General features: G+C 38.0%; 2 protein-coding genes across 2 annotated transcripts; one reads left to right on the top strand and one right to left on the bottom strand.

Annotated features, from left to right (window-relative positions):
* The first annotated feature begins 28,153 nt into the window (after positions 1–28,153).
* Positions 28,154–60,854, top strand: LOC149776752 (uncharacterized). The gene is made up of 6 exons (XM_089941427.1): positions 28,154–28,363; positions 29,034–29,286; positions 29,432–29,701; positions 32,222–32,369; positions 47,084–47,139; positions 52,358–60,854. The coding sequence occupies exons 1-6, from the start codon at positions 28,154–28,156 to the stop codon at positions 53,062–53,064; spliced, it is 1,644 nt and encodes a 547-aa protein (XP_089797553.1). The 3' UTR covers positions 53,065–60,854.
* A 46,531-nt stretch (positions 60,855–107,385) lies between these two features.
* Positions 107,386–133,498, bottom strand: LOC149776753 (uncharacterized). The gene is made up of 6 exons (XM_089941428.1): positions 133,367–133,498; positions 126,660–126,730; positions 118,260–118,329; positions 116,538–116,891; positions 115,642–115,725; positions 107,386–113,457 (listed from the first exon to the last, which is right to left on the bottom strand). Exons 1-6 carry the CDS (start codon positions 133,466–133,468, stop codon positions 113,275–113,277), a joined length of 864 nt encoding a protein of 287 aa, XP_089797554.1. The 5' UTR covers positions 133,469–133,498; the 3' UTR covers positions 107,386–113,274.
* Between the last annotated feature and the right edge of the window lie 10,681 nt (positions 133,499–144,179).

Below are 144,179 nucleotides of genomic sequence, written 5' to 3' on the forward strand. Positions count from 1 at the left end.
TTTCAGTTGTTCACTCGATTATATGATGAGCCAATTCTATCATTTAAAACAGATCGTCTATTTATATAAATATATTTGAGTTTGAAATTCGGTGAAAGATGTATTTAAAAAAGAAGCGTATTTTCCTAAGGTAATGTATTATCACAGTTGTTTATGCAGTTGATTAAATTGTTTTCATGTACGGGGGCTCGTTTCATTTTGTTCTATATATCTGCTCAGATCTCTATTTATTCCACCTATAAGTTTCACACTTTATATTACTAATTACTCGATCCGGGCAATAACACCGTGGGCGATCGTCTCCTAGATAACGAGAACCGAATAAAGCGGGCATCTTGTAAGAAGGTACAATCCGCCAATCAAAACCACCCATACACCGCAACACTGGACTTGACCTTGTCCAAAACTGAGTTCATTCTGCTTGACCTGCTTGACCTTTTTATATTTCATTTTATGTAAACAACTAATACATAGCTAAATTATTCTATGTGTATGGGCTAGATATCAGGATCATTATTAATAGAAGTAAATATGTTGATTAGGGTCAAAGTTTTGGAGTTTCCTAAGTAAATTATACATACTCCCGGTTATTGCTTTGTAAACGTTCGGATCATTCTAGAAGGTTATTTTCCATTAGGTAATGGGTTCTCTGGAAATACAAAAGTGCTCTGATAAAATCCTTGGATAAAGACATTCACTGAAATTTATACTGAATTAAAACCTGGAATTATATTACTGTGATTCAACAAAAGACACATCAACATTCTATAAGCCCTAACATACACGTCATGGCCTTTAGTTTATGGATTTCTTCGAGACTTGTACACAGTTTTATTCAGGACTTTACATTATTAGGGCTTGTGTCTGTAATTCTTGGATTATTTGGGGATTTAATTCCCAATACCGTAAGTTCTTTGTTTTCTTTTTGACTTTGTATTCTAGATAAATAAATTATTTGTTAAATTTTATAAAGCTTCTTGTCTTTCCTATTTTCTGTTACTTTTTTTAAGAGCATATACTCGTAAAAAAACCAATTGTGGTTCTAAAGGCGTTGCATTTTTCTTGCTTTCTTTGTTTATTTCTGTCTTCCCTTCTTTCTTTTTGTTTTTTCGAAGAAGGGGTCGACATCATGTTTTTGATCCAAGCTCTCATTTCTTAGCATCGGGATGTAGTGGAGAGTGTCAACAAGGAAGTGGGTGCCTTCGGAATAGGTATGGGAATAGACGGAGTTTGAAACACTTCTCGTATGGCATCTTCTTCCATATGTGTGGCTGGGTCTATCTCGGTCATTTTAGGTTGGTTGCTTTTAGTGATCGCCTTGAAATGTTTTAGAGTCTATTTCGTCTAACGCTTTCTCGTGGAAGAGTTGAAGACGTTGCAAGACCTGGCCATAACGATGCGATTTTCCTTCTCTGGCAAGATTCATCAACGCTTGTAATTCTTCCTGTAGCTGCGAAATCTAGATGAGATTAAGATTCAGAGGTTAAAAAAGGCTTCCGTTGTACGTACAACCATAGAGTTCCATCCATAGTTTGGTGGGTACTAAATTCATATTTTGCCCTTCCACGAGATTCCAAGGTACCTGTATCAGACCTGTCCAGAAAATGGGACCTTTTTATCTTCTTTTTCTTTATAAAGTAATGCTTTGTAGCCACTTTGAGCAAGGATTGTTACAGCATGGGTAGAAATCCTCAGCGTTGAACATAATGTTTTTCTTTTGACTAATGGGTATATTCTTATTAACCATTTGGCGAAGTTTCGATGTTTTCTTAAGTATTCTTTCTGTAGCTTGTACGTTCATTTCAAGACATCCAAACAATATTCATACACGGACTAGATGACTTCTTTATGTGGTGTTTGAATGAGTTAATTTTGCATTGGTGGAGTGGACTTCGTCAGTATCGACAACACATCTGAACGTTTGGTTAAACGAGGAGGCAGTCCGTTTCCATTTCCTCGTATAGGTAAATAGCTGTGTAAACTTCTCGGGGGTGATATCTTTTTCTTTCAGGAGTAAACGACACTGAAGTGAATCTCCTCGCCCTCGTCTTTTTTATACTGGAATTTGTCTCCACTGATTGCCGGTACGCCGTATTCACTTCGCGATGGGCATCAATCGACGTTAAGGTGATTTAAACGGACTAAATTCTGACAGTAGTAGTATATGGGGTCACCTTAGCGTCAATGGACTTTAACGTTAAAATAGGGGTTTGCACTTTGGCGTCAATGGGACTTTAACATGGGACTTTAACATGGGAATGTCACTTTGCACTTTGGCGTCAGTGGGAATTTAACATGGAAATGTCACCTGGATGTCAATAGGAATTGAACTTTGGGTGACGTCATGAGGTTTATAGGGTCAAAACATTTTATAGGGATTTTAATGTATTTGTAAGGACAAAGGGTAGATAGGGACAAACATACAAATACACATTTAAACACACAGAAAAGACGACAGAAATGTTCTAAAACAAACCTCACAGAGAGAATAGAGGCTCAAAAAAGAAAAGTCTATTGTATGGGTTCAAAACATTTATTCAAGTATATACATGGGCTCTCTGGCCTGTGCTTTGGTCTAAGCACTATCCATTTAATACATAAGCATTTCTACATCAAACAAACCTATGTACTAGTTATTTAGTTCTTGGCTCTAGTAAACCTGTTTACATTTAATGTTCATTTATAAGAAAAAGCTAACACAAAACAAGTAACATGCAATCAAATAGGACAAAGTTCATGTTTCTCTCTCTCTATTCGTCTCACACGTTGTTAAAAATCTGGTCAGCTAGCACTTGTGTCCCAGCGTAGATATTTCCCATCACTTAATCCGTTTCATTCGTAAATCGGCTGTTATATCCATCGTGCTAGGTACACTTATCAGTAAGCAGATCAGGTGCAGTCATCGTCTTCTTCCCATGGAGGTACAATGTATACCATATGAATGGTTACTTTTCCTTCGTTGATGTCAAGTTTTCCTCTCATCGACTGCACGTCTTCAATAGCCCTCAAAAGTTTGGAAGAAGTTATTTCTGCAGGTGTGCTAAATCCGAGACATACAGGTGAGTTCAAACTGTCGTGATACATATCTTTGACTTGGCAATGACATTTGAGTTCCTCTAACAGTGAGTCAAGTAGGTCCGTAATGAAACCTGCTACTTCCTCGGCTGAAATGTCAGACGCGAAGTCTCTAAATTTCACCGTGTAGGTGTAAGTTGTCGTTCTAAATTTTCTTGAGGTCGCTGTCTGAGTCATTTGGATGCTAAATTACTCCTGTAGGTCTACTGAATCCTTTCCCTTCTTGGATGCACTTTGCTGTGACGGTATGGTAGTGAAAGAGGTCAGTGATGTTTGTTCCTTCTCTTTTTTCATCTGCGTAGAGTGATTCATCTTTCTCGTTGCTTGTCCTCGCAATGAAGTGTCGTTCTTGGAAGTCGTCCCTTTTTATACTGGGTGATATCAGTATGTCCATAAGGTAAAGTTTTGTGGTCTGGAAGTTTCACTGCTTGCACGTAGTTTGTCATGGCGTTAGTAAATAAATAACTAAGATGTGTTACTGCATTGGTGATGTGATAGTGAGGCAAAGAATCACACCCGAGTTTCTCGTTGGACTTGAGTCTTACGCTCTATACTTGCTGTTTGAAGGGATTCATTTTTTCTCGATTGGTCTTAGTAGTGACAATGAACTGTTGGTCTTGGACGTTGTCCTTTTTTATATGCTGACCAATACTGATGTGACCGTACGGCAAAGTAAAGTGGTTGGGAAGTCGCACTCGCTTCTGGTACACGATTTGATAGACTTTTTCCAAGGGTCGACTGACGATGTGGTGAGTGGGTAAACGTACAATCTTGTTCGGCTGGTAGGTGGTCACTTTAAAGTTTGCATCCGCTCCAGACTGCAAGGCTTCTTTCAATACGCCAAAGTTGACCACACGACTGGTACGATAATTCAGAGTCAAACCTTTCACTTTACACTCTGTGTGCACTTCTCCTTGTGGGTCCCGGTATTCGTAGCCGTAATTTTTAGGACCGCCACTCGCGAAACTTAGAATCTTGTCGTCAGGATGTTCGTCTGTCCAGGCTCCTAAACGGTCTTCTTCGATGTTAGTGTGTTGCTGACCCGGTCGATCGATGTAGATGCAACTGTCCGCGTCAAAGTACAGGACGCGATCCATTAACAGTTCTAAAGCTTCGTACAATTCTAAGCGAGCATGAGCTGTCACGTAAGCCGCAATGATGACATTTCCAAATGCGTCGGCTTGTACAAAGTCCAGATCTTCTTCGTAATTGACCAAGATCAAATCCTCGCGAACGAGGTCCACGTGTTTGATGAATTTGGTTTTGTCGTGAATCATCTGGAAGTAGCGGGAAGGTTCGGTCAAATATTCCGTCTTGGGTAAACACGGTCGTTGTGCCATTTTTCCCCACAAGCAATTTAACATCACTTTGGCAAACGATCGCCTGCCTTCGTTTTTCTCGATGTGGTCTAAAGTGATGCCTTCTTGTTCCCGGTATTTCTCTTTGAATGTCTTTTGGTCTGCGGGAGTGTGACACCAGGAAGGATAGCCGCTGGCTTCTTGCTTCAGTTTCAAAAAGGCATCCACGTAGTCTGCGAAAATGCCTTTCTGAGTGGGGTCACCCTTGTGGTATTGTTCTGTCTTGGGAAAGTGGCAAATTTCGTACACTTCTAACAGTTGGTATCCCATGTCCATAGCTTTGAACAATTCTACGCTGACCCAGGTTCCCGTCAAGGCCCGTTCTTCCTGGGTGTGCTGACAAGGCTGATCTTGGTTGCACGTTTCGGCACAAGTACGGCACAATGAAAACATCAGTTTGCCTTGACAATGGTGAGTTAAGACGGGATGGTATAGGTTCGTGGGAGGCAAAACTTTGCACTTGATCAAGCCTTCGTATTGTCGAATGTTGACCAGGTCGATGTGTTCCGTCAGCAATCGCGGGTGCCCTGTAGGAAAGTGACAATATTTGCACACGTAAGGATACAGCGAACACACATCCAAGTATTTGATTTCTTCTCCTTTCTCTTCGTCGGCTTGGTACAGCAAACAGGTGGCATTGGTCCTTCCTCCGTACAAACTATCCCTCGGGTTCAGGGGGTCCATCAGCTTGTAACTTTCCACGACACGTTTAAACTCGGGATCGATTTTCAAACGGTGATCGTATTCGTGTTCCCACATTTCCACCACTTGGTATCCTTGCTGTTCTAACTTCAAGCGTCGCTGACAAGTGTCCTGGTACAGGTCTTCCATGGTCCGTTGTAAAAACTGATTTTTAGTGTCACGATCAGGGTAGCAGACGGGACATCCATGAAATAAGCAACCGTTAAACTCATACACGATCTTGGGGTTTTTTAAGTCCCAGCCATCGACCGAATACGTTCCGAGTATTGACGTTTGACATAGTTGGTCGTTTGAGGACTGATGACAGCCACGGTCTTTTGAGGCATGAATCGTTGGCGGTACACTAAGGAACACGCTTTGGCAATGGTGCAAGCTTCTTTCAAAGGATCGACCCCTCCGTGTTCCATGAACAGTTCTCGAAATTTTCCACAGCAACGTCGTAAAATGTCCACGTCGGAACGACAATACTTTAACATTTCTTCCTGAAAGTCGAAGGGGTCAGAGGCATGAGCCTGGTACCAAGCGTAGAAATCTTCTCGTTGTTCGGTACGCATCTTGTCGGGGTCGTAATAGTGAGCCTCAGGTAAATGGGGTAGAACGGCATGTTGATTGGCTTCCGTATTGAAAAAGTGAGGAAAATAACCTTTAGCCATTTCTGTCATTCCAAACGTTTTAGGCATTCGACTCAAAGGCATGGCCAAGTAACTCATCGAATCTTTAAACTGCACTTGTCCCACTTGCATGAAAATGATTTTGGTTCCGTTCAAAGTGACTTTAGGACGTTCGGTGCCATGTTCCGTATAGTACCTCAAAAGAAACTGTCCATCGTATCCGGAGAAATTGTGAGCCATCACTGTGGCATGGCGATGACAATCTCCGTAACGTTCGATGTCCTCTTTTCTCCATGTCTTGTCGATGGGGTCTAAGACCCATTTGGCAAAATCGTCTAGTGTCTTTGGTCCTCGAAAGATTTTTTCACGCCCTCCAGGAAGTTTGCTGCAGTGAGGGCAATAACTGAAGATAGGTTCTTGAATACACTTCTCACACGCTCGATGAGCCACGCAGAAATTAGGAATGTGAATGCTAGTCTCTTGCATGCATTCGAAATAGAAAAAGATGAAATTGCCTTTCTTCTTCTTCTTGTGACCGTCATCTTCCTCTTGTTGGGGTTGGTATTTTTGCATGTAACATTGATGTTCCAAGTCCAAGATGTGGTGACAAATGTGACATTTTTTTTTCCTGAACATACGCGTGCCTTGGCACTATTGGTACGTATGCCTTGTCCACACGCGGGGCACAATCTCAGCAGTTGACAAGCGCATTTCTTCTGTGAACCTTGTGTTTTAAAATGTTGTTGGTAACAGGTAGGACTGACAAACGTGCGCTGACAAGCTGGACAATGCACTGGTTCTTGTCCTTCGCTCAGACAGTGTTGAGAGGCCAAACATCCTGTGCATTTCGATCCACAATGTTTGTGTTGTTCTCGATTTTTATGGCCATAGTCACATTTCTCACAATAATAAACATATCCCAGGAATCCAGTGATACTGGTAATGGTATCGAAATGTTCATCGTGATGATAAAGGTGAATGTATTTTCCATCCTTAAAATCTTGGCCTCGAAACAACAGAGGCCCACGCACTTCTTGAGGGTGCACTTTCAAGGTGTAGCGTGGAGCTAGGACATCTTGCAAATTTTGCATTTCAGGAATGCCACAGGGTGTGTCTTTGGACAGGCCAGCTTGTTGCAACAGGAGTTCTGCTTCGTTTCGTTGTTTGGCTCGGTCCGATTGTTGAATAGTTTTCCTGGCTCTTTTCCATTCTGCCGTGTCGTTCTTGTTGGCATAGGTTCGTCCCACCACGATGGCTCGGGCTAAGGACATCTGGTCTTGAGGGTTGTTAATTTGGACGAGACTCTTTTTGGTACTGCGAAGGTCGTTCACCAATAAGACCTTTTTGCGTCCTGTCCCTTGAGGAAGAGAGACGTGAGCCATTTTCAGTGTGGTTTTACCATCGGTGATGTCAAAGTTGTCATTGGATTGTTCACCTGTTGTATCTTGTCCATGAGTTTAGAAGGGGTCAGTTCTGCGGGTCTGTTAAACTCGATCCAAACAGGGGATTTCAAGCTGTCGTGTTGTATGGATAGTGTCAAGCGATCGTCTTCTTTGGGTTGACATTGTCGCTTGAGTGTGGTGAGCAAAGAATCCCACATCTCGGTGATGAACCCTTCTGCTTTCTCCAACGGTACGTCGGACTTGAAATCTTTAAACTTCACTGTGTAGGTGTAAGCCGTGGTTCTAAATTTTCTACAGGAGCGCTTTTCCGTCTCTCGAATGTGATAGTACTTTTCAGGGTTGACTGGTGAACTTTGGTTTGGAATAGACTCTCTCTGTCTGGTCGCAGACGTGGAAGGTGTTGGTTCAGGTTCGCTCATGTCTTCTATTTGAGCGAACACTTCTTTTCGTGTGTGAGGCGATACGTCACTTCGCTGCCTCTTACGTTCTTCTTCTCTCTCACTGAAATCGTGCGATCGTTTCATCTCGATTGCTGATTCAGAAATGATATAACCAAGTTCATTCTTTCCATATATACCCTCTCTACCCCTCGTTGTGACAATGAATTGGTATATTTCACAATGTAAGTGAAACCCAAGCATATAGGGACCCAACGACAGCGTTACGTCTTAAACACCTCATGCATCTTGACGACCCTTCGATTCAGACCCTACCACAAAAGAAAATAGTTGCAAGAAAAATAAAACAGACAGTTGGTGTCTTCAAGAGAGCTAGAGACGGCACTGTGTCGCTGGGACACGTACGTACTCCAGAAAACTACGCTACTCGACAACGTGAGTGTGCTTGTCAAAATGTTTGAATAAGATTAAAAATGTTTGTCAGTTTCAAAACGCGAACCAGTACTGTGGCCGTTTAATATTTGATGTGGCAAGAAGAAATGGTACAAAACGCAACAAAGGGTTTGTACGTTTACACTCCAATCTGTCTGTACTGCAATGGTAACAGCGCTCTTGCGTTGGCATTATTTTGCCACACTACCTTTTAAAAAAACAATGCATCACTCATCATAAACGATTTCATTGGCTATACTTATTTTCTTACCGCTTTCGCTTCAATTGACTTCAGTACCTTTTCGCACAGTGACAAGATCGGACGTGTTTTTTTATTCTGCGTCTGGTCGCTACACTACTTGCCCTGAATTTACAACCAAACAATGTGTTACACATTGTAAGTGACTTCACTGGCTAACCGATATTTTACAATTCTGTCTCTATTGATGTGAGTGTGTTTGTCAAAATGTTTGAGTAAGATTAAAAATGTTTGTTAGTTTCAAAACGTGAACCAGTACTGTGGCCGTTTAATATTTGATGTGGCAAGAAGAAATGGTACAAAACGCAACAAAGGGTTTGTACGTGTACACTCGAATCTGTCTGTACTGCAATGGTAACAGCGCTCTGGAGTTGGCATTATTTTGCCACACTACCTTTTAAAAAAAAAAAAACAATGCATCACTCATTATAAACGATTTCATTGGCTATACTTTTTTTCTTACCGCTTTCGCTTCGAATTGACTTCAGTACCTTTTCGCACAGCGACAAGATCAGACATGTTTTTTTTTATTCTTCAACAAGCCCTGAATTTACAACCAAACAATGTGTTACACATTGTAAGTGATTTTATTGGCTAACCGATATTTTACAATTCTGTCTCTATTGATGTGAGTGTGCTTGTCAAAATGTTTGAGTAAGATTAAAAATGTTTGTTAGTTTCAAAACGTGAACCAGTACTGTGGCCGTTTAATATTTGATGTGGCAAGAAGAAATGGTACAAAACGCAACAAAGGGTTTGTATGTTTACACTCCAATCTGTCTGTACTGCAATGGTAACAGCGCACTTGCGTTGGTATTATTTTGCCACACTACCTTAAAGAAACAAAACAATGCATCACTCATCATAAACGATTTCATTGGCTATACTTATTTTCTTACCGCTTTCGCTTAGAATTGACTTCAGTGCCTTTTTGCACAGCGACAAGATTGGACGTGTTTTTTTTTTATTCTGCGGCTGGTCGCTACACTACTGTCAACAAGCCCTGAATTTACAACCAAACAATGTGTTACACATTGTAAGTGACTTCATTGGCTAACCGATATTTTACAATTCTGTCTCTATTGATGTGAGTGTGCTTGTCAAAATGTTTGAGTAAGAGTAAAAATGTTTGTCAGTTTCAAAACGCGAACCAGTACTGTGGCCGTTTAATATTTGACGTGGCAAGAAGAAATAGTACAATACGCAACAAATGGTTTGTACGTTTACACTCCAATCTGTCTGCACTGCAATGGTAACAGCGCTCTTGCGTTGGAAAAGATTATGGGACAGTCAAGCAGTGTATGGGTAGTCAAAGTCAGGCTCATATTATTCTAGAATGGATGCTGATACCTGCTACAGTCATCCTTGATATATGAAAAGGAATATATACCTTTGCTGCATCACATTTAGCAGCAGAGGGACTGAGCCCACCAAGTTTTCGGACAAAAAGTACCCCCTAATCGAAACTATTTTTGATAGAAGATTTTATTTCACAAAATAAACCCTCTATTCAGAAAACTATGATAAATAACTCTTCTCTGATGACTAGATGAGTTATTTCATGAAAAATAACTCAACATAAAAAATATTTCTTGACCGGGGTGACGTCGACGAAACACTTGGTGGCTCAGTCCCTCTGCTGCTAAGCGATGTAAAATATTTTAGGATTTCTGTTGTGAATTAAAAATTTAAGTTAACAATAATGGCCAACATCGGAGAAGCACATTCTGCTAGACTAGCTCGAGAGCGACTAGAAGCAATAAAAAAAATTTCTTCCTGTACGAGATAGTGTAAGACAAAAATTACAAGCACGTCAGCTGGCACAAGTTGAATTTGCAACAGGTGCAGAAGAATTATTTAAACCCGTTACAACAGCTACTGAGAAGGCTGCGGCGGTCACCAAAGAAGCTTTATTGGGAGATGAAAAGGGTATTCTTCCAGTGTTAAAACAAACCGCTGAGCAAACTGAAAAGATTGCTAGAAGAACCAAACAAACAAAAAAGATTTTACGAGATCTTCCAACTGATATAGCTGCAACTCAACCTCCACCCGTCGGCGAAGAAATACTTGAAGGTATTGGGCAAATTCGTACTGAACTCGCGTCCAAACCAATAAAGGAAAATACTGGACTGATTGCAAAATTTAGGGAGGGTTTTGCTGAAGATATTAGAAATACTACAAGAGAAGAATTGCCCAGAAAAATATTAATTGGTATGTTTAATAAATCTAGTATATTAAAACCCGGTTTTGAAAACGTGAATGATGATAATTTTATTAAATGGATATATCGCATACATAAAAACAAAAAACAAGCCAGAGACGATGATTTAGAATACAGAGGTCTCCTTGAAGAAGTAAAAAGAGTTTATAACGAACATGTAAAACAACTAGAATCCTCCCAGCAGAAACCTTCTACACCTTTACAACAACAACGGCGGAAGATAATAGATACTGACCTAGTCCCGTTAGGTGAGTATGAGGTTGCATCTGAACAAAGTCCACGTCGTCAAAAATCCGAGCCAACTAGGTCGCCGATAATTGGTTTAACAACATCTCCTGGAAGTTTACCGCAAGATGTTTTAGCCCCAAGAATTGTAAGACAACAACCAAAAACCGGATCTGGTCTAGCTGTTTGCCCTGATAATATCATCAATGATGTATCACGGCTAGAAGTTCTCATCGGAGGAAAACGAGCTGGAAATAACTCACCAGAAATAATTAATGAAGCAGCTGATATCTGTCAGCGATTATTTCGCGGCGGTATCATGGATACTCACATCTATCGAGAACTTATTGATGAACTCGTCGACAGCGATTAGAGAAATAACAATTAAATAAAATGATAGTACACAATTCTCATCGTAGACCAGTCATGGTCAGGGTTGTAAATTCACGAGTGCCAGTATACAGAATGACTTATGGAGACGGATTCGGCGATGTTGTTCAAGGTTTATTTACGAGAATGGCACCTAAAGCAATACCGATCGCAAAACAATTATCGATGAAAGCCATTGATGTTATTAAAGATAAAGCTATTGGCGCTGCTGGTAGCGCTACCGGTAAAGCATTCACGGCAGTCAAGGATAGACTAGCACGATTGATACGTAGAAAACCTCCGCCGGTAAAATTACCAGCCACCGCAGACATGCCAGCAAATGTCAGTAAAGTAATAAATGAAGCCGCAAATCAAAAACTAGCCGCGCTAGTCAACGAAATTCCTGAACAAATAAACACAAGTTTGGTCGCGGGAAGTGGTCTTCGTTTTAGACGATAACTTTTGCAATAAAATGTTCAAACAGGAATCCGACCCAGCATTCGACTTAGACGAACCGGTTCTCAAAAATGAATCAGTGCGTGATTATCAGTATTACTCTTATGACGCACGAGAACCAAATAAACGAGGACGAATTGAACTTCAGGTTCAGGATACAAGTAGATATTTCCTGCCTGCTGAAGCATTTATTGAAATAGAAGGTGAAATTAAAAAAACCGATAACACAGACTACGCGGCTGCATTTAAAGTCGGTTTTGTCAATAACGGAATTATGGCCTTGTTTGATAGTGCTACCTACATGATTGATGGAAAAAATATTGAATCGATTCAGAAGGATGTCGATGTTGCTACAACAATAATTGGTCTGGCAAGATATTCTGATGATTATACAAGATCAGCCGGTCCATCAATGATGTTTGCCAAGGAGACTTCTAATCATCCCGACAGTGATCAGTACAATATTAGACGACCAAGAAACTTTGCCGCCAACGCTGACGCTGATGTGAATCCGGTGGTTCATGGTGCTAATGCAAATTTTAATTTGGGTTTCGCCGCGTGTAAATTAATGTTGAGCGGAGATAGTAAAAAATTTTCTTGTGCGATTCCGCTGTCGCATATCTTTGGATTTTGCCGAGATGTCAGAAAGGTAATTTTCGGAGCAAAACATACAGTCGTGCTTGTTAGAAAAGGCGACGACAATGATGCGCTATGGCGAGAAGCTGGTGCTGGTGCTGGTGATGCTGGTAAGGTATTAATAACAAAACTATCACTGTGGATGCCGGTAATGACTCCTGCAATTGCCGAAGAACAGCGACTGCTTTCTTTTATGGATCAAGGTGGTAAAACGCTGCTATCGTGGCTTACAACAACCACAGATAGTATTCAAAGTACCATCAATGGTTCATTTACCTGGCATATAGCATCACAGCAGGGAGTTGCAGCGCCGCGACATATTTTCATTGCTCTTCAGAGTGTTGCACGATTAAAGGATCAAACACATTCGCATATGATATTTGATCAACTTGGTATCACTGACGTTTCTCTGAGAATAAACGGACATCAGGAACCATCCGAGAACATAATGCTAAATTTTGGTAATAATCATGTTGCACGTGCATATCAACGATTGACGAAATATCTAGCGCGCGACCTAAACATCGACAGTGGTTTGCAAATATCACAATTGGATTTTACATCTCATTATCCAATCTATTACTTCTCGCTGGAACATCTTGATCTAACCAGACAGTCTGTCGTTGATATTCACTTTAGGGCTACCGTAAATAGAAACGTAGCAGCTATAGCTAATTACAGAACCGTCGCGGTCATACTTTCCGATAAAGCAATGCTACTTGAAGGTGTTGGCGGCCGAATGAGAGTCATCGATGCACCAGTGGAAAACTTGTAACATTGTTTTAACAATGCAATTAGATCAATATCGTATTAAATAAAACGTCATACAATCATGTTAATGTCACTCTGACTCCGGGTCAGGTGAAGAAATTACAATCGAAGAACGCGAGCACATGTGGGACATCAATAACACTAAAACACGATCAGCTAGCGGGTGGTTCAAACAAACTGTCATTAACTAAAACCCAACTAAAACATTTCAATAAAGCGAAGCAAGCAACGACTGGAGTTCGACTTGATCTCTCTCCAGCCGCGGTCAAAGATATGGTTAAAACCGGTGGAATATTTCCTCTTCTCGCCGCGATACCAGCACTGATAGCTGCTGCTGCTCCCGCAGTCGCAAAAGCAGCCGCGTTAGGGGCTGTTGGAACCGCTGCTGGAATGGCACCAAAGAAAGCCACAGGGCGAGGATACAAAAAAGAGAAGCGATCCAGTCTAAGACTACCGGGAACTCCGGCGTCATGGTACCCAAAAAAAGTTCTAAGTGTTTTCACTCCGATGTCAAATTTTGATTTGCTTGATGCTGTTAAACAATTACGTATAAAGAATTTCAGAGGTGTATTTATGCGAGATGAATTACCAGCACGACTGAATAGCACAGAAACCGGTATTATTAATCTCGACAACAAGGAAGGTCCTGGAACTCACTGGGTTGCTTACGCGATCGATCCACGTGGAATTATCTATTTTGATTCGTATGGGCTAGCACCGCCAGTTGAGTTTCTCAGGTACGTCCAAAGATTTTCCAACATTCCAGTTTTGGCAGTCAACGTTACCAACACAAACACTGATTGATCCTCCCATTTGTGGTCAGGAGGTTTTAAACGTTCTTTCCGCGATAACAAAACACCCAAAAACTCCTCCGCACAAAGTCGTGCATGAATACACCACAGATGTGATTTTAAACAACCACGTAACTAATAATGGTTGATATTTACGGAAGATCAAGCAGAACCAAGGAAGAAAAAAAAGATATCGATTTATCAAAGTATGCGACCAAAGATGAAATTGATGATCTTTTAAATCTGACCGGGATAGACCTAGATGAGGTTGTTATTTTTCAGGACAGGCACGGCAAGCTAAGAACCAGTAACATTAAGTGGAATGACATAATTCACAGGGTTATTGGAGCTGTCACGGACAACATCGTTGTATTCACTGACAGCGGCAGAATCAGAGATTCGTCGATATCAATTGCGATGCTGCGAGATGATGCACGAAAAGTCGCAGGGGGGCGTGTAGCGAAGACCGGTGATACAATGACAGGTGAACTCAACATGAACAAAAATAAAATAACCGTGCTAAGAGATCCAACATCCCCCGAAGATGCCGCAAACAAACAATATGTAGACACCATTGACGGTAAACTAGCCACGTTGCGGGCTGAGTATGATGTTCACGTGGGCGCGTTTACAAGATTTAGAAGAAACTTTCAAAAAACTGATGAATCCATTGATAAGTTCTTTGGGGTTCCTGCAGTCATCGACATAAAACTTTCTGAAATCAAGACCGACATTGACACGATCAAACAAACACAGCAGGATATCGTATCGGGAATTCCTGAGATTGTTAACAAAACCAGTCTGATTAAAGTCCCCACTGGAGTTGCCCCTGGGCATATCACCAACATCGTATATACGGTATCATCTGGATTCGCAACATGGTCCCGACAAAATAATACTATCAAATATACAGCAACAGCCACTGGCGTGTATAGACTGTCTGTGTTTTCCGTCGCTAAATTTGAAATATTTACAACATATCCCTGGAGACATTCCACTGACAAATATTCCGGGGTTGTGACTATCATATTAAACCGCGGAACCGAAGAAATATTCATACTTGAAGCCGCAGACAAGAAATTAACCGCAACATCTTACTGGTGGTGTTTGGAATTCGTCGCAGAAACGCCTCAATTGGTTACCGCGTAAATTAATAAAATGGCATCAACGACAACACTAATGACAGAGTCATTAGGCGCTCAGCAATACAGATATGATCAAGTGCGCGAATGGCAGTTAACGTTAAAGAACGCCATTGACAGATATGCAATAAAAATAAAAAAATACAAACGGCGTGTAACCGTGCTAAACACAATAGTGTATTCGGTATCCGCGGTAGTTGCATCTACTGGGGTGCTATTATCCGCGCTGACACCAGTGACAACTGCAATCGCGATTACAATCACAATTTCAGCCTCAACGACGATTGCAGGAGTTGCTAATATAATTGCAAAAAAAAATATCCTCGTGCGCGATAACAAAATTACACGAATATGAAAAGTTAAACAACGCGGCCAACAGTGCCTACTCGAAATTGTCCTCGTTGATATCATCCAGCCTTGACGATACAACAATATCAGATTCTGAATTTACGCTGATGTCTAGCATATACAACGATTACGAGCGCGCAAAGAATCTTAATTTGAAAACGATGAAGATAAATAATGACGGAGATACTTCAAGAGATAGCCGCGAATACAGCTCCGGTAAAAACATCAATGATAACAATATCTTCGACGCAGCCAGGGTTTAATATTAATTTTCCAACTGCATTTCCAGTAAAAGAAATCGCGCTGGCACAATTATGAGTATATCACAGTTGGCCCAACATCAGGTCGACATCATTTCACGGACAATCGCCGAATAACTCATTTGTTTTTTCGTATCAGAATAGCGCTGACGGCACACCAGATTGGAACGTCATTGCGTTACCCACTGGGAGTCATCAGATAGAAGAAATCAACAAAGAAATACAGCGTCAAATGAAGCGTATCACCGGAAAGGAATCAAAAATCAATATAACTGCACACGAGCCAACGCTGTCAACGGTCATCGAAATCTCGACGCCGGGTTACCACGTAGACATTTATAACAGTTCAATCAGAACAGTATTAGGATGGCCTGAAAATCCACCACCGGCACCACCGATACCACCCCCTGCACCCGAAAAATCCGATTATATCACTGACGCGAAGTCATATCACGGAATTACACCGGGTTATAGGCTGCGTCTGGATAATATAAAAGGTGCAACGGTGGATACGTGGATCCCGCCTCTTAGCGACGGCGGCGATATTGTGTGGAGTTTTACTCATACATCATATCCAACGGGGGTGAGGGGATTAGGATTTCGTGTTTATCTGAGCGAAATTACTGAATTTTTTAAAACTATTAATGTGGCGCACCGCGCGCAACTAGCGCATCTACGGCAACGCTTCCAAGAACATCTTTCCGGTGTAACAGGTTCACGTGGAGAAATTATTAAGCAAATCGAAATATTAAATCAGATTGCCGCAGATATGGAATATATTAACCAGCGAATGATTCAGGTAGTAACTAACAGTAGCTCCATCATTAAACAACAATTTTTGGATAAGTACTCGCTGAGCGAAGCTGAACTACCGAATTATAAATTTCCAGGATACGTTTACCCGGTCATCCTACGAAAATACGTCACTGATATCGTCGATGAGCACTTCGATGACATACTTGCACAACACAAACGAATATTGCCACCGCCAACTATCCTCAGACACGATAATTCCACCAGCGGTGATGGCCGACATATTTCTCCGGGCATCGTAAATATCACTGATGTCGTCGCGGTCAATCTTGTATGTGACGCAATTGATGGCAGTTACAACATAGACACAACAGTATCAAATCAAGCCCAGCAAGGGTTTATACTATACTCATTTACTCCTAGAGAACCACCTGGGTTTTTGATTGTGCAAGAGCCAATCAATCCAGTATTTCTGCGGTGTTTGAGTCCGACGCTGACAAGGATGAATTTTAGAGTCACTGACCAACAGGGTAGACTTTTGGACCTACGTGGCGAGACGGTTAGTATTAATCTGCTGGTGAAGTCGTAGATTTTTTGAGGAACTTTCAATTAATAATATCATATCATAATAATGTCCAAAAAATCTTCGAATTACCAGAAGTATGATGATGAAAATCTCTCTGACAGTTCTGACGCTAGCGTAGAAACACAATATCTTTCCGACGACAGTGATTTTATTGTCAGTGATGAAGATCTCTCTGACAGTGATTTTATTGACAGTGACAACGACGACGATGATAGCACTGTGGGAAACGCTAGAGACATCACCATCAGCGACAGCACTGTCGTAATAAATTATATTAAATAATAAAAAAAAATATAGTATGTATCAGCACGTGAAATGTTCCATCGTTGACAGAATTCATCCGAAAAATATTTACCGGAAACCATTTACCGGGTTATGTTAAAATAATCATGGATAAGTACGGCAATGATGATTTTTTACTGACAGAATTTCAGCTGAAGCAATTCCGCGAAAACAATATCACGATGATTAATTGTGACGCACACCAAATCCTTAATTATGTTCACTCGTGCATTTCACGGGATCATCTCGATAAAATACTGCAGTAGAAATATCAAAGATATTTCCATCCTTTAGGATTTTTAAAAATGTCTTTGAAAATATTTTACTTTATACACATTTTTTTTACCACTGACAATTTCGCTGATTTTCATAGGGTATTTGCTAGTAAAAACCAGAGAAATTGTCCATTTCGCTGATTTTGATAGGGTAATTGCTAGTAAAAACCAGAGAAACAGTCCATTTTCCTCGATTTGATAGAGGTTTTGCTATGAAAACCAACGAAATCGGACAGTTGCATAATTTACACAGTAAAAAAAAATATTACTTTTTTTTTTACTTCCTTGACTTCGTCAAGGATTTCACTTCCAAGTAATGCAATCAAGGTGAGGTATTTACTTCCTCGTCAGTGACGAAGCTATCATTGACTTCAAAATTCTCTGGATTTTCATCCTTGACGCTGTCATCCTTGACGAAGTCAAGGGACATATAATGCTTTAATTTTCGGACCCGATTATTAATTATCTTCTTTGTTTCATACTCAGCTGCCAGTGCCAGCCTGATCTTTTCGATTGCACGAGACAGTGGAATAAATTCATTTATTTGTGTCTCCGCTACGCTGGCCAGTGATTTATACAAATTATTTTGGATCATCTTTATGAATCGATATTGAGCAGGAAGAATATAACGCCCTGTGCATTTAGCTTCGTATAATGATTCAAAATCTGACAGAATAGTTTCAACATTTAGTAATATTTTAAATCCTTGTTTTTCTAATTTTTTAATAGCATCAATCATATTATTGATATTTTCTCGATTCATATTTATATATATTTTTATATCTTTAAAATAAAAAAACATCACATCTCCTGAGCTTCTAGCGGAAACACTACCCCCATATGAGCTCCTAAACTATCAAATAACAGTCTAGAAGCCCAGAGGGTGTGTTTGCGAACGACGAGACATTCCCCATTTGCTTACCATTTGATATGCTAGCAAGGCTCATATGGGGACAACACATAACACATAACTTATCCTAGTACTTAATTCATTCTAACTTATCCTAGGGACGGCACAAACATATTTACAATATTTACAGCAGTAGAAGCTATTTACAGCAGTAGAAGCTATTTACAGCAGTTACAATTGTATATATAACTTATCCTAGGACGGTACAAACATATAACTTAATTCTAACTTATCTTAAGACGGTACAAACTTATCTTAAGACGGCACAAACATATAACTTATCCTAGGACGGTACAAACATATAGACAACACAGACAGATGCGGGGTTATATTCTACATCCAACAAGTTGCACACCCACCCCTGAAATCAACCCTGTTTTGGGGTAAAAGGTCACCCCGGAACGGGGCGATAACGGAGAAAGTTGTGCAACTTCGTTGGGTTTCGAAACCCCAATATGGTATCGGGACGATATTGTATATAAACTGACTGATACTTGAAAGTTCAGAAATAGCTCAGCGTGATTTGTTTAAAACGTATTTTCTTAAATATTATCGTGTGGAAACTACAGATGAACCATAAACCCGAACAAGTGTAATAAAATAGCGATATTGTCTGTGAAAAAAAAAGATAAATACAAGTTTGCCTGATAAAATCCAGAAGATAAAATCATTCTTGCGCTGTCACCTGATAGCGTCAAGGGAAGTTATTTACTTCCTTGTGCAGAAAATCGTCTGCTCGCACCTGTAAAGTGTTATAGCGCGCTGTTGACAAAGTCAAGGTGACAACGGGGAAATAATTGCATCATTGACTTTCACACAGTCACTGCAGAGTTATCCACATAGGAAAATATAATGCAGCTATCAAACTTACTTGAAAAAGTTGATTTGATAATATTCTCTGCAACACGATGAACCGAATGGGGGTGAATACCAAAATACTTCGCAGCTGAGTTCATTGAGCGAAATATATTTTCTTTATTAGCATTTTTGTTGAGAGATCTTACAGCTCTGGGAATTTTTGCAAATTTACCAGTGCCACCTCGTGCAGAATTCTCGCTCTGAGTAATGGCTTGCAAATTCTGAAGAGAGTTATTAAGTTTATTATTATCTTTGTGATCAATTACAAGACCTTTATTGATCTACCCCCAGAAACACTCGAACACGAATCTGTGATTATAGTAGCATTTACCGCCAGCACTAAACATTAAATAACCAGCATTAGTAACATTACCAACTGGTTTTTTCAACCTGCAGTGTCTCGCTATCCCCTCACGTGATGCTTCATAATTCTTGATGGTTGGATGTGAGACAAATTCTTGATTCATATATACTTCATGTATTTGTCTAATTTATAATTTGTCTGAAAACCTAGTTATATAATCACTTTCGGATTTTAGCGCGTCTCCGTTATTTTTTATTGTAATATCGCTTGAGTTCACGGTATCGTTTCCCCACGCACCCCGCATATAATTGTGTTTTACCTCTGACACCAATGCCACATCGCAGGCAGGGAATAGGTCCTGTGCTTCCTCGTTTGATGCTCTGTATGTGTTCACCGCAGAATTCCTTCCTGCAGGACTTACCACAGACTGTTACAGATCCAACCTTTAACCACTTGCAGTTGTTCATTGTATATACAATATTTTTTATTTATATATTTGTCTTAAATATAACATGGAGGAGTTTTCGAAATTATCCGCCGCTGGGAGATTCGATCTTGACAGGCTAAACCCCGATCCACGACGACGGCATCTAACTGATCTGTTTAATATTATCAACGAGGGTAAAAGGGAATTCCGCGACGACGGCGCCTTTCATGTATGGTCGACATTTAAAATTATCCGCGACGTCAATATCATTGACGAACTCTTCTTCGGTGATGAGGTCATCATCGATGCTACAATGACTGATGCCCGAGCAAAAACAATTATTGATTATATTGATTTTCATCAACGTAAAAAGAAATATTTTTTTCAGAGTAAAATTTATCGTGAAGGTAGATTCCGATGAGTGGATTATCCGTGACAAACTTGACCCTGTTCTTGCTAACGGAAAGACCGCTCTGTTAAGTAGCGACTCCAAACCAGGAATGCTGACCGGGATTGATAAACCATATTACGCTCGATCGTATCCTGTAACCGCAGTCATTTATGGAATATACCCGGTAAAAAAAACAAAAATTGATAAACTCACCCCGATGAAAACTTCGACGGTGTTGAATTGTGTAGCCGAGCGAGTAATGGAACATTTTAAAAACGCAAAACGAGGAAACGGTTTAACCGACCTGCGACGTGAAAAAATAACATCATGGGGTGAATCGGTTAAGAATACCGGGGCAACAATAAATGATGTTGCTGCGCTATCAAGTAAATTAAAATGTTCAATAACAGTAAAAACACTAACCGGAGAAATATTATACAGTTCGAAGCATTATAAAAAGTCAGGAACACCGATTGAAATTATTGATCATAATTCGCACGCGTGGACTGATGCGGTTACAATATTCCCACGAGATCGTGTTGTCAAGTTTTATCGCGGAAACATATACGAGGTTATTTACGCGCTGAGTAAAACCGATCCTGTGTCGGTGTGGTTATTTAGGAGCTCTGAAGATGGCGACTATGATCAATTTGTGAGACCGAACGGAGAATTATACCGGACGGAATCGTTGCACCAGGAAATGAAAAAACTCGCAAAAACGTATATGAGAAATGCTAGCGAAGAGCAATTATTGGTTAATTGTTTTACAGTTCCAAGTGTTGCCGCTCACGCCGCAAGAGAAAGAAATTCGTGGAGACCAACCCGAAGTCAGTTTCTTTCAGATATACAATTAAGTTGTGTCGAGTATGGTCATGGCGGGTTGTGTTATACCCGATATGACTACCGGGATATGATTTCCGTGGATATGATTGCCTGCTACCCAGGAAGCTTTCTCGGGAACGGCGAGTGCCGCGAATACTTTAAGCGATTCGGACATCCCACGAACTCGATGACACGAGTCGCCGTAAACAGCAGTTTACCCGATTTTGATTTGACAGGATTTGCTCGTGTGACTTCGTTTGAATTCGCCACGGGACTTCATCCGATTTGTTATGTTTGGTTTGGCAGACACTTCGTTGAAAAGCGCTGGGTACCAATAGTGTTATTGCGATATATGCTTGACAGCGGCATGCTGGTATCGCTGACCGTCAGTGAAGCAATTATATGTTATCGACCGCAGACCTCAGTTTGGTTGCCAACGCCAGATCGTGTAACTCTCGATGAAGTTATCGAAGAACGGACACAAGCACGTCCAGAAACTCCTATTGATGCTATCCGCGAGGGAGCTCCTGAAATTCTCAAGATTAAACTCAAAAACAGTGAAAGCACAGCGAAAGATCTCGGACGAAGAATAATCGGTAAATTTACTCAGGGTGCAGCATTTGATCATAAAATGCATCACTCGCGGTTGATTATCGATGAAGCTGAATTGGATTTTATAATCGCCGACGCGGTTGCCAGAGACATATTTTGTAACAGGGAGGATGTGTTCTTGTCCGACGGGAAAAGGTTGGGCACAATTGTAAGTTATATCGACGGAGAATCGCCTCAATACACACATTTGAGATCTTCAATGCTGGTTTATGTTTCTATAAATTTATTATCGATGGTAAATCGATTTCCTGACCCATACCATACTGGTATGGCAGTCAGAGTTGCCACGGATTCATTTTATATCAATAAAAATATTCAGAATCACTGGCTCGTTTTACAAGCACTGATGAATCATGGAGTTCGTGGAGAATAAAAGCGGAGATGTTGCACGAGTATTGTGAATCCGCCGATGTTGCAATAGAGGATGATTATTGTAAATCAACAATGCCGGAAATATCTTCCGCACCATCTGTGTATGATCCAATCACCAGACATAAAACTGTTTATTTGAACGGGCCGGGCGGGTCTGGTAAAACAACTCGAGCGATTGAATTATTTCGAAATTCAGATATGATTGTGCTAACACCTACACACAGACTTGCCAGGGAGATGAAACAGCGAGGAGTCAATTCTTGTACTTATCACAGCTTTTTCAAATACAGCGGCGGTGTGTGGACTCCTGAGCGAATGGGCACAAAATATATCAATGATATAATAATTTGGGATGAGATATGTACGGTGCCACTGGAAACGTTAAAAACATTTCTTGATTGGCTGCTAACGAAAAATACCGCAGTGATTATGTGCGGCGATCACGGTCAACCACCTCCGTTTGTCGGCGCATCTCCTCATGATTGGCTGAGGAATTTTGTTGATTATTACCAGGAAGTGTCTGATGATTACCGAGCACTTGATGCAACATTGAGAGAATTTAAAACACTAATCAGGCTACAACCGAATAAAATTCAATGTGAAATTATGCGCGAGATGATTCCTGAAACTTCGATGAGCGACTTTATACGCGTGTGGAAACCAGACGATTTGATAGTGGCAAGTAGAAAGATAGTCAGAGACACACTTCAACAGCAGCTATTTCGGTTGCAACAAAAAAAGTTTCCAATGTTGCCAACGCCGTTATGTTATAGACCAGCTGATACGCGGTTACAAAATATAGATGTTGATATTCCAGGAAAGACAGAGAAACAGAATTTAGTATTGAATGATATTGTGCTAGTTGACATCGATGCTGCCGAGGATGCACTAACGATGAATAAATCTCCGTGGACGCTAGGATACGCTATGACCATTCATTGTTCTCAAGGACTGACTATCTCTGATAAAACAGTCTGGATCATTGATGATCGAATCGAATGGTCGAACTTAGTTTACTTGGCTGTGTCCAGAGTCAGAAGAATATCTCAACTGCGAAGAATTGTCTTGGATGAATCAAACGCTGATAAAAACAATGAAAACAACAGCGATGGTGATGTAATAAGAAAAAAATTAGCCGGTTACAAACAGAGTGACAAAAAAAATAACAGCAGAATAATCACTGTGCGAGCTGTAATTGTATAATGCTATGGCAGTATTCGAATAAAAATTCAAGACAATTTACCGTAGATAGAAAAGATAACAGTCGCGGTCATACACGTGATAATGTCATGTTGACCTGTCTTGAGTGTAATCGACGTCGGGGTGCCAGCGCTAGTTAAGTCACTTCAGTGATTTTGGCGGCAATTGTGTGTCCTCGGGAATTACCTGAAGTTGCTCACGGGTGAATCCGCGTTGAGGAGCAGTTGAATCTAATCTATAGATTGCTGGTCTGCCAGTGGATCTTGTCACGGTGGATATCTTGTGTGTGGTAACACTCCAGATGGGATCAGTTGCTCTTCGTTTACCGCGTTCAAGTTCGCCTGGTTCGTATAAATATCTTACAGTAACATTACCCAGTATCGGCTGTGCTGAAGAATCACGTCGTACGGGTATATTTTTTTTCGTGATCGCGATGGCAGGTTTCATGTTGGTGGTTCGAGTTATTTCATTATTTAGCGCAGTTATCACGCTTGGTAATCTTGCAACCCATTCGCGCGATCTCGCATCTTGAATGAATTCCTTCGCGTATTGATATCCAAATAATCTTTCGGCGAGTGTTCGATTGAATCGCTCAACAATTGCCTGATCACGATGAATTTCAGTGTGTCCTCGTCGTATGGCGACGTTATGTTGTTTCATCAACGATGATACTGCACCTTGAAATTCTTTGCCAGGATCAACTTGTAATAAATTTGGCCATCGTAGACCGCCTCGCCGATAAATTCTTTCAAACGCAGAAGCAACCTCAGATGCTGTTTTAGTCGTTAACGGTTCAGCATCTTTGTATCTACTGGCAACATCAACTATGGTTAACGCGTACTTGTATGTGCGTCTTCGGATAGTATCATGTGGCAGAAATAATATATCAGCTTGATGAACGTCATTTGGCACACTAACATCGAAATGCGCGAAGTGAATTTGTTTAGGGCGCGGTAGATAAATTTGCCATATTGCCTGTCGGGATAACCAATTTTTGGCAGTAACTGCTGTAACTTTTGGTGCTTTAGCGAGTTTACTAATTGCCGCGTTACCTCTCCAGTATCCGCTTGGGGAATAATAAATCGACTCCATTGGAAATGCTTGCATTTCTATTAATTACCCAGCGCCTAAAACAAGTTTAGATTTCATTGCGGATTTTACTAACCAGGATGCTAACCTCTCCTTGAAAGATTTATCAGGGATGGCATTTAACGCGTGAATTAATTTCACGTCCGCGAGATGGTGCTGTTGCAAATCCTTGCTTCGGTAAGCTACATCATGAGCATGACACGCCTTATCAATAGCGTTTATCGGATACTCACCGGGTTTTGGTTGATCCTGAGCATCAAGTCTGATATCAAGTCGGGTTCCAGGACCACAGTAATTATATCCTGGAAGATGTTTTTCTCCTGGGTATTTAGCCCACGGTGTTCCTGGTAATTTTCCTAACTTGGCTGCGATGTCACCTCCGTTCTTTTTTTTAATAAATCTAAATTTTTTTATACCGCATAGTTCACACTTGCCCGTGAGCGCTTGTCGATTATTTTTTGTTGTAATTGTTGTTGTATCCGTAGTTGGGGTATGTGCTCGGCATTTCACACAATATAAATCCATATTTATTTTATGATATATTAAATGGAAATCACTGACTTTTCCGCGACAAAGCGACGAGAGCCAATCAAACATAACTCAGTGCTACCAAATTCAATCGGAATGATTATTATAGGTCCATCTGGGTCGGGTAAGACACAGTTGTTACTTAATTTGATAATGAAGTGGATGAAGTGGGATAAATTATATTTGATAGCCCCGTCTGTGCATGATCAGCGATGTTATCAGGTGTTAAAAGATTTTAACGAAGGTGCAAAATCGATAAACGACGAAGATGTTATTGAATTTATAACTGATATCAATGAAGCACCGAGTATCGATGATATCGATGGGAGTATTGATAATTTAGTCGTGTATGACGACATCATGTTGGACAAACAAACAAATCCTGCCAGGATATTTTCCCGCGGCAGGCACAAAAACGTTGATGTGATTTATGTAACTCAACGGTATACACAAATACCAAAAGTGATCAGAGATAACTGTAACGTTCTCGCGGTGTTTAACGGAGTTGAGGCACACACGTTACAAAATATTCATCGAACTTGGTGCGGCGGTGATATGGACTTTAATAAATTCAGAAATTTCTTTAGTCGTGCTCAACGAAAACCACACGGGTTTGTGACGATAAATTTACATGATCCTCGGACACGATACCGAGTTGGGTTGGATACAATTTTTAACTAGAAATCCTAAAATATTTTACATAGCTAGCAGCAGAGAGACTGGGCCACCAAGTGTTTCGTCGACGTCACCCCGGTCAAGAAATATTTTTTATAGTGAGTTATCTTTGTTGAAATAACTCTTCTAGTCAGCAGAGAAGAGTTATTTATCATAGTTTTCTGAATAGAGGGTTTATTTTGTGAAATAAGACCTTCTATCAAAAATGTTTTCGATTAGGGGTATTTTTTGTCCGAAAACTTGGTGGGCTAAGTCCCTCTGCTGCTCATTTCTCAGCTTGTCCTTTTATGAGAGGAACGAAAGGCCCATTTGTAAAGGTTCATAAAATAAGCCAAGTTAGCCAAAATCTACACTAATCTGCAAACAAAGTTATCACCGAGACTGTTGATTTGATCATGGTCCTATAATGCGATCAAATCAACAACTGTAGAAGCCTCAGAATGATAAAATAATTATTCTAACAATGAGTATAATTACGCAAAAATTAAAGGTTCAAAAATAAGCAAAATAGGCCAAAATCTACACTAATCTGCAAACAAAGTTAACAAAAAGGAGAGAAAATAGTTATAATGTAGGCTGATATTTCATGCACAAATAAACTATAATGACATTATGGTCAGCTGGTAAATCATGATAACAATAACGTTTAATTGATCCAATAACTTTAATTAAGTAAGAACAATAACTTTGGTGATTCCAATTCATTATGGTGATAAAGATGTTAGGGGTCGCCCATAAGATGAAGCTATTAATACATTCATTAAAAATAAGCAGAAGTTTAAATTAATAGTATGTAATAAAACTTCTTCACCAATATGAGCTTTAATACTTGAAAATGAAATTAGGAAAGTATTAACATCAACTATAATATGTACATTGAATATTACATAAAATTGTAACCAATGCCTTTATAAGGCAAATGCAAATACTTAGCTCTAATAATAGTACAAAAAGTGTCAGCAGCTAATGTTTAGTAGAATTTTACATGTCACAAAACTTTATTAGTCAAATATCAGTCAGCGACAACAATTCGGTGCAGTAACAAAAGCGCGCCTACATAAGCGTGCCAACGAAAGTGTGCCGACAACTGCACGCAGTGATATACAACCCGACAAATACGTGCAAGACATGAGTGCGCATGTATACAAAGATAAGGCTGAGAATACAATAAAAAAAAAGTTAACTGAGAAGACAATATGCACAAGTAAGTTCTACGGGTTTCTTACAATTTAATTGTGTGGATCAACTAACTTTTTCTCATAATACATTAATTCTAAGCAATGCCAACTTCTCAACCATTTAAGTTAATTGATCCACACAGTTAAATTGTAAAGAAGACCGTAAGATTAAGCTTTAAGATGTCTGCTCAACCTTTTCCGAGATCGAGTAATTGACAACCTGCCACACACCAACAACTCCGTTGAAGCCTGGCATTGTTCATCATCCAGCAGTATTCAAGCTAATCGAACTATTCGTAAAGAACGAGATCACTACGAATTGAAACTTGAGAGATTTTGTTCTGGCATCAGGCAATCAGAGGCATATAAATCAAAGTACATTTGTCTTAATTGCCGTGTCCTGGTTTTGGTCCCAACATATGGAACAGTACCGTTAGAAGATTACTTGCGAGGAATAGCTTATAACACTAACATCTAACATTTCTACATATGATTTATACATAAATCAGGCTAGTTTTGCACAATATTCTCCTTTTTTCAATATCTGAATAAGCCAATAACACATTTGTTAACAATTTCATAACGTGTGTATAGGTCGCCCGCTGTGTATAGAGTGATAAACATTCTAAGTAAATAAACCAACATCTTTTTTAGCAAATTTGTTTTATTTATTTAATGCATTATATTGTAAGAACATGTGTTTACACTTACTAAGGCACGCTTATGTCTGTGCGCTCATGTCCTGCGCACATTTGTCGAGATAGTAAACCCACGATATCGTAGAAAGTCACCATATTGGTTTCTTCAATGATTTTTTTTTTTTCACCAGTCCTCGAAAACTAATAACGGTACTAAATGTAAAATGGACTATTTAGAAAGAAATTTAACTGCAAGAACCAAACAAAACGTTTTTACAGTTTCAGTATATATAATACTACTAAATAGTAATAAAACAATGAGATCTTGTTACTAATCTACAAAAACTGATAACGGTAACAAATGTGTCTGGCGTATATAATGTATGGTTTAATTTCCATTTTAATTTCAAAACTTATCTATTAAAAATATAAACGTATAACGATTTCATAGTAACGTTTCAAATAATAATAATAATAATAATAGTAATAATAATAACAATTGAAACAATCCACACAAATTGATAACGCGACCAATGGTGTTCTCAGTTCAAATCGTAGTCAAATATTGTAATAGTAAACAAAATAAAATGTAATTAGCAGCGCTGAAATGAAATGTGAAATTAATTATTAGTAATGGTTAAAGTATATACACTACCAGCCAGATAACACAATAATATATTTCTAGCAGCACAAGTCTCAATAGCCCATTTCATGCAGACTTCGGCGAACTTCGTAATTTGCTCGGAATTTTGATCAATTGGCAGGTGGTCAGCTGACCGATAGGTAGTGGGAAAATATGGCGGACGGTTGCGTATCAGCAGCGACTTCTCTGACTACTTCAACATCGTTTATCGAGTTGAAAAATGCCTATTCAACAGGGATGCTGCCGCAGGTATTGACGAAATTTAATATTGGAACCATCCTGTCGTATTTTCTGGAAACCAGGGCGAATTTCAAAGCCATACGAGAGAGTAGCTTTGAGCTGTTTACATCTGGCCATGTACATGTAAGTAAGGAAATGGGGTCGAAGTAAACAAATTTAATCCTGACAATCAACGAGCAAGTTTTTCAAACTATTTCTATGCATCTGAAACGTCACTGTAATAAATTGCGTTTCATATGAGTTTATCAGATTTGTTTTTAAAAGTCTGTTGATAATTTGCATGTAAATTTCAATCATTTAATTAGCACCACTTGCTGGATTTGGAAAAAGGTGAATATCGGCGCCACCGGTATTCGATCTCTATTATGTTCACGGACAAGTACAAAACTATTTTTCAAGTCGCAGTACTAATACATGTAACACATTTTATGTGCAGTATGTATAGTTAATTGGATTTAAATAGATTTTTTTTTTATATAATGGATATGTCTAGGAAATTAGATCATAAGCTTGTTTCAAGTTGCCCCCACCCCATTATTTACATTGTAAATACAGGTATACAAATGATGGCAATGTATTGCATCTAAGTACGTGTATTGGGTTGTGCTTAACTTAAAAAATATCACATTTAATGTGTTTTAAATTGTTTTGTGGGTGGGAGGTTACCCAATAACAAAACATTTTTTATGTGGGGGAAATAACCTGAAACATGAAAATAGTATTTTTGTCCTCTGTTATGAACATGATTGTATGTATCCACAGAAACATTTAAATGTGTGTTCTATTGTTACAGCACATTGGAGTGAAGCAAGATGAAACTGCAAAAAAGGCCATTGTTTCTGCCGAGGTTCTAGCACACATGAAACAGCAATTTTACAGGGTAATTCTAATGCTGAACTCAGTGGGTGACATCATTCATGCTAGCTGCTCATGCTCAGCTGGGTCTGGTCCTAACTGTACGTGCAAACATACTGCTGCATTGTGTTATGCACTGGAAACTTTTGTCAAGGTGGTTGTGCTTCCTGAAGACATTCCATCATGTACTGGTATGTATATCTTAAAGTTGAGACATAGTATTATAAATATTGGTACTCTAATTTACAAAGGCAATAAATAACAATAACATCAATGGTAGCAGAAAACATTTTATTTTCTTTAGCCTGTTACCTAAAATTTTCCATTTCTTTTTAGATAAACTTGAGGCCTGGTATAAGCCGAGGCTAGTTCAACTTCCAGTAGTTCCAAACTATGATATAGACTTTACAACAAAACAGCAAGGGAAAAAAAGCAAACAGAACCAACCATTAAAAGGAGAACAACAGGAGGCTTATAAGCTTAATAAAGTTTGCAACACTGAGAAAGCTTTTGCTTCAAGAAAACGCAAGGTGTTGACAAAAAGACCAAATGGAGAGGACAGTTTGAAAGTAAAAATGAACCTCGAGCTGAACAAAACAGAAGACGGTGAGAAACACAGGCTTGTATCGTTGCTTACAATTGACCTGTCATACATGTACTATATAATAACTACAAGGGAGGACATAGTCTGAGTTTCCTCTGACCCTTGTCACCCCATTTTTGATATTAGGATGTTTATGTTGGTGTGTTGGATCAGAGTCCATTCACTATTAAAAAGTTGGAATTCACCAACACTATTTGGTGTCGGCATGGGGTACCCGCTTATAAGCCGGCCCAGCAAACTTGAGTGACCTATCATTGAGATATACCTGCATGAAATTGATAGGAATATGATTTATTTTCTCAAAAATCATGAGCATAGCATTCGTCATGTCTTTAATCCTCTGACAGATCAGACGAAAGTATGTTGTTGCTGAAATTTGACCTGGATCTGGCCATTTGCATTCCGAGTCACATGATTGTACAAATCTCGCAACCGACATGTCAGTGACGTCAGAGGCCATATAGTCACGTGATATTCCACCTTTTTGATAGGGAATGGACTCTGACCCTACACCCCAACATATATGTCCAAATATCTAAACTAGGGTGACAAGGGTCAAAGGAAACTTGGACTAGGGAGCACACTTCTCTCCTTTCTCACACAACCCATTTAAGAATAAACGCTGTTATTTTAAGCTACATTTCATGTAGCATAATGAATTTGGTACTGATGTTTAGCTCAGGCATTTGATTTTGTATGGATATCCAAAGTTTGGCTTACTATCATACCTTTTAAGGAATGCCAGACCATTTTCCCATGCTACTGTTCGATATGGCCATGATCATGCCCGCTTAATATGCAAGTTATCAGAAGAGCCTTGCAAAGAAACAAAAATAATTTCGGCCTTCTGTTGAGCTAGAAAACCCTCCACTTTGAAGGTGTATGAGGGGAAGTGTTCAGTTTCCAGGGATTGGTGCAACATCAGTTGCATCATTCTTTTATCAGTGCCTCAGTTCCACAGTTGACTAGCCTTTAATCATCTTTTCGAGGTGAAAGAGTTTTTTCCTACTTTGATTAAAAGCTACCATTCCATGGTCTCAGACTTGTTCAGACAGATATAATATGCCACATAATATTGTGGCTATCTCTGCAAGCCATGCATTCAAATAGAACATGGTGTTCTGAGACATAATAGATGCAGTTATCTGTAATGCGAAGTCAGCAGTTTGAAGTTTATGTCTGTGCGATCTAACTTCACTGAGATGAGAATGAAATATGGTAGGTGCAGTGGCAGCAGTCCATACCATTATCAGACCAGTTTGAAGTTAGCACAGCCATACAATGGCATGAAACATTGTTTAGACTGGATTTGCCTATTGATTTTACTAGGTAAGAAATAGTTATTGGGTTCCATTTATTCTATTCAGGTATTGTCTGGAAAGCTTATGTGACCATTAGTTATGCATTTCTAATATTAAGAGAGTGGTGTTCAGGGAAGAAATCTTTATTATCTTGAGGGTGGTCATTTTATCGGTTGGATGCTCTGCATTGTCTCCTCCTATTACTTATTCTTGTAACATTTATGTGATCAGGGATTATATTTAAAAAATAAAGCACATTTTTTAATACGTTGTGTTAGTCCTAGAATACTTTCCTGATCACATTACTAATAAACCCTCCCACACGAAGTTTTCAGGTTTTCTGCCAGTGTGGTAGCAAGGGCACTGGTGTTCCATACAGGAATATATTTTTAGTTCAGAGAACTTTTGTTATGGTGCTGTATCTAGCTTGCATTGTTTGTTGTGTGTCATTTGTTTTTTGTTTTGGTTGTTGATTGTACATCATACATCAGCAATTGTTTTTTTCAACTTGATTTCAAGTAGTACTGGACCATTTTCAACCAAACTTTGCAGATATGAAGGCCATTTAAACTTGTACAATAATGCTGATCACCTTTCAGATATGACCACTGTTGCTAGAATAGAAAACCTTTAAAAGACTTTTTCTCAGAAATTGCCTAACATGGAATTGACCAGTTTGACAGAAGGCATCAGGATATAATGGCAACCAGTTTTGTATAAATTGCTGATCAATAATCAAAATAAGCCACTGTTATTAAAATAGACAAACACTTTTTCACAAAAATTGCTAAACAAAAATTGACAGGTGTTTTTAAAGAAATTTTCCTAGCATCATAGATATTAGAGGTTCGCATTATTGATGTGATCAGCCTTCTGATATGGCTACCATTGTTTAAAAATAGAAAAAGCTATAAATGTCAGAAAATATACTTTCCGATTTTTCAGCTAGCTCAGTTAGGCTCCGAGGTGGCTGTCAGGCAGGTTAGCAATCCCAGCTCCACTTTGGCCTTTTGTTATGAATTTGAGAGAGCCTTTTTGTGTTTCTTTTTAATTTCCTCAGAATGATGTCATGAATTTGTATCAAATTTAGTAAAGAGTTTTTATGTAGATACATTTTGGGTCAAAATTAATTTTGGAAAATTTGCAGCTTTTTGTAAATGTATCAAGTTCTGCTTTTCATGGGGCACTCACAATAATCTTGAATTTGTTTGATAATTTCAGAACCCTTTGAACAGTCTCTTTGTGGCAAAGGTCCTGGCAAGTCATCTAAAATTGGATCTACTGACCCATCATTAGGAAGCTCTGTAAGAGATGTACAGATTCTGTCCTTTGCAAATAATACAGTTCCTCTTGAAGTGGAGAATCCTGGGTAAGTTACCGTTTATCTTCATTTTTTTTTTTTTTTGGTTGAATTTATTCATAATGCAATATAGTTTCATAGATAAGATTCTCTATCAGTCTTCAATGTTGTAATATTTAAATAATAGTCAGCATTTGTTTTCATTTTTTTTTTTTATAGTCCTGTAAAATACATGCTGGTAATGTTTGCAGAGTAAGAAAAGTATCCATGGAATCCATCTTGGAAAAATAAAATGCTTTCAAAATTGTTTGTATTGTTTTAGTCTCGATGTTTTATCTCAGAGTTCAGATTGCTTTGTGAAATGGTGTGTACATATGACACAAATGTACAAATAAGTGAACTTTATTTTCCCAATTTGTTATTGGTGTTAATTTATTATAATTATTTTTAATTGTTAGTATCATTATTAATTTTATTATTATTATTATTATTATTATTATTGGTAGCCTGTCAGGGCTAAAAATATCTGAAGCCCAAGACCCCTCTATTTTTAGTTTGGGCCCATCCTGTTTTCAAAGTGAGGTGCCTTTTGGGCTTGTCGAAAAAATATATAGTTTGCCTGAGGAATCTTTGATTGCACTGATGAAATTAGTTGATGTACTTTCAAGATGTTAGCATACATGCCATAATCTAAATCAGATTATCACTGTCCTATGTGAAATTGAGATATGATTTTAATCATACGGAAGCTTTGCTAAAATTACAGTTTTTGTACTCCAGAACCCACTGACAGTCGTGTTTTGAGAAAACACAAATTTCAGTAATCTTAAAAAAAAAAATTTTTTTTTCTTTCAAACCAGTCTATGTCCATTATATGTAGAGTCAGGATTCTTACAGTCTTTGAAGGTCTTTGACAGTTTGGGAAAAATGAGGTAGCATTTTCAAGGCCTTGAAAGTTTGGGGAAATCGAACAGATTACCCTGAGGTCTTTAAAAGTCTTTGAAAATTGAAATAAACCCAAACATTTTAATTTCTTTCCATGATCACAAATACAATTGTCCAAGGTTGTTAGATTCGGATGTAGTCGAGTTTTCCTGGTTTCTTTCTTTTGATTAATTATAGTTTGAATTTCATCATTAAACAATATTGTAGTATTTTGGATTTCGTTGTTTCCTCCTTCAAATACGTTCCCCGATCACATTAACGTTAGGGATATAAGCCTGCTACCTCTCGAATCCAGCCCTACTAAAAGACGAAAATTCGTCTTTTCTGTCTATCTCATATAGACCAAAGGGCAATAACTCTTGCCCCTTACCTCCCCTTGCCACCGCCAGGTGTCACTAGTTTTTAAGTTTCGCTTGTACTGATAACACATACTTTATACCTCCAAACAATCCAAGCCATCTTAGCGTTAAAATTGGACCATCCAAGTTAAATTTGGATTTATTGTGTTGGACAATCATTCTTCTACGGGTTGTATACATTATTTTAACAATTTTTTCAAAATTGAGTGACTTTGTCACCCTTACGGATTTCTTCTACTGAAGACCATGTTACACACGCTATCGCTGAACTCGTGTTGTCAATTAAGAGTTAACGCGACACTAATTTCGCTTACGCCGTTAGTAACGGTTGTTGTATTAGCGAATTAATAACATGCTGAATTGCTAATTTGTGCTTTGTTTTCTTTTCTTGTGTTCGTTTCAGTAGAAATGTCAACCAAATGCATGAAATGCAAAAAGTTCAAAGCAAAAGAAGACAACCATGACTCTTGTATTGTATGTACCAAGTGTACATCATCTATACCATGCAGCGTGTGTAATACTTGGAAAGAGCAAATGTGGGTCCCACCTCCACCTAAAGTTCGTCGTTTGCAACAGTCAGCCACAGCAACATCAGCGGCAATGGAGGAAAATAATGTTGACAGGGTACAACAGTCCACCTTTGAACAGATGCATCGTTTGGTCCAGGAAATGACGACGCAGCTATTGACACCAGGCCAGATATTACCCTTATTTCCCTCGCTCGCTTCCACAGCTTTTTCTGACTCTTTGGGGGAATGTTCCCCCAATTTTAGGCTGCCCAGTGGGCGTAAGTCCCCCTGCATGTCCGAGTATGGCCTTTGGGCCTGTAAGTCAGGATGCATGGGGTTTTTACCGGATCCATCGGATCCATTTCATTATACAACCTCTATGTCACCGGCCATCCAGCTGTCCCAGCATGGGGACCCTATTGCTAAAACGGTCCAACCAAATATGATTTACTGGGATCTTAGTGATAAATCCGTCCGTCAAGGTGTACCGCCCGCAACATAGCAATACTGTGGCCGAGATTTTAGTGAGAAATCTGTCTGTCCAGCCAGGCCATTGGAGCAGCCGGTACCGGTGATAGCAGGACCATCAGCAACATTCAGGCCGACCACAAGCCAGACAAACCAGCCGGCAGGGGCGTCCGTCCATATGTTCACGGCTTATCCACAAGGGAGAGTTAGTGACAGTGTCAAGGATGACGGAATCGCATCATGTATGCCACCTGGTATGCTTTATCCAGAGATGCAAGCTATTCCAGAACACGACTCAGCACACAGTGAGGGTGACGAAACTCCTGCAAATCAGCCGTACACAGATCCAACCATGGAATGGACTGAGTTTGGCTTCAAGGCGGCAGTGGAAGAAATTTATAGGGTGTTGGCAACTTCAGAATGCCCTCCACCTCCTACCGCCACTCAAGACTACAAAGTTAAGGCGTCTGTAGATCTTGACGGGGAGGAAGAGACGCCGTCCTTCCGGCTCCTTCCCCAGTCGGCAAAAAATTAAGGAGATAAATGATCCTCTCAGGACGAATAGGTGATCCGGAGAATGCTAAGGTGTTCTTTTCAGAAAGCCAAGTACCATCGACGTTCTCGTGTCGCTGATACAAAACTCATTCAGACGCCTTCAATATGGATCTTCCGGCCCTGGACAAAAATATGGCAGCAGTTCACATGTCTGCTCCACTGTTTTACAAAGTGGACAAAAATGTGTTCCATGCCACGTCAAAGCTAGTCCGGAACGTAGTCGCTACATCTTCAATGTTAGACTTGGCTTCATTAGCCATTTTCAGACTCGCAGAAAAATCTGACAATGACCACGCTTGGGAAGCGACGGCCCAGATTGCTAGAGTTATTAACAGGGCAGCTCACCATTCCATGGCTAATGCGTTGACTGCTTCTGCCAACTTAGACCTGATACGACGTGACGTATGTCTGCGGTCCACGTCGCTCAAGCCCCATCATACTTTGGCTTTATGGATGACTCCGTTTGGGTCGCCTTTACTCTTTGGAGGAAATATTGAAGAAGTTCGGAAGCAGGCAGCTCAGGAACTGCCCCTCCAACTCGCTGCCCAACCCTCGCAGGCATTTAGAAGAAAAAAAATCAGCCCCTGCCACAGCAGAACGATGATTGGCGGACCAGGGACAAGGGATCCTTACAATCAAATGTGCAGTATAGATCCCAACCCAATGCCAGGAGACAACAGTCTAATCAAGCTAGGAGGCAACCACACAGAGGCGGTAAGAAACAAAGTTTCTCTGTCTTCAAGCCTCCTAACTCTAAAAGTTGACATACCCTCCCCACCACCCGTGGACAGCCTACCTGTGGGCGGCCGCCTCCTGCAATTTCAGGACCACTGGACTACCTTTTTTCCTCAGAACAATTGGATGATCCAGGTCATTTCAGAGGGGCTTCGGATTTCATTTATCCAACCGCCTCCCCTGTCCTCCTCTCCCCTCTTCACGGACGTACCGTCCCATCGGGAGAAGGATACCTTTCTACAACAGGAGATACGGTCACTCTTAGAAAAACGAGCGGTGGAGATTGTGAAAAAAGAAACAAAAAAAAATGCAATCGCCGGGGTTTTATTCCATGCTGTTTCTTATCCAGAAGGCAAATGGCAAGTTGAGGCCGATCATCGACCCAAGTCCCATCAACCAATACATTTTACCACCGAAATTCAAGATGGAAACGGCTAGATCAATCCATCTTTCCATCCGGCGGGACAAGTATGCTGTCAGTCTAGATATGACTGATGCATATTTTCACGTCCCTATCCACCCCGCATCACGGAAATTTCTCCAATTTGCTTACCGCGACGCGTTTTATCAGTTCCAGGTCCTACCCTTTGGCCTCAACATCAGCCCTTGGGTTTTTACCAAGGTTATGGATTGTGTCATCACCCTGTTCGGCTCAACTTCATCTACAGGGACGGCAGTGTACTTGGACAACATCCTCCAGAAACATATAGTAAGTTCTATTCTGCTCAAAGGCAGAAATGATCTTTTAGCACTTCTAGATCATCTAGGCTTTCTTGCGAACTGGAAAAAGGCCGATCTCCATCCATCCCAGCGTTTTGTCCATCTGGGTATGGAGTTTCTCACCGATCTGAATCTGGTACGGCTTCCTCGCGCTTGCGTAATCCGGATCGTCGAACTCGTTGGGTCCGTTTCCAACCAGACGTGGATTTCAGCGAGAGAATTCTTGCAACTCCTCGGATTATTCAATGCGGCGGTGGACTTGATCCCACTTAGCCGTCTTTTTATGCGTCCCTTATAAATGACGTCACTGCCACAATGGCGCCCCTTTTCAGGTCCCCTCAATCAAACAAAAATGATCACGCCCGAGATACGATCATTCCTGCATCAGTGGCACAACCCCGGTTGACTGTCCACGGGGATTCCTCTAGAGATGCCCCAAGCGGAGATAACGGTATGTACCGACACCAGTACTTACGGTTGGGGTGCCCGCCGCTTGCCAGACTTCGCTACAGTCAGCAGCACGTGGGAGCCAGGGGAGAGGCTTCTCCACATCAACCTTTTAGAAATGAGGGCTGTCATCAATGCCTTTCATTTCTGGAAGGATCAACTCTCAGGTAAAACTGTCCTCATTATGTCAGACAACTCTGTGGTGGTGACTTACCTCCTCAAACAAGGGGGCACCAAATCACCAGACCTGTGCATTCTGATCTGTCAGTTTCTGCGTTGGTGCGACAACCTCTACATCAATGTACAAATCAGACACATTCCTGGCAGACTCAATGTCTTGGCCGACACTCTATCCAGGAAAGGTCAAGTCATTCACACGGAATGGTCACTCCATCAATCAGTCTTTCTTTGGATTTGCACACTTTGGGGGCATCCGATGATCGATCTTTTTGCGACAAGGTGGAATCACAAGTTGCCCACCTTCGTCTCTCCGGTTCCAGACCCAGAGGCTTTGGCCGTGGACGCTCTGTCAATCAGCTGGGAGGGGTTGTGGGCATTAGCCTACCCTCCCACGGTTTTGGTACCGAAAATAATCTAGAGGTTAAGGGGTCAGAACTGTCGGATGATTCTGATTGCCTCTCTCAGATGGAACAAGTCTTGGGTCACCGATCTACTCGATCTAGCGATAGATCTACCGAGGAAGATTCCAACCAGCCCAAATCTTCTCAAACAACTGTGGTCATGGGTGTTCCACCCCTGCCCAGACCATCTTCTTTTTCATGCTTGGCTCATGTCCGGACAGCCTTGCGAGACAATTTAAACCTTCGATTGTGGAGAGAATCTCAAGAGCAAGAAGGCCCTCCACTCTGAAGGCTTATGAGGGAAAGTGGCGTGTTTTCAGGGACTGGTGCCATATCAATAACATCATCCCTTTGAGTTACTCAATCTCTCAACTGGCCGACTTTTTTCTCTGGCTTTTCGAGGAGAAACAGTTGGCCCCAATTACTATCAAAGGCTACCGCTCCATGATATCAGACACATTCTGCCATCATGGTAGATGTGATATTGGGCATAACAAAGATCTATCAGATCTTTTAGCCAATTTTGATTTCAGTCGACCAAAATCTCTCACCCTGTTTCCAAAATAGAATCTGTCTTTGGTTTTAACATGGCTCAATTCAGACAAATTTGAACCTTTCGCCCACATTTCGTTAAAGCTACTATCATACAAAACATGTTTCTTGATAGCCTTAGCTTCAGCATGCAGGGTGAGTGAGTTACATGCCCTTTCCAGTGACCCGAACTTTCTTCAGTCCAGATCAGATGGTTCGGTGGTCCCCCTGATGCAACCAGGCTTTATAGCCAAAAATAGGTTACCATCCATTGGCAATCAAAGAATAGTCATTCGCTCGCTCTCTTCCATAGATAAGAGCAACAGCCTTGCAAGATCCTGTTCGTGCACTCAAGCATTATTTAAAACGCACAGAGGCGTGTCGGGACACACGTAAGCGCCTCTTTCTTCCGGTCAAAGCTGGTAAACGGGATATCACCCCTCAAGCCCTTGCTTCATGGCTGAAGTGGGTTATACGCTCGGTGTACTCCGAGGTGTCACAAGATCAGAGTCGCCTCATGAAGATTACAGCTCATGAGATTAGAGAAATCGCAGTGAGCCTTGCATTCGAACGCAGTGTTTTGATCCAAGATATAATAGAAGAGATTGGCTGGCATGCAGAGTCAACCTTCTCCAGTTTTTATCTCAGATATTTGGCTTCGCAAAGGCGAACCTTGAAACTGGTTGGTCCGGTTTTGGCAGCCCAGATGACCACCAGACCCATTTAAAACAATCAGCACAGCCTATCAGCTTCGCTGGATTCACCAGTGAAATTTCGTAGGTAAGAAGATTTCAATAACTATCTTCTTAACCGTATATAGGGGTCACATATCATGGGACCCTAGGCTGTGTTGCTGATGAAATTAGGAGAACGGGTTATCGTTCAAATGGGGAATCCAGCCATCATTCCCTCGAAGGTACCCGGGGTGGAGGTAGGATGCTCAGCATTCCCTCCTCCTATTACCTATTCTCCTAACGTTAATGTGATTGGGGAATGTATTTGAAGGAGAAAGCAAATTTTTAGTAAATTATGTTTCTCTGAGAATACTTACCCAATCACATTACTTAAAAACCCTCCCAACCACCCCGCTATGCGAGCATCCTCGTATAATATATATCGCTCAGCTTAAAAGTCTAGTGACACCTTGTGGTGGCAAGGGGAGGTAAGGGGCAAGAGTTATTGCCCTTTGGTCTATATGAGATAGACAGAAAAGATGAATTTTCGTCTTTTAGTAGGGCTGGATTCGAGAGGTAGTACGCTTATATCCCTAATGTTAATGTGATCGGGTAAGTATTCTTGGAGAAACATAATTTACTAAAAATTTGCTTTCTCATAAAACATAACTTGTATACAAAATGTTAGCGAAAATAGGACTTGGAAATCTTTGTTTGTGGTCTTTGAAAGTTTTGGAAAAGTCTTTGAATTTATCATTCAAACCTGAGTATGTATAAAGAGTAATCTGTAATGACTGGAACTGATATCAAACTATCCCTTGGGCAGTTTGAATAGCGGCAATTAAAGGAAACGAGGTCAGGTAAAAAAAAATCAAAGTTTCCCATCAACTGGCTGACAATAGCTAGGGAGATGTGTTGCAGTGGGTGAACCCATTGTGCTAATTTGCATCGGTAGAATCAGGAAGAGGAACAACTCGTTATAGGTACATCAAAAACGTGAAAGATGCATGTACCAGAACAAAAATTATTACATAATGCCTTGAATGATAATATTTAAGCCACTATATATTATATTTTTGACAAGTTTGTAAACAGTGGCAACATTTCTTTGAAGTTGGATTTTACTGCATATATAGAATACAAAGCATGATAGTCAGTTATAAGAACAGTGTTCAAGTGTAATTCATTTTTATTAAATTTACGTTTGAATTGTAGCTATAGCAACGTTGTGATAATATTAAAGCGGAAATTTTGGGTATGTAGAAATTGGAGTCCGGCATACCTGCGAACTTTTCAAAAGCCAAGTAGGGAGAATAGCAGATAAAATAGTGAGATTTGGACCTAAAATGGGGAGGATTTTATGCTGCAATTTTTAAGTGCAGGTTTCAGTAAATATTGACCGATCCTTTTTTTTTGGTGCGGGGATACGTAGTGGTCAGTTATGAAAGTTTATAGATGTAGGCCAAAACATATTTAAAGGTGAATTGGGGAAGGCAAATATTGCCCATGCCTCCTTGCCCCAATGTGCGACCACCCATTGGATGCACCTTTTCTCCCTGTGACATGCCATATTTTCCCCCAGGACAAGCCCCCTTTTTCATATTCTGGTCAGCTGTGGCTAAACTGCATGAATAGCTAAAAGTTAGACTTAAGTACACAAACATTATCACCAGTGTGACTGATTAACAGTTAATCGTTAACACTACATTTATCTTGTGAAAAAGACTGCCCTTTGGACATACTTCAAAGAAATCATGTTCTTCAGTATGTATATAAGCACAAGCAGTTGATTGGCAAACAAACAATGTCCTGTTTTGTTGTAACTTACAATGCTTAGGACTTCATTTTAACAGTTTAAATCTGCAGTCACAAGTTACTGTTCATGTGGCAGCTGTTTTTCCCATGTTTTATCCCACCTCATTTCCTTAGGTTTAATTCTTATGGCATGTTACACTGTTTGCTAAATAAAAAATATTTACTCTGAATTAGTTCTTTGGGGGCACATTTACTACATGGTATATTTTGTTTTATTCCCTCTTTTAACTTAATCATTGTAATTAAAGTTTACGAATATGGTAGAGGAATGCCAGGTGTTTACTGGCCGAGTTTCTTTGGCGGAAATGGAGATGTGATTTTGTTTGCGGAAAAAATTACATAGCATTCACAGTAATCATCCATGGGATTGAAACTAATTGGTGACAGTTTTTAAATATGTAAAAAAAAATGAACACTGACAGACATAACGTAATAATGGGAAGTTCTCTGCAAAAAATCAGGAGATTGGTGTGGAAATACCCCCAATATTGGGTGGGTTTTCTGTCAACTTGAGAATTGACAGGTATGACCTGTCCGGGCTTGTGGAATTTCAGTCAGGGCTTGTGAGTTTATTTAAGTCCATCAGCCTGCATCCTATGCCTTCAAAAAAATTTCTTCGAGCATTGGCCAGTTCATCATCAAAAGCACAGATTGTACACATCGTTCTGGACAAGGTTTTGTTACAGCACAATCAAAACTTCCATTTTCTACAGTCTAGCACAATGTACATGTTACAGTACTCAGAAAGATAAAAAATTGAGGCACAGGCCCAGGGCAATGGACTTGAAAAGAATCACAAACCTGAATCAAATTCCACTAGCCCCAGCTCCAATTCCATTTGCCTGAAAGAGGCAAAATATACTATTATTTTGACATAGTGTTGAAATTGCTGTAAATATGAAAAGAAATGAACCAAAATAACATTGAGTCATGTGTTTATTTGCTTCTAAAAATATTGACATAAAGCAATGTTTTCCTCTAGGTCCTGATGCCAACCATTGTCCAGTGCTCCAGTGCACAGAGATTTTTTCAGTCACAGGCTCAGGACAAGTTTCTTATAAAAAAATATTATACCTTGATTTAATATTCACTTCCTTGGAAGGTCATATTTTTTTGGACACACCCAAACCATCCAGAGAAATTAAATGGTATGCTTCTTATACTGGTCACGGAAACTTCATTCACATTTTACTTAAGAGGCACAGAATCACAATCAGTGAGGTATCCAACAATTTCACAATTTCTGCATTATCAGGTGATTACTTTGGATAAATGCAGCATAAACACCACTTTTGCTGCTTCTGACTGTATACCTTCATTTCAGTTTACAATCTTTATTTCATCATGATCTCTGTGTAGTGCTAAGTATGTAAAGTCTTTGCATACTTTTGGTTTCTTAATTTTTGCAAAAATCTCTGTGTTGCTGTATAAAAGTTGAAAATGGAAATGAAGTCGAAGAGGTATTGATCTTTTTTTAATTCATTAGTTCTTGTGAAAATAATGTGGATGTATCACATGCAAAATACATTCACTCTGTATCAGTAAAATCAGTGACCAACTCTTTCAACTGAATGGACTTAAATACAGTGTAATACTCTTCAGTTTCTTTAACAGGAAAAATACATTGCGCTTGGGGCACTACAAGTCACTAATCCCTGAGCTTAGCTTAATTGTCAAAAAGTTGCATAGGTACAGCTCGATATATTTAATCAGCATTGCATTACTAAGCATGAGCAAGGGACAGTTCATTATCATTCATGCTGTACAAGGGTGCGCTAATTATATGGACTCAATGAAATATGTAGAACTGAAGTGGCACTGTTTCCCATTTGTAAGTCACTTGCTTTGGTTTGTACAAAAAATTTTAGCTTTTGTTTGAATTTATCAAATAATCTTCATAATTTGGAGGGATTTACAGATTGGGATTTGAGTATACAGAATATAATGGATAAAACAAGAACAAAATAAGAAAACAAACAGAGCAAAATACCAGTTATACTTGGCTGCGATTTGTTGAAGCACCAAAGCATATTTCATTTGCTGCCTCTATTAGAATCTGAGAAAAGAAACTGAATAAACAATATTTATCATAATCTCCATCATTTAAAAAAATGTCCACTCTCGCCACCCCACCTTCTGCAAATGAAAGTAAGTAAAACCATCCTTATGCTTGTTGATTGATCTGCAAAATGGCTGCCAAGATGTCAGCAGAAGCTGCACACTACAGCACCCTTTATCTTTGGAAGAAAAGTGCAATACTTTTCTGTTTTCTTTTACCACTGTCTCCTCACTTATAGGTATTCTCCTTGGTTTTGTTTTTTCCTTCTTGATCTCTGCCCATTATTTATCTTCACTCCCCTTCCTCTCTCTGTTTCGGTCTTTCTAGGTGCTGCACAGTAGTTTATAGTGGATTTCACAGCACGGACCCTGGGGACTAACATTGTACATGTGCATTTGTTGTATATCCTTTATAAACTTATTGAATTAACTCCTTTTTTGCACCCAGATAAAAGACCTGGAGATAGACATTAGCAGTCTAATATTTTGCCAGTTAAATTTCTGACTTAGCTGTCCATAAATAAAGTTAGGAGTTTCTTGCTACAATAATGATACATTTGTTTCTAAAAAAAAAAATATGCTCTTGGACATTGAAATTATTCTGATTTTTGCTATCAAAATGTGGCTGGTATTCAGAAAGGTTCATTTCAACCTATGATAATGTTATACCTGGAATCCTGAAGTTTGAGGAGGAGATGCATGACAATGAGTACTGTACCATCATCAGAAAAGTATTCACTGACTTTTCTTTTCATGCTTCATGGGCCCCGAGTGGCCAAGTGGTCTCAAGCGCTCTTCATTACAGATCACTGCCATTTCACCTCTGTCTGCGGCAGTTTGAATTTAGGATTCAGCCAATGTGGGTATGTGAGAAAGCTTGTCAGGAACTTCTCGTGGGTTGGTGGTTTTCCCGGGTTCTTTCTCCACCATTAATACTGGCCACCATGTATAGCCTATCGTGTGCTGAAAAATGGCGTTAAACACACAACAACAACAACTTTTCATGCTTCACTGAGTTTGGCCGATTTTGTTTGAACTTTATTTCACAACTTCTGTTCAATGCTACAGTTATCTACCTAGATGATTGTATGCATCTTTGTTGGTACCACACACATGCAACAAAAATGTAACTGTAACAAGTATTTATGACTCTTTTACTGGCTTGAATTAATTCGACTATAAGCTCATGACCACAGAGTCTTTTGGTGTCCTCTATACATACTATTATACCTAGAATCATGACTAAACCATCATAAAATGATAGTCCACAGTGAGCCACATTTCATGCTTCATTGAGTTTGATTAAATTTTAATTATGCCAGAAGTAGGGTGGACAGTCATTCCAGATCTGTCCCTGTGTGCTTCATGAAATGGATTCTGCACCAATTAGTAGCAGAGGTGCTTTCTGACCAGTGGGAGAGACCATTAGTGGACTTGATTGTTATGAGACCGAACAAGAAGTACCCTTTCATGTTTTTCCAGTTCAAGCTCCAAGAGCCTGTGCAGTGGATACTTTCAATATGAAATGGGATTGCCTGTATGATTATGCCTTTCCATCTTTGAAAATTTTTCTGAGGGCTCTTCAACAAGTCCTGCTGTTGATGTTATAGCTCATCTTGGTTCAGTGACCAAACTGACCTATTGGTAGACAAGCCCAGGAGATTGCCACAGCTCATCTCAACCAACCAATCCACCAAGACCAGTTTTCATTTTTATTGCCCAGTGTACACGGCAATCCACTTCAGAAGTAGGGTATCTTCTTTTAATGATGCAGTAGGTAGTGCTTTGATTCTAGCTGTCTGCCTTTGAATGCACTTGTAGACTTTAAGGAAGGAGAATGTTCAGTTTCTACTATTAAGGGTTATTGGTCGTCCCTTTCATATGCTTCCAAGTTTGCTAGAGGTTTTGTCATTGGATTGGAGCATCTCTTTTTGATCTCATCGGGTAGTCTGAGCTTCACAGCCTTGTTTCTCATTTACTAATGCCCAGATGAAACCTTTCTTGTGTTCCAAAACCTTAACCTTAAGGCATCTTCATTCTCACCCAGGCATCTGTGAGCAGAAGAAATGAGCTTTATGCATTTTGAGTGAAAAAGGGTTGTTTACAGTTTAATGACAACTATGATTCACTTTCTTTTGATTTCTGTAGTCATCTAACTTAGTAGCTTTTGTTCTTATTGAAATTTCCATTTCTCAATCACATTTGTACTGGGAATGATCAAGATATGTTCCATTGCCCAGTTAGGTCCTCAATGTTTATTTAGCATGCTCTGAAGGTAGTAGGCAGGGTCAGAATCATCTCTACCTCTCAAGGGTTTCTCTGATATTTTAATGGCCACCCTTTCCAGTTGGTTTGTTTTCACAGTCAAGAGAACTTATAATTGCAATTTTCTTAAGAGAGGTTAGAGCTATTGCTGCATCTTGGATTTCTTTAATCACTCCCCTTTGGGATCACATTACAAGAGTAGCTTTCTGCTGTTCTCTTACTTCCTTTCTATGCATTTGGTTTTTGGTATGCCAGAGCAGAGGCATGTTGGGTCCAGTAATGATGGCACAATCTGTGACCACGCCATCTTCCAATTTACAGTAGTGAACTTCCCTATATGGTTAAGTTGATTGTTTTCTTGTACCAATTTTTTTGGGGCTATCAGCTATCCATTTAACTGGTAAATTCAGCAGTGCAGTAATAACAGGTAATGTGTTAATTATGGTAGCTTTCTTTGTTGTTGCAGGTTCTTTACGATCATGGTATTTGAGGTTTTCAGTAGTTTTCTGCATAGCGCCACCTACTGTGTGCTTATCTTATATACACTGGGTCACCATAAGTTACTGGTTCTGTATTTGCCAGTCTTATTTTGGGAAAATGTCGGAACTGCACACTATTTAAAAAATGCACCCATAAATTTCATTTTCTCAAAACATTGCTCAACTACATGTTCTCAAAATAAAACCTCAGTCTTCTTAAAATCAACAACACTGAAACGATTCGGTTAACCAGTTTGTAGTCTGGTAATATGCAGGGAGTTTATGCAAGAGTCAGATAATCATATTTGTCAAGAAGCAAGAGATTGAATTTGGTACCAAATAAGAGTCAAAATATGAATGTTTTTGTTTTCTGGTGGCTTTTGCAGTTGACAGGTGTTGATGCACAAAGCTCTGATGTACATGATTTACTACTTCTCATTGTAACGCCTGGTTTTGTTTAAAGTCTGTGGTTGACATTTACTTTCATGTTCATGTTGATGTGCCCATTCTCACCGACAATTCTGGCACCACAAACTGTCACAAGTGGTTACATATGCATTGTTTTATTTCTCTCAGATAAGTTTTTGTTGTTCGAGGGTACAGGTGATAGAATGACTCCATTGAAGCAGCATCCAATTTTCAAATTGATTTTTAGCTTGTACATCATATGTATCAAGATCCTAAAATTAAGTATATGCCATCATAAAAAAATATTTATTTGGTATTCCCGCAATATCAGAATAACACGCCTTGTATAACATGGAATCTGCATGGCATCTCTTTATTGTTTCCCATAATCATTTGATTTAAACTGGAAACTAATATATGTTAATATAGAACAAAGAACATCAAATAGACATATATCATCAGGGTCAGTGTCTTTATTTATGTATTTGCCAATCACTAATTTCAAGACCAGTGATGCCATAGCACTCCAGTATACTACTATTCAAATGTAGTTTTTGGAGGGGAAGGTTAAAACTATGCAATACTTACCCTGCTACTGTTGACAAGATCCCGACCCAACCCCATCCCACTCTTATGTCCTGTAGACTTGATGACTAAGGAATTGGACTAGGATTATGTACTTTTCAATTCTGGGCATCCAAGGTTTATTAATTGGAGGAGAGAATATTTAGCTTTAACTGAGGACTTGTTAGCAATGCAGTTGTGGCAGGTACTTATAAGTATTGCATAATTAAGATTTACATTATCCAATATCCCTTTTAAAATCTACATTTTGCAAGAAACCCCTTCTTGCAGGTGAAATCTTTTGATACTCTATGAATTGATGCAAGTTTAATTTAGGAAACATATTGTGTTTCTTTAGCTACAATGATACATTTGATCCATTATCTTTAGTCATAGTGGAAACGAGAGAGTAATAATTTATCATGCTTTACTGTAGGATAGGGAAATTCCACATTGGAGATAGATATTTGTAGTCCGGAAGTTGGTAAAGCCTCCTTCCTGCACACGAATTCTGGCTTTCAGGTGGGATTTCTCAATTGTACACTTGTGCTTCTGATGTATTAGTATTGTCTATGGATTGCAGCTGAGATGTGATAGGACAATTAGGCTAGATGATGTTTCTTCAGTTTATACCTCAAGTGTCAAGTCTGTTATCTGTTTATCCTTGCAGTAAGATGGGCAAAGCAGCCAACTCTGCAGATGGGTCCAACATAAAGAAAAGAGAGGGTATGTATGATGATGTAAATGTTTATGTTCCATCTAGCAGGAGCATCTTGATTTGGCCCAGTCCCTCTATTTCTTTCTTAATTCATACTTACGTATGTCCATCCAAATAAGCCTGGATTGTTCCTAGTAAATGAAATCTGAACCTGTTGCAGTCGTTTCTATGTGTATTCAGATGACCTTATTTAATTTTCTCACCATTACAACAATTTGTTAACTTTTACAATTTGTGAAACTCTTTTACTTGTTTTATTTTTTGACAATAGTTTTGTTCCTATCTACATTTTAAAAAAGTATGCTATATAGTTTATTTCAATTTTCATTGGTTGGAACTGATGTTCTAAAAGTGGATGGTAAGTTCCTTTAGTTTCACTTCAAGTACCTGTTATCTTAAAATAAGCATCCATTGAAAGTAGCTTTCTGTTAGGGCATTTAATCCCGCAACAGGATAAACGGAGTGGTCAAAAGACTTGCCCATTGATTTCATTGCATTCATAACAGTGAATCTATAAAATGTCTGCACTGAGATCACGTCTGCCATTATGAAATGATGATTATGAAAATCTTCTTTATGCGTGTTTTTGATAGAATTATGGAATAAAGTGAAAAAATATGCAGCACAGTAATTTATACCATTGGGTTCATGAAGCAGTGTTGTATAAATGACACACATCTTGAGTTTTCATTCAAGTATTTACTGTCAGTACTGTATTTGCTGGCCTGTAAGTCGAAGTGGAGTTTAAGTTGAATCAGCAAATTTGGCAAATTTTCTATCCTTCATCCATATATAAGTCAATGCTGAGTATAAGACGAGACCAGATCAATACCTCAGATTGTGTTTTTCACTTCGTTCCACACAGCATCACTAATTTTGTCCTGTTTGGAACCCAGTAACCTTTCCAGTCAGGATCATTGAATGTAACTAAAAGTACCTAATTTGTTCCACACGATGTTTTTTAAATGTATTGTTTACTTTTAGCTAAATATAATGATGCTGACCTCAAAATGTATTGAGTTACAGATATGATAAACTCGCAATGCTGTGTGGAATTAAATTATAATAACACCCGGTTTCATAAATATTAAAAGTATCACGGTATGCTATTTAAGATTACCAGCAATAAGGAAAATTGCATCATTAATACTAAAATGCTTTTTCCATCCTTTTTTTTTTTTCTTTTTTGGGGGAGGAGATACAGAGAGAAGGATGCATATGTATTCCAATGCATTTTTCTTCATGCACCTCATGATCAAATTAAAATATGGTCTGATATATGAGAGAGTATGTGTGTTCACCTCTTCATGGGGTAATTTTTAAAAAAAAATTTTTACCTTATTTCTTCCATGTTGTCAAAGAGAGAAAATTAATAAATGAAACAGTAAAGGTAAACTATGAAAACACATACCATACTCCTTCAGGGTTTAAATATTCACAATAGTTATACCCATATTAATCTCCATTAGGTTAATTCCCAAGAATGACCATTTTGCATGCTAATTTTCTTTGCAAGTATAATGTCCTATCTATTCCCATCAAATAAGATTTTGTTTAAAGTGAATGTACTTTTCCTGTACTTGGGCAGAAATTGTTTTCTGTCTTTGATCATGCTAGATGTACTTTAAATTGCTGTCGGTTACATCGGCAAGTTCAAAAATGTCCCTGGCTGAGAAATATACACTGGTAACCACCTGGCATTTCCTTTCATTATATGGTACAGTATTCATAATACCCATGGGTAACCTCATTTCTTATTGGTATCCTCACTAATCTGATCTGGTCTGCCGAATCTTGACCTCAAACAGTTGTTAGCTTGGAATGACTGAATACAGCTGTAGCATATTTAATTAGCATGTAAATACCACACTACAAAGACACATGATTCTTGAATAACGGAAGTGGCAAAAAATCCCTAGAAGGAATCGTTTACCTAGTGGTATTAATTGATAATGGAATATGGTACTGCACTTGTACATCAAGATCAGTCATCAGGTAAGTGAACAATACAGATTTACAATCATGAAGACATCTCTGTCTGTCGATTTGGCGGACATAAAATATAAGTCGATTTGGAGTATAAGACGAAGCTAAGATTTTCTGGTCAAAATGTATGATCTTATTAGGCCAGCAAATATGGTAATATGTGACTGCCCATTATTGTTAAATTTACTGAAAAACCTTATCTGTGCTAGATGCACCATCCTGTTCTAGGAGCATTTGCATCAACCCACTGTGATCTACACCTTCAGTCCATGCACAGTACTGCATCTTCATTCTTTTGTCAATTAAGTCAAATGTAACAAAATACTTGCTTCAAGAAAATATACTTAGTGATGGTCATGCTGTGTCAGAAATTAATTTGTAATTTTTTTTTCAACAAAAAGGTATCTATGAGCCTGTAATTATCAAAACTATTGTATAATATCCTTAAGATAGTTTATTTATTGTGTTTCCCATGGCGTGCCAACCATCGTCCCTATTCCTCATGGTGGGAATTACTTGTAGGAATATCTGTAAATACTAACAGGTTGTCAAAATTATCCAGTCAGTGTTTACATGTCGTAGGGTTTCATCTCGTATTTTATGTTATGAGTGTTATTAATGGCGATTAAAAGGGCTCTACTGCATACATTGTTTAAAACATATTACTTTGTTTTAAGTTTTTCTTTGTGATGCGAGATGTTGAAAAATTTTGAAATTAATATTTCTTAACTAAAAAGGTTGAAAGCCATCTTTAATGAAGTCCAGACTTTGACATACTTGGGGGTTTCCTTATCTAAAAATAGAGCTTGACTATGCTAATATTCAAATGTGACAAATCAAAATTGTTGACTGAGTGAGAGTGGATGTTGATGCTTTCACATTTATGTATGTGATAATAAAAGACTGTTGCTGATGTGACGAAAGAGTTGCATGTACTCTGCTTGAAGTATTGCAGTTTTAGGGCAGTAGATAAAGCAAGTACTTTGTTGTGTAATGGGATCATGGGGGTCATCTCAAAGTGTTACTTGTTGAAGGTTTACATGTAACATTTCTCTCTCTCTCTCTCTCTCTCAAAACAAAACAAAACAATAAAAGAAAGATCTCTATTTATATGGTACACAAACATATTCATCCCAATTAAACACTTAGTGGAAGTTTAATGTTAACAAGTGTTATATATATCTGTATTGTGTGATTGACCTTAGTAATTGAGTTTAGGGCCTACATGACAAAAATCTTGTTATTTTGAAACTTCTTTCAAATTACCAGTAAGATTCCAAGATTAATTTTCTTGATTATATCTGTGATTTCAAATATATATCAAAGACATGTGAAGCAGCAAGAACTAGTTTTCACATTACTCAGTCAAAAATGAAATCATACCAACAGAACTACAAAGGAAAATAGTTTTCAGCCTGATGATAGAGTTCTGGCTCTCTTGTCCATACATCAAAATCCTCTTCAGGCAAGGTAATATAGTCCTTATACAGTTCAAAAGAAAGTAAATGACTTGGATTATATCATCACTCCTGGGAGGAGGACCCCAAAACAACTTTTTCATTTAAATATGGCAAGGGAGTATTTTGTTAGGGATAGCCCAGATAATGATCCAATCATTTAGTTGTACCTCTTGCTCACAGTGAGGATGTAAATGATAGTATACATCTGACTGTAGTGATTTTGGGTAACCAATCTTCTGAATTCAGAAACATGGAACAATATGGACTAGAAACTTTCATGTCTGCAACCACAAGAAAAGAGAGAATTAAGACAGCTGTTATGTGAATATGAGCACTTATTTACAGATGTTCCAACACAAAGAAATAAATTCTTAAGTGAAATTGAAATTGTAGATTCTGCACCTGTGAAAAAGCATCCTTATAACGGAATCCTCTAAAGCAGAGAGTTTGAAAGAAGAAATTAAATATTTGTTGGAGAATGATTTCAATTAACCAAGTAAAAGTGACTGGAGTTTACCATGTATTCTTGTGAATAAAACAGATAAAACATTCTATATGTGTACTGAATATAGAAAAGTCAGCAGCATCACCAAGACATTCATTTCCAGTGCCAGGAATAGAGATTGCATTGACAATATTGGAAATGCAAAATATGTCACAAAGTTTGACTTTTTAAAAGAATTCTTGCAAATTCCACTCACAGAAAGAACACCATTTTTGGTTTTGCTTCTTTCTGTTACTTAGTTTAAGACCATAGAGTCATAACAGTATAGTTCAGTGTGAATTACGATTCAGTTTTCTTGGTTGTGTCAACCAGGCTTCCTTGCATAAAAGACAAAACATAAACAGCTGACATTACTTCCAACCCTGATGTATAGAGAACCAGTCTAAGTAGCATCTGTGGTTGGGAAAATCGAGATAGACTTCTTTGCTCATATAAAAGCACAGAAGTTCTATTTAGCAGTTGCTTAGAAGAAAAGTATTTTCTCTCCCATTAAAGGGCTTGGCTGATACTTCAGTATCCAACATCACTAGATGGAGTATCTTCAAACCATCAAGAGAGCTTTTTTGTTCACGAGGATAAAGATTCTGAAGTTAGTGCTATCACTACTTCTCAATCACTCATTTTTGATGATATTGTAAAGGCTAAGGTTTTGGTGATCACACACAACTTTCTCATTTTACATTCGGTCCTTATCAGACTATCACCAGGGTATTTTTTCTCTTGGTCCAGTTCTTGCTATTCAGATAGTGACCGAGACAGCTGCTTATAACAGCAATTTAGTGTCTGGGCTACAAGGTGAATAATTTTTTCACTTTTTACCATCAGCTTTCCTCTTGCGGATAAATTTGGCTTATTGACAGGTATCGTACTACTGATATTAAAATGTAGTTTTAGCAAAACCAATCTTTATTTTGTAATACTTGGGTCATGGCTGGATGGACTTCTCCCATCCTGATTTTATGTCATTCATTAGTCAGACATCTTTCAAAAGAAAGAGGATATGCTGTTGTGCATGAGGCGATGATGTGGGTGAGACTGGCTTGATGCACATGTAAGACTTTCTAGAAATGGAAAACGATGCATCTGGCACAGAGAAAGTTTTTCTGTTAACATTAAGTATTAAATAATTAACATTAACCATATATGTTAACATGATAGTTTCACCTATGACTAGCAATTCAAAATGTGTACCATACATTTACATAATCTATTCTTGTTAAGTCTTGTTCATCTCTTTTTTGTTTTCACAAGTGAATCTTTAATTATTTTTTTCAGATGGGCTAGAAAACATGATGGACTTGCCTGGTAAGAAACCAAAGGATCATGTTAAGAATTGGATGCCAGTAGACCTAAGGAAAAAAGTAAGTAAGAAAAACCAGAATCAAAGAACAGAAAAAGGGAAACCAGTCACCAATCCTAGTGAAAATGCAGCTGAGATGTCTGCAGATATGGGAGAAAAAAGACCAAATGAAAACCAAAGGAGTCTGTCTGCTAATGTACAGATTAATAAAACTTCAGATGTTACAGCAAACAGGATGGACCTTTGTGGTGAAAATCCAAAGGATCATACAGAGAAAGAGAAGTTGGTCAACAGTCCCATTGAAAATGTAGTCAAGGTGCAGCTAGATAATGGTAAGGCTGGAGCACTGTTTAGTGATCCACAGGTCCATGCTGAGAGAGAGCCATCATTATTGAGTTTGGCAAGTTCTAACCCAGGAGTCCAGGTCTCCATCCCACATGCTGTAATCCAGAACACTATGCCCCAAGGTAGAAAGCCAGTGAAACGTCAACATGCGATTGACCTTCATGACCCTGACAGTCCCAGTATTAAAAAAATGAAGCAGTCTTGGCAAGCATCTGCAAATTTAGCTATCAACCCATTGAAACGCAGACATGATGGCCGACTTATCTTTGACACTCCCAGGTTTAAAAAGAGGAGAGTGTGTGACCTTGAAGAGCTGTTTGAGGCATTATCCATTTAGCAGTGAAATCCCACCCTGACAGAATGGTGCCATCATGTTATGTAATATATGCAACATTGAGACAAGTCAGTTGACTGAATGAAATGTTGCATGTGTAGTCTTTGGCTTAAGTGACCCAGTTATTTAATATTTTTGAATTTCATTTTTTCATGCTTTGGTACATATATGTATAAGAGAAGTGGCAGATGAATAGTGGAAATAGTTAAACTACATGCGTAACTCAACAACCAATTTTGTTTTATCGATAAAACTAAAGTAACAAAATGTGCTACATTTATCTTTCATGGGATATTTCTTTTATGTATTTTTTTAAGTTGTATTAGAATAAACTGTTTGGGGGTTGTGCTTCTTTACAAGGCATTCATGGAATGGTCACTTACTTATGATTAGGAACTAAATGATAATATCCAGAACCATGTACAGAATTATTTGAAAGAAGTTTTCACTATTTTTGTGTCATTATCTGCTTAAGGCTGCAAATGGCTGGCAAAAATTTAAATCTAAGTACATTCATTCCAAAATGGTAATTATGGTGTGATGTTATCTTCTATGCTTTCTGACTATTTCTTTGTTCTTTAACTTGTACCTTTTTATGGATTGGTATTTAATTTTACATACATGTGGGATGTGTTGAATTAGATTTGTTACCACAAGAAAATGTCCAAATCAGACATTAGGTGATTATAATAATAAATGTGTATTTAGGCTAATAACAATAACTGAAGTTTGGTAATGGTTATTTGATTTATTAATTTGCTGAAGACCACAGGAACTTGACTGTAAAAAGGACAAAAAGTTGAATAAAAGCCTAAAATAAAAAAAATATTTCACATGGTTTTGGAAAAATTACACCAAGACCAAACTGAATTATGATTAATATTATTCTCCCTAGTGTGAAGACTATGATAGAGGATATCTCTTTGGTTTGTTCAGTAACAAATAATTTTTAGTATTGATGGGTCAGAGAACAATCAGCATTTAAGTAATCAATAACTCCTTAGACTTTCTAAATTAAAATACAACTATCAAAACATCAGTTATCAAAAGATTTTGAATGAGAAAACTTGCATCAGTTCCTTTATATATATATTGTAAGATTTGCAATTAAAAGCATGGAAAGCATCTCCTGTCATGTTTGAGTGAGAAAACAAGCTGTCTTATTTCAAGTTGAAAACTCAAGTAATGGAAAAAATATCATTTCAGAGGGTTGTGCAAAAGGGGCACCATTTATGATAGGGGGTACTTTTTTAAGTAAAATGAGCATACAAATGCAAGTATTTTGCAACCAATGAACTTACTGCTGGTAACAAAATTTGAGACCTCATTTTTTTCTTCTTAGAAATATAGAATGGACTTAGTCATGCCAGTTAACTGTATTCGATAAAACAAAAGTATATGGAATTTATAGAATATGTGAATTGAAGCAGGTATTTTAGTGATCTGGACAAAGGTGAAGGGCCACTAGAATGGCCAGAGGGGCGGGCACTGGGTGGGTTGGGCAGAAAATTCAATAGTGCCCTTTATTTCTAACTAGTACGAGTACTGAATGCCGAAGATGACAAATTTTGTGGGAATTGTTCAAAAATATAAATTGCTGCGTAAAGATTTTATTTTACAAAGTGTCTTCATAAGTCATAAGTAAAGAAATAGTCACAAAGTTCAGTCAGAATCGCACACTACTCTGGTACTGAACAGACCAAAAAAGGTAAAATGTATACTTTATTTCACAGTGTCATTTCCTGTGTTATGGAGAAAATTAAGACAGGTAATTTTCACATCATCAGTCTGGCATATTAGATGTTACATATGGGGAGTCGTTAAGTATCATTTTAATATGGGATAGTAATAAAAACAACAAATATAATCATTACTGACATGCAATAAAAATCATTAAATAGTTTTCAATCAAGACAATCTTGAAGAGGAGACAACTCTTAACTGAAAACAGTCATTAGTACTTGACATCTTTGAAATCATGACATCCCAAAAATTTGAGATACATAACTCATAAGGTCACAGGTTCTAACCCTGGCTGAGTCGTACCAAAGACTTATAAAAATGGTACTAACAGTTTCCTCACTAGGCACTCAACATTAAGAGGTTAGATTAGAACTGGTCAGCCTGTTGTCAGAACATCATGCTACTTGACTGCGTATGATGCCCCAGTGCTAGACATCACTATAAACTGTCACACTGCAGACATCATAGCAATATGACTGAAAAATTGTGAAAGCTACATTGACTATCCAAATCATACACACACACATAAAAAAAAGATTGTGCATTTTTTATTTTATCCCATTGGTGAAAGAATGAAAAAAATGCACATCAATGCATATTTCTTTGAAAACATAATTTATTTACAAAAGTATATTTATTTCAAAGTTAACAGCCTTACAAGTAAAAATGCTTTAGAAATAATCTCCAACAATAACTTCATAAAATGAAGCCTTATTATGAGTGGCTAAGTTATATAATTTATATGAGACTATTTAAATATTTTCCTTGTTGTTATTGCCATTTATCTCCTATGACAAAGTCAAAAGGGGTAAAAATTACTTCAACATTTTCCCCTTCCCCACATATTTACATACCAAATTCGTCATGGTTTCAAACCCCCAGCCGAGTCATACCAAAGACTTATAAAAATGGTACTAGTAGCTGCCTTGCTTGGCACTCAGCATTAAGAAGTTATTGTTAGGACTGGTCAGCCTCGTGTCAGGATAATGTGACTGGGTGGGACATGATTCTACATGTCTGCGGCATGATGCCCCAGTGCTAGACATCAATATAAACTGTCACACTGCAGACATTGTAGCGATATGACTAAAAAATTGTTATAGCTACGTTAAAAATCCAACTCAAACATGTACTCACACACCAAATTATATTATACCTGCTGTGGAAATGATATCTTTCGATTTCCACAGACAGAACCAATGTCTTTCTTTTTCTCAAGCTTTCCATCTTCACTTGTTTGAAAGAATATTTATGCATTTTATTATGCTAATCTAAAACCCCACACATTTTATGTTAAGCAAAGAAATAGTGAAACCAAAACTTTAATGAAGCGTCGTTCACCAAACTATACTTTTATCTCCATCCAGTGTCATTATGTTTAAGAATTGGTTATTTAGAGACTAATATCAATTAATGAATCTGTTATCTATATCCATTATTAATTAAATATCAAAGTTTCTGCCTAGCTTTGTCCTCTTCTGCATTTTCTATAAAAGAAGTTTGTCATATTTTCGAAATCTATTTACCAGTCAATGGAAGAGAGTTGAACAGACTTTTTGTGAACCATCCTAACCCTCTCATTATGAAAACAGAATCCAACTTGAAATGTGTTCTTGGCAGTAATTTTGTAAAAATGTTACTGTTTACAAATAAACTTGAGCAAATCTCTGAAAAGTTGGGATCACAGAAACCCAGAAGTGCATAACATCAGTATTGATTTGCAATCTCTATGTAACGGTTTAAAAATGTGTATTGCTTTGATTCACTGCTTACTTATCATGCATCAACGGTCTTGTGAAATTAAAGATTATAAATGATAATGAATGAAAAATGATTTTGGACATTAATTAAAGTGATTGCAATAGATGTAAGTTCTTTATTTTGACCATACATGGTATCATAATCCATTTTGCATGAAAGGCATCTGTGTGAAGTAAGGGACCAGCCATTTAATTTTCAGAGTGGGGGATGCAAAGACTCGAGATTTTTTGTGGACAAAGATTATAGCCCCCAAAGTAGCTTGCAAAAATATTGCTATTATTTGTATAAATAATACAGATTATATCTATAGTAGTTGAACAGATTTTTGTTGTGAAGTATAAGGGGGAAAAAAACCTGTTTCAAAAGTAAATCCCATGCCTCTTCCCCCCATCCCCATTGCCCATTCTGAAAATTGAATGGTCGGTTGATAAAGAGGGTGGTATGTGAAAGTGTCATTTTGCACTAAAGGGTTAGTTCTTTGCATAAACTCGCTCTACATTTTGTGCAAGTAATGGAGGCTTGTTCAAAAGTGTTGACAGACTAAGTACTTAAATTGATATTAGAGAGTTTTAATATGTGTACTGTGGAATCTGACAAGGCAGTCGAATACTGTATCATACAAAAATCACATTTTCTGGAAATTTTTATAGTTCTTATTAAGCTGATGCACTCTGTACCTAATGAAACATGAAAGAATGTTATAGAGCAGGATATGTTCAGATAACTTTGTCATGGCTTAATATCCCAAGGCCGTTGGCTTTTTTTGTAATCTTTTGAACATTATTGGAATCAAATTAACTGCTAATGATTTCATTCTGGTAATTATGCTTTCGTATAATGAAGCATTTCCATATTGTGTTGGTATGTGTATTAGTTTTTAAAGTATGTCATATATTGTGTCAGCATAGCATACCAAAGTGGGGCTGGTATGAATAAAAATAAAATGAACACACATGCACATGTACAGTCAATTGTCACTTAAAATTTGTCCATTGTTTTATTCTTGTGCATGTTTATTGCATATTGTGCAGTTTTGTGTATTTAGTAACATAGACTTTGCACAGAGACTGGCACAACCATAAACTTCCTGAGTGTGTTTTCTCAGAGCAGAGTTTAATTTGCGTACATTTTTCACTTCTAGTTTTTGCATGCATTGCCAGTTTTTTATCACCCCAATTGTGTATTAGCTGTCATAGCTAAATCATAAATAGCTGGGGGAGACAAAATATTCATGTGTAAGACATGTAATCAACAGTGCTGCTGTTGGTTTGGATCAGCTATACACAACAATGCAGTTTTGTTGGATTGGGACAGCTATACACAACAGTATGTTGTGGTCATTGTTGCCTCATGCCAGACATACTCAGCAGTACATTGTGGTGACTCTTGGATTGGATCAGGTATTTACAACAATGCATTGTTGGCTCAGGCCATATACTTTACATTGTCGTCTTTGTTAGATTGGGCCAAATAGACATTATTGTTGTTGGCTTGAGCCATATTTGCACAAGTATACATGGTTGTTTTGGGGGAATATATACAAGATGTGTTGATATATTGAGGAATATTTGTAAACAAAAGTAATTCTACTTGGAGTATATTATATAATGGCTGCAGGGATAAGAAAGAAAGCCATGGTGTACAGAAGGTTAATTTAAAAAAATATAAATTGCTAGTTTTCTTCGTACATAAATAGAATTTAGATTTAAAACTAGATTCATTTATAAGCCCACCTTTTCTTTGTTCATATTTAGGTATGCATGCATTAAAATGGGCTTAGAAGTATTATTAAATGGCTAATTATTTTAACAGTAATTTAGGATGTGTACTTTGTTAAATTCATTAAGTTTAATTCAAAGAGATTGAGCTAATTTGGCTATTTATGGGACTTTTTACAAATTTTAACTTTTATTTTTCCAGTGTAAAAGTGAATTATCATGCAAAAAATTTGCAATGAAAAATACAGAATCGTGTTTTAAATTTGCATAGTCTTGTAGCTTTGTTACAGCAATATATCATGGCACTGGGAAATAACAAATATTTGTGCATTTTACATTTGACTCTCTTGTGGCTCTTCCTCAGTAGAGGATAGAGACTCTAAAAACTACAAATTTTCAAAATATAAATCTGAAGACTTATTTTGAGATGCATTTTAGATTCATTTTTTAAATATTATGAATGACTTTTTATTGAGATCTAGCTTAAATTTAACTACATTTTCAATGTCAAAAGGCTCACTTTGAAAAACTTTTTTCCTTTCAAGTCTGTTAGTTTCTATTCAAGCTCAATTTTTATAGCTGAGTGTAGACTAAGTACTATTAGTTTGATTCTGGAAATTTTTTAATATCAATTGTAAAAAGTCATACCGAATTTGACCAATTGACGAAAATAAAATAGTGCAATGCTTACCATTTGAAAAGAGGAAATTGTCACCAGAATATTCTGTTCAAAATAGTATTAATTTTGGACACACGGGATACCACCCCAGTCTTTTCATGACTCGTGTGCACAGCTTTGAAAAGATGTAATGTTTATCCATCAGGCTTTAGAAGTGAAATACATTACTTTGGACTGTTTCTGCCATCTGTTCAGTGGAGTAAGTAGGTCAGGTTTATAGCTGGTTTTACAAAATTCAACGTAACAGTGCCAATAAATGGCTAGAGATATTAAGCAAACTAAACCAATCTTATGAAAAAAATAGTTAAACATTTTATAAGAAATAAGCTATTATGTGGAAGAGAAACAACAATGAATAGGATATGTGTTTACAACATCTTGTTTATTTGGAAAATTACTAAAGAATTTAGAAACATACTATACGCCAGGGGAATTTCTTGAGAATACTGTTGTAGCGAAAAGTTGACACGTTGGGTAGCAGACGATTTTGTATGTGTGGGACAACTTCGTGCAAAATTGGAGCTTCCATTAAGATGCAGAATCGTTTTACGGTATGCATTTCCATCTTTTATATATTGTATTTATTTGTATGATTCTAACAGAGGCATAGTAAATTGGATTTTCTGGGTTACAAGTTCAGGAAGGTCATGGACATTTAGAAATCACATTTTGATATGCATTTCGAGTCAAAATGGGGGATAATTTTGTACATTTTATGATTATCTCCTTCCATTATTAAAGTATGATCGTGTTTTTCTTGATACAAAATGGATTTTTGACCCAAAAAAACATGTGATCCAATGTTTACAGAAATGACGTATCATTGCACAGAATTACCCGACATGCAGAATTGGCTGACACTGTGATATATGGCAAGACAGTGGTCATGATGTCACTTGGAATATATATGTATAGCAGCAAGTTAGTGCTATTTTTATCAATGGATTATTATCAGTCTATGTCAAGAACTGCAGCTTTTGATAGGAATCACTTGAAAAGCAGCATCTCATGAAATTCAAAACCTCAAAGGTCACGGTCAGTGGGTATTTTAAAAAACTTTGTGTGATCACTGTTTGAATTTCTTTAGTTTTGGTATACCAGCTGTTGCCATAAATAGTTTCTATTAAAAGTGTCTTTAGACATTGCCAGTACAACTTGATAAATATCTGTTGGAGTTTGAGGTCATTAAAATCAGTGGTGAAGGTCACATTATTCGGTTTAGATTTCTTAAAAAGAAGTTTACAGGTATGTGCTCATATATGAGCATGAGATTTTCAACCTGAATCACTACTGTTATTTCACACATTATTCAACGTTAGGTTGAGTGCAAAACATCAGTGATCAAACGCACTGGTTGAATTGTTTATTTCTTTGGTTTGGTGTTTTAGGGCACATCAACACAAAGAAGACTTAAGAACTGAGGCCGTTGGAGTAAACTGCCTAGACCAGAGATGTATCTTGGTAGTGACCTGGGTTGATCCAAAGGTTAGATTCGAACCCTCACCCCTTAAGTCATGAACACTAATCACTGTGCCAATGTGGCTTCTACCAAGCTGAGTCACGTCCTGTGGTATGCAAGGGGTCAAAAGAGAGATATTCAGCATCCTGACCTCGTAAAGAAAGTTTTTAATTTTTGGAGTTGAATATTGAAAGTTTTACAAAATACCAAAATTATCTGTTCCCATAGTCAGATTGTTATTTTGCACACAAGTCCTTTGTTACGAGATGATAGAAAGGTTAAGTTTATGGTCACAGAGCTTATTTTCTTTATGTTGCTAAGACTGTGGTGACATCATCACAGGTTAGACACGATTTATATATGTAATCGTGTTCTGATTTCTTCCATGCCTAGTATGTATCTTTTTTATGCAATAAATTTCTTCCAAAAGCAAGTTTTGTTCCCCTGTTCATATTAAGTGCCAGCAGATGAGTCATTGATGTTCATTCTGTCTTCGAGTCTTTGAGTTCAGTTGAATAGCCTAGACCCATTCTGCTCTCACATTATGCAAGAGCAGATCTTGGTCTTTATTGTTTACAGTTGAATGCACAATATGATCACTTATTACCTCAGTGTGTCATAGTTTAAATAATTGCTCAGGAGGAATGTTGTGTAAATTAAATTACATCAGCAAAAATATATATCAGTGTGGTATATTATTAGCAATTTTCTACCTGCTGTTAATTGGTTTCATAGGCTTTCTGTGTTGAAACTTTGAGGTCGAATGAGGGTATTGTGTCATGGTAAGAAAATTCATTTGCCAATATGCACTTGTCTCAGCATATGATGAACTGGTGATCTTTTGTGCAAATCTGATGATTCTGCAAACACATTAAGCTTCTTTTTTTATGTAGATAGTTTGTGACAGACCACTATTACAAGGGTCCCAGGTGGCCATGTGGACTAAAGTGCTTGCCGTTAATGATTACTGGTACTGCCATCACACCTCTCTCCATGTGTTATTGTCTATGCCTTTACTGAATACTTCCATTTCTCAGTGCAAGATTGGCTAAACATAGTATGAACCACTAACCTACTGGCAAGCTTTCTAATATACCCACATTTGCTGCACCTATATAGACATGTGAGATGGCAGCATTTGGTAAAGAGAAGTGCTTCGGAACACGTGGCCACCCAGGACCCCACCTCTTGTTTGTTTTACACTTGCTCTTTCTCCCTCACGCACACTCACACAAAAACAAATGCATGCAAAAACAAGGACCATTTACATGTGCCCTCCCTGGATACTCAGTGACCCTTTACAAATTGTCCATGCATTGACATTTCCCACCAATCAGGTGCTCTTTGTTACACCCCTGGTTGATAGCTTTCTATTCTTTCTACTGATGCCATCTAACTCTTGTTTTTCCAATTCATGCCCCCAGTTTGACACCCAACAGTTATTTATGGCAGCGGTTGTTTTTGCTGCTGCTGCAAGCCGGTTCCCGAAAGACATTTTTAGCAAATTCATGGAAACTAATAATAAAAAAACTATGTAAGACATGAAGATACCTTTTTATAAAATGTGTGCTCTTTGCAGTTAAAATTTGCAGATTGTATCACTCAATATAATTTTGACAAATATTGTCTAAAATGTATTTCATTTTCATGGTTTTGTAAATGGGTGCATATTCTGGATATCAAATTCATCGTAGTGAAACAGTGTGGAAAAGCATTAATAAAAACCACAACTTTAGTTCTCTATACTGTTATAAATGAGAGGCTAAAAATCAACCTTGGACACGTGTTACGCATTTGTAATTTATGTTGTTTGTTTGCCCTTTGGCCATGATTGAGTAGAGGTTTGGCCAACCTGACTTTTGTCATATTTTTTAAAGATGTTTCCTTTGATTTGAGTTCTAGACCTTGGAGTTATGACTATATTTTAAATATTCTCCTAAACTAAGTAACAGAACGAAGCAAAATCGAGTTTTTTAAAATAAAGAAAATAAATTAATTTTCTGTAAGTTACAGAGTGAAAATTTAACAGGAACTTGCAGAGTTACATAATAAGTAGCAGATATTTCTCTGTCATTGTCCATTAAATAGTGGATATTTCTCTGTCATTGCCCATTAAATAGTGGATATTTCTCTGTCATTGTCCATTAAATAGTGGATATTTCTCTGTCATTGCCCATTAAATAGTGGATATTTCTCTGTCATTGCCCATTAAATAGTGGATATTTCTCTGTCATTGCCCATTAAATAGTGGATATTTCTCTGTCATTGCCCATTAAATAGTGGATATTTCTCTGTCTCATTGGCCATTAAATACTGAAATTATTATTCATTGGAAATGTGTTTACTGCAATTTGAGTTAAAGACAGTTTTGATTCTGATCTTAGAAATGTCCAGAATGAAAATTTCCCATTGAGTTGACAGAATATTTATGGATAAAGTTAATTATGACCTAGGTCAAGTAGAGGGGTATATAATCTTCTTTACTTAAGAATTATACATTCTTGCCCTAACATTGGAAGCAGAATCAGTCTTGTTTTGTTCAGTTTTTTTATTTGAGTGGATTTAGTTATTCACATTATAGTTCACTGGATTTACAAAGTGCTCAATAATATTCTTGGACTTATGCATTATTGTGGAATTAAAGTGAATTCAGACAATGACATTTTGGATGAGATTAATACAGTACATCAAAAGACTTAACACATAACCATAATCCAGACCATTGACATATTAGCACATTCAAGACTACAAGCACATAAACACATTCACTATTGGAATTTATTTGGAATATCACTGGAATTGGAACTTTATACATTTGGACTTGTGATAGAACTTTTAGCACTATTTAAGATTTTGTTCACAATATTGTAAAGTCGTTTTAAATTCTGATTTTGTATTGTAGGGAAATAAAGTATCTACTGAGTATAGTAATGAACACTGATGGCACTTTCAATACCTTCAGACCACCTATTGAGCTATAGCGAGTATGAAAGACTGCATATAATTAACCCCATATTTAGCCATCCAATGATTTTAAAGACAAACTTAATTTATGTTTTTATTTAATGTCAGTGTGGTTGTGTTATGTGAGTGTTGGCACATATATGCATGTGTATGATAATGATATTTGACAATACTAAGTCTACTATTTTCTTTTTTATAAGTGTATAAAATGCTTTCAACAAAACAGACAAGTTATTTTCTTTCCAATTATTTTTCATAAGCTTATATGAAAAGTGCAAAAACCGAATGCTAGATAAAATGACCGGGATGTAGTAAAATATTTGTATCCAGAACATTATAAGTTTGTAAATAAGGCTAGACCTTGAACTTAGTAAATAAGTAAATAACTTATTTATAACTTAAAAAGATGAGAATAGTAAGGAAGACCGAACCACTACCTTCAATTTCGAAGTGCACAATGCAGATTGAATATACATAATACTTTCCCTCACAAAGAACAAATAAGATTTATACAATAAAGATTTCATTTACATATTTGTCAAATGTACATATGATACTATAATAATTGAAATTAAAAAGGAAGATGTCTTATTAATATCACAAAATACACAAAAAATTAAACAATACAGCACTTCTGTACATGTGAAAGTGCATCTGCAATTAGATTCTCTTTTCCCTAGAGGTGCCTGATGTCAATGTTGTATTACTCTATCTAAACAATCTCTGGTTTTGTGAATGACACAGAATATACTTGAGGCAAGATAGTACTTATCGTTTTTCCTTCGCTTGCCTAATGTCGGTATTCTACTCCTGCAAAATCAAATTTCACCTCAACAATCTCTGAATTTTGTTATTCGTTTTGTTAATGAAAGTAAGGGGGTTGTAATCACTAAATGAGATAAACGGAGAAGGAGCTGGACTAATATAAACTTCAGAGTGTTGCAAAGTCAGTTTCAAAGCCAAACATTCCTTCTCGACTGTGGAATAATTTCTCTGGTGCTTGTTTAGTGCTTTATAAAAATGGCACACTGGATGATTCACATCATTTTAGACCGATCCGGTGGTCTAGTGGTTAGAGCGTCCGCCTCGGAAGCGGGAGGTCGTGGATTCGAACCCCGGCCGAGTCATACCAAAGACTTACAAACATGATACTAATAGCTACTTCACTTGGCGCTCAGCGTTAAGAGGTTAGTGGTAGGACTGGTGGTCCTGGTGTCAGGATAATGTGACTGGGTGGGACATCATGCTACGTGCCTGCGGCATGAGGCCTAAGTATAGACCACTATAAACTGCCACACTGCAGACACACACACTCATGCCATTTTGATCTCAATCACTACATAACTCTTATCAAGACATGATTGACTGAAATTTGAGCTGAAAGGACTTGTGCACTCGTGGGTATGGCCTATAATTTATCAAATACCTCTTTACAGCTGTCAGACTAATGAAACTTGCATTTATTACTCGGCAATATGGTCAGAGGCTCAGCAGTTATGGAAACTTTTGAGCAGAATTTCCGATAAGATTCAGTTGTGCAAAAAAATCGCATTGGTTGTTTGTGTTTGTGTTTTGACTGACAGGCGCTGGGAATTAACAGATAGCATTGACCTTAACTTCACAAGTTTAACATGACCATCTCCTAAAATATGTCCTTAAAATGTATCACTTTTACCTGAATTCATTGTCAGATCTGCGTCGCTAAATCAAGGAATTTTCGAATGGTGTACCGTTCAAGTGATCTTTCCAGAAATCGTTATAGATATTGACGTCATTGTCAACGCATCACAGTTGTCCAGTCCAAATGTTATCATGTACATTAAACACTTGAATGTTGACGGATAATTTTTCATATCAAACGGCCTCACCATATAAAATCCATGTGGCGTTGCTAAAGCCAAAACTTTTTTTGCTCAGTTCGTGAGTGCAATTTGCCAGAATCCTTTCAAAAGGCACAGCTTTGTGACATTTCACATTAAGAATATTTTAAAATCTATTATTGGCGCCAGAAATGAATCTGTCTAGGTGATACCATTGAATTGTCTACAGTAATACATAAATGTTATGTATTATCTGGTTTAGGCACACGATGAACTCCAATTACTCTTACTTGATTCTGTAAAATCATTTTTCAGTAAATACTGCATTCCTTTTACAAACAGTCCTGCTTGAGAGGATTCATTCTGTGATGATGTTGTTTCGCAGGTGTAGAATCTACAGTCTCAACCTGATAGATGGTGTCTGTCCGTGTTGGAACACCAGGAAACAAGTGATCGTGTTCACATAATAATTATTTTAGTTGTCTTTTCTTGTGGTTGTAGAAGTTGAAGTTTCTGGTCAAGGTTGTCTAAAAAATTTTAATTCTGATATATATCTGCAAAGGAACTAATATTATATCTTATATTGCCCCGCTATTGTGACAATTACATCCTTTTGGGACAACTATTCATCTAAAATACCCACAATGCATTTCATTGTATGCAGAACACAAGTTATCTGGTATTTATGTTAATGTTGAACTGGGAGCAAAGTAGTATTACATTGATGGAGTGAACAGAGAAAGATTTTGGTTTTGCCATCTTTGCAGTAGCACTTGTTTGGTTTTGTGTCGCCAATGATGTGTATTGCTTGTGTGTCTGGAGCTCTAGCTCGACCTGTGTGTGTGTCTGTCTGTCTGTTTGCTTTTAGATGTACACTTTGATTGTCCCATAACTTGTTATGTAGAATTTATGTTAATGCCTCTAATTTTCTTTTGGATTAATCCACTAATCCTGCTATGTATGTTGACGGAGACTGCCCATAGTAATGATGATATTATTATTATTGTTGTTTTTTTTTGTTTTTTTTTTGTTTAGCTGCTGTTATTATACTCTTTCCAAAAACAGAAAACGTGTCTCTGAAAGAAATATATAAAACTCTACGTAAAATTGCAATAATACTGTGTTTCTATTTCTACTTTGTTTGGTTAAAGCTTAAAGGGTATTTCACTTTGTATCCATGGGTTAAAGAATTTCTAAATGTGCTAGATTTTAATTTCTTCACAACTGTTTTATGGATTATATGTTGAACAATGCGCTATAAATAATTATATAAACCACATCATTAGTTCGCTGTTCAAATTAAAAACTAAAAGATCATCGACTTCCTCGCCATCTTTTACCAAATAGATGCTAGCAGTACTTGCTGAAAATTGGTATAAAGTCTGTAAATTAAAATAGACGCTGTAAATTATCCAATATTATTATAAACTGACTATAACTAGCGTAAGTCACGTAAGAGTTAAGTTTCCTTTAGTCATTATTTATGCAGCCTGTTAATATATTTAACTCCAATAAATGTTTTCCAACTGAAAAATGTGTTTTATATAATGTAGCTGTGTTACTCTCGGTCTTAAACTATGTAATAGAAAGAAGCAGGTAAAAAAGTTTTGTAAAATCAACAAAAAAATATTTCTTGAAGTTACAAAGTGACAATTTAAGAGACTTAAGATATTGTGAATTAAATTCCAAATGATTCTAAATGTCCAATCACTAGTCAAAGAATATATAATGTTCCGAATGAATTCCAATAATCTTTAATGTCCTGACGTACCATTGTGATACAATCCGGAATATCTTTGAATGAGTTTTCAATGATTCCAAAGTAGCATTTGAGTAGAAAAGTCAACGACCACTTTGTAATGAAACTACTTTTAATAAATAATTTCTCTCAAACTGAAAACATTGTTAGTACATTCCTAAAGAAAGATATGAAACAGGAATCAATAATTGTTTACCAAACCTCTATATACAAAATATCCACTTGACCTCTAACGCAATATATTGTCCTTGAAAACTAAAATTTCCGATGGAAAACTCCACTAACACTTGAACTCAAATTCTAGTAAATATCTTAAATCGCAACAAAAGTGAGGTAGGCGAAATGCGCATACGCAGTCCACAATTACAAGCTTGACAAAATTCAGGTATGAAAAAACTATTTTCAACCCTCAGTCACGGAAAAAATAGAAATTAGATACACATAATTGTTTCTCCATCAATATCAAAAGAAAATAAATGGTTGATTTTTTTTTTCTTCATCGGCTGTTAGCCGTAACCTAGACAGGGCATTGTTTTTCATGTACTTGAGTATACAAACGTCTTTACGCTTTTCATAAGCTACTTGACTCCAAAGTATACTAAACACGTGTTTCGTTGTACAGTTTCGACACCTAATTGTATGCCCTTTTCATCGCTACTCTTAATCTTTTTTTATAGTGGTGCAATGAATTTATTGTGTTATAGATTCTATCAGCATTTTCGTTGTCTTCATTTGCAGACAAGGGTGATGTGGATTGTTCTGGATATTTATTATGCTCCTCAGTCCAAGGAAGAGTCTATTGACACTGGGTAGCCGTATGATCAGATCTAACTATATGTGCATTTGGATGATCTTACACAATTTTCCTTCTAAACTGACGTTTCACACCATGGTCCAAAAAGTGCACGTAATCCATTCGGTGTAATAGTGGACTGCACGCGTCCTTATTGTGGAGAGTGTTGGCACCACGCCAGTCATTGGTTTCGAGGTCATACTGGTGTATAGTTTTATAGCTTTGACACTCCATTGTGAAAGTGCAATAATCAAATTGATGTGAAATAGAATGGGAGTATAATCCCATTTGTGATTACATCATATATTATAGTAGACCCATGGAGTTCAGTATATATGGAACTATCAATACATGGAAGGAATAAAATAATTATCATTTTTTCCATATGTGTACATGTATGGCTGTTTGAAGAGCTTCGTGTGCAGATAATTGCAACACACCAATGTCTACCATCGACAGGTGTGTATACGGCTGGAGCCGATTTGTAAGTGTTAACTTCGCTGCACAATGTATCTTTTTGGTTATTAGTTAGATAACAGTGTATCGATTTTAAATGACAGGAAATTAGTACTGTTCGAAGAAGCGGTTTTCTTCCAGTTACAGAAATTTCTTCATGGACACACTCTCAAATCTTCAACCAGAATGGGGGTTATGGACATGAAGGGTGTGTTTACGTTGCAGCGTAAAATCTGCGAATGAGTATATAAATATTCGACCGACCTGGAACATACCAAATGGTGTCCATGCTGTCACCATCTCCGTTTATTCGGTCCAGAACCATCTAGGAAACTCACCATCAATATCATGAACACTTTGTTAGAGGGCATTAATAGCTTACCCATAGAGTCGAGAAAACGTAGTACAGATTGAGGTACAAAACAAAGAACAGTTGCTTACATAAAAAGTGCCTCCCAAATAAATAAATAAATTGAAAAGAATAATTTAAAAAATAACAAAAACATATCATTAAAGAAGGATAATCATTGGTATCTCCATGTATTACAGCTCTGAATGACGAAGCTTTTTTGTGACTCCTTTTGAGGAGTACACTTAGAGCTTAACTCGGGAACCGCGGAAACTTATTTAGAAAAGAAACGTAAAATGTATTTATAAATATTTGTTGCAGATTAAAATGAAATGAAAAATGTAAAAGACATCTACATTATAAGTAAAAGAGATTTTAAACATTGACATCTTAATGGTATTAAAAGGATGATATCCTGGAAAATGTTAAAAAATCAGACATTACAAAATTGCGAGCACGCAGTAAGTAAGAATCTTAATGTAGCAACTACTCGACGAAGTGTTGCGTTACATTCCGTAGTAGAATTTCATTTGAACAATTAAGAACTTAAAACGCTCTTACATAAGAAATATTTCATATTTTGATACTCATTTGAACCTGAGGCAACGTGTAATAGTCATGTGACTTGCAATGTTTCTTGGATATCGCTTACTCCCAATCCGCTTCTGGCATATTTATCGCCATCGCCTGAGGACATATAATAACAATAACAATTACCGCAATACCTTTGTTCACGAGAAAGTCGTTTTGATCAGTGTTTTGCAATCGGTGATGAACACAAATCTACAGCCGTGTAAGAAAGAAATTTTGTTTGCACTGTGTTTCACACAGCATTTCCAAGATTTTTTGAATCACTTGTGACCTGTACAAGCTTACCATTCATTGGCAAGCTTTACGCAGCTGAAGAAGTGTTCGATGTGATGACTGGATACGAGACGTATCCAGAAGTTCAACGTTCTTTGGAAATGTAGATGAACGTATATGCTACAAATAACAACAACAAAAAGAACTGCCAATACGGACAAATACCATGACGATATAAAAAGAAAAACGGAACTATTTTGCCGTTGCTGTGACTTCGACTTCATCTGTTGCATAAAGAAGACGTCCCTGAGCAAAACCATGTCCATTTCACGTATCAGACGAATTGTTTTTATGTTTGATCCCTCATTATTCTAAACTTAGCTAGCCATAGCTGCATCGTCCAGCTTCAAAGTGATCCAAGCACTGTTAGGTCAAAGTTGGGAGACATTGCATTGTAACGATATTGTTACGACTCTATGGTCATAATCTAAGTAACAGATAAAAGCAAAACCAACAAGTTTTGTAAAACTTAACAAAGAATTTCATTATCAAAGTTATAAATGAAAATGTGAGTGGAACAGTACAGTAATATGACGTGAATCCAGAATAATCCCGATCAGGTTCTATAATAGTCCTAAATGAATGAAAAATTCAGCATAAATTACAAAACTCGAAATGTACTGGTCCGCCACGAATTGTGACCTTGTTAAGATGTCGTCCAGAACTCCTTCGAATAATTCACAACAGTTCCAAAATAATGTTATATTACAAGTAATGAACACTTTTTATTTCCACTGAGCTGTCCAAACAAATGTTAACAAGTCTGCAGACTCACGACAAGAACATAAGAAATGAGGATTGTTCCAAAATAGGAATGAATCTGATTACTCTGTACTGTCTTTATATGCACATTCTACTCGGACTAAATATACCCCACGTGACGGATCTTACTACTTAATTTGATTCGAATTTTCCATATTCATGTGACCCAGCCCAACCAATTGAAAGTTAGTGAATTCTCCTACAAAAGTCGAAACCCCATCAGCCAATGAAAAAAAAAGGCGCCAATAAACCTTATTATTAAGAATAATATTAATAATTGTCAATACATACGTAAAAATTTGTTTATATCCTATGCGATTCTCGCTCTCAACAGACTTAACAGGTCACGTACGCAAAATCCAACTAAAGAGATTGTGTACAATTTACAACCATGAATAAAAAAATTACAAAAAATTGAATAAAATCATGTACCAGAAGTTACAAAAAATATAGATATACATAACAATATCTTTAACATATTAATTGCTGGACCAAGCTGCTCACGTAACACCAAATTCGCCAAACGTTTGATCGAAAACAAACAATTATTGTTCGATCGTCCTCCACGTCGCATCTGGTGTTGCTACGAAGAGTGGCAATCTGTTTACTCTTTACTAGAAGAAGTCAAAGGAAACAAACTTCGTTTCTAGACAGTATTCCTCGTGAACACGACGGACTCTTGACTGATTCAAATCAAACTCATCCCTCCTATTTCGATAGCACTTTTCACTAGAAAAAATAGAGGTTAAAAAGCCGGTTCAGACTTAAAAATATTTTAAAAAATCATCTCCAACGATAATTAAATCAAGAAAGTGAATACTAGTGTGTCAGGTTGCATGCATATTTTGGCACATATTAATAAATTTAGCATAGTATATATCGATATAAAAATCTGAAAATGAAGCTTTATTAATATATTAACATTTTGGCCTAGCCAGTATGTATGTATGTATGTATGTACAACAAAAAGGTCCATAACAGAGACTGTAGTCGATATAAGAAGGATCGAATCGCGAAGGGTATCATATGATTCTTTGGCTACTACAATGATTTTGTTGACCTGACCTTTACATGATTTTGTCAGAAACAGCATACATGGCACCACATTTTAATTCAAGGCTGCGTTTTATGTTCTCATCGTATTTTAGTAGCCACCATCAGCTGCAGTGCAGGCGGTGTTATTTTGAGAGCTACGGTACTGATATTGTTATGCATACATTTTCTTGTATTTCCCAACGTACTTAAGACTTCGTTCGACTACGATGTTGTCTACTATTCTGAATTCATTAAACAGGTCCTAATTTCGTATATAATTTTTGTATACGTGACATATGGGTGCATACACATTGCCTTCTTATTTTGAAGAAGAGGCTCCATTTTTCCTAAAATGTGGCTCAGGCTGTGATGGATCTTCCACTGGTTTTGGAGGAAATTCCTAGTCTAAAGCACTTTGTATTATTTTGTACAGGTGGGACACAATCCTTAGTATGGCGTCGCCGAATTTGTACCAATGTGATATAACATGCCCTTTGAAATATTTTTGTTTGTTATTAGATAGTCTCTACTGCGCCTGCAATGTTTGCCCTTGTATTTTGTTTTTACTCAAGCGATGCAAGTTGCTTGCAGCATTGGTAGGCCACAATTAAACGGATGCAACAGACAATATATTCTGATCCTACATCGTGCTTTTCCAAGCACTTGATGATATCATAACATGCTTAGACTCTCATTTTGAGGTGTTCTGTAATGGGATGCTGCTACTCTGGAGGGTATTCTACATCTACTTTGCTGATTATTATCGAATAAAGATATGGCACCAGCGTCGTCTACGTGACGTCTCACGTAGGCTAAATAATTACTGGTCACATTATGTTGCCCCAGGAGCGCCGACAAAGTTTTCTTGTCTTATCTTTGTTCTGGCTGATGTGAGGTCCTTAAGTATACTGATTCAGCCGTCAAATTTGGTTCTAATGAAATGAATTGAAACTTGTAACGTATTCGATAAACTTCGATCCCTATCAGAAATATAGGCAAAAGTTCAACAACTATTTTGCCCATGACAACCATGAAAATAATGTTTGCAATTTGCGTATGAAAATCTGCATTTGGTGTCATGTCGAATACACGATACTAAACATAGCCAGATATTCCATCACGAGGATGGATCGCCTGTACATCCAAAGATTCCGCTTCATATACTTATTATTTTCTTGTCGAATGCTGCAAGCGCAAAGTTTTACTCTACTGATAATTTTCCAACGTGTTGGACAGCTGACGCAAGAGAATTGCTGTCGTATTCGTGACAGTCTTTGGTTTTACTGATTCTGGAATGTTATTTTGTTGCGGTCGCTCTGACTGTAGAATTTCTTTTTCAGGTCCATCGTCATCAGGAGAGTATGGCTCTTCATTTCCTTTATTAGATAGATTCATTACCTGCAGTAGCGTTTATAAATGGTCATAATCTAGACCTATTTCTCTGTAAAATCTTTTCTTGTCATTTGTTTCTCGCACTCCTTTTTATTTTCAAGATCTTTTGTCAGACTTGCTTGTCCATGCATTAGTGGTCCTCATTGTGATCTTTGTCTAATGTTGCGTTCGGTTTCCTGCACTTTTTTTGGTCCCAATCATTGCTTCAAGTGTTTCATTGCTAGACAAATTTATATACTTCTTACCGTCATCTATATCTTCTTTTTGAGGCTAGCAACTCTTTATCGTTACGAAACTGTTTAACCCTGTCATAATCATCAAGTTATGCTTGCAGATGATTTGCTATCATATAAGCAACTGAAAAAAATATTGCTCATATTAGAGTTTGCTATAAATGCAGCAGGGTTTGGACGAAATAGTTTGTACAGATTTTTGCAGCGCATATGCTGTCATAATATGATTTGGCAAGCATACCCTCAAATTCCCGTTTTATCGCGCGCCTCCTCCCAGCAGCTTATTAAGCTCCCGAGCAATCGTCACACCCTGACATTATAAAGTTCATGTTGTAGACAAAATATCATTGAACGTAAAAGATTTGAAGTAACTCAGTCCCGGGTTCAGTGTCATTGCAGAAACACAAAATAGCTTGAAATAAAGAAATTTAGTTGTGCTAGAATTTTAAGCGTCAAAGGTATACACGTCGTACTGAATTTAATTTATCGTGAACTGTGGTCCGTTGGTTTTTTTTTTTTCTCAAGCAAGCTCGCGTCGAGCACCTGTAATCAGATGCACGAACAACTCTTTTGTCATTATGCGGGACTACGTAATCAACTTGAAAACATTTCTTGGATTTTTAATTTTCAAATATTTGGTATTTAAGATTAAATTAAATGATTTCTGTTCAACTGAGACAAACATTTCAACCGTAAAACATAATCTGAGGTGTCTTGTTTTTTTTAAATAGAGTCTTGGGGTGATTATTCGCTCACGACAAAAAAACTTATAAGGCGTGTACTGAGATTAGGAGACACCATAACAGGGCAGTTTAATATGTCGTCACAAAAATAAAACATGTGACCACGCCTTCAAATAACAAAGATGCATCAAACAATGAAAACTATTTAAGTGCAAAGTTCTACTGACAGAATCCAACAATATTTTTTTCTCTAGGTCACTGTGGACAAAATGTAACTTCAGTAATCATAGGCAATTAAATGCTGCTGTCTGCGTCAGGTATGAACAACAATACGATTACAGGCCTTGCGACTCCAACAAGCACAGCAGATGCTACCAATATACAGTACGCAGCTGCAAAATTTACTTCTTTTGCGACATATTAGTCGCTAATTCAGCTGCAACCAGCAAATACTGGAATGACATCAGAGCTAGCTGAAAGTAAATCACTGTGTTTTACTTTTGCATTAAAATATCTACAAAGAACATTGAGTCCAGAAATTATTCAGGCGCTGAAAGCATTTAGGGTTCTGAATCATGTTAATGCGCCTCTATTTGAAGTTAGCACAGCTGATGTCAATGCAAAGAGCGCAGTCATAAAAAGACGCGGGCTTGCCAAGGAGAATACAGATGCTGTAACGAAAATAATATGAAAATATGAAGCGCATAAAAAAAGCTAATAGTCCCCTTCCAATGCTGTCGTCAACGGAAGTTGGATTTCAGGTTGTTGCCTCATCAGAATATTGGAGCGCGCACAAAATGTTTTACGCCATTGTCCATAACGATGCTAACGTACAAGCAGGAAACGAATGGGCTACAGCTTGTGTTTATGCTAATTTCTGGAAATAATTACAATGCCCTGTGGCAGTCACAATATGGCGATTTCAAATTGGCCGATCACAGGGAGGCGAAATTTAATAATGCGCGTCTAAAACTCAAACTTGCGATTTTCGCGAATTTTTTCGTTTTTGACAAGTGCGTGCACATGTGAAAACCGCTACATGTACCATTTTTTCAACTCTATGCTGCATCCCTTGTTGAATTACAGAACAGTGGTAGATGCAAAAGTAAGTTTTTACTTACCATTAACTCGATTTAACTTTAGGAATCCTGTTCTATGCAAGAATTAGACATAGTCTTCTTCACTGCACATACATTGTATACATGCGACTCTATTTTCAAAATAGGTAAACTATGCGGCACACACGTCAACGCCGAAATATGATTGGCTCAAAAGGTTATACTTATTATCACATGAGCTCGGACTTGTCTCAAAGTAAAAAATCGCACGTTTCGGAGCCCGTAACTTCAGTTTGGTAAATCGCAGAAAAATAATAAATAATGGCTTGATGAATAGAAAAATATCTCAGGAGTAAAACAAGCCATATAGTATTGTCGTGTGCCTTAAAAAACGGAAATAGAAGAAGTAAATCGAGGGTCATGGGTGGAACGAAGTATTTGGAAGTTCCGTACCTTCTCTCTTATATATTATGATAGAGAGGGTTCTATGTCAGAACGGGTCATGGGGGTAATCTAAGGTATTTTTGTCACTCTGTATGATTTTATTCATTTAGATTATTGTTTTTTTTTTCTCAACATCAAGCTCGCGTCGAGCACCTGTGCATCTTATTACACTAGTCTACAGCCAAAATGCTTCGGAAATAAATTTAGTCAAACATTAATAATTATGGGTCACTGGGAACGAAAATGATGCATACAATTGTTAATTAGCTCTAGTTTTAAAGATATGATACTGGGTCAGTATATACGACCCTTGACCTGGGACTGACGGAGGATAAGTCAGATCAGTTATAAGGGAAAGGGATGTCAATTGAAACCAGAAATGACTAAAACACATCTTTGACTGGATCTATGAACAAATATATAACTGCGTTTGGACAGTATTTGCTTCATAGGCAAAATAATGAATTATGCAATCTGAAGCTGGTATTGCGTCATACATGATATGATCTGCACCATGTTATTCCTAGTAGTCATGGAGGAGACGATGCAATCTTACATCGCTTTGATAAACAAATTGCCCTATATCATCTCTAGATATCAGTGTCGTGCTCTCTTATTTGTCAGTGTTTGATTTTGCAAAGGGAAACATTTCTGTTTAGCCAAAGTATGCAGAGATGCCTCGTACCTGTGTGCACCATGCAGATAACTTTTGCTACGTTTGTGGTGAAGTGACCTTTGCATCACAAAAAGCGAAATATAACCACTATGGTTAAAAAAGCCTATGACCTTTAATTTGGCTGCAAAATTGGAGGGCAAGAAGTGAGCCCACACATGTGCTGCACAAATCTTCGCCAGTGTTGAACAGGAAAAGGAAATCTATGCCTTTTGCAGAACCAGTGACTTGGAGAGAGCCAACAGATCATATCAGCAATTGTTACTTCTGCACGGTGCCTCCATTTAGGAATGGTGTGTCAAAGAAGAAAAAGCGTACTGTGCATTATCCAAACATTCCATCAGCTATACGCCCAGTACCCCAAAGAGAAGGACTGACGGTTCCTGATGCACCAGAATCATTCTCACTTGAGCCAGACGAGGAAGAGGAAGAGAATGAAACTTATAGTCATGAACCTTCAATGTCACATGACCCTTGTTTTCTGCCATCCTCCTCCTCTGAACCACACCTCACAACATAAGGTGATTGAATGACACTGTGAAGGATTTGGAACTATCCAAGACTAAGGCAGAGCTGTTTGGCTCCAGACTAGAGCAGTGGAATCTCATGGCAGGTGGTGTTAGGGTTTCCATGTTCCGTGACCATCAAATGGATCGTGTCCCATTCTTGTTCAACGAAGGTGATCTTGCAGCCTGCATCAACATCGATGGTGTGATGGCAGCACTCAACATCATTCATGATCCAGATGAGTGGAGACTGTACACTGACTCATCAAAGAATAGTCTTAAATCTGTTTTACTGCATAATGGCAATGTTTTGCTATCATTTACAGTTGGTCATGCAGTTCGTATGATGGAAGCCTATAAAAACACGAAACACCTTTTGTGGTTCATAAAATATAACCAACATCAGTGGCAGCTTTGTTGCGATTTAAAGGGTCTTCCTCTCTTGCTTGGTCTGCTGACTGGATACACAAAGTACTGCTGTTTTCTCTGCGAATGGGATAGTCGTACAAGAGGTTCCCACTACATCAAGAGAGACTGGCCACTCCGACAGTCATTGGAGCCTGGGATGAAAAGTGTTCAGCATCCACCACTTGTTGAATCAAGGAAGATTTTGCTACCACCCTTGACATCAAACTGGCTCTGATGAAGAACTTTGTCAAGGCCATGGACAAACACAAGGAGCTTTCAAGTACCTCCGTGGAAAGTTTCCAAGGTTAAATGAAGGTGTCTTTTGTTGGTCCTCAGATTCGTGAACTTCTTCAAGAAGATGCATCTGACCGTGCATTGGGTGGCAAGGAAAAGACGGTATGGAGAGCCTTCCAGTTAGTGGCAACATATTGTCTCAGAAACACAAGACAGACAACCACAGGTAGTTGGTGGAAAATCTCCTCAAAGCACACACTAGCTTTGGTTGCAACATGTCCCTAAGATACATTTTTTTTGCACTCTCATCTAGCTTTTTTTCTACCGAACTGTGGAGCAGTAAGCAACCAGCACAGCGAGCGATTTCACCAGGACATTGCAACAGTGGAGAAACGCTATCAGTGCAAATGGAGCCCATCAATGCGTGCATTTTATAGCTGAACAGTAATAAGAGATGCTCCATATAATGAATACAAGAGACAAGCCAAGAAGCGCCGAATACACACTGAATAAGGACTGAACTATTTACTTATACATAATAGTCTTTTGCCTTTTTTTCATAATACATTTTATTTATATAACTGTTTTGCTGTTTATTAACGTGTTATATAAACAGGACAGGTGAAATATAATCAAGTAAAGCAACCATAAACACATGAAAGACATAGGTTACCAATTCATGATAAAAAACTCTACTATCTACACCTGATAGACGTAAAATTTAAAATTATAAATACCTTGGACAAAGTAGCCAATCAGTCTTTTAAGTGTCATATTTGAATTCAGCACATCAAACTCCATGATAAATAGCACGTTTTATTTGTGAAGCAGATGACTTCTACAATTTTTAGACCAGTGTTATAAGTACTGAATAAGGTTAGTACCTACAACATTTATTCTTACAGAGTTTGTAAATAAAATTAATTAGTATCATTGTAGCGCACCATACTATCATACCTTTCTTTGTCAGTAAAAGTTTTAATAGGTTTTTTTTAATAAAATAAAATAAAAACAAGTGAATAATTTGTTGATGCGCCCTTGATTCTGACTTGTTTAGCGTAACGCTTTTTTGTCAAAAATATTTACTATATTATGTAACGATTAAGAAATATAAGTATAACGCCCATATGTTACAGCTTAGTCAGCGTACCACTCTTTGTAACATAAGATTATAAAAGAGCTTTTAAAGGGTTTCTGATATATTAATGTAGCTTCCCGCATTCCGACTTATTATGTGTGCCTGTCTTTGTCATTATCTACAGAGAGAGAGAGAGAGAGAGAGAGAGAGAGAGAGAGAGAGGAGATAAAAGGTTCGTGAAACACGTATATTTCATTCAGATATCGTAACGTTATCAGACATGAATATCAATCGTATTTCTGTGATAATTTTTTTAAATGGCTTCTTTTTTTCTTTTATTATATCTCTTGCATGGCCTGTATTAACAACGAAAGATGTATTTCCCTTATCGATAACCGACAATGGATAGTTAACTTGAACAGTAAGTAGGGAAGAAGTCAGCAAGGCGTTCCCGAAATTATAAAGCATTTAGAAAAACAAAATAATTTGGCAAAAACCTGCAACAAGCTGAGAAAAGGCTTCATCATGAGATAGACTCAGAAAAGTGAGCCAGAGCTTGCGTGGATCATGCCAAACCTATGCGTCCAGTGTCAGAAGAAGTTTTTTTTTTTTTTTTTTTTTTTTTTTTTGGTTTTCTGCGCTAGAAGAACAAGAGGCAACAAGCAGCGGTAATCGATCTCTCCCAAAATATGAAGGCCGTAAACAGATTTTATTGAAGATGTCTGTATTAAGTACCATACATATGAGAACAGGCGATCCGTGACCCCTTATCAATACTTGTGTATACTGTATTTGAAAGATTATCTTGCATAGGAGAATACAAAATTTAGCTGAATTAAGGAAGGTAAGATATTGTACTATGAAATGTTGTTTCATGCAACGCAAGAAGCTCAACATCAATTCTGACAAGATCACAAAGAAATGTAAGCAAAGAACAGGCAAAAGAATAAAATACTACAAAAAAATTCACCATAGCAATTCTATTGGCTAAAGTTACTAGCGGTAAGTAAACAGGTTGTCAAAATTTGCACAGAAGATTACTGAAATACTAAATAACTTCCTTCAGGGAAGCTTTTTTTTAATCATGTCGCAAACTTTTGTCTTTATAGCAAGCTTACCCGAGGAAAAAATCAGTCATTTGACTACCTGATACAGTGCACCTAGTGAATTATCTCAAGACGCGCTATGAAATTGTACTAATTTCAGCTGGAATTGAGAACTCGTTTCATAATGTTACAGATAGCAACAATAAATTCAGATACAATACCTCGTCTGACGACACGGGAACACTGCTAACTATGATTCCTGGCACCTATAATGTTGTTGACATAGAAAGTGAAATCAAATTATGGTGGAGCTGGGTTACATTGCTGAAAACACAATGAACCAAATTATTCTACACTCAAGAATGTCGCACAAGACTGGCTACCAAATTGATTTTACTGTCAATAACAGCTTGCGCGATTTGCGGATCAGCTTGGATTTAGCTGTCAAATCCTGTGATAGGACAAAATAGATGATGGCGATTCCTGTTAAAATCAGGGAAGGAAGCAGCTTACTTATAACTTGTTCTGCAGCCGAAGGATCCTATGACACAAGTGACAGCCATAGCTATGTTACTTGCAGCTTCAGTCCAAATTTGCCACCAGGATCGCTGATGATAAACAAGCTTTAGCCACCAGTTTACTATCCAGTAAGTACTGTTTACAACAAACCAGAGGTTGCAGTGTCGATCACAAACCAATCGGGAAACAATGACAACTTAAACAGCGAATGCATACCATTTTGATTGCATCTGTGCGAACAAGACGAAACATAACTTGTATAACATATATTTGTTGATATAGAATGTCAAATCAAACAAATTATGGTGGAGGTAGGTTACGTTGCTGAAAAATACTCAGCGAACCAAATTAGTCTACACTCACAACAAGAATATCGCATACGGCTGTATGGACTGCATGACTTGTATAAAAAAGCCAACAGGAATGAAATACGAAATGGCCATAGGAGGATTTTTCAGATCATTATTCAGCGGAATAGCAAATGTGCTACCAGGCATAGCAGGAGAAATTGGCACTGGTGTTTCAAGTTTTGTAACAGGTGCTGCTTCACCAGCAAGATGTACAGCTACAGAAAAGATCACAGAGAACACTAGTCCACACCATCAGATGTAAAGCAGGCTATCAAAGAAATTTGCATACAAAAGAAGAGTGCGTAATAACTATCACAGCCAAAGAAATCTTGTCTAAGTGAAGCCAAGAAAGTATGCACTAGAGTGACGTAGGATTGGTGCCATTACCCAACCTGTCAAATACTATAATAGGTTCTGGTGTACAGAAATATTTTTAAGTAACATGGCAGTGTAATCATGTTGTCGAGATATATCCTCGGAGGAGTTCAAGCGCTTTTGATGAACCACCAATTAATGAGTCAACTACAGAATACAAGTACAAGGAGTACTTGGGCAAGGACTCGCAACAAATGAACATAGCTGGTATGCGAATTATTGTTACGAGAGCTGAGGATGTTTACTTGCTTCTTCATAAAGCTCCTCTTGAGGTCAGAAGATACATGCAAATGTCTACTGCTCCACCTGGAATTTTGCAGCAAATACACATGTACCTTTGGCAGGCAGTGGCTAGAAACCATTCAAGACTGCACAATATCGGTTTAATAATCAAACAGTTGCGATATTAACAACTCTTTGCCTGTAGTCAGCACAATTATGAATTTGATTCCTATGAGAGATGACCATAGCAGATGGTCAGCAACAAATATGTTTTTATTCAAGGACACGAGCACATAGCAGCGAATTTCCAAGATGTGTTTGTTGCATTTCATTTTGCCATGTGAGATGCTGATCAGGAAACAAGCAGCCAGGTATCTGAGAACCTGGGTCTGACTTGGATTGCAGTCAGAATAGAGAACAGGCAGTATCCCGAGCATGAACTCGAGTGCAATTCTATTGCACTAAATAAATATTATTCCAGAGTGAAATTTATACTTCAGGAGGCTATGCAAAAATATCAGGGTGTAGATACAGAGACTCAAATATTTCACTTTGACGTTTCTAATCATATGGAGCGAATATCGGCTTCTATGGCAGATATCAAAGTGAAGTGGACCATATAACCAACTGTGGAAGCAAATAGTTATGCATAAGCCGTGTCACAGCAAACAGAGTTCTGACACTTATGCTCTCAAAAGAAAAATGAATGTGATGGTGTGATCGTGTAATGCACTCTGATTTCATTAAATTTATCTAATCATAAAATGAGTACTACTTCGATGCTAGTGCATAGCAGACAATAAAAACGAATCTGGCGTCTTGATCAAGATTGAACGCATGCAACGCTTAGCAAGTACTATGGTCATGCGACATTTTCTCTACAATTCAAGTATTTTGACGGCGTCGTGGTGCTGATCATGCAAGAATATAGAAAACCAGGATGAAAATTTATCTCAAACAAAAAAGAATTTATCCGTGATGAAATATGTATGTGCTGAGTGTGTCAAGAACAAATCTCACTTTGTCAAAACCATCGCTGACAGTGGCTACCCCACCAAGCAGCCAATGTTTGTGACACTAAGTGTATGGAGCTTGTCGTTTGATATCGGAAATATGCATTGATGAATCAATACAACCTACAGTCATACTAGGAAAACTTTTTGTTTCGTCAGTACATAATGCATGCCTGTTCTCACACCTGTATCCCAGGCAACAAGATAGAGGCCACAGTGCTGTCTGCAAATGATGTAATTTATGGCAGAGTATTTGAGTTTGATGTGCTTATTGGAAAACCTGAAAGATGGCTGGACTTTGCTCAGCAACTAGTATACTGGCCCAAAGAAATCCTTTGGAAAAGCAATTTGATGCTAATGAGCAGCCACTTTCCTGGCCAAAAACCATATATCCAAGAAGACGTCACAGCGAGGCAGGATGACAATTCCTATAGCTTCAAAAGAAAAAACCCCAAAACAATGTGTTAAAATTATGCTTGACGAGCTATACAGAATTAAGCCAACATGAATATGAGTGAACAAAGACAAGGGTTTTGTCAGAGGTATTATAGAACTTAATAAAATTTATCATAGGAACAGTCGAACCTAAAAAATCAAATGTCAGCCTCGATGATCATTTTCTAGCTGAATCTTGTGAGCCTTGCATGTTTTGACACACACACACACACACACACACACATATATATATATATATATATATATATATATATATATATATATATATATATATATATATATATATATATATTTTAACTATAATTCCTCTATAAGCAGCAAGATGTAAAACTTTAATTCGTCCGGGAAGTTGGTTAGTTTGAGAAACCACGCTTGTAACTGACTGTTATTACATGGAAAACGGGGGTAAAGTGAAATAAACTGATTATTTCCCCGATTCACAAACAATATTATTATTAATGGCTAAAAGTACCCATTTACTACCAGAATGTTGCACGATTCATTCTTGTTCCTAATTACCGATGTAGAGTTAATCTTGTTAACAAAAATCTATTGTTTGTCGTCCATAAGAAGAGCGACTGAAGAATTTGCATAATCAATGATTTTTTTTACAGATGTGTTTTTCAGACATTATTACTGTGGTAGCAGTTTCATACCTTGTAAGCTGACTCGATACACATTAAGTAGAACCATCCTAGTAGACAAAATCGTAGTTACCTTCTAACACAAAAGAGATGACAGGCCTACCATGTTTCCCAAAGATGGAGGATGATAACACGTGTGGCATGGTTGCAGCATAGTCTAGCAAGTCTGGTACCTGGTTATGAGTTTTTGGGAAGCGGCATCCTGCGAGTCTATGGGGTCTGGTACATTTTTAATTAGGTGGTTCATAGACAGTCCACCTCTCACTGCATTGCCAGCCTTTAATATCTTTAGGTGTGACACCACTACCAGTCTTGCGACCACGAGTTTTGCATATGTACACCACTGAATGGGGCAATGACCGAAAGGCACTGGCAGTGCGGCTGGGTAAATAAGCCAGGACCACAAATACTAAATGTGCTTGTAATTATTGGTTTCTACGGGCATTACTGTGGATTTTTAATCTCATATGTAATGAATTTTCGCACGTTTTGAATTCTTTTCTGAATCGTCCCCATTGCCACTAATTACAGCGTGTCGTGGACTCGCCTTTCATAGTCCATGTTTTTTTTTTTTTCTTTTACAGTGGGCCTTCATATGACCTTGGTCTCTGAGCGTGTTTTTATAGTGTTCTTGGATACAATGTGTAACACAGTTCAGGTCACCATCCCTCAAAGTGGCCAGGTTTAGAGGCCGTACGTTACTTAAGTTAAATCACAGGGTAAACAGTCTAATCGTGGGGCTCTTCAATACCACTAAAAGGCCCTGGTTTCATGTCATGCCAAATGTCAACTACCTGTTTACCCATGCATGCTTCTGACTAGACTGGGGTCAATGTTATCTACTACCATACACATCCTCCTCCTCCACATGATAAACTTGATGCAAAAAAGATACTGTAATGAGAAAAACCTATGGACAGTAATTTTCGTTTCGTTTAAGTTTGTTTGATTTTAGCGGGCTCTGTAGCACTGTCTAGCGTCTCAGTCTGGGTCACGCAGAGCTGCCAACCCTCCAGACTCGCAATTAGTGAAAAAAGTGATACCAATTAAGGAATTTTGAACATAATTAGTAAAAAAAAACTATTCCATGACAATAGCTGCTTCCACTTTTTTGGTCAGTACTGCGTTATATGAAAATCCCAAAATAAAAATAAAACATTATTTACACTGATTACAAGAACAAATTTATTTGCAGTCAAATTTATTGACATACACAGTCTTCAGGCTATTTGTCATGATATGATGCTGTGGCAGACTTGAACTTCCTCAACTGGGCTATGGTAAATTTGTTTTTAAAACATTTCAGGCTTCCTGCCTGCTGTTTAATCTTGGTGAGTAGTTAAGTGGGCCACTTTACCGTCAATGGGAATTAGCATTACAAGACCCCTTGGGCAACTCTAGCGTCAAGGGAAATTTAACATGGAGAAAAATCGTGGGCAACTCTAGGGACAATGGGAATTTAACATAGAGTTTGGGTCTGTCTAGGGACAAGGGAAATTAACATGGGGAATAGAGTTTGGGCTTTTGGGATTTTTTTTTTTTTTTTTTTTTAAAAAGTTTTTTTAAATTTAAATTTAAATTTAAAAAAAAGGGGTAGGCAATGGAAAGGCTATCTCTTTTCGAGAAATATGGCTGGCCCTGAAAAGGGCCTTTGGGTTTATGTTAATATTAATATTAACATAGATGGCATCTGTCACATCTTCTTCTTCTTCTTCTTAAACTCCTTCTAACTGCCGGTCCATACACAAGTACCCTCTTGAGACATCCTTGTCTTTCTATGTAAACTCTCCTCATCCATTGACTAGTATCTGTCCTATCAACAACAGTCCACTTGGACCTGACATACATGAGCATGTCCGTCCTAAACATCATGGAAGACACAAGGGTGGATGACTCAATGAGCGGGTACAAACACAAACACACAAACACAAACACACAAACACAAACACACAAACACATACGCTAAGAAACAATAAACAAAATCCATAATCTACTATCCACACAATCGTACGTGAGCGGGTACAAACACAAACACACAAACACATACGCTAAAAAACAATAAACAAAATCCATAATCTACTATCCTCACAATCGTACGTGAGCGCTTACAAAACCCAAACTATACTCTTCACATACGCTAAGAAACAATAAACAAATCCATAATCTACTATCCACACAATCGTACGTGAGCGGGTACAAGCACAAACACACAAACACAAACACACAAACACAAACACACAAACACATACGCTAAGAAACAATAAACAAATCCATAATCTACTATCCACACAATCGTACGTGAGCGGTTACAAAACCCAAACTATACTCTCCACATACGCTAAGAAACAATAAACAAAATCCATAATCTACTATCCACACAATCGTACGTGAGCGCTTACAGAACCCTAACTATACTCTTCACCTACGCTAAGAAACAATAAAGAAACCCATAATCTACTATTCCCACAAACATACCTTAGCTCTTACAAGCACCAACACACAAACACATACCCTCACACTATCTTAAAAAAGAGTTAGTGTTTATATTCACACTACTCTACCTACACACATTGGCAAATCGATCGTTATTTCTTTTCTAGAGTATTGGGTAGCCCTGAAAAGGGCTGTTTTTTTGGAACTTCATGGACACCTGGTTAATGGTGGCACCTTCCAGGCCTGGCGCCACATACACATCTTATCCCTCAGTTACTTTTTACTTTTTTGGGGGAGAGAGCAGAGGCAGGATATGTCGCTTCAGAATCCCAATTTTCGCTCTCTGGGATTCTGAAATTTATTCTTCTTCTCTTCTTTTCCTTCTCCTCCTCTTCTTTGTTTCTTCTCTCCTCCTCTTTGTATCTTCTTTCCTCTTCTTCTTTATATCTTCTCTCCTCCTCTTCTTTTTTTCTTCTTTCCTCCTCCTCTCTTATCCTTCCCTCCTCCACAATGGCTTCCGCGGCCAGTTCATTCAACAGGCGCCTGGCATATTCCAGATGCACATGAAGTTCCAACAGTTTAGACAGTCTCGTGTTCATTTTTGGTGTTGATCAATCAACAAGGGTAGCTAGACTGCCCAGCGAGTTTCAATTTATAGTGAAAGCGCGGACGTAAAGGAAAACATCCCCCTAAAAAACATAAAATTGATGTTACCTACATCATGACCAAAAACAACAACGCGCGGACCTAAAAGAAACACTCACTCACTTTTTTATGCTACCCATCACTATTTTAAAATTTTTTTATAAATCACTTCATTAGACTATCCACATACGCAAAGCAATCCAATCTAACTCCAAATATACACCTCAAACACCAAAAAAAACATGATTTTAATCTACTATTCATACTAACTTACTTAAGCACTTACTAACACACAAACACATACCCTCACATTTTTTAAAAAAGAGTTAGTGTTTATTTTCACACTACTCTACCTACACACATTGGCAAATCGATCGTTATTTCTTTTCTAGAGTATTGGGGTAGCCCTGAAAAGGGATGTTTTTTTTTTGTTTGCTATGGCATTCTTTTTTTAGTTTCTAAGAATGCGATGTCCTCTGAGGATAGACTTTCTGGCGATAGGTCTGCTTCTTCGGAAAGAAAAGAAGAACTCTTTGGTGTCGATACGGCAATCGACAAAGCCTCTGTCAGGTTCAGGTTGCTGCTGCTGCTCTTGTTGTTGTTGTTGCTGCTGTCTCTGAAGTCTGTACTTCTCTGTCCATTCTTCTTTTTCCCTGTTCATTTCTTCTCTTCAGGTAACGATATGGCAGATATAACAGCTAAACAAAAACTAAACGAAACCACTCACATCAACCTAGAATATAGCATATGCGAACTCAATAGCATATCTAAAACCCTCATTGATAATAAATGGCAGGAATTATGGAACACAAGCACTCAAGGCAGGAAACTAAAAACCATCATTAAAGAAGTATGTAGAAATAGGAAACCACCCAAAACAAAAGGCAGTGAACAAAAATTCATAAATAGAATACTCACGGGCAAAACCAAGCTGGCTAACAGCTTCGGACAGTACATAGGACCACAACCACATAACCCTAACTGCTACCACTGCAGGGTCCCAGAAGACATAGAGCATATTTTTAACAACTGCCATACACTTGAAAAAGAAAGGGCTAAGTTTAAAGTTAAACAGCATAAAATTGGATCCCCTACAACATACCCAGAATTCTTGATGAACACAAACCCCAATATTAATCTAACATTCAAAAATATCATAAGTTTTATACACGAATCCAATCTACTCAAAAAAATCTAAGAAAGTAAATCAAAGACCAGTTAAAAATATAACAAATCACTGTTTGGGAATTATGACGGCCGGCTCGGTCTCGTGGGTTCACAGACTGACACAGCCGTTCATAGCCCGAATAATAAAAACCAGTTAAGGACGAATATTACAAAATCACTGTTTGGGAATTATGACGGCCTGCTAGGTCTCGTAGGTTCACAAACTGACACAGCCGTTCATACCCCGAATAATAAAAACCAATTAAGGCCACAAAAAATTAAAATAGGAAAATAGGAATTAATTAAAACAGGACTCCATAATAACATACAAACAACCATAAAAACAAGTTTTCATTCCAAACCAATAAGATAGGGAATCAAAATAAATAAGGAATTGATGAATAAAAAAAAAAAAAGAAAACAAAAAAAAACAAAAAAAAAACAAAAAAAAAAAAAAAAATACTCCTAACCGTCTCCTTGTCTCTTAAACAACATCTGGCTGAACTTTTAAATCAAGCTTCCACAGCTATTTCTACTAACATACTCAGCCAAATCCAGGCAATGTTGGCAGACGACACTGAAGAATTTGAAACTTCCACGCTGGCAGCGGCCCTGGAAGTATCATCATCCAGCGGCGATGAAGCTGATGAACCTGCACCACCTAAACAGAGTGGAAAAAAGGAAGGCTCTGTCTACCGGAATATCGGACTGGGAAAGGCAATTGATGATATCAAAAAAGCGGGCCACTTCGTCAATGCCACAAGACCGGGTGTCCTAATGTGACCTCATCGCTGCCGACCAATCGTGGCGGGAGTCACATACTGCTTGGTTTGACACCTGGGGCATTTCAATCCAACTAAGAAACACGAGTGTGTGGTGTGACTATTCCCACTCATGTCTATTAGCCTTTCAGTCAGGTTGTTAAGGACTAGTTAGTCCTACACCTGAGTGGCTAAATTAAAAAGTACTCTTTGAGTACATAAAAGCCTGGGGGATGAGGCTCCTTTTCCTTCCCCCAGGAGTAATTAAAAATCACGCAGTGCGTGAATAAAAAAGTGGTACATGTTCAAAAGAACGAAAACCACTATAATCCAACTAACTAACTATCAGACTGTGTCTGACCCTATGCAAATTCACGTAGGCTTCGTTGAGCTTAGCTAGTTTGGAGCACATCTTCGTAGGAGGATGAGTCGACAATGGATGGTTAGACTGGAAACAACCCCCGGTTCTTAAAGTCAAAGCGCGGACGTGAAGGAAAACATCCCCTACACGGTTTTCGAGCCGCAACGTTGAGTGAGTGTCATGAGAGGGATAGTAAGAAATGAAAGAGCATCAATCCAACATTCTTATAGTTAAACAAACCACAAAGGCATTTTTTTTTTCAAAACACAACATTTTTTATTCAAAAATCACTTAACATTAAACAACAACTCTAACATATTTTAAACAATAATCCAACACTATAACATCAAATCACAAACATTTTTTCTCAATTGACAATCTACTTTAAACAGAGCTGACAACGTTGTGAATGAAATTGTGATTTCCACTGTTGGAAATCATTAGGCCATTGATGGACACTACGTTTCCTAGCTTGAGACAAAAGATAAGCATAATGGCCACAAAACCATCGATCTACTTTCACATCATTTCTAGAAGAAGAACGAGAATCAAAATGAGTCATTAAATGTTCTAAGGAATAGCCCAGACTGCGATGATGCAGAAAATACACACAGTACTGTCCACACACCAAGGAATCTGTGCCTTGTAATTTCACTTTATTGAATCGGGTGGTTTGAGCATTTCTTCTCATAAAGTTGATGATATCGTCTTCCAAAGGAGGCAATCCGTACGAATCGAAATATTCCACACATCCTTCTTGAGGAAAGTAGACGGCTACCCAGTGGGTTCCTGGGAGATGACTGTCGTCCGTGTTGATCACGTAAGCTTGATGGTCTTTAGGTTTGCGATGAGGAAGTTCATCTTTAGCACAGACGACAGGATTCCAAGAAGCCGTATACGAACTGAGGTTCAAAAGGTAATAAAGTTCCCAGGTATCCATTTGTGTGTGGGTTTTTTTTCTTCTTCTTCACAGGTAATGATAAGTCATCAATTCGATCCTGACGTTTTGCTTGAAAATGTCTGACGAATAAACGGTTATTCGTTCTGTTTCCTCACTCTGATTCAGGAGAGCTTCGATACGATGGATCTCTTGAGTGGTTAATGGTGGACAAGAATGTTCACGCAAGTCTTTATACCACTGATGCAACACGTCTTTGTCCGAGATGAGACTCCAAGCATCGTCCAGATACTCGTCCAATTTTTCTTCTTGACTTAACATCAGGCATTTATCGTGTTGAATTTGACTGGGATGATCGTTTTGACATCCATAGCAATCTTTCTTGATCAATTCCGTTATTTTTTCCACCAAGTGTTTGGCAAAACAGGAGACTAAATGGGCTTCTTGTTCTGGCCATCTCGACTTCATCATGATCACTTCTTCTTCTTCCACAGTCTCCTTACATTCCATGTCCAAAGTTTCTCCACTAGGTAAAGAGGGATAACAGTCTTCCATGGCTTCTAGTAATCTAGAATGACTTCTCTCAAACTATTGATTTCTATCGTATTATCAAATTCGGCATACAGGATGACGTTCACCGTTACATCAGGGTCTCGGTTTGCAAACTGAATTTCCACACGAATCTGGCGGGATTTTATAGGGTGGAAATGTCCCTCGTCGCTGCCTTGGTCTGGAGTGAAATCGAAAGCCCACAAAGCGTAGCCTCCTGCATAATCCTCGTACGTAATACCGTGACTGGTATTGGTTCCTAACTGTCCGGTGGCTTCGTACAGGGACAAGTACGATCTCAAGTAATTCTTCTTGGTAAAGTCAGGTTCGAAAGGTCGGGTACACAAGGTCTTGCCATCGCGACTGACTTCGATTTTGGACACGCCAAAGTGTTGAAAGTAGAAAGGATTTTTTTCGGCAGCTCCGTTGAAGGCTGTATTCTCGACGATACCAACGATCAAACGTTTGGGTAACTGTCCTTGGAACAGATGATCTTCGATCATGGATCGCTGTCCCTTGGGAATGGTGAAGGTTTTCACTTCCACGCGTCGTATGGGATACTTGGCGGTCGTTCTGCTCAACGTCTGACTGATGTCGTTTCCCACTTTAGGTAACACTTCCACACGGCGTACGTAGAGTCTGGCTTCTAGGATTTTGGTTTTGTAACCGTCACTATCAGCCATCAAATGGAAAGCGGCACTGCTACGATTCAGTTTCAGGCGGACATCCACCCCGTTCAGCAAATACTTTTCTTGCAACCACATGTCCAAATGCAAACGATCCATCAGTTCTAAACTTGTGTCGGCTCCCGTGATTCTCTTTCTTCGTTCTACAAATCCATCATTGTTGTCTTTCTTTTCATCAGTTTCCAATATTTCAAACTTGGTAGGTTCGTCAGCTTCCCATACCACACAGGCATTGAGATGAGTGTTCTTGGCATCTATTCCGTACGTCAAGAGATTTTCCAGGTAGGCACGATAAGGGTAAGTATCCATGCTGCTACTGACCAGTTTGTTATTCAAGTACAAGTCCACTCCACTGAACAAGGAATGCATGAAATTGTTGACGGGAGCTACTGCTTCATCGTCTATAGCACCTCCAGTCTTATCTAGAATTTTGACTTTCAGGTACAAGTAACTGCTATTCAGATCGATGTAATCTTCGGGCTGTCCTTTGATTTCAAACTCGATGGGAGCGGAATCGGTCAGTGAGGAGACGGGGTGAAATTCCACCCACTGGGATTCTTGCATCGTCATCATCGTGGGGGGCATGGCAAACAGATCCAGTTCCGTCTTGGAACAAGCGCAAGATTCTCGGTGCATCATTTTTTTTGTCTCTTTTTTCTCAATAATCGAAAACGTCTAAGTCTCGAACGGTTCTTCTTTTCTTGGCCTTTCTCGCTTGAAGTCTGGTGAAAGGGTGTTTTCTTCGTCGTCTCTTTCTGCCTTGTCCTTGCTGAATGCCTGACTCGGTAGCGTGCAGGGCATTTATAGGTGTTTCTCGTTGGCCTAAAATGTCTTTGCCCGTTTGCAGCAAGACATTTTTGCCTGCCCTCATGAAGGCTTCTTTAGGGTTTTGTTTGTCGATGATGACATTTTGGAGAAATTCTTTGCCTTGCGTCAGTGCCGCATCTTTCAAGGCGTGCAATCCGCGTGTCACCATCGGTTTCAACACCGGGGCCACCGAACGAAAGGCCGATTTTAACATGTCTCCTAAACCGTGTCCTCGCTGTCGAGCAACCCCTCGGTACACTGGATACATGACTTAGGAATCGTGAGAAAACCGTTTTCGAAAATGGAGTTTCACCGTGACTTTTCCTTTGGTGAATGGAATATTTTGTCCCAAATCTCCTTTTATAGTAATGTTGACCGTGTCCAAATACGACTTACTGACAGGCAAATAGTGAGGATGTACAAATTCGCGGTGGACGTGGTAAGTGTTTCCACCTTCCTCGTCAGTGTTCGTGGCAGAATCCACTTTGAAAGGAATGACACGCAGTAACGGTACAGAGGTGTGTCCCACCACGTTATACTCCACCACATCGGAGTACACAAACATCAAATTCAGTCCTTGGTTCAGTTCTACCGGGGCACGAAATAACTTGCTAAAAGACTCGTTGTCGTAAACGATGGGTAATTCGCTTTTCTTCATCATGCTCATTCTCATGTTCATGTCTCCGCCCAACATGTCATACAATTCAGGACAAAATAAAATGGACAGGATTTTACTCCGTTCAAATTTCATCAAGAAGCGACGAGCTGTTTTGTGGTACTCCATGGTGACACTTTTGTTAACATGCTCCAAAGCTTTCAGAAACACGGCATTAAACCTGGAGGCTATGGTGCTAACCAAATGTTGACCACTAAAATAATAGCCTGGGGAAATGAACAAGTGATAGGTGGTGTACTTTTGTGTACGGGTTTTCTTGTCATATTTGACATTGCTATCCATCCACTGTTGCAATTGTTCGTCATGAACTTCCACATCAAAAAAATTTTGATTGGGAAGGACATTGAGGACTACGGTCGGGTGAATCATTTCTACTAAAGCCACTTCCCAATGGGCTTCGTGATCTAAGGGGATGGCTTGAGGTAATTTGGCCGTGTAACAGCACAACGTGTTCTTGGGAAACACCTCCATGGAACTGTCACTGGGTAAGGTTAAGTAAAATTGGTTTTGGTGACTCATAATTCCAGAGTTCTGTGGCTGTCCGAGGGGTTACTGGACGTCAGAGGCGTGTCTCCGCCCAAAATGGGGTTCTGGTTGTGGTTGGAGTGGTGACTGGCACTGGCACTGGACACAAGGTTCCCGTGGTTCCCGTTGGAGGTGAATTTCAGGGAGGGATTAGGAAGCAGGTAACCGATGCAACTGCTCAATAAAATGGTCCACAATTGTTTGTCTCCTTGCTGCAAACTCAAATTGGCGATGGCTGCCCCGATGACACAATACACCACGAAGATTTGGCAGAAAAAGACGATTTGCGTTTTAGGCACACGTTCTCCACACCACACCCACAAGGGTTGTTTTTGTAAATCTTGCACAGAAGAACTGGGTGAAGGAGGAGTGGTCGACGTAGCTGCGTCTGTGTGAAAAGGCATGATGGTCACTTCTTTTTATAGTCGATGACTTGCGAAGCGTCGATCCAAGAATCAAAACTGGGTGGATATCCTTTCCAACGTACTTTGACTTCTTTGACACGTCGTTTGCCCACTTTACGGGTTCTGCGTTCGAGAATGCTTTCGATGTCGTACACGTCGTCTTCTTTTTTGGTGACACGTTGTAACTCGGGCAAATAAAACGTTCCTTTGAGCACTTCTCCGTTCATGTCTTCCAATTTATAGACGGCAGGATGACGGCCATGCACTCGTCCAGTGACGCGAAACAATTCGGTCGTCCAGTTAGGTAAGTAACCTTTGTCGAAAGTGCGTTTGGTTTTGCCAATGCGCACCCAATCTCCTACGGCCAACATTCCACTTGTCTCGGGGACAGCCCTCGTCGGGGACGTACCAAACAGACGCTCAAACACCAACACTTCGTTGTCGGGAGTCACGTCTTGCGGGGCACGTCCGATGCTTCGATGGTAAGATTGGTTGTACGCTTGCACCAGGTGCGGTAAGATGTCGATGTACTTCAGAGTGTGGTGATGCGTAAAATATTTCCACATGCGTTCTTTCAAAGTGCGTTGAAAACGTTCCACGATGCTGGCTTTGGTTTCGGGATTCTCGGTGGTAAAAAAATGAATGTCACGTTTCTTTAATTCTTTTTGGAAAGCTTGGTTCAGAAATTCGGTGCCTTTGTCCGTTTGCCATCGAAGAGGGTGACGACCGCTTTGTTTCAACACCCCTTGCAGGGCTCGCACTAACTCGCTGCTCGATTTGGAAGTCAAGGGTACGACCCAGGCAAATTTGGAAAAGACGTCGATGACACAAAACAAATATTTGTAGCCACGATTGTAGCTGACCAAACGAGAGACATCGGCTAAATCGGCTTGCCATTGATGATCGATGCCTTCCACTCGGGTGCGACTTCTGGCAAACTTGCGTCGAATGGGTTTGTGTAAAGTGTAGGTAGCTTGTTCTTGTAACCATCGTTGCACTTGAGGTAAACGGAGACTTTTCAGTCGCGTTTTGGCAGCACGATACAATTTTTGAACTCCTGCGTAACCTGCAGGATGGGAGGGATCGTAGTAAATGCTGGCTAAGACTTTTTCCATTTTTTGTGTTGGTTGGTGTGTTAATAAGACACCCACTCTTGGAGGATGCTACTCTTTTTCTCTTGGGGTATTTTCTTGGATTGCAATGCTTTGCGTGTGCGGCCAGCAATAGGTGTCGAAGAGGAGAAGGATGTCTGAGCGGGGGATATCGGTTCTTGTTTCACTTCTGTCTTCACTTCTGTCTTCACTTTCTTTTTCTCTTGTGAGGAAGAAGGGGTGGCCATCATCTTTTTAATCCATCCAATTCTGGAGGTAGGTGGTGTTGTTAACTTGCGTACTTTTTCTGGTGGAGTTTGAAACCCTTCCTCTTCTTCTCCTTTTTCTGTCTTGGTCACGGGTACTGGTGGTACTGGTACTGGTACTGGTGATGGTGCTGGATTTTTCATCAAGGTCTTAAAATCTTTCAGAGTGGGTAGAGCTGTTTCGTCTAAAGCTTTCTGGTGAAAGAGTTGCAGTCGTTGCAAGAGTTGACCGTACTTTTGCGATTTTTCTGTTTCGGACAAATCTTGGCGATCCATCAAGGACTGCAATTCGTGTTGTAACTGGGACATCTCGCTCAAATGGGGATTGGGAGGTAAATGCGGGGTGTGTTGTTCTTGCCACCGATGGTATTCCATCCATCGTTTGTAAGGCACTAAAGCTAGTTTTCGTCCTTCCATGGGGTTGTCAGGGGTCGATTCTGAGATCTTGGAACTTCCGAGGCCTTTTTATCTTGCTCCCACCAGTCCTCCCAACATGGTTCCCAAGACTCCTTTCAGTATGGGGCCTAACAAGAGAGGTAAAATACCTCCACGTTGCACTAACATCTTCTTTTTTTGACGAATGGGAATTTTCTTTTGAACCATTTGGCGAAGAACGTGACGATGTTTGCCCAAGCATTGTTTCTGGTGTTTGGACAAAGGGATCGTGCCTTTCAAAACGTTCAAACAACATTCGCACACGGTATCGATGACCTCTTTGGAGGCCGTTTGAATGAGTTTTTTTCGTAGGGGTGGAGAAGCTTTGGACAGGACAGATAACATGTCCCCATGTTTGGCTAAACGTGGTGGCAGTCCTTTCCTTTTCTTTCCTTGGGGTTTTCTGGAGGGTGACATCTTTGAGTCTTCAGGAGCACCAAAAAACACTGATACCCCGACTTGGTCACAGGCCTTTTTTATACTGGAACGCGTCGCCACTGATTGTCTTGACGTCGTATTAGTTTGAGGACAGGCATGACACGTCGTGCAGGGGTACGTAACGGACTAAATCGAGCCAGTTCTTGCTTGGACAAATCCAGTAAACCTTGTAACATGCCCGATCTTTCTTGAACTTTGATTTTGGGAGAAGGTACTTTGTGAGCAGCAGCCACTGCCACTAAATTGGAGGGTCCTGCCACTGGGGAAGTTCTTTTGGGGGTCATCAACGGAGAAGTTCTTGGTGTGATCAACGTCTCCAAGTACTCTTCAGTTCTGGGTGTCATTAACGGAGAAGTGGACAAACGTGAGGCTGCCGGAGACGCAGTCACCGCCGTGGCAGGTCGTGGTTTGCGAGTGTAAGGTTGCGTCCTGGCCGAAGTGCCTCTCTTGCGACTAGTTTTCTGTGGACTTTTCTTTTTCTGGGGACTTTTTCTCTGTTTCTTTTTCTGGGGGCTTCTTTTCTTTTTCCGGGGTGGTGGTGTCTGGTCAGAGGAGGGCCCTGCCACTGGAGAAGTTCTCCTTGGGGACCTGGTCTTTTTCTTCTTGAAGCTTCGTTGGACTTTTGTCTTGGGTATAACTTTGGGGGCATTAGGATCCCATCTTAAGAGTGAGCGAATGATGACCCCTCCTAGAGTACCGCTCCCTCCAGGTTTCAAAATGATTTGTTTTTTGGTTTGAGTGTCGATGCGGGGATCGGCCAGTTGGACCAAAGCGACTTTGTTTCGATCGAAAAAGCGTTGGGTTTGATGAGGAATCTGAATGATTCCTTGGAGTAATTGACGTGCCGTCACCGTGAACCATCGTAAGACTTCTTTGAGACTAGCTTCTAAGACACGAGCTCGTGTTTGTGGATCTTTTTCTCGACTGATGCCATACAAGGCACGAATCAATTTGACGGGAAGATGCGACTGAAGGGACGTCATGTTCACACTGTGTGAGACAGACGAAAAAGGGTCTGAGGTTTTTATAGATTTTTTTATGGGGAGTGAAATGAAGTCGAGGACGGAGACGTGTACAGGACAGGCCCTCCGTCTTGGCACCAGTGGTGAAACAAGTGGGTACGAAATCGCAAATCCTCGGGAGTCGTAGGTTTCAAATCGACGAGTAAATAGGCGTGTGGCGTTTGAGTGGCATCGTCGTACGCCTGAGTCAGCCAAGGCGTTCCTAACTGTTTGGCTAAGACTTGCACTTGCGATTTATCTCGAGGGCTTTTAAACAAGACCACGTAATGCGCATTGAGACTGATGGTGCGATGGGCTTTACTTTGTTGAAACAAATTTTGGGTGATGTAAACGACACTGGCATTACGGTGATGCCCTTTGCGCGTGAACCACAGTTTAATTTCTTCTTCGTCTTCTCCTAACATGTCGTCGAAAATGACCAAATGGGTTAGACGGGAGTCAGAGACGATGCCATCGTCTTCTTTAGGAATGCCTTCCACAAACACGATGGAATCGCCTTGACTTTCTCGCAAGAGGCTGTACGCAAATTGCCACTCTTTGTAACACCACACGATTCGTTGAGGGGGTCGATCGATCAAATGATGTTTATGTTCGATCAAACGTTTGACGAATTCGGTTTTGCCAGAACCGCTAGGTCCAGCAATGAGCATGTTAAAGGGATGGCGAAGATACAAAGCCTCCCAACTGGCACGATCTAAGTGTTCGTCGATGACTTTGACAGTAGAGGAAGAGGGAGCAGAGACAGCAGAGGTAGCCATAGTGTGAGAAATGTCACTTGTGACACGAAAAACAAACAAGACAAGAGTTTATATACTTTTTCAGAACACGTTTATTGAATGTTTTTTTCAAACATGAATACGAAAGACAAAAATGCATAAAAGCCAAAGGCTTAATTACAAGAATAAAAGGCACATGATAACCACGAACGTGGAATAAACACAAGTGTCTGTACAACATGTTTTGGGTAAAGTTCTAACCAGTTCTATAGTAGGGGGTAAGGTCACACAAGTATCCTCCCGAAAGGGTCTTTCAGGCCTGTCCACGACAGTCCTGTCCTGGGTGACGGGTTCTTCTGGCACCGTCACTAACACAGGTTGAAAAGTAACTTTTTTCCTTGAATAACTCTCGTGCATACTGAGCCACCTCTTGTGTCCAAGCCTCAAAACCCTGGTCTCGGTGATGTCCAACATTTGACTCCTAACCAATCTGGTTTCTTCTTCGTCAACGACATGGTAAGTTACTTCAATGAACAATGATCTTGGACGTTGTCCCTTTTTATATGCTGACCAATATCGATGTGACCGTACGGCAACGTAAAGTGATTGGGAAGTCTCACTCGCTTCTGGTACACGATTTGATAGATTTTTTCAAGGGGCCGACTGACGATGTGGTGAGTGGGTAAACGTACAATCTTGTTCGGTTGATAAGTGGTCACTTTAAAGTTTCCATCCTCTCCCGATTGCAAGGCTTCTTTCAATACCCCAAAGTTGACCACTCGACTGGTACGATGATTCAGAGTCAGTCCTTTCACTTTGCACGTCGTGTGCACTTCTCCTTGTTTGTCCCGGTATTCGTAGCCGTAATTTTTGGGACCACCACTGACGAAACGTAGAATCTTGTCGTCGGGATGCTCGTCTGTCCAGGCTCCTAAACGGTCTCCTTCGATGTCAGGGTGCTGTTGAATCGGGTGATGGATGTAAATGCAACTGTCCGTGTCAAAGTACAGGACGCGTTCTTCTAACAGTTCTAAAGCTTCGTACAATTTTAAGCGAGCATGAGCTGTCACGTAAGCCGCAATGATGACATTTCCAAAAGGGTCGTCTTGTACAAAGTCCAGATCTTCTTCGTAATTGACCAAGATCAAATCCTCTCGAACGACGTCCACGTGTTTCATGTATTTGGTTTTGTCGTGAATCATCTGGAAGTAGCGGGAAGGTTCTGTCAAATATTCCGTCTTGGGTAAACACGGTCGTTGTGCCATTTTATCCCACAAGCAATTTAACATCACTTTGGCAAACGATCGCCTGCCTTCGTTTTTTTCGATGTGGTCTAAAGAGATGCCTTCTTGTGCATAGTATTTCTCTTTGAATTGTATTTGGTCTTCGGGAGTGTGACACCAGGAAGGATAGCCGCTGGCTTCTTGTTTCAGTTTCAAAAAGGCATCCACGTAGTCGACGAAAATGCCTTTCTGAGTAGGGTCACCCTTGTGGTACTGTTGTGTCTTGGGAAAGTGGCAAATTTCGTACACTTCTAACAGTTGGTATCCCATGTCCAGAGCTTTGAACAATTTCACGCTGACCCAGGTTCCCGTCAAGGCACGTTCTTCCTGGCTGTGATGGCAAGGTTGGTCCTGGTTGCACGTTTCGGCACAAGTACGGCACAAGGGAAACATCAGTTTGCCTTGACAATGGTGAGGTAAGACGGGATGGTATAGGTTCGTGGGAGGCAAGACTTTACACTTGATCAAGCCTTCGTATTGTCGAATGTTTTTCAGGTCGATGTGTTCCGTCAACAATTGCGGGTGCCCTACGGGAAAGCGACAATATTTGCACACGTAGGGATACAGCGAACACACGTCCAAGTATTTGATTTCTTCTCCTTTCTCTTCGTCGGCTTGGTACAGCAAACAGGTGGCATTGGTCCTTCCTCCGTACAAACTATCCCTCGGGTTCAGCGGGTCCATGAACTGGTAACTTTCCACGAGGCGTTTAAACTCGGGATCGGTTTTCAAACGGTGATCGTACTCGTGTTCCCACATTTCCACCACTTGGTATCCTTGCTGTTCTAACTTTAGGCGTCGCTGACAAGTGTCTTGGTACAAGTCTTCCATGGTTCGTTGCAAAAACTGATTTTTAGTGTCACGGTCAGGGTAACAGACGGGACATCCGTGAAATAAGCAACCGTTAAACTCGTACACGATCTTGGGGTTTTCCAAGTCCCAGCCATCTACCGAATACGTTCCGATGGTCTTTTCGCCTCCTCCGTTGCGGGCATGCTGAATCCATTTGTCTTCCTTGTCGCACAAGTAATGTAACCAACGTAGGGCTTTGACCGAGTATTGACGCTTGACATAGTGGGTCGTTTGAGGACTGATGACAGCCACGGTGTTTTCAGGCATGAATCGTTGGCGGTACACTAAGGAACACGCTTTGGCAATGGTGCAAGCTTCTTTCAAAGGATCGACCCCTCCGTGTTCCATGAACAGTTCTCGAAATTTTCCACAGCAACGCCGTAAAATGTCCACGTCGGAACGACAATACTTTAACATTTCTTCCTGAAAGTCGAAAGGGTCCGAGGCGTGAGCTTGGTGCCAAGCGTAGAAAGCTTCTCGTTGTTCGGTACGCATGTTGTCGGGGTCGTAATAGTGAGCCTCAGGCAAATGGGGTAGAACAGCATGTTGATTGGCTTCCGTATTGAAAAAGTGTGGAAAGTACCCTTTAGCCATTCCTGTCATTCCAAACGTTTTAGGCATTCGACTCAAAGGCATGGCCAAGTAACTCATCGAATCTTTAAACTGTACTTGTCCCACTTGCATGAAAATGATTTTGGCTCCGTTCAAAATCACTTTAGGACGTTCGGTGCCATGTTCCGTATAGTACCTCAAAAGAAACTGTCCATCGTATCCGGAGAAATTGTGAGCCATCACCGTGGCATGACGATGACAATCTCCGTAACGTTCGATGTCCTCTTGGCTCCACGTCTTGTCGATGGGGTCTAAGATCCATTGGGCAAAATCGGCTAACGTGTTTGGTCCCCGAAAGATTTTTTCACGTCCTCCAGGAATCTTGCTGCAGTGAGGGCAATGACTGAAGATAGGTTCTTGAATGCACTTCTCGCACGCTCGATGAGCCACGCAGAAATTAGGAATGTGAATGCCAGTCTCTTGCATGCATTCGAAATCGAAAAAGATGAAATTGCCTTTCTTCTTGTGACCGTCCTCTTTCTCTGGTGGGGGTTGGTATTTTTGCACGTAGCATTGGTGTTCCAAGTCCACGATGTGGTGACAAATGTGACATTTTTTCTTTCCTCGACATACGTGTGCCTTGGCATTGTTGGTACGTATGCCTTGTCTACACGTAGGGCACAATCTCAGGAGTTGACAAGCACATTTCTTCTGTGAACCTTGTGTTTTCAAATGTTGTTGGTAACAGGTAGAGCTGACAAACGTGCGCAGACAAGTTGAACAAGGCACTGGTTCTTCGCTCAGACAGGGTGGAGAGGCCAAACATCCTGGGCATTTCCATCCACAATGCTTGTATTGCTCTCGATTATTATAACCATAGTCACATTTCTCACAGTAATATCTGTATCCCAGGAATCCGGTGATACTGGTAATGGTATCGAAATGGTCATCGTGATGATAAACATGAATGTATTTTCCGTCCTTAAAGTCTTGGCCTCGAAACAACAGAGACCCGCGCATTTTTTGAGGGTGCACTTTCAAGGTGTAGCGTGGAGCTAGGGCATCTTGCAATTTCTGCATCTCAGGAATGCCACAGGGTGTGTCTTTGGACAGGCCAGCTTGTTGCAACAGGAGTTCTGCTTCATTTCGTTGTTTGGCTCGGTCGGATTGTTGAATAGTGTTCCAGGTTCTTTTCCATTCTACCGTGTCGTTCTTGTTGGCATAGGTTCGTCCCACCACGATGGCCCTGGCTAAACGTTGTGAAGGTCGTCCACCAATAACATCTTTTTGCGTCCTGTCCCTTGAGGAGGAGAGACGTGGGCCATTTTCAGTGTGGCTTTACCATCGGTGATGTCAAACTGGTCATTAGATTGTTGTACGTGTTGTATCTTGTCCATGACTTTGGAAGGGGTCAGTTCTGCGGGTCTGCTAAACTCGATCCAAACAGGGGATTTCAAATCGTCGTGATCTATGGATAGTGTCAAGCGATCGTCTTCTTTGGCTTGACATTGTCGCTTGAGTGCAGTGAGCAAAGAATCCCACATCTCGGTGATAAACCCTTCTGTTTTCTCCAAGGGTACGTCGGACTTGAAATCTTTAAACTTCACCGTGTAGGTGTAAGCCGTGGTTCTAAATTTTCTAGAGGAGCGCTTTTCCGTCTCTCGAATAGAATAGTACTTTTCAGGGTTGACTAAGGGTGGTGAACTTGGTTTAGAGGGTTCGGATTCTGGTTCACTCATGTCCTCTTCAAAATCACTGGCGTGAATTTGTGCCAAGACTTCAGCCCTGGTACGAGGCGATAGATCACGTTTCTGCCTCTTACTTTCTTCTTCTTCTTTCTTCTCGAATGAATGGGATCGTTTCATCTTGAGTGCAAAACGTCAAATGACTCAAGTTTAAACACCATAGACTAATTTATAGTCTTGGCAAACCAGCGTATATAAAAAGGGTGTGTGTCTTGTCCTTTCACTATTCATTTCACTCTCAAGCTGAGCACAACGATGGAAGAGACTACCCAGATGGAACGTTTCGTCAGAGCTTTGCGAGGGGTCATTAGAAAATTCTCTTCAGACCAGCCGACAGACTACTCTCCTTCCTTTCGAGATAAAAGTCAAGATACTTGCTATATCTGTCAGAAGAAAGGGCATTGGTCTTCAGAGTGTCCAGACCGTCAAAAAAGAACAAAAACAGGGGCTAAAAAAGACAAAAGTCAAGATACCTGTTATTATTGTAAAGAAAAAGGACATTGGTCTCCAGATTGCCCAAAAAAGAAACAAGATGAGTCAGAAGAAAAGAAGGATTCTTCAAAAGAAGAGAGGGATTCTTCGGAAGAAGAGAGGGATTCTTCAGAGGAAGAAAGAAGACAATTCTATTTAAAAGAGGCAAAGAAACAGGAGAAGAAAAGAAGAAGGGAAGAAAATGAGGAAAAAACGGTGAAGAAATTCAAAAAACAGAGAGACTAAATAATGAAAAAGAAGAAGTGTACAAACTTTTTAAAGTGTTCTGTGGTGAATTGTGAATTGGATTGTAAAAAAATGGATAAAAGAATACATGAATGATATAAGGTAAGTGTCTTTGAGTTTTTGATTTTAAAATAAGAAGCTACACTCACGCACTCATACACAGACACGTACTATAAGGGTAAAATGGGTGGGTTTATTTTTGAGTTATTGGCAAATTGAAATTGTATTTCTTTTCGAGAAATGGGGGCCCCGAGTGGCCGAGTGGTCTAAAGCGCTCTTCGTTACGGATCGCTGCCATCTCACCTCTTTCTGCGTGGGTTCGAGTCTCGGATTCAACCAATGTGGGTATGTGAGAAAGCTTGCCAGTAGCTTCTCGTGGGTCGGTGGTTCTTTCTGGGGTTTTCCCGGATTCTTCCTCCACCATTAATACTGGCCGCCATGTATAGCATATCGTGTGCTGAAAAATGGCGTTAAACCCTATAACAACAACAACTTTTCGAGAAATGTGGCTGGCCCTGAAAAGGGCCTTTTTCTTTATGGTGTAGGAGTGAGTTTAACCAATCAACTTTAACTGCCTTAAGCCTTTGCCACGGCCAAGGCCTACTTCTGATGATTGGGTTGAAATCACTAAGGGTGGTACGACAGGCTTAGTCACAGGGTTGGCGTGTTTAGCTCGGGAAGGTCGTATTCTCTTCGGTCGTGATAAAGAAGTCTGATACATTTGTTTCAGACTTCTTAACTCCGCTAAAATGTCCAACAGTACCGTAGCCGTTTGATTTTCACCCTCTTGTTTCTTTGCTGCTACTTCTTCTTGCTGTTGTTGCTGTTGTTTTTTTCTTACCTCTTCTTGTTGCTGTTGCTGTTGCTGTAGGAGAAAAGCTTGTTCCGCTTCCTTTTGTCGTTGCATAAATTTCTCCAATTCTTCTTTCTGTCTCCGTCTAAAATTCTCCACTTGCGGTAATGAAGAAGGTAACGAAGGTTCCGGAACAAATTCTTGCGAGGTAAGAAAATCCACAAAATCCCAATGTACCTCTTCTGAAAGTAAGTCCGGGTTCCCTTGGGCAGTCTCCCCTGCTGGTGCACCCCAATGGATCGTTTTCTGAGTTTTCGTCATGTTGAATCACTGTCGCATAGATTGACTGCACACAAGCGCTAGCGAATCTATATAGACCAACTGACGTCACAGACTACTCTCTTCGGATTGGATGCGGGCTGACTGAATTTTGTAACGCGTGTTTGGATTGGTGAATGAACTCAATCCGTTTCAATCCTGCCTCTACCTATAAATAAGCGCAGTTCAGTGCATTGATTCACCTGTTCTCGTCGCTTCAAGATGTGGACCGATGTGCAATCTTCTACGCTTGTGTCTTCCATGATGTTCCGGACGGACATACCCATGTATGTCCGATCCAAGTGGGCCGTTGTCCACAGGACAAACACCAGCCTGTGGATACGTAGGATCTACGTAGAAAGACAAGGATGCCTGAAAAGAGTGCTGATTTACGGACCAACAGTGAGACGTAGCCTAAGGACAAGAAGAAGACCAATGCGGTACCATTTATGTTAATGAATACATTAACATAAACCCAAAGGCCCTTTTCAGGGCCAGCCATATTTCTCGAAAAGAGATAGCCTTTCCATTGCCTACCCCTTTTTTTTTTAAATTTAAATTTAAAAAAACTTCAAAAAAAAAAAAAAAAAAAATCCCAAAAGCCCAAACTCTATTCCCCATGTTAATTTCCCTTGTCCCTAGACAGACCCAAACTCTATGTTAAATTCCCATTGTCCCTAGAGTTGCCCACGATTTTTCTCCATGTTAAATTTCCCTTGACGCTAGAGTTGCCCAAGGGGCCTTGTAATGCTAATTCCCATTGACGGTAAAGTGGCCCACTTAACTACTTTGGTGACTAAAATTGCTGCATATTTTCAGCACCTAAGGAGGCACTAAAGTTTCTCTTATTTTTCCTGACAACAGGAAATATTCACTGTCACTGTTGCTGATTAACTGAGAAAGGCATGTTACATTCAACAAGAAAACTCACAAACAATGCTTCAGCATTGGTAACTTGCAGGACTCGAGTAGGTAGAAATCTGCTGGGTGCTCTTCATTTTCCAATATATATATATACTTTTTGCAGGCTGTGTCTTTTTTCACATTGTTCTGCCACATGCCTACAGGGGCTCGTATTATTGCTTACATTTTATTTGTCATACATGTACTATAAAATAATATTATATAGTACACGACAGGCAAATTGTAAGCAACAATATGAGCCTCTGTGCACATTCTAAATTCCAAAATTTGCAGCATACTACTGTACGAAAAGCATAATGTACATCGATGTTTGATGGCTAATTTTTGGTGTACTCCAATCTATATTTCACTTCTTGTGAAATACATATCTTTTTCCGTGGAAGTGAAAATATTTTCACTGTTGTGTAGCAAAATTACAAAATGGTATTAATCCATAGGATGAAACGTCATATGATTAACGATAAGTGGTGTCGGCGCATGCACGGAAAAATATGAACTCTAGCAAATTACGATACATGTTAATGAAACATTTCTACGTTCGAAAAAACTGTCTTCATTTGGTGTCAGTTTTAAAAAAAATACAGTTTCTACGAGTATGTACATGTGCCATTTAAAAAAAATCAGTTGGGCCTCGGTTTACTTGTTCTAAATATAAATTATATACTTTACAATGCATGCTACAGGGCAAACTGTAACAATTGGATATGATTATATTAACATTGCGACTAGCAATACAGGACCTTTATGGGTATCGGTGACCACTGCTGATATTCTAACGCTTAACAGGATAAAATTTATTTTATTCATGATTTAAGCCTATTGAGAATTCGTGATTTTTTTCATGCGGTTTATATCAGTGAATCGCTATCAAGAGTCGTGGGGACTGGCAGGTCTGGTCACGTGATTCCACCTGGATGGATGGATATATATATATATATATATATATATATATATACACACACACACACACACACATATATATATATATATATATATATATATATATATATATATATATATATATATATATATATATGTGTGTGTGTGTGTGTGTGTGTGCCACATGTGACACAGTATTGTGTGATGACGCCTCCTTGCAAGTGAAACAGTATAACCACCCACCAGAGCAAACACATTTGGTCGTAGTTCGGCGGACAGGAAAGGGTCAGACCGGGAAATTTAAAAAGTGTGGTAACAAGGTATTTCGTTGACCAAGGTACATGTGCTACAAGGCTCGTCCAAGAAATGCGGAAATCTTGCAACAATACACATTTTAGCTGAATATATTTTTTCTCATAATTTCGCTCTGTTTTTTTTCTCTCTATGTCGACCTTGATAGATTAACGATGCGCGACAACGACCACAGATGACCCAGTCAGCGACTCTCTGACCAAGTCAGCGACTTAGTCGGCAAACCGGCGATCCAGACGTTGATGGAGTCGACGACCCTGCGACTCAGTCGACTACTGGACACACAGTCGATGACTCAACGACTCATTCAGCGATAAGAAGCCAGGAATAAGATGGTATCCTGCTGGGGTAGAAATTTGTCGCACTCTGAAGCGCTAGTCCTCAGACAGAAACAGCGGGTATCACTCCAAATACAAAAGGTTATCCAAAAGGACCCGAGATAGCGTGACTCTGGGTAGTGTTGCCGAAGGAGTAACCACTACAAATTGGTGGTCAGCGGTGGGATAGGTCGTGGAGTAGAAGACATAATCAAGATGGCTTATAGAGGGTACAAATTCGGCTATAACGAATGCGAATAGTTGGCGAAAAGACTAACTGAGAGCAAGGGTACTATGTATAGGAGTACAGAAACGACCAGAAAGGCAGGGGAGTCGTCCAGTTGACAGATTCATTTTAGTGGACAGGCTATGTCGACACCGTCAGTGTCGCCAAAGATCAAGAAGATAACTGAAGCCACATCAACAGGGGATGCAGTACAAACAGCTCTTAAAGACCGATCAAGATCTGAGAGCAAGGGAGCAGTTGTAGAAGGAAGCGGTGCGGCGACTGATCTTCCGCGAAGAACCTTGAAGAGACCGGTCATTACTCCGATGCCGTTCAAGGGACGACATCCTTGAGGTGTTTTACCGTTCACTTTGAGACGTATTCAACCCCAAATTCTTGGACTAAAGAAGAAAAGAAACTATATTTAGGTGTTGCACTTACAGGTCAAGCACATCAATTGTTGGTTGTTGTTGTTGTAGGGTTTAATGCCATTTTTCAGCACACGATAGGCTATACATGGCAGCCAGTACTAACGGTGGAGGAAGAACCTGGGAAAACCCCGGAAAGAATCACCGACCCACGAGAAGCTACTGGCAAGCTTTCTCACATATCCACACTGGCTTAATCCGAGACTCAAACCCACACAGAGAGAGGTGAGATGGAAATGGTCCGTAATGGAGAGCGCTTTAGACCACTCGGCTACTCATCAATTGTTGGCAGTACATGTGAAGAAGTCTTACGCTAGATTGGTTGATGCTCTGAAATAAGAGATTCGCAACACCGAACCAGACCATTTTCAGCTAAGGAGTAGGGTTCGAAAGTACGGAGAAGCGTTCCTAGAGCTTATGCAGGCTATACGGCAATTTGCGACTTTAGCTTACCCAGAAGTGAGTTGTTTTATTTGATATGCTCGTGAAGGAACAGTTCAGTGATGCCCTGGATGATTCAGATATGCGTTTAAATGTATAACAGGTGAGACCTGCTACGATTAACGATGCGGTACAAATAGCTGTCGATTTAGAGTTTTCACTAGAGCTGAGCTCCAACGACAGGGAGGGAAAAAGCATGTCCACTGCATGTCAACGCAGGAAGAAGGATAAGGGCCTGCGATCAGAGAAGTGAGAGAGCAAATGATGAAACTAAACAGACTGGTTGCTGAGCTTAGGACTGAAGTAAGGAGTACCAAGCATTCGAGACCAGTCCCAGGGCGACGTAGAAACAGTAACCATGACGAATTTGCTTGTTACTGTGCAGCCAGCCGTGACATTTAAAAAGAAAGATTGCCCTGCTAAGAAGTCGTGTAACAAAATAAAAGCACCAATAAAGACAAAACAGCAAAATTCCTGCCACATGTGCTGCAAGTATTCTCAGAGCTACAAGTCCTTCCATCCAAGAATAAATTCCACCATCCCTGTGAATTTTCTGTGTATGTACTTTACAGTATTTTTTGTTTACACAACTCTAACCACACTTCAAAGTACTGCCATATGTGATCCATGCACAATGTTACATGTAGTTGGTTAGTGCATCTATTAAATGAAAAATTGCAATGAGTCTAATAATATCCTTAAAATGAACATTGTTGCAATTGGCAGCTAGAGTATATATTCTCTAATGAGCCTGGACAGCAAGGGGATGGGCCATCTCATATGTCACTTAAGTCTCAATAGAATACACACATATATAAAGATATTCTTTAAATATACATTGTTTTTCTGTTCTTGGTTTGGGGAGGGGACTAGAGAGAGACAGGACCTTTAAAACATCTAGTTGTGTTCTCGTTTGGGGTCTGAAAAGGTGATGGCTGGTGTGGAGGGTGGGTGGATGGAGGGTTCCACCAATATGTGGCCCAGTCACAATTCCCACAATTGGATGCAGTCTGTTCAATCTAGTTAAATTGTCAAGTTTGAATTAAGAAGAAATTTCTTTTAAAATATTTTTTAGAACCAGCGACCGTATTTCAAAACACACAGGGAAGACTGAGCCTAAAAGGACTCGTGTCAACTGCAGCAAGCTGGGCACCCTATAAACAAAGTTACAATTCATTTTATTTATTAAACATTAGGTAAATATTTTACACGTATGATGATTCATCTACAAATGTCCAGTGGATAAGCCAAGCAGATTATAAAACTGTACCAGAGACATGACCCATTAAATCTGAACTTAACAGACAAAGGAGCTCATACAAGAATGCATACACCCAAACAGTATGGTACTATGCACACCAACACTGAAGCAACATCTGAATAATTGTTTTGAAGAACTATTTATTGAGATTGTAAATTATCTGAAGTAATAAACTGAATGCAGGGTGAATCATGCAGATATTAAGCAATAGCCTTTAGATGCTCCATTATCAGCACTTTGCAAAAATAAGGTACTGATTCTTTATGGAAAGACCCCTGTATGTGTGTGTCTCTGTGCACGAAGAAGTGTGTGTACATGCATGAGCTTAAATGTGTGTGTGTGTGTGAGTGATAGTAAGCAACAATAACCTGACAAGTATTATTAACTTAAAACAGTAACCAACAAAGCATCAAATTTACTCATAAGATAATACATCAATGGGAAGTTTTAAATTCCTAAAGCATGTGTTATACAAAGTAACTGATGCACTGATAGAACACTTTTACAATTTTCAATGATGACAAAGAGAATGTTCAAAAACAGCAGCACAAGAAATAAAGCACAAGTTTTACATAGCATTTTCTGTTCGAAACTGAAATTTAGAGATGAATGCTTAAAGGAGACCAGAAACCAATGGAAATATAGAATAATAATAAAAGTACTATAGCAGAAAACCTTATTATGAAGTATCATCTGTGACCGTAATGCCAATATTTAAATATTGGCCTATCTTCTAGGAGCTGAATTTCCGTGACCTCACATGCAAAATTTCCGCGCCTATTCGGTTACTTTCGGGATGTGACGTCATAGTAGCGACTCCAGCAGCCCAAGTGGGAGTTGCCAGAGTAAAAGACAATACCGTTTTGCGTTGCTTACGGGTGTAATAGAACATTAAGAAAGCCTGTGGACATATTTTTTTTTCTTTTCCGAAAGATAAAGGCATCATGAAAGAATAGGTGCGTTATTACAAACGAGTCGATTTCAAAGCAACACCATACAGCACTATGTGCTCGTTACATTTCTCAAAGGAATGTTACGAGAGGGATCATGAAAAAATAGCAGCTCAAAGATACGCAAATGCTAGGCCTAGACTAAAAGTTGGCGCTGTTCCAGACATACCTTTGGACATTTTAAATCCTGGGAAAAGAGTTAAACATGTGAGTTACGAAAATAGGCAGAAGGACGAGTAAGTGACCACAAAATGCAACAATCAATCCACATATCTTTTATCTAAAACAGCAGTGCTAAAAATAAATCTGATAGCCAGACACCCTGGGCCCCTTCTGGTTTTAGTTCCGGCCCATCCTGTATTCAAAGTGAGGTGCCCGTCAGGCTTGTCGAAACAAAAATTGTTTGCCTGAGGAAACTTTGATCGCGCTGGTGAAATGAGTAAATGTATTTTCAAGATGTTGACATACATGCCTTAACACGGCACAATCTAAATCAAATCACCACTGTCCTAGGTGAAATTTAGATTTGATTTTAATCAAATGGAAGCTTTGCTAAAAATAAGATTCTAAACCTGTCGTGTTTCGAGAAAACACAATTTTCAGTAATCTTATAAAAAATAATTTAAAAAAAAAATGCATTGTATACATGTAGTTTGCATAAATGGTAATCTGTATTAATTGGAACTGATATAAAACTATTCCTTGGGCAGTTTAAAAAGCAGCGATTAAAAAAAAGGTCAAAGTTTCACATTAACTATCTGACAATAGAACGGGGGGGGCTATTGACCCCCCCCCCTTGCCCCAATGTTCGACCGCCCATTTGACGTGTCTTTTCTCGCTGTGATACGCCTTATTATTCCCCCATGACAAGCCCCTTTTGCATATTCTGGTCAGTTCTGGCTAAATTGCAAAATGGCTAAAGTTTTGATTTAAGTACGCAAACAATACAGCCAGTGTGACTAATGAACATACTCCTTATCCTTGCATTGATCTTGTGATCGGACATACTTCAAAGAAACCATGTTCGACAGTGTGTGTATGTGTAAGCATCAGCAATCAGCAATACCAAATAAACGATGCCTATTTTGTTGTTACTTACAATGCCATGGACTTCATTTTAACAGTTCAAATTTGCAGTCACAAGTTACCGTACATGTGGCAACTGCTTTTCTCAGTTTTATGCCCCACCTTTTTTCCTTAGGTTTAAGTCTTAATGCATGTAACACTGTTTGCTGAATAAAACATTTAATCAGAATTAGTTCTTTAGGGCCACATATACTGCATGGTATATTTTGTTTTATTCCTTGTAATTTAATCATGGTAATTAAACTTTTCATATACGGTAGAGGAATGTCAGGTGTTAACTGGCCGAGTTTCTTTGGCGGAAATGGAGATGCGATTTTGTTTGCAGAGAAAATTTCAACGTGATCATTCATTTAAGCTAATTGGTGACAATTTTATTCTTTTAATTATTTTTTTTTTACTATAGTACTGTTGTAGTTGTTTAAAAAATCTGAAATTTACTTGAATAATGTTTAATCTTCACATTCTATTTACTGAAGAAGAAAAAAAGAAGAAAAAAACTGTTGTATGATATTAATTATTTCGTCCAGTGCCGGGTTTAGACGTATGTGCGTGTGATTTGAATTTTTAACGTAGCTTTAACAATTTTTCAGTCATATCGCTACGATGTCAGCAGTGTGGCAGTTTAGACTGTGGATTGCATACGTTATATTTAAAAATGGTTTGGGGTTGGGTTTTTTTCTTCTGACAAATGAAAATTGACAGACATAATGTAATAATCGGGACTTCGCTGCGCAAAATTGAGAGATATTACGAGATCGGGATGTAAATGAGGAAATACCCCCAAAATCAGGAGGTTTTTCTCCCGGCTTGAGAGTTGACAGGTATGAACTGTCCGGGCTTGTGGAATTTCATTCAGGACTTTAGTTTATTTAAGTCACCAGCCCGGGCCTGTGCCTAACAAATTTCTTTTAGCACTTACCAGTACAGTACATAAACTATTATATCAGACTGCAGATTCAACTTTTGAATGTGCAACCCAAATGTGGTCTCCTGTCTGCCTCGCTCGCCAATGTTTATGTTTGTATTCGAGGACTGGCTTGTATAGTGTCACGGTACCACGTGATCTGTCGTTCCATCAAAACTCGGAAAAACTCGGCAATTTACGGAATCGTGGTATCTTCCACGCAATATAATCACTACCTGCTTACGATATTTAATTTATAAACATTGCAGTTGAATTAAAATCTGTAGAGAATTACATACGTAAAAGGAAAATTTTGATTTCTAGTCTCCTTTAATCTACTGTTTGACATGAGGATACTTAAATTTTCAAAGGAATGAAATACTACAATTTATTACTGTTGTGTACATCAATAAGCATCCAATGATGACAGAATTTATTATTACCTTATTAATTAAATGTGAGGGTTCGTATCAATTTGTTACAAAAATAATATCTTTGGCAACAAAAAGGTACAATTAGCTGCCATACAAAAACTACAGTCAGTTTTAGCATTGTATTTTATGGCACAACAACACAGCACGGTTGTTTAGTTCTATGGTAATTGCAATATGTTGTCTTGATCAAGAACAAATTACAGTTGCTAACTCAGGCTGGTCCAAGAGTGGGCATTGAACCAGCTCACTTTCAGTCACAATTCTAGCATACAACCACCAACCCACTGTAGCTCACCCAAAATCTATATAGACCAGAGAAAGAATAAAAACTATTTGAAATTTACTAAATAAAAGATAAATGTGTCACAATCATCCTATAATAACAGGGCTACCAAAATGTATTTAAAGGGTTTTATACGCCCACAGACAAATACATTTCCAACTGCTACTTTGCAATTCTTGTTTGTTTTCATTTATAAGCATGTTAAGGATAGAAACTGTAAAATACACCTTTTTCAATCTTAAACACCCTTTTCAATCTTAAACACCATTTTCAATCATTAATAATAATGATTTCATGATAGAAAAAGGGTAAATCATATAAAATCACAGCATGTTACATGTACATCCTTAAGTACGGTTACAGAGATTGGGAAATTTCATAACAGACAAAACCAGAATTCACCTTTACCAACACACTATCTACATCAGAATATTTGCTTGCCCAATTGTAAACTAACTTACCTCAGACAACATACAATGCATATTTCAAAGGTATGATTACACTCATGAAATGAATTGTTCTTCAGACAGGAAGATAAAAATACTGTTTACAAAACAATCCTTTTTCTTTTAAGAAATCATTGAGACCTAGTTACTGGTATGTTACTGCTTGAAGCATCAAAATTATAAATACTTTGTTAGGAAACATTTTTTTGATGTTTCACAAAACGTCAAAAATACAACAAAACTGTAATAATATGACTATACGGGAAAAAATTGAGATTCATGATATAAAAAGAGAGCCCTCTTTAATAAAACATATATGGCAATCATTTTATTCATGTTATATAATACTGCATGAATAAGGTGGTTTTAAAATCAGGTTAAATATTTTGAACCGTATATTGACTGACATATTAACACAGTCATGAAATTTATCAACATTTTTTGTTTGTAAAAATTGGAGCAGAAAAGAACCTTTGTTACATGTAGTTCTTTAACACCATAAAACATACCAAATTAAATATCTGTACATAAATATAGAAATGTCCTCCAGTTTGGAGAAAAAACACATTTTTATGTCAAGTGACAAACACTTGTGAAAATATAAGATTTGGAAACATGCAAACAATGTTCAGGAAACACATGTAAAGTAAAATGGTCAGATAACATTACGCACTTTTATCTAAATTTCTATTAACGAACAACAAAGTATGTCTATGAACTACCTGCTAATGGCACTGAAAAGTCTTTTCCATCACAAAATTATCATCATTTTGTATCCTGACAGCAACAGGTACATTGTGTACCTGTGCATTCTAATCTAAAGTTGGTAATTGGGGAAGAACTAAAAATTACAATTGGCAAAGCAGGCATATCATGAAAAATCACATTCCTCTTGAATATGCATGTTCAAAATTAGATTTCTTTAATTCTTATAGTAATTCTACACATAAACAACCTGAAAATTTTAATATAACATTCATCAATCTGATGAATGTTGAAATAATCAACCTCTTGAATGCTATTTAGTCTTAATATTTCATACAGCAAACAAATCTTTCCAAAATTTTCTGTACTGAAAAGGATTAAGGACTTGCATTTGCATAATCTCTTGTCTCCAATGAATAAATGTTAATATCTAACAAAAACAAAAATAAACTAAACCCAAGACAATACTGACTTCCAAAGTGCCCTATATTAGTGTTTGCTTTCAGGAGATTAAAAACCGGTACGAATGCAAGATAGAGCTACTCTTGATGGGGACTAGCAACTGGGAATTTTGAACATGTCCCTTGCAAGGATGAGCTGAAAAGTTTGTCCCTTAAAATGGATAAAAAAATAATCCCATTGGGCTCCAGTAAATACATGCCAGACAAGAATGAAGCTTTCTCAAAAGTTAGAAAAGTGGATTCGTTGGCTGATGAAATGAGGCAATGATGTGATGTGATGATATGTCACATTACAAATTTATGTTGGCAGTTTCATGCTAATTAAGACACATCTCCTGCATCAGAATCTGTTTAAAAAGTGATAATGAACAATATCCTTTTCATCTTTCAATTTACTTTTGGTTTGAAAGATTAGAGAAAACTTGACAAAATTCTGAGATATGGAGATATGTTTGTAAGATTCTGAATCTGGGCGAAATGAGATTAGATAAAACCTGTTTTTTTTTCTCATTAAAAACCATTAACCGTCAAGATCATGCTTCATAATGAGGGAGGCTATTGCACTCTGAGATTCCAGATGCATTGCACTCAAATCCATAGGTGAGAATTTCTGTTCCAGAGTAGCCTCTCCTGATTCCTCTACACTGTGCTTAAATTCCTCTTTAAAATGAGCTTTCCCCAGTTCACACCTGTCATAGTAGATCTGGAAAGACAACATATTACATGTCTAATGATAATAATGGAAAACAAGTTTCATGAGAAGGTTATGCCATACAGTTCAACCCCCAACTTAAATTAGAAACATTAATCCAAACCTTTTTTTTCATTTCCCTGGCCACAGTCCTAAAAGTTATTGCTACGTATTACTCTTTAAATAACATGGGATTGATAACACAAAAAAAACTGGGTAAATATTATTCATGTACTATCTTCCATTATCTAAAATAGAAAAGAACCTGTTTTCAATTTTTTTTTATATTTTAGAAAACCCTATATAAGTAAAACCATTTTAAACATGACACTTTTGTAAAAACTGAAACATTTAAAAATGACCATGATACAGAGACTTTTGTATAAACAGTCTGGATTAATATGGTTTCCCTCTACTCCGCTAAATCTTTCTTTTCATATGAACTGCAGTAACAATAAAGTCCAGAGGCAATTTACAATGCATGATAGTGGGCCCCGAGTGGCCAAGTGGTCTAAAGTGCTCTCTGTTACGGATAACTGCCATCTCACCTCTGTCTGCATGAGTCTCAGATTCGGGTATGTGAGAAAGCTTGCCAGTGGCTTCTCGTGGGTCGGTGGTTCTTTCCGGGTTCTTCTTCCACCATTAATACTGGCCACCATGTATAGCCTATCGTGTGCTGAAAAATGGCGTCAAACCCCACAACAACAATAATGCATGATACAGTCTGAGTATAATTAATGTTAACGGTAAATTACAGAAGTACAAACAAATGTTCCACAGAACAGTGTGTGTGTGTGAGATTTGGATTTTTAACTTAGCTTTAACAATTTTCAGTCATAACGATACGATGTCTGCAGTGTGTCAGTTTATAGTGATGTCTAGCACTGGGGCATCATGCCGCAGACATGTAGCATGATGTCCCACCCAGTCACATTATCCTGACACCAGGCCGACCAGTCCTAACCCTAACCTTTAATGCTGAGCGCCAAGCGCCACGACCTCCCGCATCCAAGGCGGACGCTCTAACCACTAGGCCACCGGAGCAGTCTCCACAGAACACAGTGTATCAATTATGAATGCTGCTTATGATAATATTAGCAAGACATTTCACGGTTTGAAATATCCGTGGTACAAGCTTTAATTGTAATGTAATGCTGTACCTAGATTTCAGTCAAAAAACCAAATGATACAGAAAACGTGACTTTAAAAACCTTTAACATACAATGATAACAAATGCCATAACTACCATCACCAGTGGAAAAGATATAAATATATTTTGCCCTTGTGGATGGCTAAAAATACACAGGAAATGTGTCTCAAAAAGAAAATTACACAAGTGATCCTCATTTAGACTGAGTAGCAAAGAATTCCTGTCAGAAAAAAGGAAGAGTGTGATTAGTATTTTTCTCTTACTTGCCTAATAGCTGATGAATCTGAACTCTACAAAAACAAACTTTAAATTAAGCTTGGTGCAAATATGCTTAATGGGTGAGGTTTGATGACATCATCAGATTTGAATATTACTTGCATATTTCATCATTTTTGCATCAACATTGCATATAAAGTACAAAATTAGCCATTCCTTGACAATTTGTAAGAAATTTCCTAAACCCTTGTTTAACTTTAACATTAACTTCTAGCACCACACTTGATTGTCAGGAGGCAGTACCCTACTTCTGAACTCTGTAGCATCAAGATCATTCAAAATACACCAAAATGGGTGGTAATATAGAGGGAAAAACATTTTTTTAGGAGACCCAATTTGTTTTACATCAAAACTTCACCTGTTGTTAGAATCAGATTTAGTGTCTGGATTTTACACTTTTTTGCCTTAGATTAAAAGCTGACCAGTTTAAGTTGGGGATTTCAAGTAAATAGTAGCCAGGACACAAAAATGATGGGTCCAATAAGCATAATAAGCACATGAATGAATGAATTATCCAATGAAAAATTACTTTTCTAACACAACTAGGTATTTATCTAAATGGAAATGGGTGTATTCAGAAGTATACCCAAAATGTCTTTCCTACTCACATTTCCGGTGAAAATGACAAATTTCCAAGGGTTAATGAGTTAAATTTTTTTTTTCTTTTATAAACTAATGTGGCATAAACTCCTTGACCATGGAAGGCTAAACTCCCAATCCATTTAAAGTTATATAACGACAATTGAATGAGGACAACATTCTAAGATTACCTGTCTTTCAGATGGCGATAAATTATTCCATCGGATAGCTAGACGTTTGGTCAATTCATGTTGAGGAATCTCATCACCGTGTTCCTGATGAAAAAGACAATGTTAAGTAACCAGAATGCATTCAACAGAACATAATTTTTAAATCTGAGAAGAATTAACTGCTAACTGTTTGCACTGGTCTGCTTACCTTAGCCCTGCCAGCTGCTATTCCAGTCTGGCCATTGTTGACCAGCAGATGTATAAGGGGGAGGGGGGCATCAAGAGGGAAATGAGGATGCCAAGAGGATGCATTACAAAGAAAAAAGGTGTATCCTATGACAATTTCACACATATTTGACCTGGAACATCAGGTCCCTGAGAACCCGAAGTTTCCATTCAGGAGAAGTGGTGATAAAAAAATGTTCAAGATTGGTCCCCAAGTGGCCATACCAAGGCATCTGATCAGCACCATCTTCATTCGGATCAACATGACGTCATAATGATATGACTTCCCGTTTATAAGGAGTAGTCATAACAAGATTTTAAATATGGTCAATGTGATGGCCATACTGGATGTCCAAGCAGCACTATTTTCATTTAGGACCAACTAGACTAAATCACGAATGTGTGTAGCGTTTCAATGGAATCCTCTAGGTAGTTTGTTAGGAGTACCTATAACAAACTGGTGCTAGTAGATGGACAATAGACCATCGAATAAACTCTTATGTTCTATGACCAGGAGAGCTATGGATGATAATTTTCTCTTCTATTTCATTTATAATGTCTCAACTAACTTGAGATTACTGGAAGAAATAAATATCTTATAGTTGCAAGAGTTAATATAATGGCTTCCAAGTATGAGAAAAAACTAATTTCAACCCATTGCATCAACTTATTTTTCATGCAGTAATACTCACCTGTCTGTATTCTTGCCAAATAGCTTGTCTATTTTCATCTCGAAACATCTGGAAGGCATTAAGTGGTTTACTTGGGGTTTTGCCTTCTTTCCCTGTTTTGACCTTGACTCGTTGACCTTTGCTATTGGATTTTGTAGACACCTCAACATCTTCAAGCCCTCCTTGTCTGATTCCATGGGCTTTAAACAAAGGTTCAAGGGATGACAAGATATTGGCCGAAGGTCTGTCACCTGACAGGTCACCTGACCGATCATGTGACTTCAACTTCTTTCCCTTTGTTTTTGTTGGTTGTTCATCACTGTTTAGCTCTAGGTTAGGCGATGAGGGTCTTACATCTCCAAACAGTTGATCCTCCTGTGGAATGAATAAGAAAACAGTCATATTTGATGGCAGATGATACACAATAAAAAAAGTTCATAGCCTGATGTTTATCCCAAGTTCAATGCATTACTGTATATTTGCCTTGATTCAAAGTTACTAATTTCTGCAGTTAAATTCTGCAAAAAAAATAGTTAAGTGAGAGAGTCATAGAATGACTTGTATGTACTTTATAACGTGAAATGCTAAATATAGCACAAATTAAACAGAATTGTGCATGGGTCAAGGAAATACTAGCAACTCTTCATGTCTGTGACCTTCACCCTAAAGTCAATGGGGTAAGCAAGTGTATATCAGAGTAAATTGTCATTGTCATACAATCAGACATACCTACATCCAAACAAGATTAAAGGAAGTATAGGAAAATGAAACGAACTCCAATAAAAACCTTACTTTTTTTGAAATTACACAACTAATGAACTGAAGCAGTCAATCTTGATGTGAAAATCCTTGATTAAATACAAAACTAAATAATGTAAAAGCATATTTCTCTAAAAGGCTATGCATCAATATCAATACATTTGTCTTTGTCAAAAAAATACAAATTTATTAAAACAAAATGAAAAATTGTCACTATGAAGTGAGTTTAAATGGGTCATCTATGCATACAAACAAAATTAGCATACCAAATTTCATTTGTCTACCTTAAGTGGTTTTTGTCGTAAGCCTGACCCAAAAAATTCTCAACAAAATCTTTGGAGAAAAAGACCAGCAAGTTCAAAAGTGTCATCAGCATATAAAGACAAATAAGCCATCAACATTTTACTCGTCTACCTCTGGCCGGTTTTTGCTTATGTGTAAAAATGTTTACAATGTTACTGTAAAAGTCATAAAAATCTAATTAAGACTGATTTACAATCACGATTAATACACTCAAACATCATGGCTCTGAGTTTAACAGTTCTTATGCTACCATGCTACCATGGATACAAAAAGAACAGACTGGTATATAGATCTGCAGATGGTTCTATAGATCAACAGCAGCATAACAATATGCACCCTTCTGCTCCTACACAAAAGATGGGTTCATTTTTACATCTCATCTGAAGATGGTTTGAAAATGAAATATACATTATATCAAATCAGGATTGTAATGAATAAAAAAAACTGACAAAATTAATAAAATGAATTCAAATTTGATTAAGAAACATTTCAATGGATTGGCCCATTTTTCATAAATATGCCATGCAAACAGGAACTATTCAATGGACTGGCTCATTTTTCATAACAACTATGCCAAGCAAACAGGAACTTTTCAATGGACTGGCCCATCTTTCATAATCATGCCAAGCAAACGTGAACGTTTCATAACTTTTTTCTCATTATGCCTTCCTAAAATATTACCTCCCACATGACGGGGACCTGCATATCTCTGTAGCTATCACCATGTTCATCTAGTCTTTCTGCTAAATATCTGCAAAAGAAGTAAAAAAAATGTCTGAGCACTGAATCTCCACACCCCATCAAAACAATTAAAAATACTTTACAGCTTGTTGAAATGTGCATTACACTTGTGCAGAGCTTGAAATTAATGCTAATTTGCTTTCCTGTAGCAGGTGGTTTTGCTCTGATACGAAGCTGTGACATATATTATTAACCTCTCACAGTTAGTAAGTTCGTCCTGATATGAATCTTAGACGTGTAATATTCCTTTCCTGCAGTTAGTGATTTTCCTCTGATATGAAGCTGTGACATATATTATTAACCTCTCACAGTTAGTAAGTTCGTCCTGATATGAATCTCAGACGTGTAATATTCCTTTCCTGCAGTTATTGATTTTGCTCTGATACGAAGCATAGGCATTTATTATACCTCATACAACCTACCATCTAATAAATATTATGACAAGAGACATGGAAATTGAAAACTTCAAATATACCGTCTCATAAATAATGTATCTGAATGTTACAATCAACTTTTAAAGTAATCTGATGTGAATGACTCCAATATTTGAGTAAATCTGCTTAAAATGACACAAAATTTATACATGTAAACATTTCAGTATATTACAGAGATCATACATGCAGACCCTTTTAACCTGACAATGTCTATCAGTAGTTTGCCTAAGTCCTGTGTAAAATTTAAGTCATTTGTTGGCGGTTCCACCTGTTAGCGGTTCCCATGCCAACACTAACAGCTGGTCTAACATAAGATTTCTGAAGAAACTCACAAAGTATGCAGATGGCATTTTCTAGCATGACCAATCATCTAATTAGCTAAGAGCCTCCAAGTATACAAACAGCAGTAGTTAGTATGAATTGGTTGATGCATTCTTCATGCATACCCTTATTTTAAGTGTGTCTGTTTTCCGAGTGATTATAAATTCAAGTGCTTCATTTTTATTTGTCATCAGTTCATCACAACATCAAACTTGTGTGACTCGCATGTATTGATCTCACTCACAACCAGGCTGATGCTGTAATACAGTACATGCATAGCAATTTAATGACAGGGCAAAAAAGCCCAATAAACGAACAGAACTTAGTCATGCAGCATCTTTGCAGAAAAAGACTCAGCCCAAAAAGCATCACCTTGAACTGTTGGCCATATTTTTTGTGAAATACTGTTTAATAAATACCATTTTGCTTCTGTTTCAAAAGAGAAATTGGAACATCAAAAAACTCTCCCTGGTTCTCTGGCAAATGTTTGTTGACAGTAAATTACATACGGATGTTAAATTTATTAGGATATATTACATATGAAAGTCTACAAAACAGATTTGCTGTTATACAAAAGAAATACTTGTACAGAACATTCCATTCCAATTGACAGCACAAAAGCTAATACATAAAACCAGCATGCATTGTTCTCATTATATAAGAATGTTGCTTTTTGTATGCCATAATTATACCCGAAGACAATTTATATAACACGCTCAAACTTCCAGGCACTTTGGTATCACATGCCCATATTTCCAGGCATTTTATAAAATATGTTCATACTGCCAGAATTTTATATGACATGCTCATATTTCCAGGCATTTTATAAAATATGTTCATACTGCCAGAATTTTATATGACATGCTCATATTTCCAGGTATTTTATAAAATATGTTCATATTGCCAGAATTATATATGACATGCTCATATTTCCAGGCATTGTTATAAAATATGTTCATACTGCCAGAATTTTATATGACATGCTCATACTTCTTAACAATTAACATTTATGCTCACATATAAGTGTAGGGGCAAAAACAATTTGGTACTCGCAGCCTGGAACAACTAAATTTTAACTTAAGGCAGGCTTCTCAAAGTTTATGCTTGACAGGACAACCAGATTCTGGCTGTTGGTAGTTCCTTGTTCATTCAAGAAATGGAAAAGGTGGGGCCAAAGGCAAAAAAGGGTGATCACTGTCATCCTCTCCTATCATGAGCCTTCAATACTGGAATGTAAATTCCTTATGGTCAAATAACCATTCCCCTGTAACATTTATTTAGCACATATGAGCCAACAGTTTTTTTCCCTCCCAGTATGTGGTTTTGGAAACAAATGCAGCAGTATTTTTGCTGAGATTTCATCTTTTCACATGTTCTATCAAAGCAGCAGTGTTTCTGCTGCAGACTTCATCTTTTCATAAGTTCTATCAATGATCATGGATCATGTGCTTTCCACTGGTACCCAAGCTAATCAAACTCATGAAGAGATTTATGTCAGCCAATGAAATTGATTATCTTATGCTTCTTTGGTAACGAGTACACTCTGTTCAGTAAGCTTGGTATGTACTCAATTTATTCTAAACTTAATCCCAATTATTTTTTATATTTATTTTCTTGGGTCTTTTGATGCAACTTACAGCACCATGGAGGAAAATTTATTTGCACAATCATAATGATCTATTACCTTCATTTTTCTGGGTCTTTTATATGCCTCCTATGGGTGTCATAGAAGAAAAATTATTGCACAAGCATAATGATCTATTACCTTCATTTTCCTGGGTCTTTTTTTATGCCTCCTATGGGTGTCATGGAGGAAAATTTATTTGCACAATCATAACGATCTATTACCTTCATTTTTCTGGGTCTTTTGTATGCCTCCTATGGGTGTCATAGAGGAAAATTTTTTGCACAAGCATAATGATCTATTACCTTCATTTTCCTGGGTCTTTTTTTTATGCCTCCTATGGGTATCATGTAGGAAAATTTATTTGCACAATCATAATGATCTATTACCTTCATTTTTCTGGGTCTTTTGTATGCCTCCTATGGGTGTCATAGAGGAAAATTCTTTGCACAAGCATAATGATCTATTACCTTCATTTTTCTGGGTCTTTTTTATGCCTCCTATGGGTGTCATAGAGGAAAATTTTTTGCACAAGCATAATGATCTATTACCTTCATTTTTCTGGGTCTTTTGTATGCCTCCTATGGGTGTCATGGAGGAAAATTTCTAGCACCAAAATGACAAACATAGGGTCAACAGCACAAGGGCTCCGTCAAAAATGAACTGTGGTAGTTTATAAATGGTTTAAGTACTTTGATACAGTCCAATAATAGTGAACCATGATTTGTTTTTCATCTACTAAAGCCAAGGATAGTCACTGTAGGTGTCAGCTGTGATGGATAATTACAAAGTGGTAATCCTAAGTCATCACTTGATTAAACATATACAAGTTGGGTCAGACGTCATTGACCAAGCATGGTGCCATGCTCTTGTGCACATGCTTACTTGAACTGGCATATCAAAACAAACTGTCAATGGTCAGAGTTTCCAACTGCAAAAAATAAAATGTACTCTTTCATTCCCATCTGATTGAATCACACCTCTAATAAACTTAAAACATAAACAAGCACTATCTGTTGATAATTATGGCAATCGCTTCGTGGTAAATACCCTTGTCAATAGTATGTCATCTGTAATGGACCATGTAAATTGGGCAAAGCTCAGTAAAATATTACAAATTATGTCATAATCTGTATCCACTGGCCTGTCTTATAACTAAAGTATCCACTGGCCTGTCCTATAACTAAAGTAGCCACTGGCCTGTCCTATAATTAAATTATCCACTGACCTGTCCTATAATTAAATTATCCACTGGCCTGTCCTATATTTAAATTATCCACTGACCTGTCCTAAAATTAAAGTATCCACTGACCTGTATTATAATTAAAGTATCCATTGGCCTTTCCTATAATTAAATTATCCACTGACCTGTCCTTAAATTAAAGTATCAACTGACCTGTCCTATCATTAAAGTATCCACTGGCCTGTCCTATAATTAAAGTATCCACTGGCCTTTCCTATAATTAAATTATCCACTGGCCTGTCTTATAACTAAAGTATCCACTGGTCTGTCCTATAACTAAAGTATCTACTGACATGTCCTATAATTAAAGTATCCACTGGACTGTCCTATAATTAAAGTATCCACTGACCTGTCCTATAATTAAATTATCCACTGACCTGTCCTAAAATTAAATTATCCACTGGCCTGTCCTATATTTAAATTATCCACTGACCTGTCCTAAAATTAAAGTATCCACTGATCTGTATTATAATTAAAGTATCCACTGGCCTTTCCTATAATTAAATTATCTACTGGCCTGTCCTATAACTAAAGTATCTACTGACATGTCCTATCATTAAAGTATCCACTGGCCTGTCCTATAATTAAAGTATCCACTGGTCTTTCCTATAATTAAATTATCCACTGGCCTGTCCTATAACTAAAGTATCCACTGGTCTGTCCTATAACTAAAGTATCCCCTGACCTGTCCTAAAATTAAAGTATCCCCTGACCTGTCCTAAAATTAAAGTATCCACTAGACTGTCCAATAATTAAATTATCCACTGATCAGTCCTATAATTAAAGTATCCACTGACCTGTAGTATAATTAAAGTATACACTGACCTGTCCTATAATTAAATTATCCACTGGCCTGTCCTATAATTAAAGTATCCACTGGCCTTTCCTATAATTAAAGCATCCAATGACCAGTCCTAAAATTAAAGTATCCACTGACCTGTCCTATAATTAAATTATCCACTGACCTGTTCTATAATTAAAGAATCCACTGACATGTCCTATAATTAAAGTATCTACTGACCTGTTCTATAATTAAAGTATCCACTGGTCTTTCCTATAATTAAAGTATCCACTGGCATTTCCTATAATTAAAGTATCCACTGACCTGTTCTATAATTAAATTATCCACTGATCAGTCCTATAATTAAAGTATCCACTGACTTGTCCTATACTTAAAGCGCTAATTCTGATGAAAGATAAGCATTTTATAAATTAAAATTTAGCATAAAGTTGTGCTTACAAGAAATTTGATAACATGAGTATGTTTCAGTTTTGCTGCAGTTACTCAGTGGTGCTATCATTTTTCCTGAGATTGTTAATTGACATGTGATTTAAACAAGGCTCATTACACAATGTGATAACAATCTGAATTACTTCTTAGCTGACTGCTTACTAGCTTTGATTCTGAACTGCACAAAAATCGTATTTGTGTTTTTCAAGTTATTTCTTTTATAATGAAGGTAATTGGTAAAGACCGTCTTTCTTTATGAAACAATGCATTGCTATACCTGATCTCTTTGTTGATATATGATATTTTTTGACCTCTTAAGTTATCTGATAAAGTTCACTTGCAAAAACCAGTAAATAAAAATATAATTTTATTACATAAAAAGATATTCTGATGCTCTAACTTGCAGTCTTAAAGACGCTGGTCTTCAATTAATATTTTAGATCTTCTTGTAATGCAAGTGACAAGCAAAACACTGAATGATAGTGTAAATGGAACTATGGAAATTACAGGAAATTAAATAACCTTGTTGGACAAAACATTTTCACTTGACTTAGACACGAGTATATACAGCATATACTTTTCCACCAAAAGAGAATGCACAGCCTAATGAGAAGAATAAAAAGATTGTTTTAGAAGATTTAGACATATTTGCCATCAGTGAAGCATACAAGATTCAACTGCCAAGAGAAGGCATGATAATGTGCAATCTTCAGTTGATGCATCCCTTTTGTCAGTCACTGTTATCAGGCATAATAATTATTCCTTGAATGATATTTTTTTAAAGATATGTTGTCAAAAAATGTAAAAAACGTATTATATAATGTTGCAGTTTATAATGCCTCCTGAATTCAATATAGGGTCTAACACACCCAGCATTCTATTACCCTGCATGGCCCTTGGCACAAGATTTGACAGACACTGAAAACAGGTATGATACTGTGTTGTAGTTCATAGTACCACCTGAAGAATTTAACATAGACTTGCCCAGATTCATCATTCTGTTATCTCCTCACCCCAAACCCCCAGTTTAGCCCTGAAAACTAGTATGATATTAATTATGTTGCAGGCCATAATGCCACCTAAATTTAACCAAGGAATACCTAGAACCTGCATTCTGTTAGCCCCCTGGTTGGTGGGCACAAGATTTGTCAGACACTGAAAACAAGTATGGCCCTTTTATCTTTTTTAACAATTAATTAGCAAAACCAAATGCAGTGTGACCCTGCTATAACACGGTAGTTGGGAGCCATAGAACCGAACTGTGTTATAAACAGAACCGTTTTATAAGCAATCAGGTCAGTTAGCTGAAGAAAATAATGCATGTACCCTAAAAAATTGGTGGGGTGGGGATTAGGTTACAAATGCAGGGGCAAAAATACATGCTTCATCGGCACAGTTGCCATCTTAAACAGATGCATATTAAATGAGAAATACAGCTGCAATGCAAACAAAGAAGGCATATATAATATTTTACTTTATTCAGAGGACCATGCAGTAGTACATATACATGTATACTGTTTATGTATATATGTCTAATGTATAGCATGAATAAATTATCAACACCATATTCTCACCCGCAAATCTCGTCACATACATTGAATCCACAATTTAGATCTAAAATATTCAATAATTTTGTCAAGGTCACATAGGTCTGGATTCAGTGGAAAAAAAAGTACAATCACATAACGAATGATGAAGCACATTTACTTTTCAGTACATCCCAAGTCAGTAAAAGTGTGCGTTTTAAGCCGTCGTCAGTAGTGTTCATAAGCATTAACATTTTTCCTGTAAAAAGGAAACTTTCACGGCACAGTAAAAGTGTTCCAGTCACATTGGAAAATGAAACAATCCCTCAAATTCCATTGCTTTTATTTAAGTTCGGTGCTGACTTCCTTTGAGAAAGGTTCTTTGTTTTTATTGAAGACTGTAGTTGGCTTTCTTTGATGAAGGGTGCATGCATTATTGAAGTCACCGCTAAAGGCCAGCTTTCGAAAACCAAACAAATGACCATTTCTTATTGTGTCTGCAACATCAAATAATTGTATTGCATGATTAAGACTGATTTTATTTCCATTTGCTAAGTACATTTTCATAACAATCAGTGCTTCAAGGTAATGTTTCCTTTGAAATTACAATAAACTATTTTATAAGGGTAGATTGTTAAAAAGGAATTGGCCATTGTTTGGACTATTCTAGTTACTGTTCCTCCCTGCCTACTGAATAAACCAATAAGTTTTTTTTTAAATCTGTGGTAGCAGCATGATGCTGCCTTCCACGCATGCGTCAGAAATTTAACAAAGGGTCAACAGATGGGGATTATTACAGAAAATGTCAGTGTTCTGAAGGATTTAATTCTGAGTGAAAAGAAGAGGAATTTTACTTACTATTCACATACAAATGTCAGTCTTTGTAAATATATTAATTACTAGCGAGTGGCTGAAAATCCAATGAAAGATAGATTACGAGATAATGCCTCGTCCGGTTGATCTTCATTACCAGAAATGTCAACAACAAAAAAACTGATATCTCACAACATACAATACTCATGCTAGATGTCAAGATAAGCAGATTATGATATAACAATGCACTGTTTAGATGGTTTGTTAATATGACCGAAGAATTTATTTATGTAACAATAGATAAATTTCAGTGCATTTTATATCCAGTTTGCGGCTTCCTTAGATGGGGCCTCTGAATTTCTCCACTCCAATGGTTGTATATACAAGTTTAAACAGCCAACAATGTTGCCAGTAAAAAAAATTGCCAGATGGTTTATTTTGCTGGCAATAAGGAAAACAAATTCCAAGTCTGCAACATTGTCGAAGCCCTACGCGATCCCAGAATAAACTTTTTTAGTTTCTTTTCCCCGTACTTTTATTAAGAAAAAAACTACATTTTTGTGTAAGAGAAAAATACATATAAAATTTCAGGAGCCATGCTGTTGTTGTTGTTGTTGTTGTGGGGTTTAACGCCATTTTTCAGCACGATAGGCTATACATGGCGGCCAGTATTAATGGTGGAGGAAGAACCCGGAAAACCCCGGAAAGAACCACCGACCCACGAGAAGCTACTGGCAAGCTTTCTCACATGCCCACATTGGCTGAATCTTAGACTCGAACCGCCGCAGACAGAGGTGAGATGGCAGTGATCCGTAACGAAGAGCGCTTTAGACCACTCGGCCACTCGGGGCCCCCAGGAGCCATGCCACAATCATCTTGTAATATTCATACATGATCTCTTCCCCAAAATGATAAACATTTTAGGTTTTTTTTCTTCGCACTTTTAATAAATACTTTTTTTCATGTTATATCCAAATTGATGTTATAACGGAATGTGATATAGCGGGGTCACAATGTATGTCAAATTACTCATGCAATAACTCACTGCCAGATCATATTCATTCAGAAAATTTCAATTTCTTCTACTGATCGGGGTTAAGCGACTCACTGGAATGCAATATATTGGTAACATGGTGTTGTCAAATTACCTTCGTTCACGTTTGTATCTTTTTATTAATTTCTTCACATGTTGTAGCCTGTTAACCAACTTCTCATTTGCCTGCAAAAGAGAGAAAAACCCAATCAGATTCGGATCTTTACTTCAAGAGAAAAACAAGAAGTTATAAGATTATATTCAATCACATACAGTGCAACCTCTCATTGTAAACATCTCCAATATATATATATATATATATATATATATATATATATATATATATATATATATATATATATATATACATATATATATATATATACATATACATATACAATATGCCATATCAAACTAGCATCTTAATTTCCCTTCACTTCATGCCTTCACTTTATTTCAACTAAATCTATCCCTTCACTCAATTCTTACTATATCTCTCCATTCACTCCATTTTACCTAAAAATGTCTTCACTTCAATTTTACCTATGTCTCCCCTTTCTCTTCATTTTACCTGTATATCTTCCTTCACTTCATTGTACCTATATATCTCCCTCTTCTCTTCATTTTACCTATATCTCTGCCTTCACTTCATTTTACCTGTATATCTCCCTTTACTTCATTTTACCTCTATCACCCCCTTCTCTTCATTTGACCTATACCTCCCCCTTCTCTTCATTGTACCAATATGTCTTAGCTTCATTTGACCTATATATGTCTTCACTTCATTTCACCAATATATCTTCCTTCACTTCATTTTACTTCAAGATCTCCCTTTACTTCATTTTACCTATACCTCCCGCTTCTCTTCATTTGACCTTCATATCTGTCTTCACTTCATTTTACCTATATATCTACCTTTACTTCATTTTATAGAGCAAATATGAATGCATTTTCTACCATTAACAATCACCAAAGTTCAAAATTTGGTGTCATAAATAACTCAAACCTAATCTGTCAACTGGTTATCAGTCTTGAATATGTTGCTATGGAAACTGCTTCATATTTTTATACACTTACACTTTACAGTAATTTAGGTATCATTTGGATGTAGGAATAGATTTCCTTTCAATGAGGCATTACACCTTTATGAGTCAGACAACTTAAAAGTTGAGATACAAAGAATGTAAAAAATTTGTGATTTTTAACTTAACCAGGAAATCTTACAGTTCCTGCAGGTGACTGGTATTTTCTACACTGAAGCTATATCGATACATTGTCATGCCAAAGGAAAGACGCTGGCAGATATTTCTATAAGTAAATACATTTCATAAGAAAAATGCTGCCGACTTACTGATGAAAAAATGGTTAGTTTAAGTGTCTCAACCGATTATTCCAACCAACTTTCCAACACTTCATGCTGTTGAAATCTATCTGTAAGGCAGTTAATGCAATGACAACAGCCAATTAGTCAAAATCTTGTTGGGGAAATGTTCCAACTCTTCTGGCCAATCTGCAATCTTCCTTTCTACATGACATGTGTGCAGCAATAATATATAATGGTTTGATAAAAATGGATAATTTAGATGAAAGCTGTGGAAACTGAGAAGGCTGGAATTCTTCTGTTACCAACTTATGTTCTGTGAAATCTAATTAGATGCTTACATAAATATATATTGGTGTTTTTACTTTGGCATGACAATGTATTAATACACCACACAGTCTCGAAAACAATGGTGACTTGAAGCAAGAATAATAACGTCAGACCAGCTGAAAAACATAACATTTTTTGACATTCTCTGTCTCTTAACATCTCCAATATCTAACTCATAAAGACATATGATAGCTCATTGACCCTCTAACCACTAGGCCACCACAGCAGTCAAATTGAGACAAAGTAGTAAAGAGTTTTTGTGATGACAGTGATTCCACATCTACAAGAGTGATGAAGAAATTGAGTAACAGGTGGGTTCTAGATCCACACACTTTGATTCTTCACCTGATGTTTTCAGCCTGGTTTCTGTCAGGTGTGTGTGCATGTGTGTGTGTGATTTGGATTTGTAATCTAGCTTTAAAATATTTTCAGTCATATCACTATGATGTCTAAAGTGTGGAAGTTTATAGTGATATCTAGTACTGGGGCATCATGCTGTAGACATGTAGTATAATGTACCACCCAGTCACATTATCCAGACACTAGGCTGACCAGTCCTCACACTAACGTCTTAATACTGAGCGCCTAGCGAGGCAGCTGTAAGTACCATTTTTAGAAGTCTTTGGGATTCAAACCTGTGACCTCAGCATATGAGGCAGATGCTCTAATCACATGGCCACTGGAGTGGCCGTTTCTGTCAGAAAAAAAGATGTTAATACCCAGACCATCAATAAAGTCAACTGTTTCTGTGCACTTTTCCTGGTGTTCGAACTGATAGGGCATTGAAAAGTGAAGTTCAGTGGTTAAGGTTGACAAATGAAAGGGCATTCAAATTAAATTGTTGAAACTATCGGTCAAGTTTTCAAACTGCTGTGAATGGTGAAAGGGAGTTAACTGGAAATTTTCTTCTTAAATTCTACACTGACCTATTTTGAATATTTCCTTTTTTTCCCTACCATTTACATTTAAATGAAGATGAATGTAGTCAAAGGACATTTAGTCCAGTGCACAATGAAGTATAGGGCACAGAGAAATTGTTAGTTACTGCAATTGACGAGGGTCTATCATAGCATAAATGGGCAAACTGGACAGTATCAAGTGATTGTGGTATGATCCAAATTGGTCATAATGGGTTTTGCGTATTTGAATCAAAATAGGCAAACTTTTGGTAAAATTGAGATGAAAATGCAAGACTGGCCAAAAGATGATTTGAACAGAAAACTTTGATTTAGTATTTTGAGTTTTTGTATTTGTTTAATTGTTACTGCACTGTTCAGGATGTTTTCAGATAATTCAGAGCAAATCTTATATTTGTTTTCTTTAAGTCATGTCAAAAAGCCAAATCATGTGCTTTCTCTCAAGGCTAAAAGTAATGGCTAAGAAACGTGAAACCTGTGAAAACATCAGAACTCCAACTCATCAACTTTCTCCTCATGGTGAACATAGCATGGAGGAGTAATCATAAGCAATCAGCAGCCTTAAAACCCATGCTACAGGAAAACTTAAGTCTGAACTTCATCGAAGGTTGAGTGCGGTTCTTCTGAAGTTGCAACGTCTAATGTTGATACATAGAGTACATTCTTCACAAAATACAAATTCAAGGGGAAATAACCCTATCGAAAACGTGTCATTTCTGAAACTACATATTCACAGTGAATGTTAGAATGTCATCTTTGGTCAACCAGTCATTGATCTTACTAAGAAACTAAAATGCTTGTGAATTATATATATGACACCCTACTAGGCGAAATGAATGTCCTGGAATTCAATACAAGATCATTTCTTCCTTTCATCTGCTTAGTGTTGAAACATCCCTGACACTCTTCAGTAATAACAATAAATTTCAAATTAGCTGCTGTGGTGGCATCAGATTGACATCATTTTCACTTATGACAAAGGAGACATCATTATAAGTCTTTTGGTCAAACTCAGTACATAATGTAATGATCATCGTAATGGGAGAATAGTTACAACAAGATTTTCACAACATAAGTCATGAAAGCCATGGTCATGTTCAACTGGAACCATTATCATGAAAAGTCTATTGGTGAAAACTTCACGCTGATATAGTCATCCATTTTGAAAGAGATAGCTACCAATGTGGCCATATTGAGGGTTAGTCATTTTCATTTAGGTCCAAGTAAACACCATATGAATCCTTCTAAGGTCGGGTGTGGAAGGGAGTCAGTTACCTTTTCTCTTATATAGTAAAACAGACAAGGTCCAGTGTCAGAACGGATCACAGGAGTAATTTGAGGAACTTTGCCACTTCTTAGGAATTTTTTCTTCAGAATACTGAATTTACTGGATATTTAGCTTGTGTCAGCCACCTATGCCCTGAACATTTTTAATATTCATGTCTATGTGGTCTTTCTGACATTATGTTTACATACAGGTTATTTAGATATTATGCATAGTGACATCAATGAACAAAAATGTTTATGGTAGATTCTTAAAATATATCACAGGTTCTATGGTATCACAGTATTCTAAGTTTTCAATATATTTTCTTCATAGTGCCACCTATCATGTACTTATATATAGTACATGACAAATAGCTACTAGTTTGGCATCACTAGCTGATTTCGTGAAAATCTCAGAATTGCTGGCAAGTACACTATTTTAAAAATATACTCATGATTATCACTAATTCCAAACTGGGCCAAAGCCCATGTTCTCAAAAAGAATCTATATCTTTTTAAAATATACATCACTGTAACTGTTAAAAATTAACATCCAATATAAACTCTTGATACATTAAATTTGTAGTGGAGTCACAATATGTTACAAAAACATGCTGGAATTTAGGATTACGATTGTTCTGAAAATGTAAGAAAATTGAATTCCATGGTAGTAGTATCTGCACTGGTCTAATATTATCATAGTTTTGAAGCTCAATCATAAAACAATATAAACCTTCAAGGATTTAAAGTGTAATGGCTGTAAACTGTTTGAACTTCATCTGATTTCAATTGAGAGGTCATTTATGTGCAAACAGGAAGTTAACATTTTAAAGATGGCAACTGCCTAAGAATTTTTTTGTTTTGGACACTGATTTTATAAGTTTCTGCAATGAACGCATATGAATGAATATTTGATTGGTTGATTATTCCATGGTGATGTTAAGGTTAAACAGTCTAAATTCTTTTCAGTAGGGTCTGTTCTAATTACTCACTTTTCTGCTGATTTTAGAGTGTCGGGTCAGAGAGGACCGATACAGAAAAGGCCAGGGTTAAAAATGCCCGGTCCAGAAAGGCCAGTAAGGATCATCACGGAAAAAGATCACTATGAAAGATTCAGTAAAAATAATATTAAAGATTTCATATTCAACTTCTGCTTGTTCTGGTTCTTTCTTCTCGCATTTTGCTAAATGACATTCTTTTGGACACTCAATTTCTTGTTTTAAAATATCCTGTGTTTGGACTTACAAACCATCACTAAAAAATAATATGGGCGGTTTGTTCTTGTGTCTTCTTCTTTGACTTTCAAGATTCTTACTTCTGCTTAACAACCCTTGTATCCATCAAGTCCATCTGTAATGGTTTTAGTCAGTTCAGTGTTTGGTTTCCTCTGAGTATTCATAGATATTTCACAATAAAAGGTAAGGAGTTGATATTCATAATTATTTATTTTAATTAGTATACATGATAATTAGTAATGGATACATAAATAGGCCTTTTTGGACTGGGCCTTTTAAGTACAAGTCCATTCTGGTCATGAACCTTTTTCATAGGTCAAGAAAAAAATAAAGCAGCTCCCTCCCATGCCTCTCCCAGCTCCACCACCTCACATGTTACCTTCCAGATTGCGGCCAGAACCATACATCCATTCACAAGTACTGGTCGACATTCAGCGTGTGTCAGACTGACTCACTGAGTAAATTACATACTTTTGTAGCCATTATACTTTTAAGAAATGCTAGGTATACACTGCCACAGATAGAGTTCTGTATAAAGTACTGTGGACACCTTTTAACTTTAAAATTTAAATTAAAATGGTAAATTTTGTGAGATAAGTCACAATTTGCTTGCAGATTAATATATTCTGTGACACAAGTTTAGAACAGAATTTGCCAAGTATGACAGTTGATTTGTCTTTTTATTACCCATCATCCATATTTCAAACATATCATATCAATATCAAACCTTGTATCCAATAATTTTCCTATGGTATTTCTAATCAGTTCATCCTTGATTGACCAGCATGGAAAAATCTGCCTAACTTGACTTTGTTTTTGACATGTGTGAAAATTCCACAGTTGCACTGTTGTTTAATTTTTTTTTAAACATGCAGGGGAAGGCCCTAGAAGTGTCAAAAGAAATGTTCCTCCTGTCTTTTGGTTTGTGGGTATATTTAAATTAAAAAGAGTATTTAGCAAGGTTGGTAGCTGTCAATGTCTTTAACACCATTTCCTTGCTTATTTTCATACATTTTTAAGTACTAACATTGACTTTTGAAACAATGAAGTTCAAATATTTTCTCATTGTTTGACTACACGCCCTGTAAATTAAATGTTCCTTCAGCAAAAGTCTGTATGGAAGCAACATTCATGTGGTTATTCTCTCATATCACAATTTTGTGTCTCTACCTCATATGCCCCACAGTGGCTCATATCGTTGGTTACACTGGACCTGTCATACATATATCATTTGTATGACAGGTCGACTGTAAGCAACGATACGAGCCCCTGTGATATGCCCCAAATTAACCCCAAAAATCAGTTAAAAAACTGCTACAATTATAATTCACAAAATTATCTAGAAAATATATTTTTGGTGCAAATTTAAAAAACAGATAATTTTGTAATCATTTAAATAATCTTTAATAGATGCCAAAGTTGGTTGTGATGTCTCTACAAATAAAAAAGGTGGTTATGATACCACTTTTTGACACAAAAATAAATTGCTAAACAGGATTAAGTCGATGTTGTTTGAAAAATATTAATAAAAAATACCATTTCAGACATATTTGCATAAAATAAACTTGTATACGCTTCTTTGTAATAACATTACATGTGTGTAAATTGTTACCGAGTTATCTTTCAACAAAAAAAAAATCACTGGTTCACCCTAGGGTGTACTCGAATTTAAGATACCATCGAAACTAATAGAGCGATGAAAATCTCCACACAAAATTATCTTGAAAAATAACAAGAGTTATATTAACCAAACCTGCTGAATTTGTTCACATCTCTTTCTGAGAGACAAATATTTCTTTAAAAATGCGTTTTCTTGAGTCAAAGTTACAAGCTGAGCTTCTAGACCTTCGGCCATTATCCGCAATGCAAGGGGAATAACCCATTGCTTGTGGTTAGTATAAATACTAAAACATAACTCAGACCACAACCGTTTCTTGACAAATTAACCTATATTCTTTCTGCTAAATAGTTTCATGATAATAATAATAATAATAATAATAATAATAATAACAGTAGCAGTATCTATAGTAAGAATCGGCGGAGTTTGTCACGCTGTAATGTAGCCGTATTGAAATTGACATACACTTTAAGCTAAGACTACGAGTAGTTGCGGAACTATACGGGAATCATTGACGGCAAGATATTTTTTTACATTGTTAGAAACAGCACTCCAGGAACTGCGCAGAGAGAGAGAGAGAGAGAGAGAGAGAGAGAGAGAGAGAGAGAGAGAGAGAGAGAGAGAGTCGGTAGGTCCTGAATCAGTTCTTTTAAAATTACTTTGTATTTCATTAAGTCTTGAAAATCGTTATCGAATTTCTTCTATGGAATGTAGTCTTTTAATAACATCCAGATACCGATCGTTATCGACTTTCATCAATGGAATGTAGTCTTTTAATAACATCCAGATACCAATCGTTATCGACTTTCTTCTGTGGAATGTATTCTTTTAATAACATTCAGGCACCAATCGTTATCGACTGTCTTCTATGGAATGTAGTCTTTTTAATAACATTCAGATACCGATCGTTATCGATTTTCTTCTATGGAATGTAGTCTTTTAATAACATCCAGATACCAATCGTTAAAAAAAATGAGAAAGCAACAGTTATTTGCGTTTTGCTTGATCTGATTGATACAATGTAGTTGTAAATGCGTTCACATGAATGTCTTCTGACCTTTGAGTATTTTCAAACAAATCAGCTTATTTATCTGTTGTTGAGAACAACTGTTCATTTTATAAACAGCAAATAAGCAAATATTATAAACGTGAAACTTTTTCGATATTGATACGAACAGGTTAGCCACAAGCTGTAATGCTGGCATACCCTACTATTAAACGGATTTAACAATTGAAGTAGCTTAAAAAATTAAAATTAAAATGCATATCATTGTAATAAAATGTTTATTACGGGTAAACGCAACAACTTCTAAACTATAATCTAGATATATTGGCGACTGTGCTAGTCATTGTAGCTTAGAGAGGTTGTAGGTCAAGAAAAATATAAAATAATGGATATGCGAAAGTTTAGTTAACGGAAATTCAAATGCGAATTAATTCCATTAAGTAGGTAATGTATAAAAATTCCGGACCACTACCTAATTTTAAAATATGAGAATTTAACACAGAGGCCGCTATTTGGGTTTCTTAGATTCTGTGACATTCAACTTTACATGTAATGTTATAAATATCCATGCTTTTAACATAGTGGATCTCTAAATATTCCAACGTGCACTGTTATGTCAAAATGTCCATATGCTTTATATAATTGGTCCCTTTATTATCTAATGGAACATTAAACGTTAAAACTACACTTACTATCCAATATTCCGTTTGGAATGACCAGCATTCAGTTTTCTACTATTTAAAACCCAGTTATCTACTGACTAACACTAACACAATGCCATAAACACTCCATTTCGAGTGACGATCTCCCAGTTATCCACTAAGCATCTTTCAGTTATCTACTATTCATCACCCCAACATTTACCATTAACATGCCGTTGAGACTGACCTACATCCAGCCATTCATCCAGGACCAGTTATCTATTATTTAACATGCAACACTATCATAAGCACGCATCTGGAGTGACCAGCACACCACACGTATTACCCAATATGTTACGTAACTTCTGATGAACGTGATTACTCCTGAAAAACGAACAAAGCAACAAAATAGACAGAGGCTTTTGTGACCATTATAGTTATCTATCGGATGGCAAATTGACTCTGTACAAGGTGATCATTGGAAATCTAATCTTACCCCACAGCTTTCTCAACTTTGTAACTTGATTATTCGCTGGCTTGGTTTAATTCTTACGTAGCAGGAAGGCAACAATGAGATATTTTGACCAATGCTACATCAAGCAAGTGAATTATCAAAGATTGTGTATATTTTCCACCAACATGTTATGATCTACTAAATCGAACTCTTGCTTGAAATCTAACTAAATTGCTCCGATTGTTTATTCGGTTCTCTATGGCTGCTAGCCACACTTTAACCTATTTTGTTAGGACAGTTTGGCATGAATGCTTGTCTCTGAAACCTGATTGTGTGCCATGAAGAAGATTATTAATGTTTCTTTACCAATCGGCAAAGATGAAGAGCGATGTGTTTTTCACAATTGTTAGATAAGTTTGATAAAATTGAAATAGGCCAAGAACTGATTTTTTTTAACGATCTATCCCACTGTTTAAAAGACTGTAAACACGGAGTAATTTTAGATTAGTTGGACAGATTCCCGTAAAAATACTTGTATTTACCGATCTAGCAAGTGAAGGAAAAGCAAACTGAGTACTTTTTGTGAGATTCTATTTTGAGTACTTTTCATGAGATGTCATATAGTCTTGTTGCTTTGTTGCCATAATGTTTCTCCAAAATATTTGAACATCTTGAACACATACGTATTGGAAATATATATGAAATGGGACCTTCGACTCCATAAAAATATGTAAGGAATAGAAAATCTTGTGATGGGGAAGAATGTTTTCCAACTTTTAAAATTAATAATGTAAAATGATGGCATCTAAGTCGTCTGCAAAGGCACACATTGGATAGTCACTAGCATAATATATTGGGACGAATGTCTCGAATATAAATTCAGGGAGTATAGTAACAAAATGCGATTAACATCATCAACATGACACTAGTCGGAGACTGTATGACTGAGTGAGATTATATATTGCGTACTCATGAGAAAGTGACAGGTAGAAGGTGAAATTGTTAACATTTGCATCATGCCAAATGCAGAGAATGTTGGCACACCTCTATGCTACTTACATGTACTGTAGTTAAAAGTTGTTTGCATATTGTGCATGGGATAACTGTACATGATCTAAGAACACAGCTGATCAAAATGGCTGTTCCCATGTTATTCAAAAATTCAGCTTGAATTAATCTAAATTACATTAATCTTAGCAGTTATTAAAATAGCGTAGACAAATTTTGCCACAGTAGGCAATGCCAGCTCGTTTTGTGCACAGTTTAACTTTGATGTCCAGGAAGTGGAAATGACCATGCGGAGCTAGCAGTTTGTTTTGTTGTTAGACATCTGATGTAAGGCCAATCCGTATACTCTATGATGCAAATTACACCCATCAGTCATAAACGGAATTAAACTTTCTTTTAACAACACCTAGAATATATCAGGGTTCGTTTTCAATAGCCAGGATTACCAGCGAGCAAAGGTTTGGAAATTGTTTTTCTTTAAAAATTTAACAATATGCAAAATACTAAACTGTAGAGCGCCAGCTAATTTAAAAAATGACACTGCCAAAAGAGTAAACTCCTAATACTATATTAAAAAGCGACAGCATTGGGTATTACCACTGTCCATGCCAATTTATCATGTCAATTATACATGCTCCTATTTGTTTAGTCCTCTACAACGATTTATTCATTATTTCATTTACTCGTTCTTATTCATACTTAATCACTATGCTATTATATGTATTGTATTCGATAAGTTGTTTGGAGATTCCTGTTTAAAACCATATTAATTTAATAGACGACTGCTTATATTGTAAAGATAAAAAATAATTAAATGTTATAACTTTTCTCTCTCTCTCTCAATCGTTGTGGTTTTGAATATGTGTTAATCATTACAAACGAGTTATAATAATCACAAGAAGACTAAACAATGAAAGAAAGAAAGAAAAAACGCAAGCAATAACATTAAAACGGAAATCAGAAAGAGATAACATTATGGGCAACTGAAGTCATTAAAGTAATCAATCCAAACTGTATAATTATCATATTTTGTAGTAGTTACCCGAGGCTGGTAGAAAGCAGTTTACTTTTTATTAAATATTCAATCAGTTGGAAAGGTCGAAAGATTAAAGTTTAGAAATAATGCTCTATGCACGTGCACACCAGCGAGAAATGGATACGTGCATATACCCTAAGGGTGACTGGAGATCTCGGCCCATAACGGAGTTGGCCCATAACAAAGTCGAGTTCAGCCCATACAAATATAATTAAGATATCTGCCGATGGCGTACTCAGCCCATTGCCCACAACAACTCGGCCTTACCTTTGAGCTTGCATGTCTGCGTAACATTTGTAACTATTTAGCAATAAATAGCAAACCATGTCCCTTGCGCAGAACTTCATAACCACCAATCCACAGTAGATCCAGAGCTACTGAACGTCCCTCCAGCAACTAACAACGACAACCACCATATCATACGCGAAGAAGTAAAAGCCGCAGTGAAATCGCTGAAATAGAGGAAGTCAGCAGGAGTGGACAACATCACAGCAGAACTGATACAAACTGGGTGAGAAGCAATTATTAGAGCCCTCACAAACATCTGCAACAAGATCTGGCAAACAGGAGTATGGCTATCGCCGTTGACCCAATCACTGATCATCACCCTCCCGAAGAAAGGCAATTTGCAACAGTGTCAAAACCACCCTACAATCAGTCTCATTAGCCATCCAAGCAAAGTCATGTTGAGGATACTGCTGAACAGACTAAAGCCACATACTGAATAGATCATTGTCGAGGAGCAGGAAGGTTTCAGAGCAGGGTGCAGCACAATAGAGCAGATGTTCAACCTCAGGATAATGTGTGAGAAGTACCTTCAACACCAGCAAGATCTGTACCGCGTCTTCGTGGATTTCAAGACGGCACTTGACAGGGTAGGGCATGCAGCCTTGTGGGCGACTATGAGACTGTACAATATCAATGCCAAACTCATCACAGTAATAGCGCACCTCTTTGACAAGGCCACCAATGCAGCATACTTCAACAGCAGCATAGGGGACTGGTTCAGCTCCCTTACACACTATTTAATATCTGTCTTGAGAGAATCATGGCTGACGCGGTTGAAAAGCATGATGAGACGGTCAGCATCTAAGGCAGAACAGTCACCAACTTACGTTTTGCCGACGACATTGATGGACTAGCAGGAAATGAGCAAGAATTAGCTAGCTTAGTAGAGAGCCTCGACAAAACCTCTGCAGCCTACTGCATGGAAATAAATGCAGAGAAGACCAAAATGATCACCAACAAAACCAAGGGCATTAGCACTGACATCAGGGTCCAAAGTACGAAGCTAGATACAGTCCACAGATTCAAGTATTTGGTAGCAGCTGTAATATATGTAGGTACGAAGCCTGAAGTACACTCCAGGATTGCATAGACAACAGCAGCGCTAACAAAACTGAAGCCCATCTGGAACTACAAGAACATGGTACTCAGTTCAAAGGCCAGAATAATGCACTCACTGGTGATCTCTATATTTCTCTGCGCCTGCGAATCATGGACCATAACAGCTGACGTAGATAAAAGGATACAGTCCACAGAGATGAGATGTTTGTGAAAGATTCTCGACGACAAATACAAAGACCGTGTCACCAATGAAGAAATACGGCACAGGATCAGACAAGCCAATGGGCCTAACGATGACCTCCTGATTACAGTGAAGAAATGTAAACTGCAGTGGTATGGGCATGTCTCACGATCATTAAGACTTGCCAGGACAATCCGGCAAGGCATTGTACAAGGAAGAAAAAAGAGAGGCAGGCAAAGAAAGAGGTGGGAAGATAACATTCAAGAGTGGACAGGCTTGACAGTGAGCGAGTCACTGTGAAAGACGGAAAATCTAGAGGAATGGAGGAAGCTGGTTGTTCGGTCTTGTGCGGTTCCCCAACGGTCTACCAGACTAAGGGACTGATGATGCTGATGGCGTGTAACACCTGTTTTGTTATTGAACTAAACATATTTAATCAGATCATGCTACTCACAAACTAATTAATTAATCATTAATGATTGTGCAGACTGTATGGGTTTGATTAACTGCGATGAGAAACAGTCACTTTTTTGTAAATGGGCGTTTGAGAAAAAGAAAATTTAAAATGAACAAATAAAATTGCATTCACATTACTGTTATATCAATCCTGAACCGAATGGCCTAGTAAATAATGGGCCGAATAAGTAATGGGTCGATTTGATTAGTCTTCCTTCGTTATGGGTTGAGAACGTTAATGGGCCGACTCTACTATTGGCCGAGTAGTACCGGAAAAGATCTAAGTGCTGATGACTTACCGTTCTTTTGAGCATGATATAACCAGTTTCACTCCAAACATGACGATGCTGGGACGAGACATTTCCACCCCTCTGGACGCCCTGAATAAAATCCCCATTAGTACGAAGCGTACACCCGAGTGTGGCTATGTATGTGAGAAGAGACAGCAAATAGAAGCTGCTCAAGCTGTAGCAAGATATCAAAGATGGCTAGAAGTAAACAAATATGATACCATGTGAGTCATTGTCATGGGACATATTAAAAAATGAAAGGAGATGGATGTATTCTTTCCTCAAATTAAGATCTTTTTGTCTCCCATCATTTAGAGTTTCATGTTCAAGGTTTTAGACAAAGTGAATGAAGTCACAAACAAGGTGAACCGAGGAAAACACAGACGGCTACAGACTGTACATTCTGACCACATGCTGCTTTGCCTTACTCAGCTACTAACTGGTGAATCGAACGTGACGCACATAACAGAAGACCCTGAAGCATATAAACATACCCATGATGTCGGAAATAAAGACTTTCCTGAACCACATATCAATACCCCTGTGGACAAAACTTATAAAGTAATGGCATTGTAAAGCATTTTATTCTGGAAGTTGCTTTGGCTAAGCAACCACGCTGAGAATAGTATGTTTCCACGTTAGATGGACGATTATGTCCTCGTCTAAAGCTTGGAATGTCGTGTACATACCTGTAGATACAATAGGTTTTCTTTACATTTGTTTTACAGATGTTGCTCACAAATAAAAACCAAAACAAACCTAGAAATTAAATATTTTGATCTATCATGTGTCGACTGATGATTATTTATTCTCATTAGTATGACTTGTTTCAACACGTTTCTGTTTTCTAGTTATTGCTTTTGTTTTGTTGTTGTTTTTAAATTCTGGAAGTATTTCTCGACGGCGTGGGTTTTGCACCGATTTATCCCTGCATCTTGAGTCGGCCGTTTTGTTAAGCATCCCTTTATCAAGAATGGAATGGTGGCCAAGTTATGAATAGACCCGTCGGGTGACGTGGTAGGCCACGTTGTACCTGGTGTATATCAAGCTGAGAGTGTTGGAAATTATGATGCATATCATCCTCAGAACAAGAAGGGAATGGATTATCGAGGTGCGGATAATATCGAGGTAACTATTCTAGTAGATGTTTTAGGGGTGAAGTGCCTGAAAAGGACTTTCCAAGACTAGTGACCTTAAAGATGATAACAGGAATAATTGCATTATCTTGTGCGCATGTAAAAGACCAGGCTCGTGAAATTTCGTTTGTCGCCGATACCATTCTCTACAAAATCAGAGCACGAATAGCAAAGGGGTGATACTGTACCAAAAGTCGTTTATGCACGCCCATCTCTCCCGTGTCCTAGTGAACATAATTCAGAGAACAAAATCAACGATCAGTAAAATGAAAGCGCGTGTTGTTATAACTGTATTGATACATCGCTCCCTCACGCTGACGGCTCAGGTAGCCTAAGGGGTTAGAGCGTCCGCCTGGACGAGGGAGGTCGCGGGTGCGAAGCATGGCCGAGTCACACCATAGACTTATAAAATTGGTACTTGCAGCTGCATCGCTTGGCGCTCATCATTAAGAAGCTAGTGTTAGGACTGGTCGGCCTGGTGTCAGGATAAAGTGACTGGTTGGGACGTGATGCCTGCCTCATGATGCCAAAGTGCTAGACATCTGTATAAATTGCCACTCTGCAGACATCGTAGCGATGTTACTTAAATTTGTTAAAGTTACCTAAAAAAATCAAAATCTCTCTCTCTCTCTCTCTCTCTCTCTCTCAATCATTATGATATGCCGGAATATGTGTTAATTAATGCAAAAAGCTAACTAACAAGTATGCAAATGAGCTACCCGTGGTAAAAAATAATCCCTAAGTATGCAAATGAGCCACCCGTCTAAAAAAAACACTAAGTATGCAAGTGAGCCACCCGTGGTAAATAAAAAAACTAAATATGTAAATGAGCCACCGGTCGCAAGAAATAACCCTAAGTATGCAGATTTACTAATAAGTTCAATTTCATTTCCATCATAATAAAAATCTATAACTGTTCCCGTCTCTTCCACTTTACCGAACAATCAGGACCGTAGTCTTAAGTGTATTTATTATTAATCTCCATTGTAAGCAACATCAACAGTTTCAGATGAAAACCCTTCAACACACTTGGGCATACTAGAGAAAATGCCCAAAGGCAAACAGAAGTGGAAGAGTTACGTTGCTGCCCTACAAGGCAACGGGCTTATTGGGCAGTAAGTTAGTAAGTAAGCAACAGTATTTCAATTCATCTAATCCGTTTGGGTAACCCTCATTACTTGCTGAAAACATTACAGCATCGCCAACATACAATATTAACAAAGTCTTAACCGAACGTCTTTTTAAAATCAGTGAATGTAATATATTTATTTTTTGTACCTGAATTACACGTGTAATTAATCTGTGAAATGTAACTATATTGTTACAGTAGATACATATTTGTCTTAACCACATTCATTTAATCTACTTTTCAAAACATGGGTAGAAAACATCCCTGTTACACTAAGCCAAGTAAAATAAATTACGAAAAGACTTAAAACAGGGAAGCAACTGTGTAGGACCATATATTGCATCCTCGTTCAATATTTTATTTGGGCCATAATTTTTGCAGGTATTCCTTGCTTAATGGCTTTAGCCAATTCGACACAAATAATTTATTAAGCTCATCAAATAAAAGTTTCATACTCAAAAGTTTCAATCATTCATTGTCTTGATTTCTTCTTCGAAATAAATGAGTAAATTATCCCCAGGCTTGTTTACTGACTTAAACATTGTGCAAATTCATCTGTCGAAATTTTAGTGTGCTTGCCAGAAGCACGTGACTTTAGTAGCTTCGAATAATCTTCGGGCTTTTAACAACTTATCAGTCTACTTGTCAATGTATTGTTTTCTACATTCTCTGATATCTTTCTTTAACAATGATCCAGATTCGCACGTAGTGAGCCTATTTTTTCCGTTGATGTTAGTTTATAATAATTAATTGTTTTCTGTTTTTCCACTGTACTTTTATCAGTATGATGATTGTATCAATGTGTTTTAATCAGAATGCAAGAAACATTTTTTGTTTTATATTTGTATTTGCTTTGTTCAAGAGGGGATATGCTTTTGTGTTAATGACGTTTGTTAATTATGTAACCACATCATTTATCACCTGTTCACGTACATCAATGCTGTTTAGTATAGTTTGGTAATTTTAGTTAGATTTCAGACTTTGACTAATACGATTTTAACATATTTCTTGCATCTATCATTATTCCAAACATGCCAGCAACTGCTTTTCGTCTCCTCTGCCGTACACGCTTGAGAACTATATACATAACAACTATCGACAGTAATATATATATACAATACAGTGATCTGAAACAAAGATTCAGTTCTCCTACGGCGAATTAGCTAATTCTAATGAATAAAATCTTACTAGATCCACTACGGTTAATTATCTATTTCTAGTGAATAAAGTCTGACAACAATGTCATAATCCACTACGGCCAATCAGCTAATTCACGTGAATATTGTTTTGCACAGATCAATCTATTGCTATATATATATATATATATATATATATATATATATATATATATATATATATATATATATATATATATATATATATATATATATATATTCGAGTGACTATAATTACTGTTATATTAGCTCTTGGAACATATATTTCGATTTTTCGTGTCATATATGGTCCACACGTATAAGCATAATTATAAAGCCGATGTTACTTTAATGTAACGATAAATAAATAGAGTGAAGAAACACACACACACACACAGACACATACATACATACATACATACGTACATACTTAGATGCATTCATTCATACATACATACATACATACATACATACATACATGCATACATACATACATACATACATACATACATACATACATACATACATACATGCATGCATGCATGCATGCATGCATGCATACATACATATATGCATGCATACATACATACACACACATATATACGTACATACTTAGATGCATACATACATGCATACATACATACATACATATATACATACATACATACAAACATACATACATACACACACATATATACGTACATCCTTAGATGCATACCTATATACATACCTATATACATACATACATACATACATGTATCAATATTTTATATTTTATGTTTCACTGAAGCACCAAGTCAAACTTTGATGTAATATAAAGCTAAATTAGTATTCATTTTTATGTTGGTGTGACTTGAACCCTGTATATTTACTGTAACAGGTTTTATTCGTTTCGAAATGAAAGAATGACAATAACGGAAATCACCCACTCACCTGTATTGACCAAGTTAATTGATTTAAATACCGGATGGTATCAGTCATTTGATCACTAGGCAGGTAATTGAACTGCGAAGTGAAATATTTAGGTGGAATAAAGATTGCTTCAGGATTATAAGGCATTTCAGTACAAAATATAATATTCTATCATGAATCAACATATATGCCTCTATT

This window comes from Sinohyriopsis cumingii, chromosome 18 (assembly GCF_028554795.1).
Source record: "Sinohyriopsis cumingii isolate HCF-2022 chromosome 18, ASM2855479v2, whole genome shotgun sequence".
NCBI classification, from domain to species: domain Eukaryota; kingdom Metazoa; phylum Mollusca; class Bivalvia; order Unionida; family Unionidae; genus Sinohyriopsis; species Sinohyriopsis cumingii.

Coding starts and splice junctions, on each gene's coding strand:
- LOC149776753 (XM_089941428.1), bottom strand. CDS start 133,468: ATGGCCGAAGGTCTAGAAGCTCAGCTTGTAACTTTGACTCAAGAAAAC. Junction 116,892..118,259: donor AGGTCCCCGTCATGTGGGAG/GTAATATTTTAG, acceptor TTCATTCCACAG/GAGGATCAACTGTTTGGAGA. Junction 115,726..116,537: donor TTTGGCAAGAATACAGACAG/GTGAGTATTACT, acceptor CTTTTTCATCAG/GAACACGGTGATGAGATTCC.
- LOC149776752 (XM_089941427.1), top strand. CDS start 28,154: ATGGCGGACGGTTGCGTATCAGCAGCGACTTCTCTGACTACTTCAACA. Junction 29,702..32,221: donor GCTGAACAAAACAGAAGACG/GTGAGAAACACA, acceptor TGATAATTTCAG/AACCCTTTGAACAGTCTCTT. Junction 47,140..52,357: donor CAACATAAAGAAAAGAGAGG/GTATGTATGATG, acceptor TATTTTTTTCAG/ATGGGCTAGAAAACATGATG.